Source organism: Schistocerca cancellata, chromosome 9, assembly GCF_023864275.1.
Source record: "Schistocerca cancellata isolate TAMUIC-IGC-003103 chromosome 9, iqSchCanc2.1, whole genome shotgun sequence".
NCBI classification, from domain to species: Eukaryota; Metazoa; Arthropoda; class Insecta; order Orthoptera; family Acrididae; genus Schistocerca; species Schistocerca cancellata.
Window position 1 is genome coordinate 99,805,392 of NC_064634.1, and position 144,179 is coordinate 99,949,570.

Below are 144,179 nucleotides of genomic sequence, written 5' to 3' on the forward strand. Positions count from 1 at the left end.
CGCTCACTTTCTACCACTAATACCATATCATCAGCAAATCTAACACATTCTATTCTCTTTCTACTAATACATATTCCTCTTTTCCCATCTAAGCTTTTCGCATTAATCTCAAGGTATGCGTTAAACAACAATGGGGAAAGGCAACAACCTTGTCTAACACCTTGTCCAATTCTCCTTCCTTCTGACATTTCATTCCAAACTTTATCCTTACTTTCTGGTGTAAATATATATCTTTCCCTTATAGTTCTTAACAGGCCAACAGCATCTCTTGTTCTTTTTCCTCTTCTAAGTCAGAACTGCTCCTCTGCAATCCATCTATCCAGCTTGCCATATAGCCTTCTATTCAACATTATCAGCAAGACTTAAGCTGCATGAGAAATTAGACTCATGGTCCTATGCTCTTCACACTTTTTAGTGTTTCCTCTTTTTCTCTATTTGTATCACAACTGTTGCAAGGAAGTCCTCAGGCCATTCCCCTTTGCCATATATCTCGTTACAGAGGTAGATTATTTCTTTTCTTGCCTTGTTTCCAGGACTCTTCAACAGTTCTGCTGGCAAATCATCAATTCCACATGCCTTCCTATTCTTCATCTCCTTCTGCACCTTTTCTACTTCTGCTTCCAAGATGGCAAATCGCTTTCCATCTTCCTCTTCAACCTTAATTTTGCTTTGTATTTCATCCCCCTTATACAGACATTCAATATATTCTTGCAATCTGTTAAAACACTCCTGTGGTTCTTCTGCTAGAGTACCATCCACTCTTTCTATTTTATATTATTCCTCTTTCTTTTACATTCAAAAACTATCTCACTAGCCAGTCTATACATCATTTCTTACTTTCCTCCTTTCTCCATTTTTCCTATTTGGTCGCATTTCTGTTGAAACAGATGTGTCAAAACTGACACCAAAAACCACTCTACAGTTTAAATGAGTTCTTTGACAGTGAAACAGTAAACTGGACCCCCTAAATAATGCACTACCATGTGAAGTGAAGTCATACTTGTTAAAAATTCCTCACTATGTGTCATTAAGTGTAATACTATACTAAATGCAAATTTGTTTTTGTATTATAATGGTTGTGTAATCTTGATGGTGTAACACTGACACAGTTTATCCAGTCTTGACTGGCAAACTACATAGCTATGCTAATAAATGTTAATAATTCTAAAGCTTTTAATTCTTCCACCAATTGTATTTTGTAAGGGTGTAGTTTAAGGACTTTTTACAGAATTTGGTGTAATGATGGTTATGTACATTTGATGACTTTACACATTTACAAATGGAGACGTTAGGATGGTCACAAACTTACCGATTTACTCTCTTTGGATTTGCCCAGTCGTGATTACCTTGATAGCCCAGATTTTGGTTTTGCCAGTGTTGGACCAGTCTCCTCTAAAGTTTTGATCCATTTCTGGATAAGGGGAACAATTTGAGCATCATTCACATTATGCAATCCTCTGTGCCAAGCAAGTGATGCGTGTGTGTCGCCCACACAGCCGAGGTGCTACTGATCTTGCTGCGCTCATGCCTGCACAAGACATTACTACCAGCATTGCAACAGGCGTCCAAACCACACGGGCCACTGCATCTGTGCAATTGCAGTTTGATGAGACACTGCATGTGACTTTCACCTCTTGTGACTACTCAATAGTGCCTGCAACAAGTTCATCCTATTCAAGAAGACTTATCACCTCAGTATGCTGCATGCCAGTGAACCTTCTCTTATTCCACCAATAAAGATTGCTACCAGTCTTCACACTTCTGACTGTGCACACAGATGTGATCACTTTGGACAGACAAGTATTCCAAGAGGCTTCTTCATTCACTATGTGAGCTAACATCCTAAAGATGTTTGGGCTCACTTGCGCTTCCCCTTCATCGAAATATCTTGGCTCATACTCATCTAGGGGTTGAACCGCACGTGTCGCATTACACGCCCTAAATTAGACACTTGTGACCCTTTGGTTAAATTTTCTGGCTGATGGCAAGTTTGCAAAACACACACACACACACACACACACACACACACACACACACACACACACACACAAAATTCTAATAAGAGTAACAACAACAACAACAACAACAACAATAATAATATTAGGAACCAAATTAATGACCCATAACTGATGCAGGCCACACAGTTGTGATTTGGTTAGAATAATGTTTATCCAGAAATCAAACTAATAGCAAAAGTGGTGGTATTTATAGTTACTGTTACACTCTAGCGCATATCCATTTGACACAGTTCGATCATTCACAATCTCAAGGCGAAATACAAGTTATCTACGCAAAAAGTTTCAGTTCACACCAGGAACATGGCTGCTCACTGCTCAGAGACTAAGTCCCGCAATACCACACAACACAAAGTTTTCTAAGTCGTTTTGCTTCCTAGCTGCCTAAAGACCGACTGTTCACTTTTGCGTCTCAATCCAAATTGCACCCTTTGGTGTCTCCAGCCAAAATGTCCACTTTCCTGTTTGCACCAGTACTCCCTCTGCCCACCCCGGCCACATTTCCTGCGCGCCGAGTATCCTCCTCAACTGACTAGGGCAGTTCCCTTTCCTGAAGCTGTCCATCTGATTGGCTACAGCTTATTCTACATTATTTTACATTTTATATCTAAAAACAAAGATGATGAGACTTACCAAACAAAAGCGCTGGCAGGTCGATAGACATTGAAATGTCTGCTTGTGTCTGTGTATGTGCGGATGGATATGTGTGTGTGTGCGCGCGAGTGTATACCTGTCCTTTTTTCCCCCTAAAGTAAGTCTTTCCGCTCCCGTGATTGGAATGACTTCTTACCATCTCCCTTAAAACCCACATCCTTTCGTCTTTCCCTCTCCTTCCCTCTTTCCTGACGAAGCAACCGTTTGTGGCGAAAGCTTGAATTTTGTGTGTATGTTTGTGTTTGTTTGTGTGTCTATCGACCTGCCAGCGCTTTTGTTTGGTAAGTCTCATCATCTTTGTTTTTAGATATATTTTTCCCACGTGGAATGTTTCCCTCTATTATATTCATATCATTATTTTACATTTTATCATATTCAAAATCATCAAAGCTTGACCACTTTCACATTCTAAACAAAGTAACAATAATATCCATTGTTAAATTCTTTAATGTAAAACCGATATAGTTTCCCTCTTAGCTTTGAATGCCAGGGCTAGTAGCATTGCACCAATGTGCTTTCTGATAAATAAAGAACAAAAGTAACTATTATGCACTAAACTTTACAACAAATGTTCTATTACCTAATGATTCAATAAGGTGTCATGCTGTCATCGTTCAGTGAGTTGTATGGAGGAAATGATGACATGATGCTTAACTGGAAATACTGATAATTTAAATTTGTTGTTGTTGTCTTCAGTCCTGAGACTGGTTTGATGCAGCTCTCCATGCTACTCTATCCTGTGCAGGCTTCTTCATCTCCCGGTACTTATTGTAACCTACATCCTTCTGAATCTGCTTAGTGTATTCATCTCTTGGTCTCCCTCTATGATTTTTACACTCCACGCTGCCCTCCAATGCTAAATTTGTGATCCCTTGATGCCTCAGAACATGTCCTACCAACCAGTCCCTTCTTCTTGTCAAGTTGTGCCACAAACTCCTCTTCTCCCCAATTCTATTCAATACCTCCTCATTAGTTATGTGATCTACCCATCTAATCTTCTGCATTATTCTGTAGCACCACATTTCAATAGCTTCTATTCTCTTCTTGTCCAAACTATTTATCGTCCATGTTTCACTTCCATACATGGCTACACTCCACACAAATACTTTCAGAAACGACTTCCTGACACTTAAATCTATATTCGATGTTAACAAATTTCTCTTCTTCAGAAACACTTTCCTTGCCATTGCCAGTCTACATTTTATATCCTCTCTACTTCGGCCATCATCATTATTTTGCTCCCCAAATAGCAAAACTCCTTTACTACTTTAAGTGTCTCATTTCCTAATCTAATTCCCTCAGCATCACCCAGCTTAATTCGACTACATTCCATTATCCTCGTTTTGCTTTTGTTGATGTTCATCTTATATCCTCCTTTCAAGACACTGTCCATTCTGTTCAACTGCTCTTCCAAGTCCTTTTCTGTCTCTGACAGAATTACAATCTCATCAGCGAACCTCACCATTTTTATTTCTTCTCCATGGACTTTAATACCTACTCCAAATTTTTCTTTTGTTTCCTTTACTGCTTGCTCAATATACAGATTGAATAACATCGGGGACAGGCTACAACCCTGTCTCACTCCCTTCCCAACCACTGCTTCCCTTTCATGCCCCTCGACTCTTATAACTGCCATCTGGTTTCTGTACAAATGTAAATAGCCTTTCACTCCCTGTATTTTACCCCTGCCACCTTTAGAATTTGAAAGAGTATTCCAGTCAACATAGTCAAAAGCTTTCTCTAAGTCTACAAATGCTAGAAATGTAGGTCTGCCTTCCCTTAATCTATTTTCTAAGGTAAGTCGTAGGGTCAGTATTGCCTCACGTGTTCCAACATTTCTGCGGAATCCAAACTGATCTTCGCCAAGGTTGGCTTCTACCAGTTTTTCCATTCATCTGTAAAGAATTCGCATTAGTATTTTGCAGCTGTGACTTATTAAACTGATAGTTCGGTAATTTTCACATCTGTCAACACCTACTTTCTTTGGAATTGGAATTATTATATTCTTCTTGAAGTCTGAGGGTATTTCGCCTGTTTTATACATCTTGCTCAGCAGATGGTAGAGTTTTGTCAGGACTGGCTCTCCCAAGGCAGTCAGTAGTTCCAATTGAATGTTGTCTACTCCCGGGGCCTTGTTTCGACTCAGGATATAAAATGAGATCGACAGAAAAATTTAAATTTCCTGTATCTTTTAAACAAATGAAGTTACAGAGTTGATATTTACTACAGTTGTCATTTTAATGATGCACTTCTATATGAAATGTTGATCATTAAGATCAACTAAAGCATTCAGATTTTAGCACTCGTGTCTTTGTTACAAAACTTGTGAACTTCACTTTAACAGTAAATCCTAAACTATTATAGATATGATCAATATTCAAGTTTTATTGGGATCACCATGAAAATGTATGAAGGATGGTAGATTAAAATTACTGTGGCTTCATTCCCTGCATTACTAAAGAATTAAATGGTTTCCATAAATGTTTTCCTTTATGACCGATCTTAGGTCCGCCATATTCAACACTGCTATGTCTTCCTGGCCACAAACGTCTCTTCCTGGGTTTCCCTACGACATAGGTTCTCGTCTGTCTCACTCTCTCACTACAGCGCTTAGGGCTCAATAGACAATAGACACCTGTGAGTTTCCCAATCTCGTGGTGAATCTGTGCCCTTTGTGGCAAACGGTCCTCGACGACAGTGTTCGTTTCGCAACTCCGGTAGGCTGCATTGACTCACAACTGGTCCCTTTTCTGGGAACCATGTTTTCAGCTGTACCATCTGCCTCCCTCCCTCTGATGAACCTCCTTTCAGTGGACTCTAGTTCTGACAACTCACTACTGTATGATAGCTCGACAGGACAAACCCATGTCATTGCAACTGCTTAGGGCTATCAGCTCATTGATCACAGAGCATGTATCCATTCCTCACACCGTACAATGGTCACTGTCTCAATGCCTCACATGGATATTTTTACAGACATACAACTGGACCTAGGGATGGACTTCTTATGACACCTCCACCTCACTCTGATCTTACAAAACACTGCGCTCCTGCACTTTTGACATGGGCCCCTGCGTCCCATGACCTTTTAACCTGATGCCCCCCACCCTCTACCTGGTACATCAACTGTTCAAAAGACAACAGGTAGACAATCTTACATCCATTGACAGAGTTAAGGAATGTGCCATCTCAGCTGATGAGTTTTTAGCGGTTCACCAACACCACATAGGATGCACTCCATACGGAGAACATGTTTCATGTGCAATGTAATAGTGCTACATCTGCTGCCATGGTCCTGGCCCTCGAGCAGCTCATAGCCTTGATACACAACTGCCATAACAAGAGCAGGACTGACCGGTCATGCCCACCCGACATCCAACTCTACCCAACACCCACACTGTCACCGACCCTGAGCACACGACAAAGCACACACTTTGGTACACTGTGCCCTGCCTCACCATCTGTCTACCACATTGCTGGCATCATTGCTTGCACTCTTCTGGCTGTGTAACATGTCACAATGTCTTCTGTATGACTCCACTGCACAGCTCAACCACCACCTGCTGACCACACAACACCGACCTCACCGTTCAACTACCACACACCTACCGTGGACTGACTACTAAAATGCACATTCAAGACACACGAAAGGAATCTAATGTAACATATCTTTCTGACCACTTACAATTGCACAATTTGCCTCCAACCGTCATAGGCAACTTTGGCACCTCTTTCCAACACAAGTTATTGAGCACAACAGCATCCAACTCTGCAATAGCACCTCTTCCTGCATCAACTACAACCACTACCTGAAATGTTTTTGTATCCAGCATTCCTGTCTCCCCATGGCTACTTCACCACCAAACCCGTCAAAGTTCACTCTGGCCAAAATTACTGACTTGTGTCAACCACACCGTCCTTTCGATAGATCAAAGTCTCTCTAGCAGATGTGATCTTATCTCTCCAGATGTAATACACTACTGGTGATCTGTGTGGACACTCCCTAAGGCAGCTACAATTGTACTACCAGATGTGCAGCACTCCTACCACATCCTCCTTGACTTTGAGAAATGGTGCAATTATTTCTTGCTTAAGTTCCAGCCACACAACAACTGGTTTACATTCCTGGATCCACCACTTAAGGAGTTTACGATCCTGCTTCTTCTTTTCTGTCCTCCACAGTCCATAGGGCAGGGTACGAAAAGAGGGGGGGGGGGGGGGGGGGGGTGGAAGAGGCAATTGCAGAATTCACTCAGATGCACACACGTAGAGCAAATACAAATATTGTGATAAGTTACACTGATTTATTTCAAGTGTTTTATACAATAGTTTAACATTTGGACAGCACTCTTTTAGGATGCGAGGTGTCAGCAATGAAAACCCTTCCAGTTTTAAAAGGGCTTTACAGGATGAATAAAATAAAGACATCTGATGAAACACTTTAATAATGTCAACATTTAACAGATATCCTTTATTGCAGCAAGCACACTTTAGACATAAAATCTTTAAGTGAATACAGTTGTCTGGGGAGGGGGGGGGGGGGGGAGACAAAAATTAAATTATAAGTAGTTATGTAATAATATTTGCTGTTCTAATGAGAATGATTTATCACATGCTTAAATATTGCACAAGAATTGGCATGCAGCTCTCGTATCAAGTACAGGATGGAGAAGAACTGCAAGTTCTTCCTAACATAACATAGCTCATCAGCTTTTATGTATGTCAGGAATGTGGCTAGTGAAGCTCCCAAGCAAAAACACAATTTCACTGACTAAACAAAGGTAACAAGGGGACCCATAAGAGAAATTAGCATTATCACAGGTCACTATTGCATGTACTACAATTTCTGATGCGAATACAAGCCATTATTCTTTCTTCCAGCTAGCCTTCAAAATATAATAATTTCACAGTTCACATATTGTTAAACCTGGTCTTTATTTACTTAGTGTGAAAATACCTATGAAGTTGAAAGATGCAGGAAATGGCGATTCAAAATGCTCAAAATTAAATGTTACAGCAATAGTAATCAAGGCAAGTGTCGGAGACAGAATTTCCAATCCAACACACTTTTAACATACAGAAAAAAAATTTGACACCTTTCAAGATTTTTATATAATCCAATGGCTGTAAAATTCAGTAAAAATAAAACTTCAAGACAGTAATCTGATAATACAAAAAGCTTCAAAAATTATACTTGTAAATCTGCAGTCTTTTAGAATTTGATCATCCTCCACTGTATCCTACCTGCTGTCATCTCTTAAAGATGTGCAAAAATATGTAAAATAAGGGAAAGGCAACCACTTACCCATAGAGGACTGGTGTGTGGTTGCCTTTCCTTTATTTTACTTTTTTCCATCCAGGAATTTCCATATTTGTTATTCATATACATGTGTGAATCACAGCAAAGAAAATAGTGCACTTCAGTACAAATGTAATCTGACCATCTAAAAACTTGGCCAATTTTCAGGAAATTTTTATGACCTGCTCTCAAAAATCAGTCAAGCAATTTTGTGATATATACATATAACTATGATGTACTTTTAACATTACACAAATTATCTGCAGAATTAGAAGAGTACATGCTAAAGATGTTGGCCTGAAGCACCCAAATCTCTAACATTATTACACATTTTCTCAGCTAACTTTGCATTACAAATTGACAGTAATAGACCACTCCAGTGCAATCTTCTGCATGACAACAGTACCAAAACATTAGCCAGCTTGTCCTTATCTTTCTTAGTTCTGACAAACTAAATGCTCACTACATGTACTACCAAATATCACAATAAGAAACTTGGCACTTAGTGGTTTCTGATGCAGAGTTATATCACATTTCCATGCTACTGCATATCCAGCACATCAGGTGGACGTTTTTTGAGGTGATGTTGCGGTGGTTGGGCTTTCAGATGACGTTTTCTTCTTAACTATCACTTTTGTATCAATAACATGTAGGCCATGTCGTGACTGTTCGGCAAACTTTGCAAGAGCGGCATCAGTGACATTCGGTGTCTGGCGGAGGTCCAGTCGAACTAGAGCATCACAATGTGCCAAGTGGTCGAGACTTGAATCTGTTAGCAACCTACAGGATGACAGATCCAGAGAGGCTAACGTGGAAATCGTGGTTGCAGGAGGTGTAGCCAACTGCGCTACTCCTGCATCTGTCACACGAATGCACTGCAACACAATTATGGTTGGTTGTTAATACCAGGTATCTTTTTCAGTATTAGTGTAGTAACTGTATGAGGAAAATATTTTTACTTTCAAAGTTGTTCCTTCAAAAGGAACTGAAATTTACAAAAAACTGCAGTTTTAACATTTATTGAACTAATTATCCATTAGTCTCATTTTATGTAATAAACTATTACAGCCTCCATTCTGGGTCTAAATCTAAACTGTTTATTCTGTTCCCAACTCAATATGTCAGCATTTTGTAACTCCATTTTGCACCAGAATATTTGTATGTGCAGAAATATCTTGCTGCAACATGGGTTTCATTTCCTTTTACTTTTAAGTTCCAGGAATGCAACATAAATGATAATACTGTAAAATCTTGTGAACATTCTATGATTTCTTAAGTAGAAGTATGTACTTTGTGTATAGTAATTTGGCACTGAAAGACCAAAAGCTATTCCAGTGTGATGCCTGCCCTGTGAGAAAGGGGCAGGGGCATGTTTCCCCAACGCACCTGGCAGATCCAAAAACTAAGTAGTTATCACTTGCTTACACACCCAACAACCTCTGCAAGAAGACCAAGGGATGTTATGCTTAAAGTATCTTATAATCTCTTGAAACAGTACCAAGCATGTGTGCACTTGCTAGAAACTGTGCTGGTCACAATAGGAATATCTTCATGATTTAATAATCATTAATTCTTGTAACAAAAAGAGAGAGAGAGAGAGAGAGCTAGCTTTAAATGGCCAACTGCCATAGTTTTTATGGAATACAGTAACTGCAAAATGCAATTTTAATAATTTTGGAACATGTGAAAACATAAGATGATTTCCTCTAATTCTATATACAGTTCCCTCATTCTTACTCAAAACAAAGAGAAGAGTTGGAGACAACTACATGTTAATCCCGATCAACAGAAGAGAAGACAGCTAGAAAAAGGGACATAGAGAAAGTGCTATAAAATACGCCACAGATAAACTGAAGTTATGAACAAAAAATTAAATGCCCTTTGCCATATTGCTACAATGGATAAAAAGTAAAACGCAGTCAACAGCCAGCATATTGTTCACAAAAAACGGCTGATAAATCAGACGACAAACACAAACAAAAACGTAAGTTGTTACAAAAAGGGCATTCTGTCAGGAAACTGCAGACCGTCAAAGGTTGAGCGCAATGAGTACAAAGTGGTGGGGGAGCGCTACTTAACAATTAACGATGACTAAAAAGACAGTGCCCAATGCGCAACTGAGCTAAAATCATCTCACAGTGAGGGCCGAGAGAAGGTCTGCCAAGCCGGTGAGAGAGGCTTAGTTACCCAGAGTTTGTTCCCATGAAGGAGGACCAGTGGTGATGCTAAAGTGACACCACCTACTGACAGACTGCAACACAGATCATCGGAGGGAATGTAAGCACTAGTGGACTGAGGTACGACTGCAACCTTGGCAGCAGCGTCAGTGGCCTTGTTTCCTGTCACACCGACATGACCAGGAACCCACAAACATCACAGTGGCTCCATCAAGAGTGAGCAAGTGACAGCTTTCCTGGACCTGTTGCACTAACGGATGGAATGTGTACACCACACAGAGGCTTTGAAGGGCACAGAGAGTCGGAGCAGATGACGCAATTAAAATTCCTGTGTCATCGGATGTACCGCTTGGCCTGATACAGGGCAAAGAGCTCTGCTGTAAATACTGAGCAGTGTTCTGCAAGCTGATACCAAAAACATTGTTGCCAATGACGAAGGCACACCTGTCACCATGGTCAGTCCAAAAGCCGTAAGTGTACACGAGGTACTATCGTGAAGTTCTGTGCAAAGGTTGTGAAACTGAAGGCAATAGAGTGAGGTTGGAGTAGTGTCCCTAGGAAGTGAATTAAGGCCAAGATGAACACAGGCCGCTGCATGAAGCCAAGGTGGTGAAGGGTTTACACCCACCAGCGAAGTTGCAGGTACCGTGAAGTAAACGTGCCGGAGCAGGAGCTGAAAGCTAACTCCAGGAGGTAACAGAGAAGAGGGACACACTCCATACTAATGATCAAAGGAGTCATCGAAGGAGGAGGCATAGCACGGGTGGCCACGTGTGGCAGACAAATGGCTTGCATACCTGTTGAGGAGAAAGTTACGACAGTAGACAGCAGTAGTTCAGCAGCTTCTGCATACAGACTCAACCAGGCTGTGTGAAAAGCACCATTGGCCAAACAGATGTCACAATAGTGGATAGTATTGAGACGGCGTAAGAGGGCCGGATGTGCAGATGCATGACCGAAAAACCCATAGTCTACTTTTGAACGGACAAGGGACTGGTACAAATGGAGGTGGGTGGCTCGATCTGTTCCCCAGGAAGTACCACTAAGGACACACAGGACATTGAGGGACCATGTACAGTGGGCTGCCATGTAAGGCATGTGGAAGACCAAGAAAGTTTCCTATTGAGCATGAGCTCCAGGAAGAGCAACAGGTCCAAAATGTGAAGACTGGAAGAAACCAAATGTGCTGCCAGAAATTCATACAAATGGTTTTGACAGTAGAAAAATTAAAGCCATTTCAGTGCTCAATGAGTAACGTGAAGATGATCGAGATATCGCTGAAGACACTGCTCAATGGGACAGGTCCATGGAGAACTGCAATAGATGGCAAAATCGTCAACAAAAAGGGAGCTGGAGGTGCCCAGTGGGAGACAGGCCATTATAGGGTTAATGCCGACAGTGAAGAGGACAACACTCTGGATGGAACCCTGAGGCACACCGTTTTCCTGAATAAAGGTGTGACCAGGCAGAACCCACACATATCTTGAAAACTCTTATCATTTAAAAAAGGTAACTGAGTGATTGCCTAGGATCCTACAAATTTTGTGCATTTCTCTCTATTTCCGGAGTCCTTGACAATTTCTCAGATGCATGTTTCTTCTTACCAGTTCATGCGTTCTCTTTTCAATGACCAGTCAAATTCTTACTGTATTTAAGTGTTCATTTTAAATACATAAGGCAATTTGTACAAAGTGGAATTCACCTAACAAGGAGACCTCCAGTACTCAAATGTCTTTGGTTAAACTTCAAAAGAATGTTGGTACAATGCCCTAATTCCCCACTGTTTGTAACAGAACAAGTTCTTGTCCCAATTGCAATTTTATCAAGTTATCCAAATTCAAAGCCACCTTCCTAGGTGTTTTACTCCACCTGGTTAGGTTCACAACCAAAATTCTGTTCTCATGAAACAAGCCAATGAGCAACACTACCTCCAGTTTGTCAGCTGTCAAACCTTTCACATTAAATTATTCTTGCTTTACAGTCTAGATATTTGTAGTAAACAAATCTACCCCAACATTAAGTTCCCCAAGACTTATACCAATGAATTCCATTAAGCTTTCCACTCCTCTAACCAACCCACTGACTTGTCCTAAAACAAGAAGTTTATTGGCTGTGTCTTCTTTGCCACTACTAGCAGGGGGGAAAAAAAAAAAAAAAAAGATTGTATGGCATTTATTGGCCAGGATATCCCCTTCAGGGTTCAGCCGCCATATTTCAAGTCTCTTTAGTTGATGCCACTTCAGTGACTTGCATGTCAATGATAATGAAAATGATGAAGGACACACAACACCCAGTCCCCTGCCGGGAATCTAACCCGGGCCCCTTGTGCGGTAGGCAGTAACTGCTGCGCTAGCAGAGAAGTTCTTACTTCAAAGCAGTCAGGAGCAGCCCCCATGTCCTCAGATAAGACTGTAATTCAAAGATTCTTTCACAACATTAAACTTGATTACACTGCTCTTCTAACCTTTGAAACATCATGCAATGCATATAATTTTCGTGTTCAGATCCAGCATGTGGCATAGCCACAAAGACTGCCTTTCCAGGACCAGAAACAAGGCAGAGGTGGGAGAAAATCAATTTGGCTAATCCGAATAGTACTTCATATTGGTGGTGAGATAATGCATCAGCTGGTACCTACCATGGACCTGTTAGTCAAGTGATTGAGAAGTTCATTAATTGAATTATGTGTTTTGAGAATGAAGGCTAACTTTGTATAATCATTAAAGCAAACTAAAGTCATGCCTTCAGAGTGTACTATCAGTTGAAGGGCACCGAGTAATTTTCCCATTCCCAAAAATATTTAAGATTGTGGGTTGCCTTGACATTGCTAGCCGTTAGATTGCAGTATGTCTAGCAGCAAAGCAGTCAAGCAGGAAGCCCGATACAATGTTTCTTGGGAGAAGTTTGTGCCCATACTGGCCCGGTAACCTAAAATGCAGATGGTCGATTCACACCTTCAGCCACACGAACATTAACCTTCCACTCCTGGTTAATTTGGTACAGGGCACCCTTTTTGTGTTCGCAGAAATGCAATGTGTGGAGGTGCTTGTGTTAAAACTCTTAGGAGGCCAGCTGTCCCCCCATTTGTTCTCAGTTCTTGGAGAGATGGAAGACATTGGACACTAATTAGCAGTAATGTGGAAGTGGATGCTATTTTAGTCCAAACCATTCCTCCAGAACAATGGAAGCAGTTTCATGTGTCTCTCAGTTACCGTGTGTGAAGAATATGGTTTAGCATATTGTAGCTACTGCAAGGGTGGATTACACCTCATGTCTATGTCATTGCCTCTCAGAATTTCAGTCATTTATATCTCTTGGCCTACAGCAGTATAGTTATTTTAACATTCAAGGTGATTAAGTCTGTAACAGGGCTGCTTCTTATGAATTCAGTATATTTGCAATTTAACCTCACAAAAGGTTTCTCACTTTCTGTAGCTTTTCCCTGTGCACTTTCAACTGAAATCTTTTCAGTAGCTAGATAACTACACCCTTCACAAGTAGGTTAAGAACACAACAGCCTAGATTGTCAATTAGCAGTGTATCAGCAGGTGATTGGTTGGTTGGGTTCTTAAGGGGACCAAACTATTAGGTCAACAATCCCTTTGTTCTCAAACAGACAGGTTTATATGACTAGATCAGAGAGCCTACCACACAAAACCCAGGGTCTGCCACTAGCAGTGATGCTGAGGTAAGGGACAAAAAGAACAAAGGGAGACAGGAAGAAAGGCAAGCAAGGTGCCCCGTCTAGGGAGCAGCTGGAAGCCCCTGAAAGCAAAGTGCAATGAGGGGACTTACGACATCAGTCCCTACCACTTATCAGAGGTACTCTACTCCGGGATTGACTTTGAAAGATTAGCAACACTGACAGGGCTAGAGAAACACAGAAAGACAAAAGATGAACAAATCTGACAGACCACATGGGATGGAGGGAGTGAGTGAGTGAGTGAGTGAGTGAGTGAGTGAGTGAGGACTGGGTTGGACCACCACCCCACCTCCCAATTGCATCACCAGGCACAGCACAGATATGAGTTTTAGTTTCTGTCAACAGTAACCCCCCCCCCCTCCCTCCAGCACTCTGTTAACATGGCTGACAGTCGTATTAACCCAGGGCTGGTCATGGTGCTGCAAAACATCCACAAACCCCACACGAGTGCGAGCTGTTGCTGCTCCTATTACATCCAGGTCACACCTAATACTATAGTCTGAACTGCTAGCCAGGCTGTTTCCTGCTCCTCCTACTATAAGAACATGGTTCCCACCATCCAAATCTTTGCACAAGGCCCCTACGTTTTCTGTAACCTGGCTAAGCTTAGCACTAGGTTTTGCAATGCTTGTGACCTGGTACTCAACTCTTAGCCTATCCTACAGCAACCTACCTACATATCTCCCATGACTGCTACCTAACAGCACGACTCTTTTCCTTCTGCTTGACTTTACTCCTGACCTAACATTACAATTGTTACTATGAGTCCGCTGCACACTACTTTGCTCAAAAACTGTTTGAGGCTCTTCTACTTCAGGTAACATATCAAATTGATTGCTCACTGGACTCTGAAGAGTCATTTCTGGGGTTTTCTCCTCCTGACTATGACTTGTTACATGTTCCCAGCTCCCATTGTCTCTTTCCTCCTTCAAACTGTCTAATTCGAAGTACACCATTTCTAGTTCAGCCTGAAGGGCGCAAACCTTTTTTCCCTGTTCCACAATTTTCTTGTCACGGCTACATAATCTGCAACTCCATTGGCGAGCCTCATCTGGCACTGTAACAGCTTCCCCGCTAGGATCACCCCAGTGAAACACCATCCCACAATCCTGACATTTCACTCCCGTGCTAACTAATCTACGACAACATCCACATTTGTCACACATGACAGCAGATTAAACAATACAAATTACACTACGAACAATCCCAATACACCAATGAATAATTAGTAGAAGGCAACTTAGCTTCTGGTGAGATAAGCAGAGAACTTCTGGATGTCAGGAGAATGTAGCAGCAGGCGAATGTAAACAAAGTGAAGTCAATTGCCCATGCCAACGGCTTGCCCTTTAGAACAGTTATCTTTTCACGAAAACTATGCAAGTAAAAGCAAAACCTTCAATATACAGATCACAATAGATACTAATTTACTTACTTAAGCTACAATATTGCCTTAATAAATTGTTTTTCCATGAGTAAACACCTAATATTTACGAGCGCACTGAGTAAACACACAGGCCTGCTACAAAGAGCTCCACCGGCCTTCCAGAAAAGGCTGTAAAGTAGCTAAGGGCTAAAGCACCAGTACCACACAGATTTTATGGCCTGCCTAAGGTGTTCAAGGAAAGGGTTCCTCTACGACCAATAGTCAGCAATATTGTTGCAGCCACCTTAAGAAGATGTTCTTGCCATATGTGGGGAAGTGTGCCTATCACGTTAACAACTCAGAGGATTTCCTGCAACACCTTAGGCAGTTACAGATCTCCGACTGTGACACATGGTCAGTTTCAATGTGGTCTCCCTGTACGCCCACGTACCCCTGAGTGATCCACTTGAGCTGATTGGAAGAAAGTTTGATGGTGTTCTCCTGGACTTATTCAGACACATACTGACTTCAATGTACTTCCTATATGGGGTCAATTCTATGAGCAAACGGAAGGAATGGCAGTGGGCAGCATGCTCTCACCGGTTGTGGCCAATCTCTTTATGGAAATATATGAAGAGGACGCACTTACATCAGCCCCAGATCAACCGAAATGCTTTTTCAGATACATGGATGACACCTTTATTATATGGACCCAAGGGAGGGAAAAGGTTGATGTTTTCTGGGACTACCTAAACTCATGCCACCCTAACATTAAATTCACCATGGAACTGGAGAAAGATGGACTACTCCCTTCCCTAGATGTACTAGTTAAGAGGAAGGGAGGTGGTACCTTCAGTCACTCACACTGACTTGTACCTGCAAACCAGCATTTGCCACCAACTGGCACAGAAACATTGTGTACTCCGAACACTGATTCACCGGGCACGAACTCTGTCAGATCCAGATAATTTGGCAATGGAGATAGAACATCTACAATCTGTGTTCTACAAAATTGTAAACTCTTCTCAAGATGTTCAAAAGGCGCTGTACCCTGTTTTGCCACCAGAGGTTCCTGAAGAGATACAAGAAGAAACACAAAAGGTTGCACATTTGCCATATGTTGGGCGATATGTGCCAAAATCAGCAGAATCCTTCTCAAACATAACATTAAAGGTGTGCTCCATCCACCCACCAAGATTAAGGCTCTGCTAGGGAGTGCAAAGGATGACCTGCATCTACTGAAACCAAGCGTTTACCATGTACCATGTGAATGCGGAATGGCATACACGGGACACCAGTTTTCAGCTGAGCTCAGCTTGGCACCCAGTACTCTAACTTCTGAAGACGCAACATAGGCAAAATCCAGACCTCAAGGGACCCCAAGTATAAAGATTAGGGATAACAGCCCAGTACATGTAACAAAGGACATACATGAAATGGTACCTAAGACAACAGACACAATATCCGAGGGCGTTCTTCCAAGTCTTGAGTGACAATTTGAACAGAACTGGCCTGAAAATGACACTGGGGGACAAGAACCTCGGATGGAACACCTACCAAGGCACACCATGGTAACATAACATCTCAGTTCACAAAAGGACTCAAATGATAACAATCGGCCGACAGAAGTCTAGCACAGCTTGGACGCCATTCAGAACTTAATTCAGCTATACTGACAACAGATAATAGCCATTAAGTATGTGCACAGCTTTCAAAACAGCCGCGTCTGGAAGAAAATGCTACAGCCACTGCTATTGGTTGGTGCACACCACGTACAGAGTGCCACACGCACTGTGGACCACAGAGGGAATGCCTAGCACAATGTAGGCATAAATACTGGACTCGTTCCTCACTGGAATCAATATCTGACAGAACCTGAAGACGACTGCAAGTCACACAGTTGAAATAATGTGCAGAAAAGACGCAAATAACAGGCAGAAACCTGATTAATCAACATGACCCCAACGCCTTGCCGGGAAAGCCTGAAACATTATCTTATAACCTGTTATTGTATGTATGTAATTTACTATCTCAAGTACTGATCTTCATACAGTGATGACCCCGAAATTTCAACCGCACCGCATTTAAAATGTGAAATGTCCTGTGCCAGTCCTTTGTCCTACAATGCCAGAGCTACTTTCAGCTCAATCATTTCCTACTCTGAGGGACATCAGTCTCGGCACTTTGTCAATGCCAGTGAATTCCACGAACTTTCTGTGCCTCAGTTTGGTACAATTTCACCAAAACCTGGGCAAAGTGTCCAATTCAGCAGTTTAGTGAACCAACAACAATGCTCCCATTGTTCCCATGTCTACCATGCCAGGCTTACACTACTTCACTCCAAACTGACCAATTCTCAGTGTGACCTTACTAGTGACAGCACTGTATTGGTGGGGTGACTATATGCCTTGTAATTCTGCAATGACAACAAATGTTATTCCAGGAGAACAATGACTTCCTACCACCCCTTTCGTCAGTACACCTAGTGCTCCGAGCTTCCACACATGAAATAATGACACTTATTCCCGTGGACAGTCCTTTAGTGCCAGTGAATCTAAGTGCATTAACATTCCCAGTGTTCTATAGAGCTGTACGGACACCCACCCAACTGCTACAATGAATGATCAACAGTGGCCCCCACTGAACAATCCTCAAACTGTTTGCAACTATTTACCAACTCCCGGAAAAAATACCATGGGTTTGAGTGGTCTTCCTGGACATAAAAGCGAACTAACCAACGCAGACTACGTCGTTTTTCAGCATTCACCTGCATCTGACCTCTGCCATGTCATCCGAGTGATGCCACATCTCCACCACCTGTCCCACACTCACTCACAGTTGACACTGCTATGCACAATGTGCACACACTGCAACTCTTCCATCTTTGTTAACTCCCAGATTCAGCACAACTGCCTTTCCAGATTCATTACCTTGTGAGCATACCATGTACTCTCAGCACACGGCAGCTCCTGTAGACCAGCACCACGCACCACATACCACCCACCTTCATGCGCAGCTCACGTCTAATGTGCCACGCATACATTTGTCTCATCGCAATGCACTCCACCCCAATGCTTCCATGCCATGTATCTCTTCATCACTTTACAGTGTGTGTCATTTTACGATGCCTCCACTCCTGCTATGTCTACTGCACTGGGCAATGCCCACCTCATTATAGTGCCAGCCTCACATAGCCATGGCCCTTACCATTCCACATGTCCTTGGCCAAAACTCCCTCCACTTAACATTGACTCTCCTAAGCTGTGGTTCGGGCTTAGTGAGTGCATAATGCAGTCTGCCAGCATCACTGAGGACAATGACAAATTTGCAGTACTTCTCAACAACCTTACTGATAACGCCGATCTCATTAGGGACTTTCTGCTTGATGTGCATGAACAGAAAGCATAAAGTTGTGCTGAATAACACAAATAATGTTGGGAGGGTGGTAAATTCTAGTGAATGGGGAGTTATCACAAAGGGAGTCCCACAGGGTTCAATTTTGGGTCCTCTGCTGTTCCTTATTCATATGAATGACTTCTCATTTAACATTCAGCAAGCAGAACTAGTACTTTTTGCAGATGACACAAGTGTTATAATAAATCCCATTCCAGAAAAAGCAGCTGAAGATATTGCTAAGGATGCCTTTCAAAGAATTATTAAGTGGTTCTCAGAAAATAGACTCTCCCTTAATTTTGAAAAAACTCACTACAGTATATCCAGTTCTGTACACTGAATAATCATACTGACAATTGATGTAGCATATGAACAGGGCTCAGTTAAGAGGGAAGATTTCTCCAAATTTTTGGGTGCTCACATTGTTCACAACTTGAACTGGAAGAAGAATATAACTGAGCTTCTCAAACAATTAAATTCAGCTTCTTTCGCTCTTTGTATAATCGCTATTCTTGGGAATAAACAAATCAGCCTCCTAATGTACTTTGCATATTTCCACTCAATAATGTCTTATGGAATAATTTTCTGGGGTAACTCACCACTTAGGCATAAAGCATTGATTGCACAAAAGAGAGCAGTGAGAATAATTACTGGTGTTCACCCAAGGACGTCATGTAGGCACCTACTCAAGGAGTTTGGTATTTCAACTGCACCATATAGTACATATATTTGCTAATGAATCTCATTATAAGTAATCCATCTCAATTCACGAAGAACAGTGATGTTCGTACATACAATGCTAGAGGCAAAAATGACCTTTCCTATCTGTTATTGAAGCTGTCAGTTGCTCAAAAAGGAGTACATTAATCAGCAACAAAAATCTTTGATCATTTGCCCAACAACATAAAGTGTCTGGCAGGTAGAAGATCAAGTTTTAAATCTAGCTTAAAATTATTTCTTTTGAACAACTCCTATTTCATGGAAGAGTCTCTCTCTCTCTCTCTCTCTCTCTCTCTCTCTCTCTCTCTCTCTAAGAAAGAAAGTACCTCTAAATGTAGTTGCATGTGTAGAACTAAAAATTTCAGTAATATTAATATTAGCATTATTCATGTGTGTATATACATCTTTTAATCTGACTTGTTCCACATCATATTGATAGAATAACCGTGAAAACGATCTACGGAACATGACATTACTAAACTAAACTACTAATAAACAAGTACAAGGCTGTCAAGTTGTTTCTACTCAATGCCTCTCCCGCTTGCCAGACCGGCAAAGTCATCCAGTGGTAAGTGAAACTTCACTGTTATAGCTTGCCTTCTGCTTTGTGGTACATGCTTTGCCTGCAAATTGATATCAGTCTACTCCTGGATCATGACATGTATACTTTGTAGCTATTAAAACTGCAGAGAGAATTCAAACGGTGATGCTCACGTGAAGACACTACACTGGATTTCAAACTACACCTGGTTGACAGAATGCTAGCACTTTCACAGCACCACTCTTTGATTAATTCTCATCCTGACCTCACTAGAGCTGGCAGCATCCCCACTTACATCGTCAACAACACGACATCGGCCGAGCCTAGCCAACACTCCACTTGCACTCCCGGCCACTACCACCGCACATACGCCGGCCTCTCAATGTCTACCAGGACTTGGAAAACCTTGCTCAGATGGCACCTGCTACTGCTCCATGTGGTCTTCCAGGTGACAAACGATATCAATGCAGACTACCACTGGTGTAAGCCTGCCCGGTTGGCCGTGCAGCCTAAGGCATGGCTTTCCGGGCAAGAAGGAGCACCTGGTCCCCGGCACGAATCCACCCGGCAGATTTGTGTCGAAGTCCGATGAATCGGCCAGTCTGTCGATGGTTTTTAGGCGGTTTTCCATCTGCCTCAGTGACTGTGGGCTGGTTCCCCTTATTCCACCTCAGTTACACTATGTCAACGGTTGCTACACAAACAAGTTCTCCAAGTATGCGTACACTACCGTTACTCTACCATGCAAACGTAGGGGCTCCACTCGTCTGGTGTGCGACGTTCCCTGAGGGGTCCACCAGGGGCTGGACCACACAATAGCCCTGGGTTCGGTGTGGGGCAGTGGAGGGGTGAAGTGGACTGCAGTAGTAGTCGTGGGATTGTGGACCACTGCGGCTGCGGTGGGGACGGAGCCTCTCCATCGTTTCTAGGTCCCCGGTTAACATACAATATAATACCACTGGCGTACCTCCACAGTCACCAACCCATGCCTGCCAGTCAAAATAATTCAAGTCGGCTGGTCACTATGGCCACCTATGCGCACTGCCTGTGCTGGTTCCACATTTGCTTCAGCTCCAACATGCTATGTTACAGACAGCCATGCTCCTACACAAACTGATCTTGCAGCCTGATACTTTCACACCAGGTCGTTCATTCTCTTGAAGTCACCACAAATCACGTCATCGTGGTAGTGTTTACAGGTCTCATCTGTGACCGATGGCTCTCTCCTCTTTGTTTATGGCACTCAACTGAATCCTTATTTTCTAGTCGACACTGGAGCTGACTTCAGCACAAACCACAGTTTTTCACTCCCACTACACTTTCACCTTCACCCATAAAACTGCATGCAACTAATGCCTCTGTGACACCAACTGTTGGCACTGCTGCCTCCATCACACTCAATCTTGGCAAGCATGCACCTATGCCATGGACATTCTTAGTGAGTGAAACAGTGGAATCCATCTTAGAAGCAGACTTCTGGCTCTACCATTTACTGCCAGACCTGATCTACACTCTGCTTCTGCACCACGATGGCCAACAGCTGATCAGCTTTTCCTTTCCTGCCAATGATATGCTGCCGTCTCCTACTTCAGATGTCTCTTGATTTTATCTAGATATGTCAAATGCTTCTGGATGGGCTCCGCACGATATCTGACATGCACTCTGAACTCTGGCATTCCAACTCACATAGGCAAGCAACTAATGACCACCTCCGCTCGTGCACCGCCAAGACATCTAGCAAGTTTCAAATGGCTCAACAGCAAATCACCATTTTGCAACATCTACACCTGCTGCTTGATGAAGACCTTATGTCAGCCTCAAAACACATCAGTCAAGTGGCATTATCTACTTGTGCTTGCGTGACCACACCCAGTGTTACAGACAGTGCCTCTGCAACCGGGTTGTCCATTGACAATGGTGTTACAATAACATTTACTTCACACAAGCCCATCTGGCCAAAGACTATTTGTACCATCTGATGGGAAAGTTCATCACAACGTCATCCCCAGCCCGTCAGTCCATCACACCGCTGCCTATCTCTCCATAAACTCAAAGTAGCAAGAGCTGCCATGGATGGATTCTTGTCTGCTAGCACTGAACTGCCATCTGACTGCCTGGGTTTCTATAAAGCTCATCCTCATAAGGGTAGCACTTGCCGATTGTTTGACAATTGTCAGTACCTCAACACCCGGACTATGATAGATAGCTACTCTGTACTGAACTCTCAAGACTGAACACACGAACCTGCTGGTGCCAGTATATTCAGTCCTATTTACAGATACCTATGACAGATGAGGATAATACCAGAAACTACAATAATCAAACCATTTGGTCTGTTTGCACTTTTATTTATGCCGAGTGGGTTAAAAACGCAGCCCAGATCTGGCAGATGTTTACTGACGGCATCCTATTTAACCTATCCTCAAGCTATGCTGACCTAGATGGCTTGATAATTTTTCCCAGTCCCCCACTGAACATGAGATTCATTTACTCATTGTGTTGGTCAAGTTAGCAGCACACTGCATTGTAATTAATAACGATGATTGCCAACCAAGGCAGTCATTTGTCACCTTCACTGGACATTTGGTTGATGCTTCGGGGACATGCCACATGCTGGAGAAAAGGGAACAAATCCGTCTTCTCCCTCCCCACTCGGACTATCGAGAACTATGACATGGTGTATACATGGACGAGGAAAAAAAAATTCCCGGTTAAATGTACACTTCCTCCCGGGTGAAAATACCCTTCTTTGGTGTTAAGTGAGAGTATACTTTTCCTTGGAACTGTAAAACTTATCAGTCTTTTGAATGGTTATGGTTTAATACACTGGTGTACAATTTCCCGGCACTTTAGAAAACGAAACTCAGGGAACAAAACACGTTTTGGGAAGATGTCTGAGGTGCACCAACATGTACACTGCATATTTTCTTATTACGAAAGTATAAATTCGAATTCTACCAAACATTGCATGTTACTTGCCACAACATTGAAATTGTGATTGCGATGCGCTTTTGTAAACCTGTCATAGCTCACGTCACATGATCTCGCCAGCCGACGGACAGCGGATATTCAGAACATAGGACACGTGATGCAGTCAGCCAATAGCTTTATTTGCCAATAGCAACATCACTGTTAAGCAACACGAACAAACAAAAAGGAAAAGTTAATGGTTTAAATTAATATACGTAGTGCTGCTACAAGAAAAGAAAAGCTTTCACATATAATGTTGCCCCTTTTTGCAAGTGTTGCACTTTACGCTACATCACACAAATGTGCCAGTAAAATTTTTAAGAACGACATAAATGTCAGGTCTTCTGGGCTCAAAATTATTCTAAATCACCGTACTCAAAGAGTTGATTTTTAAGTGAGATTCAGAAGCTCTGCGAGTTAAGCAATTCATCGCACATTCTCGCACATAGTTCGTCTTCCGTAAAAGGAAATTTACTTTGAAAGTAACGCTTTTCATACCACCATCCACAATATTTTCCCGCGACATGTTAGAAATAGGTTTGTTTCAGCAGTAGCCAGAGAGCGCCAGATAACAAGCGTCTTACATAATGTCACAAAAGAAACAAGATATTAGAGGATACTCAAAGAGCACAGGAATTTCGTGAATCATACTAAAATGTATAATTTGGCTTAAAGTGCACATTCGTATGTCCAGATTCGGATGTAAGTTTTCTTGGAGTACCAGTACTGTATTATCTCATGTTTGGTTCCTTATTATGGTAGGGTGACCAAATTATTTTCGGTGAAAACCAAGAACACATTCACCCGGGTGCCAATGGACACCTCATTCCACATGTACCAAGGTTTCTTAATTTTAAATATTAATGTTTTGTTGGTACATTTTGTTAACCCGATTATTATAACTAATAAGAGGATACAAAAGATTGATATAATCTAGAATATCTGTGTAATTAATGACACTTAATAAACGTATACAGTAATAAAGAAATGTATTACGATTTTACAAAATTTTACAGCCATTCAACTTTTAATCAATTAATATTAACATGAGCTTTAATTTTACAGAGCACTTGTGGATGGAATTGACTGTCCTTGGAGAAAAGGGTATTTTTCACTGCCTCCAGCCTTCTTGATCATGTCTTTGTTCTTTGAGACACAGTGATAAAACTCGGCACAATCCATTTTGTAGTTGTACAGGATCTGCAGGATTGCTTCAAGAGAGTCCACCTCCATTCTGTTTCTTTCATCAGTCCACTGGATATTCATGAACGAAAATATTCTTTCCACATTGGCATCATGGGCTGAGATTGCAAATAAATACCTTGCAATTATTACCAACTCAGAGTAATGCTGAAGACAGTCACAGCTTTTAAAAAACTCACCCACTTTTCATGACATTCCAGTGGTGTTTTTTTCCATCATTCCACTTGTGAAGACTTTTTTCAACAAAATTTGTCAGTATGCCGAACTGATCAAAGAGAATGGAATCATCGATTTCAATCTCTTTACTCTTCAAATAAGAAACTGTCTCTTCAACACTTTCCCATTTTGGTGCTATCTCCAGTAACATCCAATCAAACACCAGCGATGAGGGTAAATATGAGGTGCTCCACTTGCTGAGATATTCTACAGAAGTGTCATAAAACTTGTTAACTTCTTCTTTAAAACTCCTTTCTGCTGCTTCTGATACTTCTGCTCTTTTAAGGACAGATTTAACATTAAAAGAAATCAACTGCTGTTCTCTCCTCTTAGTAACAGTTTCCTGAGTATTTTTCAAAACATCATTTACCTCTATTACACTTTTCATGTTTCCCTCAATTTCCTTTATTCTATGCTGCAAAGTGCTAAGCTCACTGTGAATGAACCATAAGTAGGCATCACTTAAAGGGTTACTGAAAAACTGAACCAATATTTTGAGGGTTTTGTCTTCATTTAGGAAAAAATCTTTAACGGTTCAAACAAGCGGATCACTCTCAACTGCTGGAAACAGTGATAACCAGCGAATTTTCAAGTGACACATTACATTTATATATTCAGTTCCCACATAATCACAGAACTCCTTAAGCCTCTCTGTTCTAACAGTATATGCGTAAAATTGTGAGTATATCTTCATCACGATAATTTCAACATGGAAATACGGAAGCGTCCGATCCCGCCCGTCTGCTTTGACCCATGACGTCACAAATATGGCGGAAACAAAAACAAACACACACACTTTCCACAAGAAGCCTAATGACACTAACGGGACAAGCGCCGGAAATGGGGTGTTTTGGGTGGGGGGCAAACTAAATATAAACAAATTTAGACGCCTTATGTAGCTACAACGTGTAAGTGAAGACAGCCATGCATGAATACCCGCCCACCTCCCCAGGGGTCGTAACCCCTGCAACCCATAGAAGATAAAGATGCTTCAGTAGCTGATTAGTGTTTTTTGTGTTTTTAAAAAAATAATCTCACAGGATAGAACGAACTGATCAGAAAGATAAATATAATAAACTAAAACAGAAATAGGAGGAAACAGATAATTAAAATAAGTAATAAGTGTTTTTAAATTAAAAAAAAATCTCACGAGATAGAACGAAGAGATCAGAAAAGTAAATAAAATAAAACAGAACTGGAGACAGCCACACTCAAACCAAACTCCGCGCCGTCATGGCATCACACACGACAACACCCTTACGTCACGGGTGGTCAAAGCCGACGCGTGGGATCGGACGCTTCTGTAGACCCTTCAACATCTCAGCTTAAACTGTCAGCAGATGTCTGCACGCTATAGTGTAAAACATGTGCAGGGCACCCTATGCCTTCAATGTTTTCATGCAATGTTGCCTTTAATTTGGTAAATACGTTGCATTTGCCTCGTCTTTTTAAACCACCAAAGTTTGTGTTGGTGTTGTCTCCACAAAATGCCACCCATTTATTTTTCTCAAGATCAAACATTTCGATAGTATTGATACAAAATCTTCAAATTTCGTCAGATGTTTCATTAGGTAGGGAACTCACCTTCAAAAGTTTGGTCTGAATTCCCTGATTAATATCGAAAAACTGAACAACAAATGGAAATCTTTCAGTGGCCTTATGATTTCTGGCATCAGTGGATATCCCGTGGAAAGAAGACTTTTTGATGTATTCGAGGCTTTCCTTTACACTCTGGGGAGCAATAACTCGTTTCACTAAGGCTGACACTTTCGTTCTTGCTGAATTAAACTATTTTGCAATTGAAGAATCATCAAACATAATGCTGTTAAGCTTATTAGTACAATCACTAGATCTATAAGTTTGGTGATGTTTTGCTGTGTGGTAGGCTAGTGTAAGCTCAGCTGCTCGAACTTTCATCTCTTCACTTGACTGATGTTTCACAAAATAATTTTGAAGAGTTTTACTGCAGCTCGGTGCACTGTATCTGTTAATGTGTTTCTTTGACCTGATGTGATCAACTATGTCGGAACGTCCACCATGACTTATACTAATAAAACAGTTACATACGGAACACTCTGCTTCGTAATCAAAACAACCTTTCTTAATGAAATTCCATTCCTTGGAATAACAGTCACTGAACTTGCAGGGCACGTTTCGGCATTGCATTTCACAGTACTGCAGCAATAATACCACTAATATGAGAAAAAACTATTGCAGTTGGTCTGACAAAACATCAACTACTACACTGTTCTGACAATGAGTGTGTGAGTTAAGTGGCGTGACAATAGGATGGTTTCATAGCTCTGTTGCAATAATACAACTTACTACTTGTTGGCCAAAGTACCGCTCAAAGTAAATTATTGCCTGAGTGTATCAATACTGATACTGTGATTACTAGTATGGGACAATGGAGGTTTTAGACAAATACGCTAAAATATATTAATTTCTTGTGTTTTATTTCCTTTAATATAGCGAAATCCCAAAAATTTGAGAAAGTTTCACGAAATGTATTTAAAAACTGAATTCCGGGACTTTTGAGCGTCCCGAAACAAATTTTCGGAACACAGGGATGAAAACCGGGACAATCCCGGTTTTCCGGGACGTTTGGTCACCCTAAATTATGGCGTAATGCCATACGTGCTAGAAGATGAAAACGTGCACTTGAAATGCTGCAAACAGTTGAAACTAGCCAGTACTGCGGAATTGAACATTTCGTTTGAAATACATTGACTGCCTCTGCCGAAAAGGTGAATAAAAGTCAAATTTCTTTAGAAAACAGACAAAAAATAACTTCATTGTTCTGCAAGGCGATTACTGCTTGACTGTCAGAAACGTGGAAATAAAATAAAATCTGAAACTAATAACATATTTTAGCCTTCCGTAATTAGTGAATGTGTTGTAATTCATTTGATAGCGCCTGCCCACAGATATCCGTTTTGTTTTCGTTTGACGTGAGAGTAAACGAAGGAGAATCAGCAAAATCACTAAATGTAAACATGGGTCACGTGGAGACTACCCACTAATCCACTAAACTCAAGACTGCTCTGCCCATCATCCCCGGATCTACGATATTTGCTAACCGGGTCAATACTAAAAATAAAATAAAAAAACGAATTTTCAAAAATATGTTCATCTTGTAGCGCACATCTCCCTGAAAAGTCTGAAACATAAAACATATGTGTTCGAGGAAATTTAAGACATGTTGTTTGGTCTTAAGTGTGCCAAAGTGCAGTGCCATGCCTCTTTAGACAGCGTCTATCGAACGTCACTGTATTTCGTTCCGCGGAATTTAAACGTGTATATTTAGTAATGGATGCCATCAAACTATATTCAGGACAGTGGAAATTTAAATGTCCTGTGGTGTCTCTCCTGCTCCCATTCGGCCGGTTTGACAGCCTGTCCCTCTTTCTTTTTCTTTTTTTTAAAAAAAGAAACGTCGCGATTAATAGCGGATGGGATTATTTGTAGTCAGGAGAACAAGAACTCTTCAGAAAATCTGCACTCTTTATTGCCTATTAGTTAATAAATTGCTGTTTTGTGTGGCATAAAATTAAATACACGATACATACAACCAATAAAGACAAAAGACAAGCAAGAAAGTACACATTTCTTCAATTCTTAGCTCCTCGCCTTTTTCTCTCTCTAATCTTGCTACACCTTCAAATGGCGTGGTTCCCTTTCTGTGAAAGAATCTATTACCTCAAAGTTCGTCAAACGTTTTGCTACATGAAAAAACTGAAATGTCGTTATCTAATACTGAAAAAGTTGTTAACACAAATATTACCCAAGATTGGTGTGGTTTCTCAATCTGATTATGTCTATTTTGTCACTGTCTGCTAGATAAAACAAAATAGGCCTTACTAATAGTGCAGCAATTTTGTAACACACACCAAATAAACGAGTGTTTTGGCACAAATGGCCATTTTTATAACTAGACATAATATAATTCACGAAGTACCAATATCAAATGCCTATTAGGCCTACTACAAGCAAAAAGCTTTATGTTAGGAAATAGTTTCACATTTCATTCACATGCACCAGTTTCTCAATCATGAGATCAAAAAGTAGTATTATGAAATTGTTATATAAATTTGGAATCGCCTTATTCTTCCATAATTTGTATAATGTCCCCTTTTCTTCTCCTTCCCCATTCAAACAATCAATCTTGTAATCACCAATTGTGTAGCTATTCCTGTCACGGTCAAAATTTGTTCGCCGATTAACTGCACTAACCCTGCTAGAATCACAGGTTTAGTTATCCCACGATTATTTTCCGGTTAGCCTTTGTTACGTATTCGTACAAGCCGTTTTTCGCGTTACTTCCAGAATAAAACTTACGCGGCTGCTAGCCGGGGACTGTACAACTGCTCCTTACTAGTGTAGCAATTTGGCCAAAAATGTTCTGTCAAAATTTCATTTTCTTGGATACATCGAGAAGACATATTATGTAATCTTTCTCACCTGTTATTCCTGTTAGTCGTTTATTTCCATTCTGGTAGTCTGAATCTAAGGATTTCGCTAGTAATTATAACAACGCTGATCATTCGAAAACCCAATCAACCACATAATCAGACGGCAAGTAGCATTCATCCGTTTGGCTTTACTCCGCTCAGCTCTTATAGCCCCGTCCCCTTTTGCCTGGGGAAAGTTTATTTCTAGATGCGACGAGGATGTGTTCAAAAGTGTTCAAAAACAAACAGGGATGCGTTTCAGAATCATATGAATAATCGATAGACCAACGTTCGCTGGATACTAAGCACTTTGTGAAACAAATTTTTTTCCCCACACGAATATTAATTTGGAGGCCCCTTTTCCCGGTAGCATCTAGCTGCTTGCTGCGACTGCTTGCACAGCCAACAACCACATTCCTGTAGCCAGAAGCGGAACAATCTACTGCTCAAACGCGACTCAAATGCGCATGCGCAAGAGTCCGCTCGTAACTGCTAAAACGAATATCATGTAAACAAAAACAGTTGTGATTTCACGCTCATCGGAGGCAATTTGTTGTTACGGAGTATTGCATTGTTTTCCTGTAGCCTTTGACATTTTGCTATTGGCACACGCTTGCATGAGCACTGTGTGTCGTATTTGTATATGGCACATTTCCTTTGCAATTTAAGTTATTTTCGTATTTTTCTCTCATTTATATTTTATTGTTGAAGAGTTATTCTGCAGTAGCGTGATACAGTAATATCTTTTGTCAGAGTGCTGGTTATTACCAGTGAATGCTACAAAAAAAACTGAAAACTAAAACAAGGAAAAATTCCCGGTTTTTTTCCGATTTTCTCCCAGATGAAAAAATTCCCGTGTTTTCCCGGATCTCCCGGTTGTCCCGGGTCGTATACACCCTGTATGACGTTTCTTCAGAGTCATCATGTTTAGGCACCATCTCCCACATGCTGCTGAAACACACTTTTGCTTCAGACTGAGCCGCTGCATGGCAAGAACATCGCCAGCAAATGACACCTGAAATGCCAATGGCCTTTGACAAGATTAAATCCAATCTCGCATAAACTGTCACCCTTGTCCTTCCATCACTGGATGCATACCTCGTGTGCATCGCAGACACCAGTGACTGGATGGCACTGCAACAAGAGATTGCCGGCACAACACAGCTGCTGAGTTTCCTTTCTCAAAAGTTGACAGATACTCAGAAGACGTAGTCTATTTTTCTCCATCAGGTTACCTTCCATTCGGAAAGTGGGTGCACTGAGCAACTGTTACGTGACATAATTTATAGAGTGCAGCATTCAGTCATCCTTTTTTAGATTTTATTACGCAAATCCAGATTTCGGCTAGTAGCTAGTCATTCTCAATGCACATTGAGAATAGAAAATAGTGCACTGAGAATGGCTAGCTACTAGCCGAAATCTGGATTTGTGTAATAAATCTAAAAAAGGATGACTGATTGCTGCACTCTGTAATTTGTCTATTTTGATAGATAGCTTTTGGCCATCTATGAAGTGGTCCGCTATTTCTAGGGCAGCATTGAAGGATGTCCTCTAACCAGTTACACTGACCACATGCCTCATCCATGATGATTATGAGGTCCCATACTCCGAGGAGCATAGGGGACGATGCGGGAGACCTGCACCGCTAACTAGGCAAGGTCCTACCGGAGGTGGTTTGCCATTGCCTTCCTCTGACTGTATTGGGCATGAATGATGATGAAGACGACACAACACCCAGTTATCTTGAGGCAGGGAAAATCTCTAACCCCGCCGGGAATCGAACCCGGGACCCCGTGTGCGGGAAGCAAGAATGGTACCACAAGACCATAAGATCCATAAGTGATCAAAAGCCCTTTTGTTAACACCACACTAAGGCACTTTCGGAACTTGACCTGGTCTCGCAATTTACCACCATCAGACACATCTGAGGTGTGGATAATTTAGCCACGGAGTACCTGTCTCACTTGGTGGTCACATCTACTCAGCTGGACTTTGATCTATTCACTGATGCACAGGCCACAGATCCCGACCCACAAACGCAACTCACCAGACAAGGCTCTGATACAACTACAACAATGCACACTGCCAGGAGCCACCATAGCTGTTTGGTGTGACACCTTGTGTGAGAGGATACAACCAATCATCTGCCTTGTTCAATAAACTGTGCCGACTTTGTGGGTGCCTTTTTTTTTTTTTTTTTTTTTTTTTTTTTTTTTTTTTTTTTTTACAGGCAACTGCTTATCACCCCCAGTCAAAGGACCTAGTGGAATGATGGTACTGAACACTCAAGGCAGAATTAATCTAACATTCACAATCACGGACCAATGCCCTGCCCTGGGTGATTCTCTGAATTAGGACTGTTTATAAAGAAGATGTGCAACTCGCTTACTGAGGTCCTATGTGGTGAGGCACTCTGCCTTCCTGCAGAATTTGTCACTTAGTGTGTAGTTACACCTGACAGACCATGACCTGCCATGACTAGTGCAGTGAGTGTGTGATCATATGCGTAACATCCGAATGCCACTGCCTACTCATCACACAAAGCCTACGATATTCGTTCACAAAAATTAATGAATGTCCCCATGTTACGCTGTGCACAGATGCCATCAAGACACCTTTGCACCCCCCACCCCCCCCCCCCCCCTCCCGGCCCTCCTACAGTGGCCCATACCACATATCAAGTGGGACACCAACACATTTGACATTATCTCTGAAGACTTCCATCGTATCAAACAGACTGAAGCCTGGGTGAGTTTTTCACTCTGCAGCGGAGTGTATGCTGATATGAAACTTCCTGGCAGATTAAAACTGTAAGCCGGACTGAGACTCGAACTCGGGACCTTTGCCTTTCGTGGGCAAGTGCTCTACCAACTGAGCTACCCAAGCATGACTCACTCATTCTGGAAACATCCCCCAGGCTGTGGCTAAGCCATGTCTCCGCAATATCCTTTCTTTCAGGAGTGCTAGTATTGCATGGTTCGCAGGAGAGCTTCTGTAAAATTTGGAAGGTAGGAGTCGAGGTACTGGCAGAAGTAATGCTGTGAGGGGAGGGCGTGAGTCGTGCTTGGGTAGCTCAGTTGGTAGAGCACTTGCCCGCGAAAGGCAAAGGTCCCGAGTTCGAGTCTCGGTCCGACACACAGTTTTAATCTGCCAGGAAGTTTCAGACTGAAGCCCGCATGGACTTAAGCCGACTCCCTGGTGCGGAGCCCTGTGTCAGCACCTCTGCAGTCACTCACTTCAAAGTACAACTGAATACAAGTGACAAGATATCTATGTCACCCTATATTATTCTCAATCATCTCCATCACTTTCGCAAGTAGGCAGGCAGGCCCCAGTGAAGTCTAAGACAAACATGCCGCACCCCTGCCCTCCATCAATACAGCAGATTTAACATCTGTCTTGACGACTGATGGAGCCCTCATTGCCACCACCCCAGTAAATGCTGCTCCCACTGTTGATGCCTAGGACGACACTACCTCTACCGCCACCTCACCAGCCTCTTAATCATCAAGCCAGGTACGCTGCCCCTCCTCCATCACCAATGATGATGTCATGCCTCCCACCACTTTGCCAGTCGTGGACCATCATACTGCCTACACAGTGCCACCATTCCCCTCTCCTCAGCCTCTGGCTGCTCCTCCCACTTTGCACTCCACCCGCCAGCACACCTCACCACTTAAAGACATTTCAGCAATTAACGCATCCACAACCCACTGGTGCACACAGCTTTCTCCCACATGTTCTGCACAATGGGGGGAGGGGACATCTCTCCTGGGATGTAAATCTGTGGAGTCACCAGGAACAATATCACTGCCCTGAGATAGCTCAACTAATCTCTCTGGATCTGCAGTTTGCTCTGATCGATGTTTGTGAGAGCATGCTTTGTACTTTGTAGGACAATGATTCTCTGATCATTATCTGCTACAATATACTTGTTCTTAAAAGTAATAATGCTATTCATCTGCTCTTCTTTAATGGTTCCTAAGTTTTTAGTATGTTTTTAGTAAGTTTTTACATAGAGATTTTGGTCATGAGCTGATCAGATTTTCAAGTACCAGATGGGTGAGTAGACCATTACTACAAGTGGTAATGAAGTTATCAGGTCAGGGCAAAGGAGTACACGTGACAAATTTTACACTGTTCTAATAATTGGTGTATTCTGTTATTTATGGTGCGGTAAACAATTTGACTAATGTAGAGGTTTAACAATCTTGTACAAGTAACACTTAAGATAGAGGAATGTTTAGTGGTCAAAGGCTGATCATTTCATTCAGATCAACTCAAATCTACATTTGTAATGGTGTAAGGAAGACACTTTGGTTGGCAGGCTCTTTGATAACTAGTGTGAAGTATAGTTTCCTGTGTAGAGCCCCATCTGTTGAGACCAGCGTCTGCTAATTTATGTAGGAAGAATTTAGTAAGGTGTCTCAGGTGGTGGCAACAAGCTGAAACACATGTTTGAGTGTCACAGGGACTAGTTTTGAGTTACTATACTGAGATGCTTATAGACAAGTTCATTTATCAACAAAAATCATAAATTTATTTTCCTACTTTTATATGTGGTCTGAAGGAAATGTTAAAACAAAGTACAGCATTATTATTCACGCATCAGGCTATCGAGCCACACAAATTTATTACTACCATGCGGGATCTAGTTTCCTCATTTTAGTGTAGCCTACAACTGGGAGAAGTAATTTAGCTAGAAGCCAATGCTTAAAGTGGTGGGCAATTGTTGCATCTTCAATAATTGGCAGGCAACCATCGGGAGCAGTACTAACATTTTTTTTTAGAAACTATGCCAAGTTAGGAATGTGGATACACTGGAATTTAACTGCAGTGGGTTTATCAAATAAATAAAAAAAAATAAAAAAAATAAAAATAATAATAATAATAATAATAAATCAGTCTTATAGCACCAAAATAGATAGTTCTGATCTTTCTATTTAATAGTTTGACATGCTCACATGATAAACACATTGTGGTGAAAGAAAATACAAGTACTTTATAAAGAAAGAGTGTGAAAAGAAATAATTCTCACACTCAAAATCCAACAGATACAAACAAGGTTTTTAACTAAATGAAGATGTTTGAGTTAAAGAGTCCGAACTACACGGTCATCAATCTCTTGTCCTTTGTGTGTCAATCTAAGAACATCCCCAGAGAGGAAAAATAAGAAAGACAAATCCCAGTGGACTATCAATCAACCAAAAAATCCAAGAGAGAAGAAAGTCGGAGAGAGGGGTCAACGGGTGAAAGGGGGAGAGTTGTCACACCCAGAAAGCAGCTGCAGCTCTGCTCTGGATAACTGCATCAATAGCTTAATTTGGTGGGGTACTTAGGGCGACAGAGGTGATGACCAAATCCCAGTCATCTTTGAGGAGAGCACATCTAAGTGCAAACCCAGGCGAGTGATACTGTGGGAAAGTCAAAACAGTCTTAAAATAATCACTAAAACACTCAATTATTGACAAAATTATTTAACTGGATAGATAAAAAATCTACTCACCAAGTGGTGTCAGAACACACATAAAACACTGTTGTAATTGGCAAGCTTTTCGAGACAGTGGCCCCTTTTTCAGGCAGAAGGGTTGAAGGCGAAGGAAGAAGGGTGAAGGAAAGGGACTGGAGAAGGCTACAAAAAGGGGTAGAATTTGGGAAAGTCACTCAGAACCATGGGCCAGGTGAGACTTACCACACGGGATGAGAAGGAAAGTGATTGTTGGGGACTGCATCGGATAAGATTTGAAAACCTCGGAGATTAAAGCTGTAAGACAGGGTAATACGCAGACAGAGATTACTGCCTGAACATCATGCATCAATTAATTAGAGTGAAAAGCTAAGTGCATTGTATGTAACAGAGGTGGGAGGGGGTGGTGAAAAATAGATGGGAAAGACGATGAAAGATGTAGAAACTAAAACGGAGTGAAGCAAAGAGTTGTTACAGTGAAGAAATGCTGAGACTGAAGAAATTAATGTAAATTAAGCCCAGATGGGTGGCAAGAACCAAGGACATGTCACAGTGCTTGTTCTCACCTGCAGAGTTCTGAGAAACTCGTGTCTGGGGGAAGAATCCAGATGGCGCGTATGGTGAAACAGGTGCCGAGGTCACGAATGTCATATTGTAAAGCATGCTCCACAACAGGAGATTGCTAGTTAACAGTATACACCCTCTACCTATGTCCGTTCATCCTAATTAATAATTTTGTGGTAGGGTGTATACTGGCAACTCTCAATACCCTGTTATGGAGCAAGCTCTACAATATGACGTTTGTGACCTCGGCACCTGTTTCACTATACGCGCCATCTGGATTCTTCCCCGAGACACCAGTTTCTCAGAACTCTGCAGGTGAGAACAAGCACTATGACATGTCCTTGGTTCTCACCACCCACCTGGGCTTAATTTGCATTAATTTCTTCTGTCTCAGCATTTTTTTCACTGTAACTACTCTTTGCTTCACTCTGTTTTAGTTTTCTATATCTTTCATTGCCTTTCCTGTCTTTTTCATCATCCCCTCCCACCTCCATTACGTACAATGCACTTAGCTTTTCACTCTTATTAACTCATGCATGATATTTAGGCAATAATCTTTGTCTGCATATTACCCTATCTTCCACCTTTAAGCTCTCAGGTTTCCAAACCTTGTGCGATGCAGTCCCTAGTCAGGCAGTCTTTCCTTCTCATACAGTACAGTAAGTCTCCTCTGGCCCGCAGTTCTGGGTGACTTTCCCGAAATCTACCTCTTTTTGTGGCCCCCTCTATTCCCTTTTCCTTCAACCTTTTTCCCTCTCCATCAACCATTCTGCCTGAAGCAGCCAGTGGCTCCGACAGCTTTCCAATTACAACAGTCTCATGTGTGTGTTCTGACGCCACTTGGTGAGTAGGTTTTTAAAATAATCACTGTCACACAGGTCATCATGGACACTCCAGTGGATGGATGGGAGAAGACCTAGGCTGCAAATGGAGAGGCCAATGGCTGAATAGAAGCTGTATGCTACACAGACGTGCATTGGAACACCAATACTAAACAGGCAAAGATTTGGCTTTTCGAGTGAGTTTTTACACCTTTACTGTGGCCAATGACTAGTTTCACCCCACAAAATGTTGCAGGCATTGGTGTCAATATTAGGAAAGGGGAAGGGGACGAGTTCACCAGATAATTGCTTCCAATACAGAGAGAGGCAACATGGGACCACCAGAGACTCCCTGTTTGGACAACCTTCGTTCTTAAGTTTAGACTACTGCAAGGGCATGTCTGTCCCAGATTCTGGCTGGGGGGAGCCAACCACGAGAATAAAAAGGGTAAAGCCAGCCACTCTGCAACACATTAAAACTTCCACCCTAAAAGCAGTTGGGTGGAGGACACAGTGGCACAAAGGACATATGCTAAAACCTACATAGAAGTATAAAAACCACTCTCACAGATAAAACGTAAAACTAAAGCTGCTGTGGAGGCATTGTCGCCCAACACCGAAGGCAGGGTGCTGGGAAAGCTAAAAGTCTGCTGCAGAGCAGCTAAAAGTGGACAGTCCAGCAAGAGGTGGACGACTGTCATTTGGGAGGCACAGCAACACTGAGGAGGGTCCTTGTGACAGAGTAGGTAACCATTCGTTAGCCACGTATGGCCAATGCGGAACCGGCAGAGGGCAACTGATTCCCTGCGAGAGGCCTGCATGGAAGACTTCCACACATTCATAGTCTACTTAATGACACACAGTTTGTTGTGCATGCTGTTATAACATTCCGTCTACCAAAGGCAGAAAACCCTGTGATGTAAAACATAACGCAGGTCAGCTTCGGAGATGCCTCTCGCCAGAAGTGGTTTCCACGTTGGCTGTTTGGCCAGCCTGTCGGCAAGTTTGTTGCTGGGGATTCCAATGTGTCCTGGGGTCTAACAAACACCACGGAATGGCGGGACTGTTCCAGGGCATAGATGGATTCCTAAATGGACACTACCAGATGGTGGAGAGGGTAGCACTGGTCGATAGGTTGTAGGCTGTTCGATGAGTCATTACACAGGACAAATGATGCCACGGCATGAGCAGATGTACTCAAGAGCACAAGATATGGCCGCCAGCTCTGCAGTGAAAACACTGCAGCCAATTGGCAAGGAGTGCCACTCAAAATGTCCTCAATGAACATATGTTTTTTTTTTTTTTTTTTTTTTGTTGGGTTTAAGGGCGCTCAACTGCTGAGGTCATTAGCGCCCAGTCACTGTTGTTTGAGCACATGGAATCTGGTAAAACTCAAGGGGATGGAGGGGACACCAGAAGGACCCGACAAAGATGCAGACAAAATAAGTAAAAAGATTAAATGTCCTTGGACAAGCCAGTTAAAGTTATAAAACGCAGAATACGAGCAGCTGCTCGAGCGTCATCAGCTAAAACATCCGGTAAAGTAGATGGCAGGGACAGGACAACACGAAATTGACTAAAACGGGGACACGACAATAAAACATGGCGCACTGTTAATGCCTGACCACAAGGGCACTGCGGGGCTGGGTCACCGGAGAGCAGGTAGCGGTGGCTAAACCGGCAATGCCCAATCCGCAACCTGGTCAGAAGGACATCCTCGCGCCGAGATGGTCGGGAGGATGTTGTCCAAGCAGTTGGTAGCGGTTTTACTGCCCGGAGCTTGTTTCCTTGGAGGGATGACCAAGCATCCCACCACAACGACACAAGCCTCTTACAGACATCCCCACGAACGTCGGATGACGGGACACAATGGGAGGCTGGCCGAGGCAGGAGGACTGCAGCCTTGGCTGCAGCATCCGCAGCCTCATTCCCAGGCACTCCCACATGTCCGGGAACCCACAGAAAGCTGACAGAACCACCGTTATCAGCCAAAGAATGGAGGGACTGCTGTATCCGTTGTATCAAGGGATGGACCGGATAGGGAGCTCCAAGGCTCTGAAGAGCACTGAGTGAGTCAGAGCAGAGTACATATGATGAATGGTGGTGGCGGCGGGCATACTGAACGGCCTGATGGAGAGCAAAAAGCTCGGCCGTAAAGCTGGAACATTGGTCGAGGAGCCTGTATTTAAATGTGGCGGCCCCGACGACAAAGGCACAGCCGACACCATCGTCAGTTTTGGAGCCATCGGTGTAAATAAAGGTGTGACCGGCAAGTCGAGCACGAAGTTCGGCAAACCGTGAGCAATACATTGCAGCCGGAGTACCATCCTTCGGGAGTGAGCTGAGGTCGAGATAAATATGAACCGGAGCCTGGAGCCAAGGTGGTGTCGGGCTCTCACCCTCTCTGAAGGTGGTAGGGAGGGCAAAATCCAATTGTCGAAGCAGGCGACGGAAGCGGACTCCGGGGGGCAGCAGGGCAGACACATACAACCCGTACTGACGGTCGAGAGAATCGGCGAAGAAGGACTTGTAAGAGGGGTGGTCGGGCATAGACGACAGCCGGCAGGCATACCGACACAGCAGTACGTCGCGCCGGTAGGTCAACGGTAACTCGGCAGCTTCAGCATAAAGACTCTCGACAGGACTAGTGTAGAAGGCTCCGGTCGCAAGACGTAACCCCCGATGGTGGATGGAGTTGAGCCGGCGTAAGAGGGACGGCCGAGCGGACGAGTAGACGAAGCTCCCATAATCCAGCTTCGATCGGACTATGGACCGATACAAGCGAAGCAGGACAGTGCGATCCGCTCCCCAAGATGAACCGCTAAGAACTCTGAGGACATTAAGGGAACGTGTACAACGGGCCGCCAAATAAGAGACGTGTGGAGACCAACACAGTTTCCTGTCCAACGTGAGCCCTAGAAACTTAGTTGTGTCCACGAATGGGAGAACAACGGGACCGAGATGTAAGGATGGCGGAAGGAACGCTTTATATCGCCAAAAGTTGATACAAACCGTCTTTTCTTCAGAGAACCGGAAGCCATTTGCCACGCTCCATGAGTAGAGGCTGTCTAGACAACGCTGAAGGCAGCGCTCCAGGAGGCATGTTCTCTGGGCACTGCAGTAGATCGCGAAGTCATCGACAAAGAGAGAGCCTGAGACATTAGGTGGAATGCAATCCATAATGGGATTGATCGCGATGGCAAAAAGGGCTACGCTCAAGACGGAGCCCTGAGGCACTCCGTTCTCCTGGAGGAAGACGTCGGACAATACGGAGCCCACACGTACCCTAAACTTTCGATCTGTTAAAAAGGAATCAATAAAAAGGGGCAGGCGACCGCGTAGGCCCCACCTGTGCATAGTGCGGAGGATACCTCCTCTCCAACAGGTATCATAAGCCTTCTCCAAATGGAAGAACACGGCTACCGTTTGGCGCCTTCGCAAAAAGTTGTTCATGATGAATGTCGACAAGGTCACGAGGTGGTCAACAGCGGAGCGGCGGCGACGAAAGCCGCATTGGACATTAGTAAGTAGCCATCGAGATTCAAGAATCCAGACTAACCGAGCATTAACCATGCGCTCCATCACCTTACAGACACAGCTTGTAAGAGAAATGGGGCGGTAACTAGAAGGAAGGTGTCTATCCTTCCCGGGTTTGGGTATAGGAACAACAACGGCGTCACGCCAACGCATGGGGACTTGACCTTCGGTCCAGACGCGATTGTAGGTACGGAGAAGGAAGCTTTTGCCCGCCGGAGAAAGGTGTGCCAGCATCTGAACGTGAATGGCATCCGGCCCCAGAGCAGAGGACCGGGACAGTGCAAGCGCACGTTCGAGTTCCCGCATAGTAAAGGGGGCATTATAGGTTTCCAGATTCAGCGAGTGGAAGGAAGGTCGCCGAGCCTCTTCTGCCTCTTTCCTGGGAAGGAAGGCAGGATGGTAATGGGCGGAGCTTGAAACCTCCTCGAAAAAGCGGCCAAAGGCGTTGGCGACAGCCACCGGATCAACAAGGACCGCATTACCTGAGGTCAGGCCAGGTACCGAGGAGTGGGCCTTAATACCCGACAGCCGGCGCAGGCTACCCCAAACGACGGAAGATGGAGTAAAACTGTTAAAGGAGCCGGTGAAAGAGGCCCAACAAGCTTTTTTGCTGTCTTTGATGACTCTACAGCATTGCGCTCGGAGTCGTTTGTATTCAATACAATTCGCCAACGTAGGATGGCGGCGAAAGGTGCGTAAAGCACGTCGTCGAGCACGGATAGCGTCCCTACAAGCCTCGTTCCACCAGGGGACAGAAACGCGACGTGAAGAAGTAGTACGAGGAATGGAACGTTCGGCAGCATGGATGATAACAGCCGTGAGGTATTCGACCTGACTGTCACAACTGGGAAAATCGTGGTCCGGAAAGGTCGCCAGGGATGAGTAAAGTCCCCAGTCAGCTTTCAGTATGTTCCAGCTCGAAGGACGTGGGGATGGGGTGTGGTGCAGGAGACGAACGACACAGGGGAAGTGGTCGCTCGAATAGGTGTCAGAAAAGACATACCACTCGAACCGACGGGCAAGAGTGGTAGAACATATCGAGAGGTCCAAGTGGGAGAAGGTATGAGTGGAGTCCGAGAGGAAAGTCGGGGTGCCGGTATTGAGGCAGACAAGATTGAGATGGTTTAAGACATCCGCCAAGAGTGAGCCTCTTGGACAGGATGCAGGAGAGCCCCAAAGGGGATGATGGGCATTGAAGTCGCCAAACAATAAAAACGGCGGGGGAAGCTGAACGATCAGGTGCATCATGTCAGCCCGACTAACGGCAGACGACGGTGGAGTGTAGATGGTACAAACTGAAAAAGTAAAAGCAGAAAGAGTAATGCGGACAGCTATTGCTTGGAGTGGGGTGGTCAATGGGATGGGATGGTAATAGACATCGTCCCGAATGAGCAACATGACCCCACCATGAGCTGGGACACCGTCCACAGGGGTAAGGTCATACCGCTCCGAGGTATAGTGGGTAAAGGCAATACGGTCAGTCGGGCGCAACTTTGTTTCCTGGAGTCCAAGGACGAGCGGACAGTGCAGGCGGAGGAGCAGTTGTAATTCCTCCCGATGAGATCGAATACCTCTTATGTTCCAATGAAACAACGCCATCGCTAGTCAAAAAGTTGGGGGAACGAGACGGGGGAAGAGCTGGTCACCTCGACGGCCGCGGAGGGCCAGGTTGCGAGGGAACAACGCTACAACCGACGGGAGGCGGATCCAGTTCCATCGACTGGTCGCCAGCTGCGGCCGCTGTCCCTAGTTGTGTAGGAGGGGCAGCATCATTTGCCGACGATAGGCCAGCTGAGCGCCTGGCAGCAGAGCGTCCCGGCGAAACTGAGGACGGCCGGGAGCGGCGACTCACGGATGGAGCGTCAGTCGAAACGCGCCGGGGTGGAGAGGGGGATAGAGATTTCTTCTTGGAGGCCTTCTTGGAAGGCCGAGGAGGCACAGGGATGGTGGGCTGGACCCAAAGAAGGTCCTCACGCGCGGGGTCCGTTTTGGAACGCCGGACCTCGGAAGCCGGGGTCCGGAACGTGTCCCCGATGGACACCTGAGAAGAGGATCGCTTCTCAGGTGGCGTGTGGGGAGAAGGAGGAAGAAGGATGGCCCCTGGGGCAGAGGGGGTGGGGGCCACGGGGGAGGAGGATTTGGAAGGGAGGGATTTGGGAGGCGGAGGCAGAGCCCCCTGATGGGCGGAGGAGGCGGAGGGGGGACAGGAGAGGGGTGAGGATACCGCGGAAGGAGTGGACACAACTGAGGCAAATGAAGTGGTCAATGGCACGGGATGGAGGCGGTCGTACTTCTTCCTGGCCTCAGAATAAGACAGCCGATCCAAAGTTTTGATTTCTTGTATCTTCTTCTCCTTCTGATATGCGGGGCAGTCTGAGGATCTAGGCGAGTGGACGCCAGGACAATTAACGCACCGAGGTGGTGGGGTGCATGTATGTTCCTCACGAAGAGGACGGCCACAATCGCCACAGAGGGGCTCAGCCTCACACCGTGACGACATGTGCCCAAAGCGCAAACACCGAAAACAGCGCATAGGAGGCGGAACGTAGGGTCGCACGTCACACCGGTAGCACATTACCTTTACCTTCTCCGGGAGAACGTCCCCCTCGAAGGCGAGGATAAAGGCCCCAGTGTCGATGCGACGGTCTTTGGGGCCGCGCTGGACTCGCCGGACGAAATGCACGCCTCGGCGCTCCAGGTTGGCCCTGAGCTCCTCATCAGATTGTAGCAGGAGGTCACGATGAAAAATAACCCCCTGCGTCCTATTGAGTGCCAGATGTGGGACAATGGAGACTGGGATGTCCCCTAGGCGGTCGCACGCCTGGAGCGCCGCCGACTGTGTGGCGGACGTGGTCTTGATAAGTACGGACCCTGAACGCATCTTGCTGAGAGCCTCGATTTCCCCGAAGATGTCCTCAATGTGCTGAACAAAGAACATGGGCTTGGAGGTGGCGAATGTCCCCCCATCGGTTCGAGAACAGACCAAATAGCGGGGGAAGTACTTCGCTCCAAGCCGGCGGGCCTGTCCCTCCTCCCATGGAGTGGCCAAGGGGGAAGGGGCAGGAGAACCAGATCCAGAAACGGTACTTTTTCTTTTAAAAGACTCGGCCGCAGAGCGACCCGATACGTGGTGACGTTTCATCTGCGAAACGTCCGCCCCGATACCACCCACTCCGACCAGGGGCTCTTCCCACGGGCGCCACCCAGCCGCAGCAAGGGCCACCTGGCAGGATGACCATTGCCGGGAGTCCTGATGCCCCAAGGAGACGGGCATCTACTCCTTGGCTGACGTGGGGAGGGTGCAGCTCAGTTATCGGCAGTACGATCCCTGTGTTGTCAGGGGGCTGCAACCTAGAGGGTACATGACGACCCCACCACAACGGGCTGGCTACCGTGCTGGATTTCTGGTGCCATGGAAAGTCCATCATGATCGCTGGTGCAGATGGAGACGCACTATGGGCGTAACTGGGACAACCCAAAAGGCGTTTAGGCCCAATTTGAGTAATAGTGGGTATGGTTACAACGCCGGTGCAATGCTGAGTGCCAAGGTCTGAGTGCACTTAGGACCAGTGGTACACCATGTAAGGTGTCCTTCCCCAAAAGGCTCGTACTTCTGTAGAAATTTAGAAAAATGGAGGTCAAACCCCAAGGGGGACCATCACATGGAAGGCCGAAACAGTTGAAACTCCTTTTAGTCGCCTCGTACGACAGGCAGGAAGACCTCGGGCCTATTCTTACCCCGGACCCGCAGGGGGGAATGAACATATGTGAAGCCTACGTGACCATCAGCCATTGAGCCTTCGGTGTAAACCACTTCAGAGCCCTGGAACACGTCAAGAATCGAGAGGAAGTGACAGCGGAGAACGGCGGGGTTAACGGAGTCCTTAGGCCCATGGAAAAGGTCCAGACAAAGCAGCAGCCGAGGCGTACACCATGGAGGCGTATGTGAATGGACTGCAAGTAGAGATGGTAAAGGGAAGGATTCCAGTTCGGAGCGAAGGGACCGCAAGTGAACCGCAATCATCAGCCCTGATCTAGGCCGCTGATGTGGGCCGCGGGCAGAAAACTGAGACTACGATTCGGATGCTCAGGGAAACTATGAATGTGTGCTGCATAACTGGTGAGCAGTTGCGCACCTTTGATCTGCAGTGGAGGGACACCAGCCACCACCAGTACGCTGGTCACTGGACTAGTCCTAAAAACTCCTGTCCCCACTGTGGTGCACAGGGTCGAGTAAATACAATGCTGAAGGCGCTGCCAAACCATAAGCCACAATCCCATAGTCAATTCGGGATTGGGCAAGGGCTGCAGCAGCTTACAGTGATCTGCACCCCAATTGGTGTTGCTCAGGCAACGGAGGGCATTGAGGTGCTGCCAGCACTTCTGCTTAAGCTGACAAAGATGAGGGAGCCAAGTCAATCGAGCATCGAAAACCAGTCCTAGGAATTGATTTGTCTCCACTACAGTGAGTGGATCGTCATTAAGGTAAAGTACGGGTACCAGATGAATGGTACAATGCTGACAGAAGTGGTTGACACACGACTTTGCGGCTGAAAACTGGAAGCTGTGGCCTAGAGCCCATGACTGCGCCTTGTGGATGGCTCCCAGGAGGTGCTGCTCAGCAACAACAGCACTGGAGCAGCAGTACGAAATGCAGAAGTTGTCTGCATACAGAGAAGGTGAGACCGAGGGCCCAACAGCTGCTGTTTGACCATTAATGGCCACTAAAAATAGAGAGACACTGAATACAGAGCCCTGCGGGACTCCATTCTCCTGGATATTGATGGAACTATGGGAGTCACCAACTTGGACATGAAAGTATGGAGCGACAGGAAGTTTTGGATAAAAATCGGGAGTGGTCCCTGCAGACCCCACTTATACACTGTGGCAAGGATATGATGTCGCCAAGTCGTATCGTATGCTTTACCTAAAGACGGCAATCAATTGTTGCCATCTGGAAAAGGCTAATCAGATGGCAGACTCTATGGACACACAATTATCAGTGGTAGAGCAACCCTGATGGAAGCCGCCCTGACACGGAGCCAGCAAGCCACGTGACTCCATGACCCAACTGAACCACCGACATACCATACATTCCAGCAGCCTACAAAGAACGTTGGTGAGGCTGATGGGCTGATAGCTATCCACATCAAGCAGGTTTTTACCAGGTTTGAGCATCGGAATGATGGTGCTCTCCCGCCATAGCGATGGAAAGGCACCATCGCACTAGAGCTGGTTGAAGATGACGAGAAGATGCCGCCTGTAGTAAGATGAGAGATGTTTAATCATCTGGCTGTGGATGCGATCACGACCAGGAGCTGTGTCAGGGCAATGTGCAAGGGCACTGAGGAGTTCCCACTCTGTAAATGGGGCATTACAGGATTCACTGCAGTGTGTAGTGAATGTGAGGACGTTCCCTTCCTGCCGCCGTTTGTGTGTGTGAAAGGCTGGGGGGGTAATTCTCAGACACAGAGGCTCGAGCAAAGTGCTCAGCAATCATGTTAGCATCAGTACATAGCTCGCTATTTATGGTTAAGACTGGGGACAGCTATTGGCACCTGGTACCTGAAAAGACATTTGATCTTTGCCCGGACTTGGCAAGGTGACGTGTGGCACCCAATGGTGGAGACATCTCTCCCAACACTCTTTCTTCCGCTGTCTGATACGGTAGCAAACATGGGCACAAAGCCATTAAAAGGTTATGAGGTGCTCCAGGGAAGGGTGCTGCTTATGCTGCTGTAGAGCTCGCCGACGCTCCTTAATTGCATCAGCTACTTCCGGCAATCACCAAGGGACTACCTTACGCCTCGGGCATTGCGTTTTCTGCCACAGAAACAATTGTGCTAGTCACCTGCTCAACCATCACATTGACATTACTGTGTGAGGAGGATTCAGTGGTGACAGCAAAGGTGAAAGTTCCCCAGTCCGCCTGCCCATCTGGGCAGGCGCCCGTGTGCCTGACGCTGGGGCAGTGACAGGAAGATGAGGAAATGGTCACTACCACACAGGTTGTCATGTTCTCTCCAGTGGATAGATGGAAGAAGTCCTGGGCTGCAAGTTAATACGAGGGCCATCCACAACGTACATTACGTTTTTGTTTGTGTCCGTTAGGGGCGGGGCTAGCGCTGCCATCGTGGTGTCATGGCATTCTGCCGCTCAGTCGGCATCCTGCCATGCTAGTGAGGTTCGTGCTGTACTCTGTTGAGTTACTGTGACAGTTTGAAATGTCAGCGTTAATTGAAAATGCCGCGAAGTGTGAAGTGTGTGCTGTAATAAGGTTTCTGACTGCAAAAAACTGTACACCGATAGAAATCTACCGGCAGCTTTGTGAAGTGTATGGGGACAACATAATCACTGAAGGTGGAGTGCGTCAATGGGTCATAAAATTTAAAAATGACCAAACTAACGTTCACGACGAAGAGCGAAGTGGAAGACCCAGCATAGTGACTGCTGAACTTGTCGAAAAAGTCGATGCCGCGGTCCGTGAAGCCGTAATTTCACAATAACGGAACTCTCTATGAGTTTTCCACAAATTTCACGAAGTTTGTTGCACAAAATCATTACCTAAAAGCTTGGTTACCACAAGTTTTGTGCGAGATGGATACCAAAAATCTTGACAGAGATTCACAAAAATCAGCAAATGGCTCCAGCGTTAATGTTTTGGGATGCTTACGAGAAAGATGGCGACTCATTACTCGATCGCATTGTTACTGGTGACGAAACATGGGTGAACTGCAAGACAAAATTCCAGTCAATGCAGTGGGGGCACACAAATTCCCCCCAAAAACCCAAGAAATGCATGCAGACAATGTCGGCAAGGAAGGTGATGGCGACTGTCTTTTGGGACAGAAAAGGTGCGATTTTTGTGGATTTCCTGGAAAGAGGCACTACAATAAACTCTCAAAGGTATTGACAAACTCTGCACAACCTCAGAAGAGCAATACAAAACAGGCGCAGGGGAAAGTGGGGCTCAAAGATCTTGCTGATTCAAGACAGCGCCCGGGCCCACACGGCAAATGCCACTCGTGAAGTTCTCGAATCTTTTAAGTGGGAGTTGTTTCCTCATCTGCTGTACAGTCCCGACCTGGCACCGAGCGACTTCCACTTATTCCCAGCAATGAAGAAATGGTTGGCTATGCAGCGTTTTGATGACAACGCACAGCTTCAAGAAGAGGTAACCACATTGTTGAAGGCGCAGGCTGCCGAATTTTACGACGAAGGAATTTCCAAGCTCGTCCATCGCTATGATAAGTGCCTTAATTTAAATGGCAACTATGTAGAAAAGTAGTATTTAAGTGTGGCTTTCATCTGTATATAATAAAAAAAAATTTCCAATACTTTATTTATTTTTAATTCTAAAACGTAATGTACTTTGTGGATAGCCCTCTTATATCAATGGCCGAGTAACTACCATGAGTCACACTGAAATGTGTGGCGGCTCCAGTATTTAAGAGGCAGAGGTCAAATTGTGACAGTAAAGTTTCGACACCTCTCCCTCGGCCAGTAAGTGTGGTACCACCCCACAAGGGGTTCTGGGCCTTAAAATCTCCCAAAAGTAGGAAAGGTTCAGGGAGTTGATCAATCGGCAGCTAATACATTCAGAGGTACTGCACCATCTGGAGGAAGATATACACTGCAGACAGTTATTTCCTCCATCATCCTTATTCTGACAGCCACAGCTTCAAAAAGGGTTTGAAGTGGCACATGTTCACTACAAATTGAGTTTAGGACACAAACGCAAACTCCACCGGACACTCGATTATAGTCTTTATGGTTCCTGTAATATCCCTTATAGCCACAGAGGGCAGGGGTCTGCATTGCTGGGAGCCAGGTTTCCCAGAGGTCAATGCAGATAGCAGGCGTAAAGCTTAACAGTTGCTGTAGCTCAGCCAGGTGGTGGAAAAAACCACCGCAATTCCATTGGAGGATGACGTCATCGTGAGACTAGGAAGGCATGGAACATTCAATGAGGCAGTTTACGCCCCAGGGTCACCTGCTACCACCGATTTATTGCCTGAGCAGTCTGTATCCATTGTGTCTAAGGGTCTGGCGAGATCTAGGTCCTCAGCGGATGCCAAAATCTCCATCCCATCCTCAGCCGCAGAGCTTGTAGATAGTGGTGGCGTGGGAGCCACTGTAATTTACTTGGTCTTACGGGTTTTCTTTTTGGATTTCTCTCGCTGCTCTTTGGGTTTCCCTGGCTGGGAGGACTTCACTGGCTCAGTCTCCGGGACTGAGGATAAGTGTGAAGCCCTACAACCAGCTTCTTTTGAGCTCTTTAGCCACTGGTGGGTGTCTTCTTTCCCACTAGCAGAAACCTGGGAAGGGAGTGACACAAGGGACCCCTTCCTAGAGAGAGAAGCCAAAGAAGACTTACGCTTCTCCAGCTTAGAAGTGGGGACAGGCATCCCGATGGTTGGGGGGAGGAGCGGCTGTTGCTCCAGACCAGGGGCCCTCCCCACTGGCGCCACCCAGCCACAGAAAAGGCCACCTGGCAGGATGGTCATTGCCGGGACTCCCGATGCCCCAGGGGGATGGGGATCTACCCCTTGGCATACGTGGGGAGTTAACAGTGCAGGCATCAGCAGAGCGATCCCTGTGTGGTAAGGCAGCTACGACCAACAAGGTACATGGTGGCCCCACCACAACGGACTGGCTACTGTGCTAGGTATCAGGTGCAAAGAAGTCCATGGTCATCGCTGACGCAGAAATTGACACTGCATAGTGCACGGTGGAAAACGCACCCAAGAAGGTGTCTTCACCCAAGAGATGGAGAATGGGCAGGACTGCAATGCGACGATGAGAAAGAGGACTAGAGATCTCAATTTACAATAGACACAATGCACCTTTTAAGGCACCCTTCCCCAAATGGCTCGCTCTTCGGGAAAATTTTGAAGAATGGAGGTCAAACCCTACAGGGGACCATCACATAAAGGCTGAAACATGTGAAACTCCTTTCAGTCACCTCGTAAGACAGGCAGGAATACCTCGGGCCAATTCTAACCCTCGGACCAGCAGGGGGGAACACATTTAGATGAATGGCCCCAAGAGCCAGATGTAGAAGACAGAGGGCAATGGCACTGTCACTAAAGATGACAATGTCGTCGCCAAGCGTATACCGTATTTACTCGAATCCAAGCCGCACTCGAATCTAAGCCGCACCTGAAAAATGAGACTCGAAATCAAGAAAAAAAATTTTCCCGAATCTAAACCGCACCTGAAATTTGAGACTCTAAATTCAAGGGGAGAGAAAAGTTTTAGGCCACACCTCCAAATCGAAACAAAGTTGGTCCATTGTAATACGAGACGCAATTTAGGTCGAATGAATGACGATACAGCTACAGTAGGTTCGAGTCGTAAGCTTAGCAGTTAAGCTTTACCAGGTAGCCATTGCTATGCGTCAGGCGCTCCGTCTGTATTTATACGGGTACCCTTCCCCTTTTCACGTGCTTCGTCTGGTTTGAATTGATTGCTTATTTTGCTTTGATCTGGTAAGTGCCGTTCTCTTTGTTATAGGTGTTTACGTCACTCTAAGCTGAAAATGCATTACTGTACTGTGTCACGCATTGTTTGTCGCATTCTGATAGTGCGTGTTCACGGCCTGTCGCCGCTCGCGGCATGGCTTGCTTTTGTGTGCGCTAACACCGCTTACAATAAAAAAAGAGAGGAATTGTCTCATTAGCGAAACAATGGCAAGAGACTGCTATTTGTTGTTACTTACACTGCTGCTTTCTTTGATAATGATCAACAAGAACCAAATAATAGACTGCTTTTGATAGAAGGCGTTCTGAACGAGAGTATAGCGAAAATTTTTCTCCGTTTGAAAATCTTTGCAGACGCCTCTTTAGTACATTACATTCTGCACAGAAATTAGTCATCTTAGATTTAAAAATCGAGTCAATTGCCGTGCTTCATTTCTGACTGTATCACTATTAGGCATAAGAATAATACGAATATAAACATGACATGATATGTATATTCTTCCGCGTTTGCTGTTGTCTCACCCTAGTTTCGTAGTTTATTAGGCAGACAGGATTTAAATGAGATAGCAGCAAACACGAAAGAATACACGGCAAAATATTTATATTCATATTATTCTTATGGCAAAGAGAATACTGTATGTGATTCACAATTCATAAAAGTTCCAATTAGCAACCATCTCTTCTCACAGGTAGGAAAAAATTCAGAACGTAGGGTTGACCATATTGACAAATCATCACAGTCTTGCCAGTCGGATTTTCGTAGTACATTCAACATTGAAATGCTGCTACATTCGAAGACCAACAATACAGACTTTGTATTTACTTCGTGGATAATTTATAAAATGCAGTGATCGAAACTCGGGGCGGAGAAGAAGGCTCGTCTTCCACCCTTTTTTTTTTTTTAAATTTATTTACTGACGCGGAAGTTTTGGCGCTAGTATTTATCTTTGTGCCGGCAAAGCATGCCTATGCAGCGCTACATATATTCGACGACAGAAATCAGTTGTGGCGGCACCTACCAACATTTTTCAGAACTTCCGCTTACTTTGCACTCGATTCTAAGCCGCAGGCGGTTTTTTGGATTACAAAAACCGGAAAAAAAGTGCAGCAATCCTATTTCTTCTTGGCTGCTTCCTATGTGAGGCAATCAAGGGTCTTTTACTACTTTATTTTCTTTTTGCATTTCAAAGTAGTGCTGCAGTCCAGTGAACAGGGGGAATGGTGCTCCCTTAGCTGACTGGTGGGAGATAAGGTGTCAGCACAAAGAGTGAGTTTGCACATGTGAACTGATGGCCACACCATCTCTACAGATGGGGCTGGCACTAATGTGAAGACACTTGCCCAAACTGCAAGATTTGTAGCACTGCACGGGAGGAAGAATATACAGCTTATCACACTGATACATCACCACCTTGACCTCCTTAGGCAAGAAGTCTACTTCCAAGGCAAAGATGAATATACCTAACATGCACTCTTGTTTTTTGGTCCCCACAGGACACAGATTAAATGCATACATCATCCCTCCAAATTAGCACACAACTTATCTTCAGTTTGTAGAAAGACATCATGGTGCAAGATGGTTCTCTGTGCCATATTCAGATTTATGGAGTAGGTGGAGGGGGGGGGGGGGGAGGGAGGGGGTCTATAGAGAGAGGAATATCGGACTTCCCTCAAACCTGTCCAAGGGTTTTCAATGAAGCTTAATGCACCAGTTATTACATACCTGTGATACATCTAGCTCCACAAGTTTTGGTAAATGCTGTGCTATGTAGCGCAGAGCCATATCCGAGATGTCGCATCCTGCTAAGCGGAGCGTATGCAGGCCTTTCAGTCGTGAAGGAGACCCTACCAGACCCGGTCGCATGTCAGGTGGTGGGCTCAGCAGTTCTCGCAAGGATACATCATTGAATCCTGAAACGAAACTGTTAAGAAAGGGCCAGTATTACTGTAAGTAAGTTCTTCATGGAATACAAACAATGAAAGTAGTAAAGGAAGCAACTATGTTTACAGCTGATGCACTGAGTTGACAAAAGGCACATAGAAATGTAAATGTTGCTTAGCTTTCCAGCAACATCTTTCAGGCCTAATTACAGAGTACACCTACATGACTACATTGTTTCAGATGACTAGGCCTACACTGTGCTGGAAATGCAGCTCGTCTGGGATGATGGTGTTTGAAAGTAGTGGAGTAGATGAGCAGAGAAATGGGGGGGGGGGGGGGGGGATGTTAGACGTAATGGTGGCTGAGAGCTGGGAGGCAGCTATAGCAAGCACACATGCTGGCAACATGGCAGCAGTGAGCTCACTCTTATGCAAGGATGGGGAGCTGCATGTTCCTAAATACTCTTAGAGTTATCCCCTCCCCTCCCCATCTAATACAAGCACCCTCAATCCAGTCAAGGCTAGGCTAGCTGCAACACAAAATGTAACTGTAGCTGTATTCAATTGTATTCTTTTTCTTATGTACCTCTTTCAACTGTTCAATGCCTCATTCATAGAGAAGTGTTCCTTTACTACTACTTTCACCATTTTCAGGACATATTCAGGTAAATGGAAGAATATTACTAGAACCAAAAATTACTCCATATATCTGTACATAAACAATACCAATATTACAACAACAGTTATCTGCATGCAACACTAGTTGCTAGCAACATATTAGAATACTGAGTTCCTTGACACACACACACACACACAGACACACACACACACACAGACACACACACACACAGACACACACACACACAGACACACACACAGACACACACACACACACAGACACACACACACACAGACACACACACACACAGACACACACACACAGACACACACACACAGACACACACACACAGACACACACACACAGACACACACACACAGACACACACACACAGACACACACACACAGACACACACACACAGACACACACACACAGACACACACACACAGACACACACACACACACACAAGCAGTCATTTGTAAAGGCAAATGAGTTTGGGCAGAGATGTCAGTCGAGGCGGAAGTACAGAGGCAAAGATGTTGTTGAACGGCAGGTGAGGTATGAGCGGCGTCAACTTGAAATTAGCGGAGGTTGAGGCCTGGTGGGTAACGGGAAGAGAGGATATACTGAAGGGCAAGTTCCCATCTCCAGAGTTCTGACAGGTTGGTGTTAGTGGGAAGTATCCAGATAAACCGGCCGGTGTAACACTGTGCCAAGATGTGCTGGTCATGCACCAAGGCATGTTTAGCCACAGGGTGATCCTCATTACCAACAAACACTGCCTGTGTCCATTCATGCAAATGGACAGTTTGTTGCTGGTCATTCCCACATAGAAAGCTTCACAGTGTAGGCAGTAAATCACGTGGGATACGACTTCCTCAAATCCTGCCCTGAAATGAGATCCATCCTTCATGAAATCCTCCCCACTCCACCAAGAGTCTTTCCGCCAGCCACCTAACCTTCATAACCTCTTGGTTCATCCCTATGAAATCCCCAAACCACCTTCCCTAACCTCTGGCTCCTACCCTTGTAACCACCCCCGGTGTAAAACCTGTCCCATGCACGCTCCCACCATTACCTACTCCAGTCCTGTAACCCGGAAGGTGTACACGATCAAAGGCAGAGCCACATGTGAAAGCACCCACGTGATTTACCAACTGACCTGCCTACACTGTGAAGCTTTCTATGTGGAAATGACCAGCAACAAACTGTCCATTAGCATGACTGGACACAGGCAGACAGTGTTTGTTGGTAATGAGGATCACCCTGTGGCTAAACATGCCTTGGTGCACGGCCAGCACATCTTGGCACAGTGTTACACCGTCCGGGTTATCTGGATACTTCCCACTAACACCAATCTGTCAGAACTCTGGAGATGGGAACTTGCTCTTCAGTATATCCTCTCTTCCCATTACTCACCAGGCCTCAACCTCCGTTAATTTCAAGTTGCTGCCACTCATACTTCACCTGTCATTCAACAACATCTTTGCCTCTGTACTTCTGCCTTGACTGACATCTCTGCCCAAACTCTTTGCCTTTACAAATGAGATTACTTTTGCTGGTGACTGATAATGATATTTCAATCATTATATAGAAGTTAAAGATGATCAAAGAAGTAGACTAAGATCTATAATCTGACTACGCTCCAGTAGGAGAAACAATCAGCAGGCTGACATTAAGAGGAACAATTACATGTAAGGAATAATACCAGTATCTATCCTGTCAGCAGATGGAAACTATTTGTGCAGGAGTGATGACGATGATGTTTGGTTTGTGGGGCGCTCAACTGCGTGGTTATCAGCGCCCGTACAATTACCCAATCTTTTGCTCAGTCCAATTTCGCCACTTTCCTGGATGATGATGAAATGATGAGGACAACACAAACACCCAGTCATCTCGAGGCAGGTGAAAATCCCTGACCCCGCCGGGAATCGAACCCGGGACCCCATGCTCGGGAAGCGAGAACGCTACCGCGAGACCACGAGCGGCGGACATTTTGTGCAGGAGTATGACCTTGGCCCAGGGAGCAAAAAGAAACCTCCATTCTGTTATTGTCATCCTAAACAATTACTGAAGAAATTATCAATTACATTGTTGAAGCAACAAATATGGTGCAGAGTATAAATGAGAATGTTAGAAGCCATGAAATTGGGTCATGTGGAATGGGTTGCTAATATACCATGACTACTAAGGGAAAACAATGAAAATGACTCAGGTCATCAAAGTTGGGGAAAAAAAAAAGAAAGAAACAAATTGGTATGGTGATAAGAAAATCAATGACTATACCAATGAAGATTTTGAAAAACAGTCCAGAAAGAAGCAGAGTAGTAGGTTTAAGGGGGACTTGCACAAAAGGCGACAGGTGAAACAGAAGGGTAAAGTTCAAAATTTGAAAAGTTGAACAATTTGTAAGCTCCCACCTGACAGACAGAAGGGGGAGATTAATAGTCTCTCAAAACCAACTCTCAACTATGTTCATCTTTTGCTTTCCTAGTTTTCTGAAGTTTTGAATATTCTGAATCAAAAGCAAGTAAGGTGCACTTGGCATGTACAAAATGAAATGTGTTAGCAAAATATACAAGCAGAGAAGATGGTGCAGTAGTAAGATGCAGGATTGGTACAAGGGTAAGATGCTTTCTGAAAGACTTGCATTCCTTACTCTTAATGATATGAGAATGTTAACACAGTTCCTTAACTGTTGAATGTAATCAAGACCACACAGAAGAAAAGGAAAAGATATGGACTGTAACAGCAAAAGGTGCCAGAGTAAACATTATGAAGTCTGGCTAATAAATGGAGAGCGATTTACAAAGCATCATCATGGTGTTTATTCGTTTAGGCCTGCAAGCCTGTTCTGGTTCATCAGGGCCTTTGTTTTTCCAATGTATTTTGTGTATCAGTCAGTATTCAATTGTTTGTTTTGGTAGATGCCCTTCGCCCCTTCAAAGGGTATGGCTGGGCCAGCTTTGTCTATTCTGATTTTTTTCAAGTATTGAGAAGATCTTTAGCTCTCTTCTGAGGACTATTCTGGATGTGAGCCAGCCTATTATGACCTCTTGAGTCCTCAGAAATTTCTTGCTGGGAGTTTAATCTGACTCCAATCAATTAGTCATTGGGCTCCATGCTTTGCTGTTGTGTGGGAAGTTTAACTACTGCAAAATTACAGACCAATATCCCTAACTTCTGTTTGCTGCATAATCCTTTAACACAGTCTCAGTTCGAATATAATAAACTTTATTGAGGCTAAGCGGCTTATGTCTATGAATGAGCATGGTTTTAGAAAGCATTGTCCATGTGATATGGAGCTCGCCCTTTTCTCATGGGATATACTGAGAACTCTGGATGAAGGGCAACAGGCAGATTCCGTGTTTCTAGATTTCTTGAAAGCATTTCCTCATTGTAGGCTGTTAATGAAGGTATGAGCATATGGAATAAGTTCACAGATATGTGAGTGGCTCTAAGACTTCTTACGTAATAGAACCCGCTATGTTCTCCTCGACAGCGAGTGTTCATTGGAGACAGATAACAATAGAAGTGCCCCCAGGGAAGTGCAATAGGACCATTGCTATTTTCCATATACATAAACGATTTGGCAGACAGGATGTTTGTTTTGCTTTAGGGTGAAAAACCTAGGGTCATATGCACCTCTACTGTAGAACATGAAGACAAACAGAGGAGTTAAAAACGACTACACATGAGTCCCAATCAGTGGAAGAGAAGACAGCTAAAAAACAGACACGAAAAAAAGGTCTATAAAATATGCCATAGAGAAATGGAGGTCATGAACTAAAAATTAAATGGCCTTCACCATATTGCTACAACAGACGAAAAGTAAGACACAGTTGACAGCATGCACACTGTTTGATAAAACGACTGATAACCCAGACAGCAAACACAAACGAGAATGTAAGCTGTTAAAAAATGGGCATTCCATCAGGAAATGGTAGACCATCGAAGGTTGAGCACAATGAGTACAAAGTGGTGGGGGAGCACCACTTAACAAATGGCAATGGCTAAAAAGACAGTGCCCAATACGCAACCTAGCTAAAATGATCTCACAGTGAGAGGGCCGAGAGGTGGTCTGTCAAGCTGGTGAGAGAGGCTTAGTTACCCAGAGCTTGTTCTCTTGATGGGAGGACCAGTGGTGATGCTAAAGTGATGCCACCTACTGACAGACTGCAACACATACCATCGGAGGGAATGTAAGCACTAGCGGGCTGAAGTACAATGACTGCAGCCATGGCAGCAGTGTCAGTGGCCTTGCTTCCTGTCAGACTGGCATGACCAGGAACACCCAAACATCACAGTGGCTCCATCAAGAGGGAGCAAGTGACAGATTTCCTGGACCTTTTGCACTAATGGATAGACAGTGCACAGCGCACAGAGATTTTGAAGGGCAGAGTGTCTAAGCAGATGAAACAATTGAAAATCCTGCATCACCGGATGTACTGTATGGCCTGATACAGGGTGAAGAGCTCTGCTGTAAATACTGAGCAGTGTTCCGGGACCCAAAACCGAAAAACATCTGCACCAACGAAGGCATACCCGATACCATGGTCAGTCCAAGAGCCATCAGTGTACACAAAGGTACTTTCAAGAAGTTGTGTACGAAGGTTGTGAAACTGAAGGCAACAGAGTGAGGTTAGAGTAGTGTTCTTAGGAAGCGAATTAAGGCCAGGACGAACACAGGCCGCATGAAGCAAAGGTGATGAGTTTACACCCACCGCCAAAGGTTCAGGTAGCATGAAGTTAAGGTGCCGGAGCAAGAGCCGAAAGCAAACTACAGGAGTTAACAGAGAAGATGGATGCACCCCATACTGGCAATCAAAGGAATCATCTTAGGAGCCATAGGATGGTGGCCAAACATGGCAGACAAACAACATACGTATCTCCCAAGTAGAAAGTCAGGGTGGTAGGACAATGGTAGTTCGGCAGCTTGTGCATACAGACTCTCAACCAGGCTAGTGTAAAAGGTGCCAGTGGCCAAACTGATGCCACAATGGTTGATAGTATCGAGACGACATAAGACGGACAGATGTGTAGATGCACATCGGGTTTCAAACAGACAAGGGATTGGTACAAATGGAGGAGGGTGGTTCATCTGCTCCGCACAAAGTGCCACTGAGGAGATGTAAAACACTGAGGGACCACATACAGCAGCTGCCAGGTAAGACAAATGGGAAGACCAAGAAATTTTCCTATTGAGCACGAGCCCCAGCAATTTCATAGTTTCAACGAACAGAAGAGCAATCGGCCCATGATGTAAAGATGGTGTAAGAAATCAATTGTGCCGCCAGAAATTCATATAAACAGTTTTGTCAGTGGAAAAACAGAAGCCATTGTCAATGCTCCATGAGTGAAGATGATGGAGACATCACTGAAGACGCCGCTCAATGAGAAGTCTGTGGAGAACTGCAATAGAAGGCAAAATCATCAAAGAAAAGGGAGCCAGAGATGTCCGGCTTGAGATACACCATGATAGGGTTAATGGCGATAGCAAGGAGGAAGGTGCTCAGGACGGAACCCTGAGGCACACCATTTTCCTGGTGAAAGGTGTCAATGGCAGAACCCACATGAACCTCGAAAATTCTGCCTTTTAAAAGTTCTTTAAGAAAACACAGTAGGTGTCCACGGAAGCCCCATGTATAGAGTACGGAGGATACCAGTCCACCAGCAGGTATTGTAGGCTTTCTCCAAGTTGAAAAACACAGCCACAGTCTGGGACTTCCATAGAAAACCATTTGTGACATGGATGAAAAGTGACAAGATGGTCAACTGCAGAATGGCACACTCAAAATTGCAAGATTCGAGCCTCAGACCAGCCAGGCACGAATCATATGTTCCATCACCTTGCAAACACAGCTGGTGAGAGAAATGGGGTGGTAGCTAAAAGGAAGGTGTTTGTCCTTACCGGGTTTAGGTATGGATATGACAGTGGCTTCATGCCAGCATCTGGGAAACGTGCCCTTTGCCCAGATGTGGTTTTACATATGAAGGAGAAAGTGCTTGCCCACAAGAGAAAGGTGCTGCAACATCTGAATATGAATATCGTCTGGCCCTGGGGTGGAGGATCAGGATGAAGTGAGAGCGTGATCTAGCTCCCTTGTAGAAAAGGTTGTATTGTAGCAATCACAATTCTGAGAAGAGAAGGGTATCATTTCCAATAGAGGAAGGCAGGGTGATAGTGGGAGGAGCTTGAAATCTCCACAAAATGGCAGCCCAAGGTGTTGGAGATAGCAATAGGGTGCACGATGACAGCGTCTGCTACTGTCAGGCTGGAAATTGGGGAATGGATCTTGGTCCCAGAGAGCCATCAGAGGTTGGCCCACATGACAGACGAGGGGCTGGAACTGTTAAAGAACTATTGAATGAAATCCAGCTAGCTTTTTTGCTATCCCGAATAATGCGACGACACTGTGCATGCAACTGTTTATATTGAATGCAGTTTGACATCGCAGGATGACAGTTAAAAACACAGGGAGCACGTCTCTCCATGTAAATGGCATGGGACTGGGACATGGCGTGGTAAAGAAGTGCAACAAATGGAACGTTCTTCAGAGGTAAGGATAACACTTGTAAGATATTCTACCTGGTAATCACAACTGGGGAAATGTTGTTCATCAAAGGTCATCATGAAGGGGTAAAGCCTCCAGTCGGCCTTAGTAAGCCACCATTTGGGTGTGCTTGAAGGTGCGGTAGGAGTCAACAGATAGCACACGGTAAATGGTTGCTCGAGTATGTGTCAGAGAGAATGGACCACTTGAGATGAGAGGCAAACTGGGCAGTGCAGAAGGATAAGGCCAAATGGCAATAGGTGTGCATGAAGTCTGAAAGGAATGTGCGTGCTCCTGTGTTAAGGCAGAAGAGGTTAAGTTGACTGAGAAGGTCAGCCAAGAGGGCACCTATCTGACAGGTTCTGGGAGAATCCCAAAGGGAATGGTATGCATTAAAGTCACCAAGCACCAGAAACGGGTGAGGTAGCTGCCCAATAAGCTGGATGAAGTCTGCTCTGGTGACAATGAATGATGGAGGGATGTAACTGGTACAAAGGGAAAAAGGTCAAGTGAGGAACGAAAAGGTGAACTGGCAAGTAGTCAGGGATACGTGTTGACTATGAACATCAACCCGTATGAGCACCATGACTCCCTCATGAAGTAGAACGCCAACCTCTGGGGAGGAAGGTCAAAACGAACTGGGAAGAAATGCGAAAGTCATAGTGGTTGTGAGGATGCAATTTTATTTACTGAAGGCAGAGAACAAGTGACACTGTGGTTCTAAGAGCTGCTGTAAAACCTCTCTGTGGGATTGTTCCATTAGAGGAGAGTCATGATGAAAAAATGAAGGAATCTCACCTTGGCAGCTGTTGAGTACCAGCCTTCAAAGACTCGCTGCTACAGGGCACAGAGGCGGGAGGATCCTGCTCCATGAGGTCTACAGAAGTGGCATTGGCATTGGTCCTCTGTCAGCCTGTGGAGCCCAGGGCAGAGAAACAGTTGGTGGTGCAGACTGGTGACATGGGGATTGGCCGGGCGAGGATATCACGTGGCGACATCGTCAAAGAGGATCTTCGAGTCGGTGAAGGAGAAGGCCCTTTGCCTTTGTTTGACTTCTTGGAGCCTTTCCGGCTGGCAGAGGAAGATTCTGATGTTGGTTGGCTGGAGGGATGTAGGAAGGCTTCACAGGAGTATTCCTTCCATCTTTTCTGGCGTGCCAGTTATGTAGCTGGTCGCTTTGCCCTGTGAGGCGAAAGTTTGGTGGCGTGTTGCACAGCTGGAGGAGGAGACTGGGATGCTACCATGACACTGGGTGATTTCACAACCACACTGCTAAATTTGAGGATGCCTGGATACATGAAACAATCATGGGAGGAGGCAGCACGGTCGCCATTGCAGTCAATGCAGTGGGGAGAAAGAAGCAGACAATTGCCCTTGTGAGCATCCCTACCACAGGTTACACATTTGGCTGAGTGTCTACAGGACACTATTGTGGTTGTAATGATGGCACTGGCAGCACCGCATCAGGTTCGGATTATACAGTCTGACTGTAATAGCTTCATAATCTGCTTTGACCTTTGATGGAAGGAACCACTATGAAATGTGAGAAAGAGTGCATGTGGGCACTAAGGAGCCATCTAATTTCTTCATTACCTGATGAACTGCAATAACACCCTGATCAGAGAGGGATGTTTGGATTCCTGCCTCAGTCAGACCATCTAACAGGCTAGTGTAAATAACACGATGGGAAGAATTCAGCATTCGATGGGCCTCAACATGAGCAGGATAGCCACAGAGGAGTGAAGTTGCAAGTAGATGTGCTTGAGAATCAGAAATAGTCTCTGAAAGTAAAGTGCCAGTGCGTAAATAAGAGCTGGATTTCACAGGGTCAGCAATTGCATCAACACCTTTCTGAATAATAAGCGGATTGACAGTAGCAAAGGACTGACCATCTTCAGTATGTGAAACCACAAGGAACCGTGGTACAGCTGGGAGGGTTTTTGGATTGCTAGCCTCATTCTGTTTATGTCTCAGTCATTGACTGAAGATGAGTGGCTCATTGTGAGAAAATCCCCCATGATTGCCAGCATCTCCAATGGTGCACTCCTTCCAACTGGGGGGTCCCCTTCAGAAGGGGCACTCCTGCCTTAGGTGATTCTTTACACATCAGGTCACGCCTCCTGAACACCTGACAGGGACCAGTCAGCAATTTGGGAAGGTAGGAGCTCAGGTAATCACCACTCCCCGGGCCTGGCCTGTACCAGGAAGTACGTGCGAACCCTACCTGTCGACCTGGGGCTGGGAATTTCATATTACCCAGTCACCTGTTACATGTCAGATGCATGGACCGGCCTTCAGAAGCGCATGGGAGGAAGAAGAAAGAGGAACTTCAAACACCGATGTGGAGGAAGGGGGGAAAAAAAAACAACAACAACAGTGGAGAGTACTCTGATATTGACTGCCAAAAATGCATAATACATTTCCAAAAACAGTCCAGATATGTTTCCCAAGGGAGGGGAGAAAACAGCAAGAGGATAGACACGCATGGAAGGGAAAAGATTCTGCAAAGGCTGGGGTCCCGTGGTAGCCAAGCATGAACCTGCCAAAGAGTGGCAAGCCCCAGGGGGTGGGGGGGGGGGGGGGGGTGGGGGAGAGCGTGTAAGTTAATGCAGACAAGTAGGAAGAATAAACCTGTAATGTTCTGATACAGTATTAACTAGTGTCCAGCTTGACACAGTCAAGTCGTTTAAATATCTGGCTGTAACATTGTAAAGGGATATGAGGTGGAATGAGCATGGAAAAGTGTGCTATGGAAGGCAAATGGTTGACTTCGGTTTACTGAGAGAATTTTAGAAAAGAGTGGTTTACCTGTAAAGGAGATTGCATATAGGATACTGGAGTGACCTATTCTTGAGTACTACTCAGGTGTTTGGGATCCATGCCAGATCATATTGAAGGAAGACATCTAAGCAATTTAGAGGAGGGCTGCTAGATTTTTTACCAGTAGATTCGAACAAAACTTAAGTGTTACGGAGATGCTTTGGGAACTCAAATGGGAAGCACTGGAGGAAAAGTAGTGCTCTTTTCAGGAAATATTATTGAGAAAATTTAGAAAAACAGCATTTGAAGATGAGTGCCAAATGATTCTGCTCCCACCAACATACATTGCGCGTAAGGATGACGAAGATAAGATACGAGAAAGTACGGCTAATACCGAGGTACACAGACAGACTTTTTTCCCTGCTCTATTTGCAAGTGGAACAGGACAGGAAATGCAAAGTAGTGGTACAGGGTACCTACCCTCCACCATGCACTTTACAGTGGCTTGCAGAATATTGATGTAGATGTTCCTGTATTTAATTTGAGACTGCCTTGTACAGCAAGTTGCTGAAAGCATTGTTTTGTGAGAACCAAGCTATCTTTAATAATAAAAATTAAAAATTGACTACAATATCTACTGGTATCAAAGAATTGTTTTCTAGAATAGCCTAAAGTTTGAGAAGAAACTTTTAGACTTACCTGAGATCAAGCACAGAGAGGGGAGGACAAGTGCATGACCTGAGGGCTGAGATACCGGTCCAGGAGAACCCTTGCAGTGACAGTTCTCGTAACTGTGGGAGCCTCACGATGAGCCAGGCGAGCTGCTGCTTTGTCAGTGGTGGTCTCATCCAGTTGAGGAGCAAGGCCCCAGGTTGCCGGCGTACGATGCCTGCTAGAAGTGAGGCTGAGGGACGCCGCCTTGGTAAGTCAATACGCCTCCAGATCTGAGGGTCAATGGATGCTCTGGACCACGCTTTACATACTAAAGCACAGTGGCCGAGATCTGCCAATGACAGAAACCTTGAACACAAAGAAAAATCTATAGTGTGTGCTTGAGCACTTATCTTTCAACATTATTGAAAGATAACTGCATTGCAAAATCCACAGCCCACCTCAGCAATCCACATATGTAGATAAAGCAAAGTGATGTATTGTGTTTGATTGTGATGCAATTTATTTATTTATTTATTTATTTATTTATTTACAGTAATAACACATAAAAATAAAATGTTCATGAACCCAAAAAACGGTAGTCCATAAGTTTAAGTAAACACAATCAACAATACAAAAATAATCAGCTTAATTTTTCAAGGAACTCCTCGACAGAATAGAAGGAGTGACCCATGAGGAAACTCTTCAGTTTCGATTTGAAATCACGTGGATTACTTCCAAGATTTTTGAATTCGAGTGGTAGCTTACTGAAAATTGATGCATCAGTATACTACACACCTTTCTGCACAAAAGTTGAGGAAATCCAATCCAAACGCAGGTTTGATTTCTGCTGAGTATTAATTGAGTGAAAACTGTTTATTCTTGTGAATAAGCTAATATTGGTAACAATAAATGACAGTAAGGAATATATATATATCGAGAGGCCAATGTCACAATACCCAGACTAGCCAACAGGGGTCGACAAGAGGTTCGTGAACTTGCACCACTTATTGCCCGAACCACCCATTTCCGAGACAAAAATATCCTTTTAGAATGGGAAGAGTTACCCTAAAATGTAATACCATATGACATAAGCGAATAAAAATAAGCAAAGTAGACTAATTTTCATGCTGAACGATCACTCCCTTCAGATACTGTTCGAATAGTAAAAATGACAGCATTAAATCTGAACAAGATCCTGATCGTGGGCTTTCCATGACAGTTTACTATCTATCTGAACACCTAGAAATTTTAACTCTTCCATTTCACTAATCGTATGCCCATTTTGTGAAATTAAAATGTCAGGTTTTGTTGAATTGTTTGTTAGAAACTGTAAAAACTGAGTCATTACTGTGATTTAGTGTTACTTTATTTTCTACAAGCCATGAATTAGGTCATAAACTACACTATTTGAAACCGAGCCAATGTTGCACACAACACCCCTTACTACCAAGCTAGTGCCATTAGCAAACAGAAATACTTTAGAGTTACCCATAATACTAGAGGGCATATCATTTCTATAAATAAGGAACAGCACTGGCCCCAAGACTGATCCTTGGGGCACCCCCCACTTGACTGTACCCCACTCAGACTGCACATCACAGTCATTCTCAACATTAATAACAATGACCTTTTGCTATCTGTTGCTAAAGTATTCCGTAAGGGTCCAACTTCTGGAGCAATATTTTGTGATCAACACAATCAAATGCCTTAGTTAAATCAAAAATATGCCCAGCACTCAAAACCTTTTGTATAACTCATCCAGTACCTCACAGAAAAAAGAGAATATAATATTTTCAATTGTTAAATGACTTCTAAAGCTGAACTGTAAATTTGATAGCAAATCGTGTGATAAAATGACCAACTATCCTTACATACACAGTCTTTTCAATAACTTTAGCAAACACTGATGGCGTAGAAATAGGTCTAAAATTGTCTACATTATCCCTTTCTCCCTTTTTATAAAGTGGCTTTACTACTGACAAGGGAACCTCCCCATCACACCCCCCTCAAATTTAGTTATAAGTTGGCACAGTGGATAGGCCTTGAAAAACTGAACACAGATCAATCAAGAAAACAGGAAGAAGTTGTGTGGAACTATGAAAAAAATAAGCAAAATATACAGACTGAGTAGTCCATGCGCAAGATAGGCAACATCAAGGAGAGAGTGAGCTCGGGGGCGCCGTGTTCCCGCGGTTAGCGTGAGCAGCTGCGGAACGAGAGATCTTTGGTTCAAGTCTTCCCTCGAGTGAAAAGTTTTCTTTCTTTATTTTCGCAAAGTTATGATCTGTCCGTTCGTTCACTGACGTCTCTGTTCACTGCAATAACTTTAGTGTCTGTGTTTTGCGACCGCACCGCAAAACCGTGCGATTAGTAGACGAAAGGATGTGCCTCTCCAATGGGAACCGAAAACATTTGATCGCAAGGTCATAGGTCAACCGATTCCTCCACAGGAAAACACATCTGATATATTCTATATGACACTGGTGATGGCATGTGCGTCACATGACAGGAATATGTTGTCGACCCACACAACTTGTACACTTGGCGAATGGGTAAAAAGATTCTTCTACCTTGCCTGATTTAGGTTTCCTTGTGGATGTGATAACCAATCCCAAAAAAGTGATCGCATCGGACGGACGGACGGACGGACGGATAATAATTGTCTGAAAATAAAAAAATTAAACTTTTCACTCGAGGGAAGACTTGAACCAAGGACCTCTCGTTCCGCAGCTGCTCATGCTAACCACGGGACCACGGCGCTGCTGAGCTCACATTATCCTTGTTGTTGCCTACCTTTCACATGGACTACTCAGTTTGTATATTTTGCTTATATTTTTTCATTGATCCACACAACTTCTTCCTGTTTTCTCGATTGATCTGTGTTCAGTTTTTCAAGGCCTATCCACTGTGCCAACTTATAACTAAATCTGAAGGGGGTGCGATGGGGAGGTTCCCTTGTGAGTACTTCAACCATTCTGGAAACTGACCATTCCTATTGGAAAAATTACAAATATAGCTAAATACAGGGCTAACATGTGCAGCAAAGTACTTTAATATTCTACTAGGCACTGCATCATATCCATGAGAGTCCTTAGTCTTCAGTGATTTAATTATTCACTCAATCTCACCTTGCCTGTATCACAGAGGAGTATTTCAGACATCAATCTCGGAAAGGCACATTTGCCAAGAAAGTTATACGATACTCTGTAGAAACTAAATTTTTATTTAATTCACCAGCAATGCTCAGAAACTGTCCTCCCTTTGAAACTGTTTTGTTAGTGTGGTTGTAAATGCATTATTACTTATCACAGGAACTCCTGGAACTCTTTTCCTTACAAGGAGAGGACCAACTTTTTGAAACCACATATGCAGTCTAGTGGGTTAGGATCCCAAGTGTGACACACACCTCACAATCTTATCCTGGTGGACCCTCATTTGTGAGTAATCAATGAAGATTAATGTCCTATGATTTACTAAATGACAAAAGCCGCAATAACTATTTTTGAATTCCATCTGTAGCTTAGTGGTTACGTTATTTGGCTGGTATGCTGAAGGTAGTGGGTATGAGATGTTGCATGTTTTTTCCACACACATTTACAGAAATGATTATTTTTATTCAGTTATTGTGGCTGCACTATGAATATGGTTGTAAGTCTTCCTCCAAAGGCAATCATTGTTACGGACAAACCTCCATGTAACATACAAGTTGACAAACACAGTACAACCCCAAAGTGAGGACATTGCAACTGTTGCGAAAGAGGTGTCCTGCCTGCAATGAGAGCAGAAGAAAGAAGGGTATTTTCCTTGATTCAGGAACAGAGACCTGCTGAAGTTGCATGGTCAATGATATGTCTGAAGAGAAAAACCACTCGCTTAGCTACATGCCACCATATAGTAGCGATTGAAGTGCAGTAGAGTTGGCATGAGCGAAAGTAAGAACTTGTTTAAGGGGCACAACATTTCATGGGACATGTCTAGTGACAATATGTTTAAGATTGCCTGTGGATCTCTTCTGCCACAGTAACTGCTGACGACTTGGAAGGTACTGCAGGAAGGTTCAGCCAGTGGAAGAAGATTACTTGAGGCATGAATGGTTTGTTGAACTCCCAAGCAAATAAATTTATACTGCCAAGCCATTAGCGACAATAGTTATGCATTATGTAAGTGCAGGTATGGAATACGGGACTAATGTGTGCTTACACTTCAGTGTTAGTGTTCAAAATTTTAATAATTTTATTTGCGCAATGTAAGTTTTACTAATTGCTCTTCAGTTTTGAACTGTAGGAGAAATGGTATGGAATTAGTAGCAAAGAGCAGAATAATTCAACATGATTATCAGTGTCAATTTCACTATTCCTGTAAGCATTCTTACACCCCTGTTTTTACTTTTGTTGAAGTGCAGCTTGGAAATGACTCACACAATGGAGAAAGGAACACAGAAGATGAATGTGTTGCTTTGAGAGATGAAGTAGTGAAGGAGCAGATGATCATGTATGTTTTCAGAAAACCTTGGGCAACAACAGACACTGGACTTGACTGAAGAAAGGAGAAAATATAAAATTGCAGCAAATTAAGTAGGTGAGTGTGAATACAAGTGCCTAAAAACAGACAGAGCAAGTGCAAAACAGCAAAGAACAAATGGCTGTAGGAGAAATTGAATGTTATAGAAGCATATCCGACAAGGGGAAAACATAGATACCACCTAAAGGAAAATAAAGAGGTCTTTGGCAAAAAACAGCAGTATGAATACGAAGAGCTCAGGTGGAAAACCAGTATTAAGCAAAGAAGGGAAAGCTGTAAAGCATATGTAGAGGGGCTATACAAGGGAAATTTACATGGAGGCAATATTATAGAAAGGGAAGAGGACAAAAGAAGATGAGATGGGAGATATGGTACTGCAAGAACAATTTGACAGAGCACTGGAAGACCCAGGCTGAAACTAGACCTGAAGAGTACGCAACATTCCCTAAAAACTGTCGACCTCTCAGGAGGGCCAGCCATTATGTCACTATTCCAACTGGCATAGAAGATACGAGACTGGCAAAATATCTTCAGACTCCATGAAGAATGTAATTACTCCAATTCCAAACAAGGTAGGTGGTGACTGGTGTGGATACTGAACAGTTTAGTAAGTCACAGCTGCAAAATATTGACTTGAATTATTTAAAGAATAATGGAAAAACTGGTAGAAGCCAACCTTGGCCAATTGACTGAGGGGCGGGGGTTATGGGACTAAATGGTGCGGTCATCAGTCCTGCAATTCAGTAATTACTTGCGTAAAAGGTGTCTACTAAAAGTGGATGGATCCAGTCAGATGGGTCAAAATATAAAGCGAGGAAGCCAAAAACACACAGTAGAAGGGATAAAAGGGTTGGCCAAATCTAAATACTACAAAAACAGAGGGATTAAAGAGCAGTCTTTGCAAGGGCGAGTAGTCATGGCTCCCAGACCCAGAAAATGCAAAGAGAGGCCCCACCCATAACCACCCTGCCCCTGCTCCAGGAGTAAAGCAAAGCCTTATAACTGAAAATAAGAGCCACTTTCATGTAGAAAACTGAGGACCACTTCAACCTCCACAATCGTATGCAAATATTAAAGACAAGGAATCTGGAAGGCAGTACAAAAGGCCAAAAGGAGGGGACATTCCACCAATATGAGATACCATCAGTCCGGCTCCACAGCCACATTGTGAAGGTGGCTCGTTAAACAAGAGGAAACTATGGATGATTCTAGTATGACCAATGTGTAGACAGCATAAGACAATGGACTCATTCCAACTGGAGCAGAAGGAAAAAGACCAAAGGGCAGTCATTGGGTTGGTTGGTTGGTTTGTGGGATTAAAGGGACCAGACTGCTATGGTCATTGGTCTCTTTTTCCAAAACTTCAAACACCCACACCAAATAAAAACGAACAATGGACATGACAGCAGACGACATAGGACAAAAAAGACGCAGACTGAGACCAAACAAAAGGAATTAAAATCACACAGAGTGTGACAGTGGTTGACCGATCATAGAGACAAAAAAGGAAAAGCCAACAACCTAGAAACACACTAAAAATAACCCAGTCTAAAATCGTAGGCCAAAGGCCAGACTCGTAGAAAAAAAAATGACAAACACTGAGATTAAGTAATAAAAACCTCCTGCCCAAATAAAACGCAAAACTAAGCCTGCCATGGCAGTGTCATCTGTTAAAAGGGCAGGGACCATATCAGGCAGTGCAAATGTCTGCCTGAGCACAGCTAAAAGCGGACAGGCCAACAAAATGTGGACCACCATCAAAGCTGCCCTGCAGCGACAGAGAGGTGGATCCTCACGGCTCAGTAAATATCTGTGCGTCAGCCGGGTGTGGCCAATGCGGAGTCGACAAAGGACAACTGAGTCCCTGTGAATGGCTCGTATGGCTGACCGCCACGCAGTCGTCGTCTCCTTGACAGCACGGAGTTTATTAGGTGTGGGTAGATCGCGCCATTCAGCATCCCAAAGCGCGAAAACTTTGTGGCAGAAGACTGCTCGCAAATCAGTCTCCAGGAGGCCAATGTCCAGAGTTGGTTCACTGGTGGCCTGTTTGGCCAGGCGGTCAACATGTTCATTGCCCGGGGTACCGAAATGACCAGGGATCCACACAAAGACCACAGAGCGGCCGCAACGGGCAAGAGTATGGAGGGACCCCTGGAGAGCCATCACCAGACATGAGCGAGGGAAACACTGGTCAATAGCTTGTAAACTGCTCAGGGAGTCGCTACAGATAATGAATGACTCATCTGAGCAGGAGTAGATATACTCTAGAGCACGAAAGATGGTGACCAGCTCAGCAGTGAAAACGCTGGAGCCAGCCAGCAATGAGTGTTGTTCGTAATGGTCCCCTAGAGTACGAGCATAACCGGCACGACCAGCAACCATCGAAGTGTCAGTGTAAACAACGCCAGAACCCTGATACGTGGCAAGGATGGAAAGAAAGCGGCGGAGGAAGGACTCTGGAGGGACTGAGTCCTTCGGGCCCTGTGACGATTTGAGCTGAAGGCATGGACGGGGCACACACCACGTGGGTGTACGCAGGGGGGAGCCGGAAAGGCAGTGGAAGAGGGTAAACCCCAAGCCCGGAGAGAAGCTCTCTGATGTGGACCGCGATCGTTCAACCCGACCGGGGCCGACGTTCTGGGAGATGGACGACCGACTGAGGGAACAGGAGACGATAATTAGGATGCCCGGGCAAGCTACAAACATGTGTAGCATATGCAGCCAGTAAACGTTGGCACTGTAACCACAATGGAGGGACACCTGCCTCCACAAGTATGCTGTCCACAGCGCTGGTCCGGAAAACTCCAGTGGCAAGTCGGATCCCACTGTGAAGGATTGGGTCCAGCACCCGCAACGCAGAAGGGGATGATGAATCATAATCCAGGCTCCCATAATCCAAATGGGACTGGATTAACGCCTGGTAGAGCCGTAAGAGGGTAGATTGGTCGGCGCCCCAGCTGGTGTGGCTCAAGCATCGCAGAGCATTAAAATGCTGCCAACACATCTGTTTAAGCTGCCGAATGTGTGGGAGCCAGTCAACCAGGCATCAAAAACCACACCCAAAAACCGATGTGTCTCTACCACAGCAAGAAGTACGCCGGCAAGATAAAGCCACGGCTCAGTGTGAACCGTGCGTGGCCAGCAGAAATGCACAACGCAGGTCATGGAAGCCGAAAACTGAAAGCCATGTACTACAGCCCAAGACTGCGCCTTGCGGATAGCATTCTGCAGCTGACGTTTGGCAGCTGCAGTGCCAATAGAGATATAGTAGAGGCAGAAGTCGTCAGCATACAAGGAAGCTGAGATAGACGTTCCCATCGCCACAGCGAGCCCGTTAATTGCAGTTAAAAACAGGCAGACACTTAAGACAGATCCCTGTGGTACCCCATTCTCCTGAACTCAGGGGGAACTATGGGAGGCCACAACTTGCATGCGGAAGGTACAACGCGACAGAAAATTTCGTATGAAAATTGGCAGCGGACCCCGAAGACCCCAACCATGAAGTGTAGAGAGCATGTAATGGCGCCATGTCGTATTGTACGCCTTCCGCATGTCAAAACAGACAGCGACGAGGTGCTGACGGTGGGCAAAGGCTGTACGGATGGCTGACTCCAGGCTCACCAGAGTGTCGGTGGCAAGCTCACCATGTGTTCGAGCAACTTGCAAAGAATGTTGGTGAGGCTAATGGGGCGGTACCTGTCCACCTCCAATGGGTTCTTGCTAGGTTTCAAAACGGGGATAACAATGCTTTCCCGCCATTGTGACGGAAACTCACTCTCGACCCAGATACAGTTGTAAAGGTCGAGGAGGCGTCGCTGGCAGTCCACTGAGAGGTGTTTGAGCATCTGACAGTGGATGCAATCTGTCCCGGAAGCTGTATCAGGGCAAGCTGCTAGGGCACTGTGGAATTCCCACTCACTGAGTGGAACATTGTAGGCATCAGGATGGCAGGTGTGAAATGAAAGGCTCCGACATTCCAATTGCTCTTTAATAGAGCGGAAGGCCAGTGGGTAGTTCACAGAAGCAGAACTGAGAGCAAATTGGTCTGCTAAGCGGTTTGCAATTATGTCAGGGTCAGTACAAACTGCCCCTTTCAGTGACAGCGCAGGGACGCTGACAGGGGTCCGATAGCCATAGAGGCGACTAATCTTGGCCCAAACCTGCAATGGAGAGAGATGGAGGCCAATGGGGGAGACATACCGTTCCCAGCACCCCAGCTTGTGTTGGCGAATGATGCGGTGGGCCCACGCAGGGAGCCGTTTGAAGGCGATGAGGTTTTTTAATGAGGGATGCCTCTTGTAACGCTGGAGCACCCACCTGCGATCTTTAATCACCACGGCGATCACAGGCGACCACCAAAGCACAGACTTCCACTGAGGGGACCCAGAAGAACGGGGAATGGCAGATTCTGCAGCAGTAATGACGCCAGTGGTGACCGAGTGAACCACCGCATCAATGGCTTCATTAGAAAGAGACTCAATAGTGACAATGGAGGAGAACAAGTCCCAGTCAGCCTTATTCATAGCACATCTGCAAGGTACCCAGAAGAGTGAGGCTGTGGCAGTGACGGAAAGATCGGAAAGTGGTCACTATCACACAGGTCGTCAAGCACACTCCATTGGACAGATGGTAAGAGGCTAGGGCTGCACATCGAAAGGTCTATATGGCTGAGTACGTGCCATGCGTCACACTGAAATGCGTGAAGGCACCGTCATTTACAATGGAAAGGTCAAGCTGTGCCAATACACGCTCAATGGTGCTGCCTCTGCCCATTGCCACTGATACACCCCACAGAGGGTTATGGGTGTTGAAGTCGCCAAGTAACAGGAAAGGTGGCGGCAATTGGGCTATCAGCACAGCCAGGACATGCTGCGGAACATCACCATCTGGTGGGAGATATAGGCTGCAGACAGTAACAGCTTGAGGCGTCCACACCCAAACAGCGACAGCCTCTAAAGGTGTTTGTAGAGGGACAGACTTGCTGTGAAGAAAGTGAAGGACATAGATGCAGATGCCACCAGACACCCTTTCATAAGCTGTTCGGTTCTTATAATAACCCTGATAGCCATGGAGGGCGGGGGTTTGCATAGCTGGAAACCAAGTTTCTTGAAGGCAATGCAGAAGAAAGGGTGAAAGCTGAGAAGTTGTCGGAGCTCAGCAAGATGGTGGAAGAAACCGCTGCAGTTCCACTGGAGGATGACATTGTCCATGGCTGAGAAGGTCGTGAAGGGACTGAGGAGGCAAATTAAGTTGCTGGGCCACCTGCCACCACCGATCGAGTACCGACAGGAGTGACATCCATCACGGCCGAGGGACCGGCGAGATTGAGGTCCTCAGCGGACGCAAGAATCTCCACCTCATCCTCAGATGCAGAGCTTGTAGGTGGCGGTGGAGTAGGTGCCACGGCAGGTGCCTTGGTCTTAGGGGTTTTCAATTTCACTTTCTTGCGCTGTTCCTTTGGTTGCCCTTGCTGGGAGGGCTTTTTTGAGTCAGTCTCCGGGACCGAAGATGATCGCGAAGCTCGACGACCAGTGACCTGTGGCTTCTTCAGCCACTGGTGGGTGTCTGCTGTGCCGCTGGTAGGAACCTGAGAAGGGAGTGACCCAAGGGATCCCTTCCAAGCTAGAGTAGCTGAAGAAGACTTACGCTTCTCAGCTTAGAAGTGGGGACTGGTGTCACCGGTGGTTGATGGGGTGCTGCTCCCAAGGTAGGTGGAGCGGAAGCAACAGAGAGAGAGAAGTGGCCCTCACCATCAAGGGGGCAGGCGTGGTCCTTCAGCTCTGAGGGCTGATGGTATGTGGTGCAGCTATGGGAACTGTAACAGGGGTGACAGTGGCGGCATAAGATGACATTACGCGTACTGGACGAAGTGTTCCAAATTTCCGCTTAGCCTCAGTGTAGGTCAGTCGATCCAGGGTCTTTTATTCCATTATTTTCCGTTCCTTCTGTAGAATCTTACAGTCCGGTGAGCAAGGGGGATAGTGCTCTCCGCAGTTGACACAGATGGGAGGCGGGGCACATGGAGCATCAAGATGGGATGGTCGACCACAATCACGACATATGAGGCTGGAAGCACAGCGGGAAGATATATGGCCGAACTTCCAACACTTGAAGCACTGCATCGGGAGAGGGATATATGGCTTGACATCACAACAGCAGACAATCACCTTGACCTTCTCAGGTAACGTGTCACCCTCGAAGGCCAAGATGAAGGCACCGGTGGCAACTTGATGATCCCTTGGACCCCGGTGGACGCGCCAGACGAAATGGACACCTCGTTGCTCTAAGTTGGCGCACAGCTCGTCATCGGACTGTAAAAGAAGATATCTGTGGAAAACAATGCCCTGGACCATATTTAAGCTTTTATGTGGGGTGATAGTAACAGAAACATCCCCCAGCTTCATACAAGCGAGCAAGACTCGTGACTAGACAGAGGATGCTGTTTTTATCAAGACTGACCCTGACCGCATTTTGGACAAGCCCTCCACCTCCCCAAACTTGTCCTCTAAATGCTCTACAAAGAACCGAGGCTCCACAGACACAAAGGATTCCCCATCAGCTCTGGTACAGACAAGATATCGGGGCAAATACATTTCACTGTCATTCATAGCCTTTCGTTTCTCCGACAGTGTGGCCAGGGAGGCGAACGATTTGGGGTCATACACATTAGCTTTAAAGTGAGCCCTCGAACACTTAGAGACTGCTGGTGGCTGGCCACCAGCAAAAGAAGATGTGCCATGCTTCATTGCGTGTCATCTGCCCTGGTACCACCTACTCTGACCAAGGCCCTCTCCACGGGCACCACCCAGTCACAGCAAGGGCCACCTGGCAGGATGGCCATTGCCGGGAGTACTGATGCCCCATGGAAATGGGCATCTACTCCTTGGCATATGTGGGGAGTTGACGGCGCAGGCATTAGTAGAGCGATCCCTGTGTTGTCAGGGGGCTACAACCAACAGGGTACATGGCAGCCTCACCACAACGGACTGGCCACCATGCTGGATTTTAGGTGACATGTAGTCCATGGTCGCCGTCAGTGCAGAAAGTGGCACTGCACATCACATGGCAGAAAGTGCACACAGGAACGTATACATGCCCAAGAGATGGAGGACTGCAATGGAACGACAAATAAGCTGGCGAAATGTCTCAATGCAAGATGGACACCATGCACCAAGTAAGGCGCCCTTCCCCAATCAGCTCGCTCTACGGAAGAATTTTGAGATATGGAGGTCAAACCCGACAGGGGACCATCACAGAAGGGCCGAAACATTTGAGACTCCTTTTAGTCGCCTCTTACGACAGGCAGGAATACCGTGGGCTTATTCTGACCCCCGAACCCACAGGGGAGAAACTGCAGTAGTCTCCTTGATTGTGCACAGATAGTAATACTGAGAGCAGTAGTGCAACAGATGTCATTCCACTCTTGGGCAAAGAGATTTTTGATTTGTACCTGCACATAGGCACCTGGGTTCATGAATGGAAATGGAGTGGGGCTAGTATCTGCCCCTGAAGTCAAATGGTCAGCCAGTCCATTCCCTGGGATGCGCACATTACTTAGGACCCAAAGAAGGAAAACTGAGCAAGCAACATGGACAAGGGCAGAGGGTAGGTTGTAGATAGCAGAGACCAAACAGTGACAAGAGTAGCATTGATCTATAGCCTTCAGGCTGTTCATCGACTCGCTACGTATCAAAACACCATGGCGGGAGGCCTGAATAACAAAATGGAGGGCTATGTTAATGGCTAGCAGCTCTGCTGTGAACACACTAAGATCCCAGCAGTAGATGGTGTTCTATGCCAGCAGGAGACAAAAGTATTCTAGGACCATCAGTGTAGAAGATGGTAGCACCCTGGAACTCTTCAAGGATGGAACATGCAAGGCGACAGAATATCATAGTGGTGACAGACACCTTAGGACCCTGGAGTAGGTCAGTTCTAATCTATGGTCTAGGCACCACCCAAGTGGAAGGGAGGGGGTATGGAGGAAATACATGGGGCACATTCCAGCAAGTGGAGACGGACAGAGTGAACTGAGATGCATTCCAACTGGCAATCTCACCCAAGGGCAAGCATCAGGAGGGATACGTACCTCATTTGCATACAGGATGGGGTACATGGGATGGTCAAGGAATCATCGAATGGCAATTACGTAAGAAACCAGGAGTTGGCTCCATTGTATTTTTAGATGGGGCAGCCCCACTTCTGCAAGGAGATGGTCGACGGGCTAGTGCAAAAGGCACCTATAGCCAGATACATCTCATAATGATGAATGGGGTCAAGCAATTTCAGAGTGGAATGAGCCACTGAGCCATAAGCCTGATGAACATAATAGTATGGAATATGGGGCAGCCACATCAGCCTTTTTATCAAAAATAAGGCCCAAGAAACTCAACTGTGCAACAACATATATGCGCTGCTTATCTAAATAAAGTTCTCAATTGGAGTGTACTGTGTGTTTATGGCAAAAATGCATAACCCGCATTTTGGAGGGAGAAAACTGGAAGCCATGGGGAAGGGCCCCACACAGAGGTCTGTCAGATGGTGCCTTGGAGCTGGTGTTCTGCAGGCACTACTGAGTGGGAGCTGCTCCAGATGCAAAATTGTCTACCTACAATGCTGGGATAACCAGAGGCCCAACAAAGATTACAAAGCCCACAGATGGCTACAAGGAACAGAGTGATGTTTACACCAGAGCCCTGTGGGACACTGTTCTCCTGGATCTGAAGGGACCTGAATGAAGTGCCAACTAACCCAGAACAGCCGTTGGGACAAAAACTGATAAAAATCTGAAGGCAACTGCAAAAGTCCCAGTTATGGAGGGTAACTAAAATGTGACAGTGCAAAACCATGTGTGCCTTATGTAGGTCAAAGAAGACCGTGGCAAGGTGTCAGCATTTAGCAAAATGAGTGTCAGATTGCTGTTTCCAATCTGAGTAAATAGTCAGTTGTTGATCTTCCTTCCTGGAAGCCACACTGATATGGGATCAAAAGGCCCTGAAATTCGAGTACCCAACATAATCTGAAGCTAACCATCCTCTCGAGTAGTTTACAAAGTTTGTCAGGCTAATTGGCTGGTAGCTGTCTAGAGATGTTGGGTTCTTCCCAGGCTTAAGTACTGGGATAACTGTGCTGTCTCGCCATTGCGAGGGAAAGACACACCACGAGCCAAATGTGGTTGAAGACCCTGAGTACATGTTGCCTCTGGGTAACATCCAAGTGTTGGACCATCTGGTTGTGGATGGAATCTGGGCCTAAGGCCAAGTCATGTGAAGAGGTAAGAGCCTGCAAGAATTCCCATTCAATGAAGGGTTCATTATAGACGTCAGCAAAGTGGGGTTGAAACAGGAGGCTTCTTCAATTCCTCATTTCTGTTGGAGAAAGGTGGCAGGACAGTAAGAGGACACCAATGCTGTTGCAAAGTGTGCCACGAGGTATTCTGCAAGGACCAATGGATCAGTGCACAGAGCACCCCGTAGGATATGACCTTGGACAGCTGATTGCCACTGGTGGCCCAGGAGGCTGTGGAGCTTGGACCAAACCTGTGATGAGGCATACGAGGAAACATAGCTCTCCCAGCATTCCTTTTCAATCTGTTTAAAAAGGTAACAGGCCTTAGAGCAGAGACACTTGAAAGCAATAAGGTTACTCTATGGAGGGTGTCTCTTAAATTGTTGCAGTGCCCATTGGCAGTCCTGGATAGTGACTGCTACATCCTTGCCCCACCATGTTACCAGTTGATGTGAGCACCTGGGGATAGGGGGAGTAGCAGTGTGTGCAGCTTGAAGAACAGTGTCAGAGACATCTTGCACGACCACCTCAACGCAATTACAGAGGGGTATCCAAGTGCACAGCAGACATTATAAAGGCCATCTGGCTCTGCGGAATGGCCAACATGAGGGCCTTTCGGCTGGTGGTGGCAGGGGGTTGGGTTGGTTTAAAAGAGGTGGGGAGGGGGGAGTTGGGTTGGGTTGGTTTAAAAGAGGTGGGGATGGGGGAAGGGGGGGGGGGGGGGGGGAGGGACCAAACAGCGAGGTCATCGGTCCTTTGTTCCCAGTAAAATAGTTACACAAGGGAAAAAAGAAAAAGGAGACATACAGGACAATAACAGGGGAAAGGCAGAACCAGAAGAATGACAGGACAACCAACACTACTATAGAAAAAAAAAAACAGAGAGATGCAAGAAACAGGTAGAAGGGGTGAAAACAAGAGAGCAGTCGACCATGGCTGGCTGACCACAAGAACAAAAAGGAAAAGATAGTAACTGTACGACACATTAAAACCTCCACCCTAAAAGCACTAGGGTGGAGGACACGGAAGGACAAAGGACATGCACTAAAACCAACATAGAAGTATAAAACCCACACTCACAGACAAAACGTAAAACTAAAGCTGCTGTAGAGGCATTGTCGCCCAACACCGAAGGCAGGGTGCTGGGAAAATTTGAAGTCTGCTGCAGAGCGGCTAAAAGTGGGCAGTCCAGCAAGAGGTGGATGACTGTCATTTGGGAGCAACAGCAACACTGAGGTGGGTCCTCGTGATGGAGTAGGTAACATTGTGTTAGCCATGTATGGCCAATGTGGAGCCAGCAGAGGACAACTGATTCCCTGCAAGAGGCCAGCATGGAAGATTTCCACACATTCATAGTCTCCTTAATGATACGTAGTTTGCTGTGCATGCTGTTATGCCATTCCATCTCCCAAAGCTCGAAAACCCATCAGTGTAAGGCAGAACGTAGGTCAGCTTCGGAGATGCCTACCTGCAGAAGCGGTTTCCACATCGCGTGTTTGGCCAGCCCGTCAGCAAGTTCGTTGCCGGGGATTTCGACGTGTCCTGGAGTTCACACAAACACCACGGAACAGCGGGAGTGTTCTAGGACACAGATGGACTCCTGAATGGACACTACCAGATGGTGGAGAGAGTAGCACTGGTCGATAGGTTGTAGGCTGTTCGATGAGTCAGTACACAGGAGAAATGACTTGCCAGGGCATGAGCTGATGTACTCAAGAGCATGAGATATGGCTGCCAGCTCTGCAGTGAAAACACTGCAGCCAACTGGCAAGGAGCGCTGCTCAATATGTCCTCCATAAACATATGCAAAGCCTACGTGACCATCAGCCATTGGAGCCGTCAGTGTAAACCACTCCAGAGCAACGGAACACATCAAGAATTGAGAGGAAGTGATAGTGGAGATCGGTAGGGTTAACAGGGACCTTAAGGCCACGCAAAAGGTCCAGATGACGATGCGGGTGAGGCGTACACCATGGAGGCGTACGTGAACGGACCACAAGTAAAGGTGGAAAAGGGAAGGATGCCAGTTCGGAGAGAAGGGACTGCACACGAACCGCAATCGTTAGCCCCGAACTGGGCCGCCGATGCGGGAGATGGACTGCCGCAGGCGGAAAAAGGAGACGGTAATTTGGATGCTCAGGGGAACTATGAATGTGTGATGCGTAACTGGCAAGCAGTTGGACTTCTCTGATCTGCAGTGGAGGGACGCCAGCCTCCACCAGTACACCGGTCACCAGACTCGTCCTAAAAGCTCCTGTTGCTAATCGAACCCCACAGTGGTGCACAGAGTCAAGTAAATCCAATGCTGAAGGCACTGCCGAATCATAAGCCACACTCCTATAGTCAATTCGGGATTGGACAAGGGCTCTATAGAGCAGCAGCAGAGTACAGCGATCTGCACCCCAAATAGTGTTGCTCAGGCAATGGAGGGCATTGAGGTGCTGCCAGCACTTCTGCTTAAGCTGACAAAGATGAGGGAGTCAAGTCAATTGAGTGTCGAAAACCACTCCTAGGAATTGATATGTCTCCACTAATGTGGGTGGATCCTCATTAAGGTAAAGAGCGGGTTCCGGATGAATGGTACGACACCGACAGAAGTGCACGACACACGACTTTGTGGCTTAAAACTGGAAGCCGTGGGCAAGAGCCCGTGACTGCGCCTTGTGGATGGCTCCCTGGAGGCGCCACTCAGCAAAAACAGTAGTGGAGCGACAGTACGAGATGCAGAAGTCGTCTGCATACAGAGAGGGTGAGACAGAGGGCCCGACAGCTGCTGCTAGACCATTAATGGCCACTAAAAATAGAGAGACACGCAATACAGAGCCCTGCGGGACTCCATTCTCCTGGATATGGATGGAATTATGGGAGTCTCCAACTTGGACACGGAAAGTACAGAGCGACAGGAAGTTTTGGATAAAAATCTGGAGTAGTCCCCGGAGGCTGCCCCCCCCCCCCCCCCCCCCATACAATGTGGCAGGAATATGATGTCGCCAAGTCGTGTCGTATGCTTTACGTAAGTCAAAAAAGACAGCAATCAGGTGATGCCGTCAGGAAAATGCTGTTGAATGGGAGACTCGATGGACACAAGATTATCAGTGGTAGAGTGACCCTGGCAGAAGCCGGCCTAAAATGGAGCCAGCAAGCCACGTGACTCCAGAACCCAACCCAACCGCCAACATTCCAAGGCTGATGGGCCAGTAGCTATCCACATCAAGTGGGTTTTTACCGGGTTTGAGCACCGGAATGATGGTGCTCTCCTGCTACTGCGATGGAAAGACGCCATCGCACCAGAGCCGGATGAACACAATGAAAAGATGTCGCTTGTAGTCAAATGAGAGATATTTAATCATCTGGCTATGGATGCAATCACGCCCAGGAGCTGTGTCGGGGCAATGTCCAAGGGCACTAAGGAGCTCCCACTCTGTAAATGGGGCATTACAGAATTCACTGCAGCATGTAGTGAATGACAGGACGTTCCCTTCCAGCCCCTGTTTGAGTGTGCGAAAGGCTGGAGGGTAATTCTCCGATGCAGAGGTTCAAGCAAAGTGATCAGCAATTGTGTTTGCATTGGTGTATAACTCGCCATTTATGCCGCGGACAGCAGTTGGGGCCTGGTACCCGAAAAGACATTTGATCTTTGCCCAGACTTGGGAAGGTGACGTGTAGCACCCAATAGTGGAGACTTACCTCTCCCAACACTCCTCCTTTCATTGTCTGATAAGGTAGAGAACAAGGGCATGGAGCCGTTTGAAGGCTATGAGGTGCTCCAGGGAAGGGTGCCGTTTATGCTGCTGTAGAGCTCGCTGACGCTCCTTAACTGCTTCAGTGACTTCCGGCGACCACCAAGGGACTGTCTTATGCCTCAGGCACCCTAAAGAGTGAGGGATTGGGGGGTTTCTGCTGCAGAAACAATTGTGCTAGTCACCTGCTCAATCATCACATTGATGTTACTGTGGGGTGGGGTGGGGGGGGGGGGGGGGGAGATTCAGTGGTGACAGAAGAGGTGAAAGTTCTCCAATCCGCCTTGTTCAAAGCCCATCTGGGCAGGCGTCCATGTTCCTGACACTGGAGCAGTGACAGGAAGTTGGGGAGATTAGGTTAGATTACTTTTTTGTTCCATAGATCCGTACTGAGGAGATCCTCATGGATGTGGAACATGTCACTTTATTTTTTAAGCTAAAATAACAATACTAATAGTATGAGTATATACAATACAGCATTTGTTTCTATTAAAACATTTGTCAATGGAGTAGGAGGAATTGGCCACTAGTAAGTCTTTCAGGCTTCTTTTAAACTGATCTTTATTTGTAACTAAATTTTTTAAGTTTGCTGGCAAATTATTGAAGATGAGTGTTCCTGAGTAATGGACCCCTTTTTGAACTAAAGTAAGTGCTTTTAAGTCCTTGTTCAGATCATTTTTGTTCCTGGTATTGTATGTATGAACTGAGCTGTTTGTTGGAAAAAAGAGATATATTATTAAGGACAAATTTCATTAAGGAGTAAATATACTGAGAGGCAGTAGTTAGAATACTCAGTTCTTTGAAGAGGTTTCTACAGGACGTCCGTGAATTTACTCCACAAATAATACGTATTACATGCTTCTGGACTCTCAAAACTTTTGTTTGACTTTAAGAGTTACCCCAAAATATTATACCATATGCAATGAAAGTAGGCAAAGTATGCAAGCTTTGCCATTTTTATGTCGCCTATGTCTGTTAACACTCGAATTGCAAATACAGATTTGTTAAGGCGTTTCTGCAGTTCTGTGGTGTGCTCCTCCCAACTGAATTTATTATCAAGTCGTAATCCCAGGAATTTAAGGCTGTCAACCTCTTCTATCTGCTCTTCTTCATACTTTATGCATATGCTGGGTGGAAACCTCTTACAGGTTCTGAATTGCATATAGTGAGTCTTTTCGAAGTTTAATGTCAGTGAGTTGGCTTTAAACCATTTATTAATATCCATGAAAATATCATTAGCAGATGTTTCTAGAACTACACTTGACATACTATTTATTGCAATACTTGTGTCATCTGCAAACAAAACGAACTCTGCTTCTGGCAGTGTAACTGATGAGAGATCATTTGTACACAAGAAAAAGCAATGGCCCTAAAATGGATCCTTGTGGGACACCACATGTAATTTCCTCCCATTCTGATGATGGGCGACTTAATTCACTAGTCCCTTGCACTGACACCCTTTGTTTCCTGTTAGCGAGGTATGACTTGAACCATTTTGCAGTGCTGCCCATGACACCACAGAATTCTAATTTATTTAAAAGGATGTTGTGGTTCACACAGTTAAATGCCTTTGACAAATCACAGAAAATACCTGCTGCATGTAATTTGTTATTTAATGAATTAAATACAGTTTCACTGTAGGTGTAAATAGCCGTCTTGATATCAGAACCCTTCAGAAATCCAAACTGTGTTCTTGATAATATGTTATTTGTGGTCAGATGGTTGAGAAGCTGCCTGTACATCACTTTTTCTAAAATTTTTGAGAATGCTGGCAAAAGCAAAATTGATCTGTAGTTTGATGGCATCTCTTTATCCCCTTTCTTGAATAGAGGCTGAACATCTGCATATTTTAGCCAGTCTGGAAATGTCCCAGTTATAATTGATTGGTTACACAAGTAACTTAGAATTTTACTAAACTCACAAGAACATGCCTTCTTTGTTGATATTTCATTGTAACCACTAGAATGCTTTGTTTTTAAAGATTTTTTTTATGGAAGTTATTTCTTTTGGTGAAGTGAGTGACATATTCATGTACCTGAAGCTATTTGTAAAGGCTAGTGTCAGATATTCAAGGGCATTATTTACTGATCCTGACAATCCCATTCTATCAGTAACGGATATAAAGTACTTGATAAATAGATTTGCCACACTATGCCCATCGGTTACTAAAGTGTCATCTACCCTTAGTGCTATTTGCTCCTGTTCCTTTCTGGTTCTATCAGTCTCCTCTTTCACTATATCCCATATTGTTTTTATTTTGTTCCCTGACATTGCTATCTTCTTCTCGTAGTGCATTTGTTTAGATGTCTGAATTACTTTTTTTAATATTTTACAGTAATCCTTGTATTTAGCTAAATCGTCAGCATTGGAGCTATTTTTGGTCAACAGATACACTTTCCTTTGTCTTACAGGAAATCTTTATTCCTTGTGCAATCCATGGTTTTATTATAGACTTCTGTTTAATTTGAGTAACTTTTAGAAGAAAACAGTTTTCAAACATGGTACTGACAGGATCACACATTTGATTGCACTGCAGTCATTCCTCCAAGCCAGACAAATTGTACAGGTAGAAAAAACACCCATGTTATACGATGGAAACTAATTCCATCAAGTGCTCCACAATGGTCTGCAGAGTATGGATGTGGATGAAATGCAGCAATTCTTTCTGCTACATCATGTGCAATGACAGTTTTCTTTTCCTAGTGTAAATTCAAATGCTTAGTATTAAAAATACTGAGCTGCAGGTGTCAGTCGAGAGTTCGCAGAGTCATGATACATCGCTGTTGGCAAAGGAAAGGAAGTGCCACAAACTACTAGAATCTGTTGCTCATAAAACTTGCTGAAATGCACACCACACTGCACCTTCCACAGTCATCCTGCCTTATCCATTACAGTGAGAACTGCAAACTTTGGGAAAGTTATGGGAGAGCTACAGGCAGATTTAAACACTGAGTTTGAACCATGTAGTATGTACCCACTAAAAACAAAATTGTTTTCTTTTATCTCAGTGCAGCAAACAATTTTAATATTTTTAGGTAATATCGAGGCTAAGATAACATGCATCACAGCATTCCACTGCTAATTGCTCTGTCCTTATCTTTCTATTTACCCCAGGTGCTGACTTACGTTTATTTTCTACAAGCTTTTGTAGATGAAGAGAATGCTGGTTGCTTAAGCTTGTTCACCAGATTCATTCTAAAAAATGTTATGTCATCTCAAATTCTAGAACACTGTCATTAATGACTAGCTTTCACCACATACCTGAAAACTTTTACAAGCGCAGTTGGATGTAATACAGGGTCCGTAACAGGTGCAGCAACTGGTGGTGAAGGTGCGGGTCGAACTACATGGGTAGGTCTGCGTAACTGCTTTGTTGAGCCCGCCACAAGCTCACGTGCCAACTTTGAGCTGATAGAAAGCGAAAGTGAGGCCTGAGGTGTGATGGACTGTGAAGGGGATGGCTGATCCACCCCACCTGATGTCGATCCCTGTCCTCTTCTATCACTTCTGCTACCGCTCCCGCTCCCGCCGCCGCCACTACCTGCATCTTGCGATTCACCTTTTGAGGTTGACAGCTGAGGTTTCCCTCCTGTGTCAGGTCCTCCTTCCCTCTTTTCTCCATCTCGGTGTCCTTCACCCTTTGATGCCTCTTCCTGCAAGAAGATATTACACTAAATGCCACATTTATAAGCACCACCAAACTGAGGTAGGTTAAATGCAAAATTTTACATCATTATTCCCAATCTTTGCAAATTAAAGAGGGGGAGAAGTTGTGAGAAAAATTGTCTATATTACTGACAGTGTTACCTTGTTCCATCCAACCCATCCGCCTTACCCTGTATTAACTTTTCCGAATAGAATACAATCACACATCTCAATAATCAAACTTGGATGCACACAAGCAGCAGTATGTTATGCAGTTGTGTGCATGTGTGCACATACTGCTTTATTCCATTCTTTCCTTGGTAGGTAAGACGGCGTAGAAAAGAGGCTGGCAAACACTAACCAATGAATCCAAAAATACGCTGCTTTGACCATCACCTACGGCAACCACAGTATTTGTGCAAAATCATTACAGGGTGTATTTCTGAGATTCTTTCACCTCCCTCATTAGTCCTCGTACCTGACAAAGGAAGATGCTAAGGGACTGTACTGTGGCTGGGTTGGGATCTAGGAGATTAACTTTCTGCAGGTGACAAAGTGGTGTGCACGTTACGAGATGTACATGAAAATATCTATCACCATCACCATTTTACTCCGTGTTTCACAACATAAAAACCAGCCGTTCTTTCTTCTGGTAACTGACAATTCTGGTGCTTGCTACACATGGAAACACTTTCTCCTTCTGACAAAATGCCTGAGGTATTGACTACTGTAAAAATGACCCACGAATCAGGAGGAACTACTTCACCTGATGGAACTGGGGCTGGGTTGATCTGACCTGACCTGATATTCCTGCAAGACGACTTGGAGTTGTGTACGGATGACGAGACTGGTTGACACAGAGCCTCAATGTTTTATGGACGATGGAAGCTCTCACGGAAATAGTCATGTCAGGAAAGACTCGGTACATTTGAGGCGGGGGGATTCCATGAGGGATATAGATGAGATGCTAATGGTAGCTGCTGAATGCACTGGAAGGAGCAGGCTGCAAGTGTTGGTTCACATTACAGCAAAGATGCTTGTCACCAGGATTCAAGGCCACCCTTCACTGACTTTTGAGCCCAGCTTAAGTGGTGAAGACAGCTGCTCACAAACCCAAAGTTGAAACAGAGCTTGCAAGTTACAAGGTCACACCCACGACTGACAGCATTCTCTCATTTTGAAATAATCTGTCAATTCTATGAATATCTTTGATGCAGATTTCTAGTCCACATTATCAGGTGCAGTTTTTCCAGCCCCCTTGACTAGGGTAGGTGTCCATTACACTATGTAAGCAGCTCCTCTGGTAGCAAAATTTGAGATAATCTGGACGAAGATAAGGATGAAACATGGGTCACATGCAGTAACTTGTTTCTGTTCCCCAGCAGCATCAAATATTGGAGCACTAGGACACTATTGATTAAGTATTAATATACCATGTGTACATTTTTTGAATGTCGAATTAAGTCGGTGATGCTGAGGGAATTAGATTAGGAAATGAGAAACTTAAAAGTAGTAAAGGAGGTTTGCTATTTTGGGAGCAAAATAACTGATGATGGTCGAAGTAGAGAGGATATAAAATGTAGACTGGCAATGGCAAGGAAAGCGTTTCTGAAGAAGAGAAATTTGTTAACATCGAGTATAGATTTAAGCGTCAGGAAGTCATTTCTGAAAGTATTTGTACGGAGTGTAGCCATGTATGGAAGTGAAATGTGGACGATAAATAGTTTGGACAAGAAGAGAATAGAAGCTTTCGAAATGTGGTGCTACAGAAGAATGCTGAAGATTAGATGGGTAGATCACGTAACTAATGAGGAGGTATTGAATAGAATTGGGGAGAAGAGGAGTTTGTGGCACAACTTGACATGGTAGGACATGTTCTGAGGCATCAAGGGATCACAAATTTAGCATTGGAGGGCAGCGTGGAGGGTAAAAATCGTAGAGGGAGACCAAGAGACGAATACACTAAGCAGATTCAGCAGGATGTAGGTTGCAGTATGTACTGGGAGATGAGGAAGCTTGCACAGGATAGAGTAGCATGGAGAGCTGCATCAAACCAGTCTCACGACTGAAGACAACAACAACATTTTTTGATTATGCTTTGTTGATAGTGGCAGACACTAACATTTAGAAACAGAGTGAAGAATGAAGTTTCTTGGGGCACTATAAATATATTTTGAAAATTATCTTTATCAGTCGATTAGCTAACCTATTTGCAATGGATATAGTGTATCGATTTAGAACATACTTCCTCAAACTTTTTGACCCAGCCAGTGTAGGGATAGAAATCCATGATTACAAAAATTATTCTACATTACAAGTCATTGGAGTTTATAGAGAAAGGTAGTTAAATATGTTTAACAAGGGTGATAAATTAACTTTGAACAGCTTGAGAAGTTAATTGCGAACATTCATCTTTAGTGGTGATAATGACAATCTACAGCTTAATGTAGACTCTTGGCAAACAGGCAACTCCACATTTTTCAATATTCAGAAAGCATTATAGATGAAACTCGTGCAGAACAAACAATATGGAGATTTAGTATCCAATTATTACCCGGCTTAAAATTAAATCCAGTTAAGACGTTCTAATTTTTGAAGGACTTGTCATCCTGAGCTATGTCTGGAACTTAAACCACAGGTGTCAAAATCCATGTCAGAATGCACACCTAGATCCAATGAAAGGTTGGGAACCAGCCTACAGAAGAATTGTCATATGAGGGTGTCTGCCCCTTCTATGATACCCAAGTTTTGGCAGTCGGCACCAGCATCAACTGCCTACCCCCTGCTGCTACACCCCTTTCAACTAAGCAATACTGCTGATTTTGTGAAACCAGTATTATCCACAGTTACTATAGTACCTCTAACTGAGTATTAGTGTTGACAACAGTCCTCTTTTTGAATCTGACTGGTTGCTGCCACAGGTGCCTGCCGACTAACTTGCCGATGAGGTAGTCCAGAGACAACTTTAGGAATCACTAACATACAGTCTAGACAGGGGTTTAGATAACTCCTAACACCTCTGATACAAAGAGGATGCCAACACTTCGAATCACTATCCGTATCTTTTACCTGCAGGCCCCTTGCACCTACAATAGCTCTCCCAGCTCTTCACGAAAGAGGCCCTTGTTTTAGCTCTTACCACATGTTTTATATCTCTCTAGCAATAATGTATGGATTCAACTTTAAATCGAATGACAGATCATACTGTGGCACTTCATTTATAAAGGTCTATCTGGATTACATAAGTTGTGTGTCTGACAATTCCTGGTTTCAGCCACTATTATCATCAGACCTGTTATAGTGGGGGGGAACAGTAGTATAACCACTTAAAGAGCGTTTGGCTGAAACAAAAATCTGCAGCAGACCCACTGATTCATGAAACAAATAAAAGACTATTAACATGATTAGCAGCCATGCATACCATAGGTATATTCTGACAGAAGTAGCAATGATATATACACGTCTGCAAGTGCAAAGTAAGTGCCAGTGATGGCCTGGATGCGTTCCGTGTTTATACAAATAACTGCCAGTAGAGGGCACTAATGCAATGGTACATGAGCAACCAGTATCGTAAATTCAATAAATGCAGTGTGTTTAGTCGTTAATAAAAATTACTTCTCATGGCAAAATGAGCGTCTGACAATAAAACGTCAACTGACATAAAATATGTGGAAATAAAATTCATACTTAAAATCCGCATGAAACGTGTAAGGAGGAATAACAGAAAGCGCCTAGCCTGGCAAAGTAAATAACACTTAATTGTATTAAAGTTAGAATAAAAAGTTTTAAAAGTGACATCAGATCCATTAATCGCAACTTTTCAGCATGACAAAACAACTGAACGAAACCGTAACTGTAAGATAATTAACAAGACTGACTATTAATTATAATCTCGATAGTCGATGACACTTTCGGTGTGGAATGTAAGTGGCGCCGACTCGTGTCTTCACTGTAAAGATGGTTTTGTTTTCCTGTGGTGGAGCTTGCGGACGAAGCCGTAATGTCCTCGCGGCTGGCACACACGACAGTACGTCAAGCTGTTGCTGCGCTCGCCGTTGCTCAACCTATTAGGTCCCTAAATACGTCAACATAAGTATCAAAGTTAAAATCCTGTTCATTCACTAATAATCCCGGTTGCTGCTTTCTATGTACGTAAATTTCCATTTGTACCAGTAGGTTCAGTAAATGTCCTTTGGTGCCTATGCAACACTTCCGTGTTATCCTGTATATTTATGATTGCCTTTTCTGAAAAATCCTCCAAATACGTATGTACCGTAAAACGACTCTTTTTCCTTCCAGTTTGCCTAAAATCTTCGCGATTTATCTTGGAGACGCCAGATTCTAAATATTTGTTGCTGCTGTTACCAGCTTTGTGGTGAAGCCTAGAACCAGTTGTACCGTACCTTTCCTTTGAAATACAATTTTTCGTTTGTTTTTCTGAAGGCCTGCGCAAGTATATCGCAAAATGCCATGCTGTATGACATAGCAATAAATTCTTGCTCTCTGGATCTTGTCTCCTTGTCACGTAGTTTTTACTTTCTCTTGTTAAAAAGGTTCGTTACATCACATTCCTTGTATCTGTTTTTCCTGGCTACTTGTTTAATCACATTTTAAGTTATTCCACTTCATCATTATGGGTGAGTGGTACCGTAATTTGAACATCCCATTGTTTATGTCCTACAGTACGCTTATTTCTGATTTCTGCGGTGACAGAATTTCGCATTTATAATTTTATGCTTTAATCTGCCTTAGTTAACCTCAGATACAAAAACTTGTACAGATACTTCCTTCTTCCAATTCGACTGTGAACTTCGCCTTTCGTCCATGCCACTCTTTCTTTCTGCTACCTCACGTATTTAGTTTTTCGTCCCTTTGTACAGCATTATATATATATATAACGTCTGTAATAATTCGTTTTTAAGAAAGAATTTAAAACTTGCATTATCATTTATTTTAAATTTAACTTCGAAACTTTTTGTCTGAAGGGTCGATTCGGAATGGGGGCAAATAGTTCGTCAGGTACTTTAGCTGTGATCAAAAATGAGTTAAAAAGTAAATTTGCAACAATATCCTGACGTAAGCTAAAAAACGTATTATAGACCTTACGTAGACATACTAATGTACAAAGGTGACTAAAATGAAATATGACGTAGCGGAAAGTATCAGTGGGATGTATGAAAAAATAAAGTTCATAGTCAAGCTGGAAGTTGGAAGTACTGGTAGAAATTGCTCGAATTTATGTTACCTGAAAGACGGAAGGCAAAAGGTTAGCACATTGAAGAAGACGACATTTTTTGACACAATAATAAAAAGCAGAAATAAGCATACTTCAGAGTCATCATCGACGGGATGTTAAAACTAGTATTCACCTACAACGACGAGATGGATGAATTTAAAATGTGATTAAACAAGTAACCAGAAAAATGATATAAGGATTGTGATGCAACGAATCTTTATATCAAGCTAAAGTCAAAAACACGCGACAAGGAGACAAAGACTCGGAGGGGAAGAAGTTTGTGCTGTGTCATACAGCGTTGCGTTCTGCGATAGAATTGAGCAAGCCTTCAGAAAAACGAAAATAAACATTGTCTTTCATACGAAAGGTACAGTTGTTTCTAGGGTTCGCCAAAAAGTTGGTAACTACAGCAACAAAAATTTAGAATCTGGCGTCTAAAAGTGTGAAAAGTTCTATTTTAGGCAGCCGGTAAGGAACTTAGACTCGTTTCTGAGAACACGTAACCAAAATAAAAGCGGGTTCGGTACACATTTGGATGAAGAAAAACATGTGGCATGAAATAGAGGATAATATGTGCTTGGACAATTACTGAACGTAATGGAAGAAATGGAAATTTTCATACATGGAAAACAATCAAGATTACTGCTGAACAGACTTTAACACTTAGGCATAGCAAGCAGAGTTGCCACCTCCTGCATGGAACACGCGCAATCTTAAAATTCATTCATCACGCTTCTATGTACAATTTTGTATTCTACACACACTGGCATCAATGTCTCCTGGAAGAACTGCATTATGTTTTCATTTTAGTTGAATCTGCAACAGCAAAATCTTTAGACGAAACGCAGAAATTCTACGAAATTGCGTTTCCTGACGACGTTACCAAATTTTCGACCCGTGGGAAACTTGTTATTGAGTACCTGCATAGGTGAACACACGAGTGAACTATATCTCAAGAGTACATATTTTCGTCTGCTTCAAACCGGGATTCTGTCGGAGGTCTCAAACATGAGACAGAGTAAAACGCAACAAGTGACACTAGTAAGATTAACGGCTGTCGTTCTTCAGAAGTTATTTTCCTAAGAGATTCGTTGCTGAGTCCTTAAGAGTGCAGAGAGCGTGTTTTATAACGTATTGCTGACAACATACTACAGAATATGCTAGAGAAATGAGCTTTGAAGCTACTGCAGTGGAAATAAAAATTGCAGGGATGTCATGATATGTATCAGGTCTGTACTGATCAGCAAACTGTGAAATAAAAATGCTCTTTGAACAGCTAGAAGGCACAATCCATGAACTTCCAAAAATTATGGTTATTTAATAATTCTTGAGGATCTGCACAAGGGTACCAGGAAAAATAAAGAAAACTCTGACACTAATGGACTTACTGCATACTTTCAACGAAAAAATAAGCCCAAGAGTAACTAACAGAATCAGAACTTTTACTGTCCCATAGCATAAAAAGTTAAATCATAGATTTTAATGTACAGGAGACTTGTCAACACTGCAATACAATTAAAATGCATTACTGGAACAATATACAGTAACATTAATGTAAAAAACTTAACTATTGCAGTTGTTTATCTGACATAAAACTAAGCTTAATTAACAACCATTTGCTTTCTTGCTCAGATTTTCACATTATCATTCAGGAAGTCCTCTAGGAATAATTGCATTTCTGTAGTAACAACTTTTGTAGCTTTTGTTTCAGTGGTCCTAGCTCCATGCTGTGGATTTGTTTCCTTTTTAGAATACTCTTACCATGCACAGGTATTCTGGGATTTGTGCATATAGCTTTGAGTGGGAAGCAAGAAATTACCGTTGTTCCTAGTGCTGTATTAATTAAAACTGTCTATGAATAACTCGGGGCTCAGTTCATAAATGTACAAGCAGGGGCACCCAAAATTTTTATATTTCTTCATCTATTTCTATACTCTGAAAACAATGACATGCTTGGCAGAGGGAAGCAGTTAAAGGGTTTCTTCCTGTTTCATTCGCGTATCGAGTGTGTGAAGGATTGTTTGAATGCCTCTGTTTATGCAGTAATTATTCTAACCTTATCCTCACAATCCCTATGTGAGTGATACATAGGGGACATAATACATTCCAAGAATCGTCATTTAAAGCCAATTCTTGAAACTTTGTTAATAGACTGTCTCAGACTAGTTTACATGTATCTTCAAGTCTTTCAGTTCAGTTCCTTCTCTCTGTCCCACAATCAAACCAACCTGTGACCTTTTGTGTTGCCCTTCTCTGTATACGCTCAATATCCTTTGACAGTCCTATTTGATATGGGTCACACATACTATAGCAGTATTCTAGAACTGTTAACGTAAGTGGTTTGTAAGCTATCTTCTTAGTAGACTGATTTCACCTCCCCAGTACACTAGGCCTACCCATAAACTGAAGTCCACCACCTGCTTTACCCACGACTGAGCCTATGTAATCATTCCATTCCACCACAATAAGTAGAACCAAATTTTTAACTGTATTTCACCAAAATATACGGTCCATAAAGAATAAAGTTCAAGACAAACATTTTGAACTATCAGCAGTTGAAATAATAGAAAACAGCTTATAAAAAATTAATTGTATTTTTTTATATATGGACATTTTTTCTCAAAACTCAGAGCTTAGAAAAGGTAACTTGTCCAAAAATGAACATTATCATATGGGGATTTAAACATCAACACAATGAAATCAGATGATCTTAGTTGTACCTGCTTGAACATTCTCTGCAGCTATGGCGTAACATCACTCATTAACTGTGCAACTAGTGACCAAACAATATTCCTCAATAATAGACCATGTAGCAACAGACATAGAAAGAAAGCAGAAACAAATGTAAACAAAATGTTTAACAAGTTCATGACAGTATTTAAACTAAAATTTGAGGAAGCATTCCCCAAAACACTGCATTCAGTTGGAGCAAAAAAGAAAATAAATAAATGGGTCACCAGAGGCATCAAAAAATCCTTGAAGCCCTAAGGTATCTCGCATCCATCAAAAATAGACAGACTGACCTAGCTTTTTTAGAGTTTTGCTAGCTGAAAAAAAAACCCCTTACAAATGGCAAAACATTACTGAAGGCAGATAACAAAAGTAAAGCAATCCGGAACATAATTAAACAGGAGACAGCAAATGATGGACAAAAAATCTGGAAAAACAGATTAAAAGCAAAAATGTTGAAACCAGCAACCCAAAGGGACTAGCAAACTTTGTAAATGAATACTTTGGTGGGATTGCTAAGAAATTGCAAGAGAAATTTCCAGACGTACATGTTCTACACCAACAGGACGAGCCACCACACTCAATGGTGCTCTTTCCAAAAACAGAGCAAGAGGTGGCACAGGTGATACACCATCTAAAGAATAAAAGAATCCACAGGGTTAGATGAGATCCCAGTCAGTGTGCTAAAGAAATGTATACACAACATAAAAACCCCATTAACAATAATAATTAATCAATCTTTCAGATCTGGCTGCTTTCCTGAATACCTGAAACCAGCAAAAGTAATACCAGTACTAAAAGAAATGTCGATGCAAAAAATGTAGAAAACCACAGACTAAATTCCTTGTTATCTTTTATTTCCAAAATAATAGAAACCATAATGAAAAATAGACTAATGAACTACCTAGAAAAATTTAAGCTTCTCTGCAATGAACAATTTGGTTTCAGGACCACAAAAAGTACACAGAGAGCTATAGCGCAGTTTACCAAAGTTGTACTAGAAGCATTAGACAAGGGAAGAATGCAACAGGCATTTTGTTGGATTTTTCAGAGGCTTCAGGCATGGGGAAAAAATACTATTTGCTGATGACAGCACTGTAGTGATTACAGATGAAAGCTCAACACTGTTAATAGAAAAATCCAAAGCAGCTCTCAGAGACAACCACAACTGTTCACTAAAGAATAAAGTAACTCTAAATGTAAAAAAAAAAAAACTGTATAAACTTCCGACTAAATAAAAAAAATCATTGACATTACACTGAAAGTAAACAATGAGGTACTTGATTGTGTAATAGACAGCAAATTCTTGGGGATGAATGTAGACTGTCAGCTAAAATGGACAGGGCATCTGAGAATTTTAGCAAAGAGGTTATCTTCAGCATGTTACACCCTGCAAATCCTTGCACCAATGTGCAATATTTCATACCTCAAAGTAGCCTACTTTGGGTATATGCATTCAGTCCTCAGTTATGGGATAATGCTGTGGGGGGGGGGGGGGGGGGGGGGGGAAGTGCTGGAAACATACAAACTATTTTCAAGATACAGAAAAGAGTTGTTCGAATAGTAACAAATAGCAGTAAGAGGGCACACTGTAGAGAGTTGTTCAAAAAGTTAGAAATTCTGACAGTTCTGTATGAATATGTTTATCAAAACATAATGTATATAAGGAAAAACATTAATCTGTATACCACAAACAGCATAATTCATGACCATGGAACCAAATCCAGACACTGTTTACATCTAAACAGAAGAAACACATCAAAAACTCAAAATAGTGTATTATATCATGATATTAAATTGTACAACAGATTACCACTAGAAATAAAAGACGTAAATGATCCCCACACCTTTAGTCAAAGGCTAAAAAAATATTTACTAGATAGTAGCTATTACACTGGAGATGAATATTTAAAATGACTATAGACTAATGTTCATGAACATTGTACTGCGTAACAAATTTAACTTGACATGATTAGAAAAGTAGAACTATGTACAGGAGCTGTATATCCTGTAAAGAGACATGTTTATTTTATAAGAAATATTGTACAAACATTTGATGACATCCATGCAATGTATATTGTTCTACAGATGAATAAATAAATAAATAATTAAATCACTCCCTAGAAAGTGTTACACCCAGGTATTTGTATGAGTTGGCTGATTCCAACAGTGACTCATTGATATAATAGTCATATGACACTGTTTTTGTTTTTTTTTCTCTGGAGAAGCTTGCGTATCCGCGTGAAGCTGAGGGCTATGCCGAAGGTAGAGGACCTACTGACAGAAAGGCCTCAGCCGATGGATCAGACTATGGGTGTCCCACATCGTCCCATCTTCCCTATCCACTCCTAGTCCTACACAATTCTCTTTCCCAACCCAAGGTGTGATGAAATCCGTGATGAGAGCTGTGTGGCACGTGGGAAGATGTGTCACAAACGGAGCCTCAGGGATACTGGGTGACCTCCCTGAGTAAGTAGCCTTTCACCGTGCAGGGTATTCATGGTGTGGACCGTGTAGATCCCCCAATCTCATGGAACAATATGGGCACAATTAAAGAAAAACAAACTGAGGGGCAAATTGAGACTTCAGACACCCAAACATCAGGGTCATGACCGATGGAAGGCATTCCCACTACTGAGTCAGGGTCTAGACCTGAGCCAGAAGTGGGAACTGTAACCAAGCAGTTAGACCAGATTAAGATCAAAGCCTTGTCTGGTGCCCAGAGAAGGAAACTACTCATGAAAAAGGAAGGGAAAGAATGGCTTCCTAAAGAGAAGTGGAGGAAATTAAAGGGACTTGAACCTAAGACCCCCAGAAAAAAACTGTCTCAGGTTGAAGGGGATATGCAAACCCCCACGACATCGAAAACAGGTAGCAAGGGGACGAGGGAGGAGTCTAAGACTCTCTCCTCCCTGGATAAGTGAGTCCAGAAAATACCGAGTCAAGAAATAGGGAAAAAGGCCTATAGTACTACAATCTCGGTTTTTAGGATGGCAGTTATCCAAGGCTATCCACTGGTGGCGGCTATCACCTTGCAGCAGGAGGAATTGGTGCAGATGGCACTCTTTGAAAAGATTGGCGGGGGGGGGGGGGGGGGGGGCATTGGCCCAGAACCTAACTTCAGGAGGGTCCATCTAGATTGTGGTGCCCTCATTTTTGTCTGTGAGGGGTGCACATGGTGTAATGGCTTAAGGACAAATTGCCCATGATATCCCTGTGGAAAGAAGCAAAGCTGCTGGTCAAGATGGCAGCAGAGCTTCTTAAGACTGCAAAGATGTCAATATGGGTACCAAAGATCCGTAAGGAAGTCTCGCCAAAGACTCTGTTTGAGAAAATATGGACCCAGAACCCAAAAGTCTCGACAGAAGACTGGAGAGTGATCAACCAGAAGGTTGTACTGGAAGGACGAAACCTGGTGTTGGAGGTTGGAGATAAGTCCCTGAAGGCAATGTGGGAGCAGGACCTGAAATTGTTTTTAGGGTTTTCGCAGGTCACCATCAGGGTTCCCAAAGATGGCAGCAAGACGAAGACTGGAGGTGCTGCAGATTAATCTGCAGCACAATAAAGGAGCCTCTGCTGCCCTGAGCCGCTGCCTGGGGAAGCAGGAAGTGGACATGGCCCTGATACAAGAACCCTACTTATATAAAGGAGGTGTATTGGCCTCCGTAGCACTGGAGGTAAGTTCATTTATGCTAGAAATCTATGAAACCCCAGAATATGCATCTATGTTAGAAATGTAATTTCTTTCATGATAGTGATGGATTTCTGCTCCAGGGATGTAGTGACCATTAAAATGCACAATTGTGAGGAAGGTATCACAAGGGAAATTATTTTGGCCTCAGCATACCTTCCTTATGAAGACAGCTCTCCTCCTCCTCCTCCTCCTCCTCCTCTGGAGGCGAGGAGACCGGTAGAGGCTTTGCATCGGCAAGGTGACCAACAATTGGTGGGGTGCAAAGCCAATGCCCACAACCTAGTCCTGCGCAGCAAGGACACCAACAGTAGAGGTGAGTACCTTCTTGAATTTCTTTTAGCTAACAACTTGGAGGTCCTGAATAGGGGCAATGAACCTACATTCAGGAATAGCAGAAAGGAAGAAGAAATTGACATAACCTTTGGTTCCATGATGATGGGCAGCTATGACAAACAATGGCATGTGGCATTAGAGCCATCCTCATCGGACCACATGTACATTAAATTCAAGGTTGAAATGGGAATCAGACCGACCATGAACTATAGGAATCCCAGGAAAACAGACTGGGAGACATATAGGAGAGACCTTGACTTAGGCTTATTGGAAATCAAAACCTCGATAAAGAATCCAGTAGAGTTTGAGGAAGTAGCAGAGGCTGTTACCTCTGCCATAGTGATCTCATATCAGGGCAACTGCACAATCACCAAGAAGTGCACAAATAGGAGTGTGCCTAGGTGGAATAATAACTTGGAAATGCAAAGAAAACAGGTGTGGAGACTGTTTAACATTGAGAGACATAAAGGACAATGGGCTAAATATCATGAGGCACTTGTCAATTTCAACCTTGCAATCAGACAAGCAAAAAAGGCATCCTGGAAGGCATTCTGTGAGGAAGTGGAGAGCACGGCTGCTCAAGCCAGACTTCACAGAATTCTCACTAGAGTACCAACCAATCCAGGAGGTATGTTGAGGAAGGAGGATGGGGAATATACAAAGACAGCACATGAGACACTGGAACTGCTCCTCAAAACTCACTTTCCTCGATATGCTCTTCTGGACAACACAGACCAGAATGCAACCTGGAGAGACAGTGGTTCTCAGGCACTCGAAGAGAGGACTGGGAATTGCCCAAGGAGTGTGTGGACTTTAATAAAATCCAATGGGTGGTGGGAACATTCCAACTGTTCAAGTCACCTGGCCCAGATGGAATTTTTCCAGCTTTCCTGCAACAGGCAGGAGAGAAGCCCATAAGAATCCTACGCAGGTTATTCAGGGTTAACCTAGCAGTAGAAATCATTCCCAATGCTTGGAGGGCAGAGAAGGTTGTTTTTATTCCAAAGCCAGGGAAATTTGATCATACCACGGCCAAGGATATGAGACCAATCAGTCTGTTCTCCTCCATTCTCAATACATTGGAAAAACTGGTTAATGTATATGTTGGGGAGAGGAGGCTAATTAGGGCCCTTCTACATTCAAACCAACATGCATATCAACCAGGTAAATCATATGAGACAACTCTCCACCAAATCATTGGGAGGGTGGAGAAAGCACTTCACTTCCAAGAAATAGCACTCTGCATCTTCCTGGATATCAAGGGGGCCTTCAGTAACATGACCTTCGATTCCATGGTCAGGGCAGCAGAGGTGCATGACCTAGGGACCACTATATGTAGGTGGACTAGGCCCATGTTTAGTGGAAGGAAGGTAGAGGCTACTACCATGAGGAATGAAAAGATGGTAATTAACACCATTAGAGGCTGCTCACAAGTAGCAGTTCTGTCCCCTTTATTGTGGACTCTAGTTGTGAATGCACTCATTGAGGAACTAAATTCCAGACAATACTTCTGCCAAGGATGTGCAGATGACCTTGTCATAGTAATACTTGGAAAATTTACAGACATAGTTAGAAATATGGAACAAGGAAGATTGAACATTGTGCAAAATTGGTGCATCAAACAGGATCTGAGGATTAATGCTAAGAAGACTGTTGTTTTGCAAATACGAAGAGGCATATGCAACACTCAAGTTGGAATCTAAAGCTCTCCGGTGAAACTCTATCTATGAAGGGGATAGTGAAATATCGAGGGTTAACCTTAGTTGAGAAACTAATGTGGACCCCTCACATTAAGAGCATCTGCTCCAAGGCAAAAAGTATTCTAGTGAGTACCAGAAGGGCTTGTGGCAAAAACTGGGGCCTAAGCTCCAGGGATATGCACTGTATATACACCACAGTGATTAGACCTAGGATTTCCTACGGGGCCGTAGTGTGGTGGAAGAAGATAGAACAGCAGGCTGCAGCTAAGGAGCTTGGTAAGGTGCAGAGACTAGCCTGCTTAGCCATAACAGGCGGAATTAGCAGCACACCAACTGCTGGAATGGAAGCCATGCTGGACGTGCCTCCACTACATCTTTGGGTCAAGATGGAGGCAACAGCTGGGGCATACAGACTTAAAACTGACAAAAACTGGGTCTCATTCGGATATCCAGAATCACACACTAACATAGTGAGTGAGGTAAATATAGAAATGGCTGGGGAAATGCCTGCCAACTATATAACGACTCCCAACTGCTTCAACAAGCCTTACAATATAATTGTTGGAAGCAGGGAGCAGTGGGGAAAAAACAGTTTGACACCGTGTTGGGGAACATCGTTTGGTTCACCGATGGGTCGAAATCAGGCCAAGGAGTTGGGGCTGGGGTGTACAGGGTTCAGCCAAGACTGGAGGGCATCATCTCTCTAGGAAAACTGGCCTCTGTATTCCAAGCTGAAATTACTGCAATCAGGGCAAGTGTGGAGCAGAATATGTGTATGTGCTACATCTATTCAGACAGCCAGGCAGCCCTTAAATCATTGACAGTTCCTGCAACAAGATCTAAGATTACTGCAGAAGGCACACGGCTCTGGTGGAGCTAGGGGGAAGCAGTAGGGTAAACCTAGCATGTGTCCCTGTCCACTCGGGGATCTGTGGCAATGAACAAGCTGACAGATTGGCCAGGATGGGTCCAATGACTCCATTTATTGGACTGGAACCTGTCCTGACAGTCACCAAGGCTATGCGTAAACTAGAACTATGGAACTTGCTTAGGAAACAGCACGTAGAATATTGGACTAAGGTCCATAAACAAAAGCATGGTAAGGTAATGATGCCCAAAGCTTTTAAAAGAAGCTCTGTAGTCCTGAGATTGAACAGGAGAGAGATCAAACTCATGACCGGACTGATGACAGGCCACGGGAATGTCAAAAAACAACTACACACAGTGGGTATAATGGAAGAACACCTTAAATGTAGGATCTGTGATGAGGGTGAAGAAACTGCATCACACCTAATCTTCGAATGCATGGCATTGGAGAGCAAAAGATACAGAATCTTCGGGACAAGTAGACATGAAGAAATTGGGTCTAACAAAAAACTGGTAAAGGGACTCCTTGCACTATTTAAGGGCATTGGTTGGCTTTTCTAGATATACAGGGAGTGATACCGCACAATAAACTCAGTTTTGTACATTGTCAAATGCTTTTTGGAAATCAAGAAATAGTGGATGTATCTGACTGCCTCAATTCATGGCTTCCAGGATGCCATGCGAGAAAAATGTGAGTTGGATTTCACATGATATGTGTTTTTGAAATCCATGCTGGTTGGCATGGAGGAGGTAGTTCTGTTTGATATATCTCATTATGTTTGAGCTAAGAATATGTTCTAAGATTCTACAACAAATGGACATCAAGGATATTGGACAGTAGTTTTGTGGATCACTTCTGCTATCCTTCTTGTATGCAGATGTGAACTGTGCTTTCTTCCAGCTACAGGGCACAGTCTTTTGTTACAAGGATCTACAGTAGATTATAGTTAACAGAGAGGATAACTCTGCTATAGAATCTGACAGGGATTCCATAAAGTCCTGGGAATTTGTTCAGTTTTAATTATGTCAGCTGTGTCTCAACACCACTAACACTATTTCACATCTTTTCAGTGATTTGAGAATTAAATTGGGGTAATCCTCTGCATTTTTCTTCATAAAGGAACATTTGAAAACAGTTGAGCATTCCTGCTTTTGCTGTGCTGCTCTCAGTTTCAGTCTTATGTATTAGTGACCAGACAGTAACTTTGGTGCTACTAACTACTTTTATGTATGATCAGAATTTCTTTGGGTTTTGTGGCAGACCATTTGAAAATATTCTGCTATAGTGGCCACTGAAGGTTTCTTACATTGCTCTCTTGACTGCCAAATGCCTTTAATTCAGCATCTCTTTATCTACAGTCATATGCTTTTTTTATACCCATTATGCAATAATGTCTGCTTCTTTAGAAGTTTCTTTACAGTGAGTGTACACTGTGGAGGCTCTCCCCCATTCTGATCTCCCTTTCTGGGTACATACCTTTTCAGTGCATGGTCACCTATCTTTTTAAACTTCACCCATATTTATTCATGCTCCTACCCTGAACTAAAAGTTTAAAGTTCCTCATTGAAGTATGACAGTACTGGTTCTCTGTATAGTTTGCTGAACATATAAAACTTTCTGCTCGGTTTAGTTGCCCTTTATGTTTTGGTGTTTAGTGCTGCTATACCTGCCTTATGGTCACTGATAAGTTTCTATGTGGACTTCCTCAAAGAGGTGAGGTCTATTTGTTGCCATTAAATCTATATTTCCACTGTGAATGGGTTACTGAACTATCTATTCTAGGTAGTTTTTAGAGGGGACTTTTAGTAACTTTCCAGACCATGTCTTTTCATGCTCACCACTAACAAAACTGTAACTATCCCATTGGACTTTGGGTGATTAGTCTCCTCCATTCATTGTAGTATGATTAGGGAACTTATTTTCAGGTGAACTGAAGTTTTCTCTAGAGTTTTCAGTTACACCAGGAGGAGAAGCTGGTGGTCAATAGGACCCTATTATAATTTTATGCCCACCTTTGATGTTATCTTGCCCAAACACCCAAATGTAACTTCAATTTTTGTCTCAGAGGATTTGTGTTTCTTCTCTAGTACGATAAATAAACCCCCTCCATTTTCCCTATCCTTTTGGTATACACTTAAATTTTCCCAAAAAACTCACTACTGTCAACTATTATTATGTGAACTTTGGTACGCCCGGGTTCCCGGGTTCGATTCCCGGCGGGGTCAGGGATTTTCTCTGCCTCGTGATGACTGGGTGTTGTGTGATGTCCTTAGGTTAGCTAGGTTTAAGTAGTTCTAAGTTCTAGGGGACTGATAACTATAGATGTTAATTCCCATAGTGCTCAGAGCCATTTGAACTTTGGTGCTTTTTTAGGAGTGCTTCAAATGCTGGATTTTGTTGTGAATGCTTTGGCAGTTGAACACTAGGACTTAGAGATTCTCTCATCTGTAGGAGGCATTTCTTTGGATCTTACACTGATACTTCTGGGTTTCCCACAGCTATTGTCATCTTGTTTGGTTGGAGAGTTCCCCTCACACAGTCAGCTACTTGAATAGCTGCCTCTGGTATAGTGGATACCAGACCTTTTTAGGAGACCTTACAACTCTCAACCCTACAGTGCAAGTCTAGGAAGCCATAGTCTAACTTGTTGCGGAACCCTTAATCTCTGGTTCAAGCCTTCCACTTGACTCACAACCAACCAACCAATCTGTTCTGAGGACAATGCTGCAGATTGCGAGCTTAGTCAAAACTCCGAGACTGGTATTCTCAACCTTCTCTGGTAGTTGCTGGAATGATCAGTGTATGACCTCAGTGTCCAAATGGCAGATATCGTTTATTACAATGTGTACCACAATTTGTAGTTGGTTGCACCCTGCTCCCTCAATGGCTGCCAGAAACATACTGAATGACACCTCCAGGCATACACACTGAGTGTACTTGATGTTCCCTCCTATCACTTGCTAGCATTTCCCTAAGGTGTACTATTATTTGTTATACATTTGAACTGCAGATGGCGAATAGACCCTACCTCTTGACACAGGACAAAGTAGGTTTCTCCAAAACAGAAGTGAGTTCCACTGGTTAAGTTTCAGTTTCAATGAGACAGCACCTCAAACTTGTTTGTTAAAGGGATCAGTATAACAACCTGACTCCTCCCTGGTCCCTGTCTACCCCATACAGGACACCTACACACCACTCAAGTCAAATGGATGGGTAATGAAGGAGCTTATATTTCCTGCAGGAAAGATAGTGTCCAAAGGAGAAGATAGTACATGAGGTATCTTTGGTACTACAGGTACACAACTCTTGGTAGCAATCTCAGCACACCCTTCCAGCACAGCTCCCAATTGCATGACCATTACCATCAGGGCAGTTTCCAGTTGCAACCAACTCTTACTCTGTCTGAGAACAGCAAACACAGTGGGGTTGCATTATGTCTGGTGCAGTATTTTACAGAACAGTAAACAATTTCTACCTGGTGCAGTATTTTACAGGATAATAAATAAATTAATAAATAGTGATATGAATATAATAGAGGGAAACATTCCACGTGGGAAAAATATATTTAGAAAGAAAGATGATGAGACTTACCAAACAAAAGTGCTGGCAGGTCGATAGACACACAAACAAACACAAACATACACACAAAATTCTAGCTTTCGCAACCAACGGTTGCCTCGTCAGGAAAGAGGGAAGGAGAAGGAAAGACAAAAGGATATGGGTTTTAAGGGAGAGGGTAAGGAGTCATTCCAATCCCGGGAGCGGAAAGACTTACCTTAGGGGGAAAAAAGGACAGGTATACACTCGCACACACACACATATCCATCCACACATACACAGACACAAGCAGACATTTGTAAAGGCCATTACAAATGTCTGCTTGTGTCTGTGTATGTGTGGATGGATATGTGTGTGTGTGCGAGTGTATACCTGTCCTTTTTTCCCCCTAAGGTAAGTCTTTCCGCTCCCGGGATTGGAATGACTCCTTACCCTCTCCCTTAAAACCCATATCCTTGTAAAGGCCATTACAAATGTCTGCTTGTGTCTGTGTATGTGTGGATGGATATGTGTGTGTGTGCGAGTGTATACCTGTCCTTTTTTCCCCCTAAGGTAAGTCTTTCCGCTCCCGGGATTGGAATGACTCCTTACCCTCTCCCTTAAAACCCATATCCTTTTGTCTTTCCTTCTCCTTCCCTCTTTCCTGACGAGGCAACCGTTGGTTGCGAAAGCTAGAATTTTGTGTGTATGTTTGTGTTTGTTTGTGTGTCTATCGACCTGCCAGCGCTTTTGTTTGGTAAGTCTCATCATCTTTCTTTTTAAATAAATTAATAAATAGTGCTATACTAAACTTGCTGATTCTCTTTCAGGACTCATGGGGTTCTCTGAAGGTGTGCTGCACCTTCATCATAGATGTCAAACATAAGGTAATTTTGAACAGGTTATAGTTTGAGTAGCATCAAGCACTGCAGGAGCTTGGCTTGCAGTCATGTGCGCAGGCCACCAGTGGTGAGAAGTCTGGAACTTCTTCCGCAAGCTCAGCCACAGGAAAACAAAAACATCTTATGGAGAAGCCATAGCACCATATAGATTCCACTCCAAGAGTGTCATCGACTATACAGATTTTAATTAATTGTCACTGTCTTGTTAATTATCTTACACTTACAGTATGTTTGTTTCTGTGATGCTGAAATGTTTAGATTTATACATGTTATTTTTAAAACTTTTTATTCTGACTTTTACACAATTAAGTGTTATTTACTTTCCCAGGCTAAGCACTTTCTGTTATTACTCTATGCATTTTATGTTGAGTAGCAGCAGCAGCAGCAGCAGCAGCAGCAGCACCTTTATTCTTCTTCATCCGTAGATCTCTCTTTTTTTTTTTTACAAGGATGTAGGACACGTCAAAGTATTTACAAGTTTACACCAATTTAAAATAAGCTAATTTGTATACACCTATATTTACAGACTCCTAGTTAGAGACAATCATTAGATTTTACTCCTGGTATACAATACTTTTTTTACATGCCACACTGTTCACTCATATTTGACTATCAGTCACTGCACACAATGCATACTGCATTTTAACTGTTGAATTGACAATAATTGTTATGTTACTCATGTACCCTAGCATTAATGCTCTCTACTAGACTCAGTTATTTGTATAAATATGGGACACATCCAGGACATCACCAGCACTTACTATGTACCTAAGTATATAGATATTGATATATTTAAGATGATGAGACTTACCAAACAAAAGCACTGGCAGGTCGATAGACACACAAACAAACACAAACATACACACAAAATTCTAGCTTTCGCAACCAACGGTTGCCTCGTCAGGAAAGAGGGAAGGAGAAGGAAAGACAAAAGGATATGGGTTTTAAGGGAGAGGGTAAGGAGTCATTCCAATCCCGAGAGCGGAAAGACTTACCTTTTCCCACGTGGAATGTTTCCCTCTATTATATATATATATAGATATTGACTTTGATACTTTCATCAGAATATTTTTATGGCATATATGGCTGTCATGCATGGCCGTTAATCATGTTAATATTATTTATTTTTTGTATTACTAGGCTTGATGTAAATTTCAATTCAGGTAATTGAACTTAGGTTGTTATAACACTGTTTTTCTATGTGTAACAGATATGAAGATGGCAATGACCAAAACTGGTGATTATGAATCCTTCAATTTATGTGAGAAAGATGGACATTTACAAATAAAGTTATACATATGGATTGGATTAGGTTGTCATCAAACAACTTTACCATCAAAAGCCATGCGTTCTTTTCTGGAGGTTAGTTGAAACTCCGAAAGACTTGAGGTGGAGGCTCGGGTGAGATACACCAAAACCTTATAATCAAGAGTTCATTTATTTACCTCTTCACACAAGTAAGGCTTACAGAGAACTGAATGGCGGAACTACACAAAGATAATGAGATAATGTTTTGCTCAGTTCAAAGATGATGCTCAGATTGATACTGGTGTCAATCTCATCGGCACCACATAGCCCCCCCCCCCCCCCCCCTGCAGTACGGAGTACTCCTGAGAGTCCGGGGGGGGGGGGGGTGACTGTGGTGTTGGCAGGGGTGGAGGGGTGGTCCGCGGGAGCCGGACCAAGGTGAGCTCGACAGCATTGTCGGGGAGCTGTGTGGGTAGATGATGTGAAGGAAGGTCCGGCCACCGAACCTGGAAGTCGTTGAAGTGCGCTGGGCGTCATACTGGGTGGGCTGGTCATGCGGTGACAGGTAGGCTGGCGGTTTGCGAGAGGAACAGAGCGACAACAATGATGTCTTTGGTGAATGTGGCGAACACACGAAGCATGTCCAGGTCGACGTCGGGCAAGAGGGGAACACATTTCACCAGGTGGCAGGGAATGGCGGAGGTTGCGTCATGAGCACCGGATGAAGAGAAACACACGATGAACAGTGTGTCATCGGGTAGTATTATAGAGATGCCGTGGATTATGTCCGGGGGGGGACAGGCGCAAAAACCTCGAGCAAGGGCACGTCCAAGATTGGGGGGGGGCATGAGAAACCTCAACAGGGCAAGGCAGGTGATGGGGGAGGGGTCGAAGGGACCAGAGAAGGGCCCAGCAGTGAGGGCGTGGTCATAGGTAAGCTTGACATGAGGAACTGGAAGTCACTTGACTGAGTGAGTAAGTCCGACGTGGAGGGAGTGGTTGGAGCATCGTAAGCCACAACAGTGAGTGGCGTGGCCGTGGCCTGAAGGGGGGTAGAAGCGGGCTCGACAAGAGCAGACTTAAGTCTGTTGAGAGAGACTGTAACAGCTGAATCTTTTATCTGTATGTCATAGGTGTTGGCTGAGCGCCGGAGAGCTCGGAACGGGCCGGTATATGGGGGTTGGAGGGGAGCACGGACAGTGTCATCTCGGAGCATGAAGTACTCACAATTGTTCAGAGATTTCAGGACGTGAATGTTAGGGCGAGAATGGCTGGCAGGCGGAGGGATGTGGAGGTTGATGAAGTGGCGTCTGACACGGTCCATGAAGGAAGGTAAGTCAGACTGAGGGAGAGAAGCAGAAGGGCTCACAAGTTTGCCAGGGAGAACAATGTTCTGGCCGTATGCAAACTCAGCTATTGTGCCTTTGAGGTCTTCCTTATAGATCGCACGAATGCTGAGTAGCACAAGGGGAAGGGCCTCCATCCAAAGAGAGTCATGGCATCGAAGAGCCGCCTTGAAAGTGTGATGCCAGCACTCAACTAGCCCGTTACTTTGCGGGTGATATGCTGTGGTATGGATGCGCCAGATGCCGCAAATGTTACAAATCTCGTTGAACAGGGCTGACTCAAATTGTCTGATCCGGTCAGTTGTGATGATAGCTGGACATTCGAAATGCGATACCCATGACTCGACAAAAGCTTGAGCAACAGTTTCTGCCGTGATATTGGAGATGGGGACAGCCTCGACCCAGCGAGTTGTTCGATCGATAGATGAGAGAACATAACGAAAGCCATTAGAGGGGGGGAGAGGGCCGACAATGTCAATGTGAAAATGCTGGAAACGTCCAGGTGGGATCGAAAAGGCGCTGAGGGGGGTAAAGTGTGCTTGTGTACTTTGCTGCGTTGGCACGCGACGCAGGAGGTTGCCCATTGCTGGCAGTCCCTGTTGATGTTTCTCCACACAAAGCCCTCCGCTACGAGGCAGGCGGACGCACAAACACCGTGCTGGGCCAAATTATGCAGTGCGTTAAAGACAGCTTGACAGAGCGTGGTTGGGATGAGGGGGCATAACGTGCCCATACTGTTGTCGCACCAGATCTCACCAGAAATGGCAGGGAAGGTGGTGCGGATGAAGTGTAGTGAAGAGAGAGAGTCTGAAATCAGGTTTTGTGTGTCCTTGTGAGAGGGTTGGAGGTTAGGCAGTTCAGACAGGTCTAACAGCGAATGAGCGGCGTCAACTCGTGAAAGGAAATCAGCAACTATATTGTCAGCACCCTTTATGTGTCTGACATCGGTGGTGAACTGAGATATGAAGTCCATGTATCTGAAATGGCAAGGAGGCGGGTCAGCTGGCGGGTTTGAAATGGCCGCAGCCAGGGGTTTGTGGTCTGTTAAAACATAGAAAGGGCGTCCCTCAACTCGATCTTAAAATGCTTGATCGCTTCGTAGACCGCAAGCAACTCCCTGTCAAACATGGAATATTTCCGATGTGCATTGGTGAGCTTGCACGAGAAGAACTGCAGAGGCAAAGTTTGGCCGTCGACTGTCTGGCTAAGGACGGTGCCGATGGCAGTATCGCTCGTGTCTGTGGTGATGAAAAGCTGCTTGCATCTGTGATGATGAAAAGCTGCACATTGGGATGAGGATGTGCAATGGTGCAGGCCTCGGCAAGAAGATTTCTGAGGGCAATGAAAGAGTCAGTCATAGCAGGGGTCCACGGAACAGGCCGAGATCCAGAAGTCTTGGTGCCTGCCAAGGCGTCTGTCAGTGGAGCCTGAATCTCTGCAGCCCGAGGTAGATGACGGCGATAATAATTAACCTTCCTCAGAAAGTGCCGGATCTGTTTGAATGATGAAGTTCTGGGTAGGTTTAGTATTGTTTGTACTTTGTCAGGGGGCAGTGAAATGCCATCGGCAGAGACCTGGAAACCAAGAAAAGTGACAGTGGGTTGATGTAGCTGCAATTTGTCCTGGTTGGTCTCGATGCCAGCTGCCGCGAGAGTGTCCATAACAGTTTGCACATGTCGAATGTTGTCCTCGACAGAGGAGCTGAACACAAGAATGTCATCAAGATATGCAAAGCAGAATTTTAGTCTGAATAGCACTTCGCTGATGAAGCTTTGCCAGGTCTGGATTGCGTTTTTTAGCCCGAAGGGCATGAATCGAAACTGAAATAACCCGATTGGGGTGGTGATTGCTGTCTTCTCGATGTCTTCAGGAGCCATGGGGATCTGGTGGTAGGCCCATTTGCAATAAATGACCGAGAATGTGGTCGCACCTGCGAGGGAACTGGTAAAGTCAGCAATGTTGGGAATGGGGTAGGTGTCCATAATTGTTCGTGAGTTTAGTCCAATGTAGTCTCCGCACGTGCACCAGGGTGTCATATGAATGGGTGTAGACCAGCTGCTGGCAGAGGGTTCAATGACACCGGAGCTTAGAAGTTCAGAAAACTGCTTTTTAAGGTCGGAGAGGCGCTCGGGACAAAGTCAACATGGTTTACTGGAGATCGGGGGGCCTGGCATGAAGCGAAGCTTGTGAACTGTGCAGTTGGTGACGATGGAAATGTTACCGGCAGCACGGGAGGCGGTTTGTTTACAATGTGAAGCAGGCGGGGCAGGCGAGGCGAGGTCACAGTGTTTGGAGCCACTCGGCGGACCCGACGGAAGCTGAGGCGGCTAACTGTCCCAGGAGTCAACGTGACAAGGTGGCCGCCGGCCAAAAGCAGTGGCACCGTGGTCGGGTGAGCTCGGTAGAGCTTGTGAAGCGTTAGTGAGTCCATTGTCCGAGGGCGCGGCCTGTGGCAGCACGGTCGTGGGCGAAGCGCTAGGTATGAGTGCACTGTTTGTGTTGTCAGTGGCAGTTGCACAACGGCGTGCAGGAGCCAAAGTTGCATAGTTTGAGGTGCTGTCCGCGAGGGGAGGGATAGGAGCTGTCAGTATGGGAACACATGACGCTCGTCGTGCATGCGCACTCGTGTCTGGCAGAGTGTCAAATGCTGCCGTGTTAGGGGGGTGTGGTCCTGTGGAATTGTCAGTACACGTTATTGGTAGACTTGATAGCACAGTTGTGAGGGGTAGCGGGAGGTAAGCACACGGAGGCTCGATTGCTGGGACTACAAGCAGATTCGACACACTTACTGACCTTGCTTTGTCCTTGCTGCAGTGTCTGTAATTCCTTTGCTGCACCGGATAGCTGGAGCTGAGTTTCGTGGAGCCAGAGGGAGAGCTCGAAGTTTTCCTTGCCTAGGCGAGCGACGTTTTCAAGCTTGACAAGGCACTTGTGCGTTGTTTCTTGTAACGTCATTGACAGAGATGAGCATGTACGGATGAGATCAGCTCAGACCGATGTGTCACGGGGCGTTTGCTCGATGGAGCACAGGGGAAGTGAGTTTTGGATGGGTGATGAAACACGGTGTTTCGCACTAGGTCTGGTGAAAGTTTGTGGTGTCGCAAGAAGCCAATACCTAGTATAGGTTCCTCAATATTGCACACTAAAAAAGTTCACTCGAGTTTGCAGTTTGTGGAGAGTGAGACACCGTGGGAGGTTGAACCTGAGCATTGTAGTTTAGTAGAATTCACAGCTTGCAGTGAAGTATGATGAGGACGGATGTTTGATGACACTAAGGACGTAGGCAGCAGTGAAACATTGGCGCCTGTGTCCACTATGAAAAAGTATCCCGACGAAATATCTTTAATATAAAGTCGTCCATAATTATCCGATTGTTCCCGGACAGAATGGAGCACTGGGAGGTGCCTGTCATGTTGTGTGCAGGAGGCGGCACCTGGACCTACCTGCGATTTGCGTTTGGGAAGCAGCAGGGTGGTCTGCAGTTCTGTGCTGCCTCACCAAACCGTGTGGAAGTAACAGTATGGGTAGTGCGGCTGCATTTCCTGTGGAAAGTTCGTTGCCAGAGGCGGTGGCTGAGGTTCGGAGGCCGCAGCCGGTTCAGTTGCAGGAGGGGGCATGACCGAGGGCAGAGCCGGTGACGTCCCAGCTGTTTGTATACTGCGTCCCGGAGCGAGCGGAACGGTCGGTACAGTGCAGCCCCGGCCGCATCCGGCTGCGGGATGAGGAGCCTGAACCTGAGACTTGCCAGGTAGGCAGTGGCTGGCGAAATAGAGCAGTGATGCCTCATGTAGTTTGTCAGCAATTGTCATTCGTTGTTCGACAGGTTCGGGAGACCTCTGAGTTAGATCAAAGCGGATGTGGGGAGGTAGTTTATCTGTCCAGATGGCTGTGTCAAAGAGTAGATCGTCGCTGACCAGGGCACGCCAGCCATCTCCAAAGTTGTGAAGGGTTGTCATTGCCTAGTTGCTCGACGTGGAGCACTTGCCGTATTGCTGTTTCAGTTGAGCGCGCAAGCCGACGTAGAACTGTCTTTTTGGCTAGAGCGTACCAGGTAGCCGAGTCCGGGGCATCAACCATGTCAGCAATCAAGTCCTCTTGGTCGTGCAGGTGGGTGATAAGGCACAGAAATCTGGTTGATTCATCGAGTTTGAAATGGTCGAACACTTCGTCCACAATTTTGAACCAGGTTGTTGCCCTGTCGGGATTGAACAGTGGCAGCGTTGGTAAGCATTGTAGAATGTTCCGAAGAACAGGATGAGTTGAATTCGTCGGGGCACTGCCTGAAATGAGCTTATGTTGCTGCAGTATTCCAGGAGAGTTTGTCTCCAGGGTATGTGGCGACGATGGCTGGTCGGGTGGCAGCATGAAGGTGACGTGTTGTGGTTGAGCGAGACACCGTAATGTGTCAATTGCAGTTGCGGAAGTTCGACTGGAGCCGGTGCGGGGGCGACAGGTGAGAAAAAGTTCCAAGTTTGAAAATGCATGCCAGTCCGTGGAAAACTTGACGTGCAATCAGAGTCAGAGCCATTTGTGTTGCAGGGAGGCTGTGGAGGTATGGGCTGTCCAAAAGCACAGTCAGGAAAATTATGTCGAACATTGGGCGAAATGTGTGAATGTTCACTGTTCATAGTCATTTCACTCAAAATGGTGTGCGGAAAAGGTGAATGTCGTGGCCTAAAACCCCCTGACGCATAGCAGTAGGAAGGAGATGGAGAACAGGCACAGATAACAAGCCATTGTTCCTGTTGCAGGCCAAGGTATTGAAACAGTAAGGCATGTGCTGATGCTGAACCGAGGCAGGCGCGGGTGTGGTCCGATGCTGAGGAGGTTGACTTGTGAACAAAGCAGTTCCAGCCACGTGGCAGGAATCCACATGGTACTGCACGGATTGCAGTGTGGCAAACCGCTGTCCTGGCGGTGGTAGGTTATCCAACAGAGCATTTGCAGAAATCGGCATTGATCCCGCACTGCACAGAGATCCGTAAGAGGTAACTGCACCGTCGATGAGGGAGGGCACATGTGGCAGGAACAAAGGCATCTGATAGCCAGAGTCGTGCGTGCTCCTAACCTCACTTATTGTTGCAGGCAAGAAAACGTCCAGCGAAATTGGCGTAATCGACGAGTGAGAGGCATCATGTTGCAGTCCTGGTGGGTGTATATCGCCCGCAACATGATGCATGTCGATCACAAAATACGGCGTTAGGCGCTGGGCCGAAGCCATTGTTCGAATGTTGTGTTGATGTAATACACATGAAAATAACTGATGCGGAGGCTGCAGACACAGTAAAACAGCAAAAACGGAATACATTACAACTCGGGGTCACCAGTGAGGTGGATGCTCGGGTGAGATACACCAAACAACACCTTATAATCAGGAGTTCATATATTTACCTCTTCACAGAAGTAAGGCTTACAGAGAACTGGATGGCGGATCTACACAAAGATAATGTTTTGCTCAGTTCAAAGATGATGCTCAAATCGATACTGATGTCAATCTCATCAGCGCCACATCACCAGCACTTACTATGTACCTAAGTATATAGATATTGACTTTGATACTTTCATCAGAATATTTTTATGGCATATATGGCTGTCATGCATGGCTGTTAATCATGTTAATATTATTTATTTTTTGTATCACTAGGCTTGATGTAAATTTCAATTCAGGTAATTGAACTTAGGTTGTTATAACACTGTTTTTCTATGTGTAACAGATATGAAGATGGCAATGACCAAAACTGGTGATTATGAATCCTAAAATTTATGTGAGAAAGATGGACATTTACAAATAAAGTTATACATATGGATTGGATTAGGTTGTCATCAAACAACTTTACCATTAAAAGCCATGCGTTCTTTCCTGGAGGTTAGTTGAAACCCCGAAAGACTCTTGGGTGGAACAACATCTCACAGGTTGTGTGGTCCAATGCTTCAGTTGGCTGCACTGGGGAGTGTTAATTTGAGTATATGGTTGTTATTACACTACACTGGTCCCTAGAATCAGTTCTGTCTGAGCAATGGAAAAAGTCTTTCATTATTTATGTAATCACTATTCTCCCCACTCTGTTTCTGCCAATAACTGTTTTAATCATTAACATAACAATAGTGAATATTTGAAGTACTCAATACCAGTCATCTAGACTTATTTCAGTAATTCTCATCAATGTAATACAAAATATTCCACTGGTGATAAAACAATATTAAGTTTCTCATATAATATAAAATTTTGTCATTATACAAAAATCTCTTTTTCAATATGTATTTACCATATGATACAGCACAAGTTCCATCATGCAGCCATCCCATTTATCCACATGTTTTGTGATACTGTTCACCATAATTAAAAGCATCGTTTAAAGTTTCGTTGAAACAAGTCAAAATACTGTCTCTAAGGTGTCTCATCCAAAAATTAAAACATAAAAATTGACAAGTTCAGTTATTATTAGAAGAGTCTCTATCATTATAGTGTCATACCATTACCTCAAGTTCCAAACAGAAAAATGTTGTTTTTTCCAGAGAAATTTTCTTGTGTGGTGCTTACTTTCTCTCTATCTGGTATTGCCCCAGACATGTTCTTTTCTAACTTTAAATATGAAGCTCAAAATTAGTCCAAAGCTTTGACATTCATTCAAAAATGGTGTAAAGTCATTGTCGTGAAATTAGTATTTTTAAAACTATTATATTTAAATTAATGTCATATTGAAATTTGAAGTATTTTATTTTAAATATAGCCTAATTGAAATGTTCATGGATTCAGTTCAATTAAGTCATTCTCAGATGCTTTATTTGTCATAGGTACCATTCATTACAATAGTATTTCAACAGTCTACTGACATCACAGGCAATAAAAATATATGAGAATGACTTCAAATACAGCATTTTATGAATTCCTTATCAAAAACTGTAGCTTTGTTGCAGCTAATTTTTTTTCATGTGGAAAGGATTGGCAGGGAGGGGGGGGGGGGGGTTAAAAAAAAGTACCTTAAACAGAGAACTCTGTAATTTACCAATAGGACATGAAATGTTGAGATCTGTGACTAAACCTACTTCTCCTGATAGAAACTATGCAATTGAAACTTCCTGGCAGATTAAAACTGTGTGCCGGTCCGGCACAAAGTTTTAATCTGCCAGGAAGTTTCATATCAGTGCACACTCTGCTGCAGAGTGAAAATCTCATTCTGGAACTATGCAATTCTTTCGTAAAAGACAGTTGTCACATTTCAAATTTAAGATTTATATGAAGTAATGAAAAGGTACACCCCATAGCAGACATGTGTAGTGACAGACAAACATAAGAGAAACCACTGTTCATTAGCTTTTGAGCTCTGGCACTTCTCTAAGCAGAAACTATATATATTCTCACACACAGATTACCACATGTACACTATCATGACACTGATTTTGAGAACAGTTGGCAACTGATGAATGTGAGGAGAGGGTAGGGAAGGGTGCATGAGGCAGAGAGGGATAGCAGGATAGTCCGTGGCAGGAGTGAGAGTGATGACTGAGCAACTGTAAAACATGATGAAATGAGTTCTGAGGAGGTAGAGCATATGAGAGAGATAAAGGGAAAGAGGGTAAGGGAGGGGGCAAAGGAGGAGGAAAGTGGAGATGGGGAGGGGAGTATTTCAGAGTGTACCCACAATAATAATAATAATAATAATATTTATTCAACATCAAATAATCAAATACAATCCCTAGAAATAATACAGTTTCAGGACATCATACAGATAATTCTTCTGAATACGTCAGTTTATAAATTACAAACTAAAGATTTGTTTGTATTAATAAATTTTACATTTTGATGGATTTTACATTTGGTAATATACAATCACGATATTACAAATATTGTTTCTATCAACATTATATTAGTTGTAGGTTACTTAAAACTATGAGCTTGACATACTTATGAAGCACTTTTCATACGGATATAATACTCTTCTAGGGAATAAAAAGGGTTTTCAATTAGAATTATTTTTAGCTGATCTTTTAATTTGTTAGTAGGAAGGGCTGCGAGACTTTTTGGTAGGGCATTGGCTAGCTTCAGCCCAGCATGAAGTGCATTTTTTTCATATAAAGCTGTTCTGTGCCTATTTACATGGTATCTGAACTTTTGCCTTGTACCATACTGGTGCAGGTCACAGTTGAAATTTGGATTTATTGTTTTCACAAGCAATATAACTTTCAATATGTTGTTGTTGTTGTTGTGGTCTTCAATCCAGAGACTGGTTTGATGCAGCTCTCCATGCTACTCTATCCTGTGCAAGCTTCTTCATCTCCCAGTACCTACTGCAACCTACATCCTTCTGAATCTGCTTAGTGTATTCATCTCTTGGTCTCCCCCTACGATTTTTACCCTCCACGCTGCCCTCCAATACTAAATTGGTGATCCCTTGATGCCTCAGAACATGTCCTACCAACCGATCCCTTCTTCTGGTCAAGTTGTGCCACAAACTTCTCTTCTCCCCAATCCTATTCAATACCTCCTCATTAGTTACGTGATCTACCCATCTAATCTTCAGCATTCTTCTGTAGCACCACATTTCAAAAGCTTCTATTCTCTTCTTGTCCAAACTATTTACCGTCCATGTTTCACTTCCATACATGGCTACACTCCATACAAATACTTTCAGAAATGACTTCCTGACACTTAAATCTATACTCGATGTTAACAAATTTCTCTTCCTCAGAAACGCTTTCCTTCCCATTGCCAGTCTACATTTTATATCCTCTCTACTTCGGCCATCATCAGTTATTTTGCTCCCCAAATAGCAAAACTCCTTTACTACTTTAAGTGTCTCATTTCCTAATCTTATACCCTCAACATCACCCGACTTAATTTGACTACATTCCATTATCCTCGTTTTGCTTCTGTTGATGTTCATCTTATATCCTTCCTTCAAGACACCATCCATTCCGTTCAACTGCTCTTCCAGGTCCTTTGCTGTCTCTGACAGAATTACAATGTCATCGGCGAACCTCAAAGTTTTTATTTCTTCTCCATGGATTTTAATTCCTACTCCAAATTTTTCTTTTGTTTCCTTCACTGCTTGCTCAATATACAGATTGAATAACATCGGGGATAGGCTACAACCCTGTCTCACTCCCTTCCCAACCACTGCTTCCTTTTCATGCCCCTCGACTCTTATAACTGCCATCTGGTTTCTGTACAAATTGTAAATAGCCTTTCGCTCCCTGTATTTTACCCCTGCCACCTTTAGAATTTGAAAGAGAGTATTCCAGTCAACATTGTCAAAAGCTTTCTCTAAGTCTACAAATGCTAGAAACATAGGTTTGCCTTTCCTTAATCTTTCTTCTAAGATAAGTCGTAAGGTCAGTATTGCCTCACGTGTTCCAGTATTTCTACGGAATCCAAACTGATCTTCCCCGAGGTCGGCTTCTACTAGTTTTTCCATTCGCCTGTAAAGAATTTGTGTCAGTACTTTGCAGCTGTGGCTTATTAAACTGATTGTTCGGTAATTTTCACATCTGTCAACACCTGCTTTCTTTGGGATTGGAATTATTATATTCTTCTTGAAGTCTGAGGGTATTTCACCTGTTTCATACATCTTGCTCACCAGATGGTAGAGTTTTGTCAGGACTGGCTCTCCCAAGGCCGTCAGTAGTTCCAATGGAATGTTGTCTACTCTGGGGGCCTTGTTTCGACTCAGGTCTTTCAGTGCTCTGTCAAACTCTTCACGCAGTATCATATCTCCCATTTCATCTTCATCTACATCCTCTTCCATTTCCATAATATTGTCCTCAAGTGCATCGCCCTTGTATAGACCCTCTATATACTCCTTCCACCTTTCTGCTTTCCCTTCTTTGCTTAGAACTGGGTTTCCATCTGAGTTCTTGATGTTCATACAAGTGGTTCTCTTATCTCCAAAGGTCTCTTTAATTTTGCTGTAGGCAGTATCTATCTTACCCCTAGTGAGATAAGCCTCTACATCTTTACATTTGTCCTCTAGCCATCCCTGCTTAGCCATTTTGCACTTCCTGTCGATCTCATTTTTGAGACGTTTGTATTCCTTTTTGCCTGCTTCATTTACTGCATTTTTATATTTTCTCCTTTCATCAATTAAATTTAATATTTCTTCTGTTACCCAAGGATTTCTACTAGCCCTCGTCTTTTTACCTACTTGATCCTCTGCTGCCTTCACTACTTCATCCCTCAAAGCTACCCATTCTTCTTCTACTGTATTTCTTTCCCCCATTCCTGTCAATTGTTCCCTTATGCTTTCCCTGAAACTCTGTACAACCTCTGGTTCTTTCAGTTTATCCAGGTCCCATCTCCTTAAATTCCCACCTTTTTGCAGTTTCTTCAGTTTTAATCTACAGGTCATAACCAATAGATTGTGGTCAGAGTCCACATCTGCCCCTGGAAATGTCTTACAATTTAAAACCTGGTTCCTAAATCTCTGTCTTACCATTATATAATCTATCTGATACCTTTTAGTATCTCCAGGGTTCTTCCATGTATACAACCTTCTATCGTGATTCTTAAACCAAGTGTTAGCTATGATTAAGTTGTGCTCTGTGCAAAATTCTACCAGGCGGCTTCCTCTTTCATTTCTTAGCCCCAATCCATATTCACCTACTATGTTTCCTTCTCTCCCTTTTCCTACACTCGAATTCCAGTCACCCATGACTATTAAATTTTCATCTCCCTTCACTATCTGAATAATTTCTTTTATTTCATCATACATTTCTTCAATTTCTTCGTCATCTGCAGAGCTAGTTGGCATACAAACTTGTACTACTGTAGTAGGTGTGGGCTTCGTATCTATCTTGGCCACAATAATGCGTTCACTATGCTGTTTGTAGTAGCTTACCCGCATTCCTATTTTCCTATTCATTATTAAACCTACTCCTGCATTACCCCTATTTGACTTTGTATTTATAACCCTGTATTCGCCTGACCAAAAGTCTTGTTCCTCCTGCCACCGAACTTCACTAATTCCCACTATATCTAACTTTAACCTATCCATTTCCCTTTTTAAATTTTCTAACCTACCTGCCCGATTAAGGGATCTGACATTCCACGCTCCGATCCGTAGAACGCCAGTTTTCTTTCTCCTGACAACGACATCCTCTTCAGTAGTCCCCGCCCAGAGATCCGAATGGGGGACTATTTTACCTCCGGAATATTTTACCCAAGAGGGTGCCATCATCATTTAATCATACAGTAAAGCTGCATGCCCTCGGGAAAAATTACGGCCGTAGTTTCCCCTTGCTTTCAGCCGTTCGCAGTACCAGCACAGCAAGGCCGTTTTGGTTATTGTTACAAGGCCAGATCAGTCAATCATCCAGACTGTTGCCCTTGTAACTACTGAGAAGGCTGCTGCCCCTCTTCAGGAACCACACGTTTGTCTGGCCTCTCAACAGATACCCCTCCGTTGTGGTTGTACCTACAGTACGGCTATCTGTATCGCTGAGGCATGCAAGCCTCCCCACCAACGGCAAGGTCCATGGTTCATGGGGGGGGGGGGGGGGGTTTCAATATGTATACACCTATAATGGTAAGCACACCTAATTTTGGGAACAGATTCCGACATGATTCTCGAGATTTGGCACCACAAATAGGAGGTCAATTGGTGGGGAGAAGGGAGTACAGTCTGGACAGTGAAGGAGTTGTGTGGACAATGACAGGAGATAAAAGGGAAAAGGTCAGGTGAGGCAGTGGGAAACAGCATAGTTGTGCTTTAAGTTGTGGGATTATGAGAATGCAGGATATGCTGGAGAGAGAATTCCCACCTGCATAATTCAGAGAAGTTTGTGCTGAAAGGGAGTAACCAGATGGTGCATGTAGGGAGGCAGCTGTTAAGTTGTGTCTTGGGATGCACAGCTTGTTCAGGAATTGTATGATGAACTTTGTGGTTGGCCATAATTTGGCAGTAGCCATTCATCCAAGCAGATAGTTACCTGTCATGTCGACATAAAATGTTTCACATTAATTCAAGAATAGTTCGTATATAACAAGACTGCTTCCACATGTGGCCCTGCCTTTTATAGGATAGGAAATGCCTGTGACTGGACTGTTACATATCAGCTATGTAGCAATTAGTGTGCAGCATTCTATGTAGGCATGATGGGTAACTAACTGTCTACTCATAAGAATGGCCACAACCAAATTGTGGTCAGTTGCAAACCTGCCAACCAGTTGCCAAAAATGCTGTCCATCACTACACAATTAACAGCTGCTTCACTACACTAGCCATATTGATAGGGACCGATGACCTCGCTTTTTGGTCCCCCCCCCCCCCCCCCCCTCCCTCAAACCAACCAACCAACCATTTGGATACTCATTTGCAGCACAGGTTTTTCCGAACTAAGCAGATAGGAATTTTCTCTCCAATGCATCCTGCACCCTTGCTCTCCCCCTGGCCTCTACTAACCTGTTTCCTCTTCCTCACCCTACATTTCTTTTCTCTTTTGTTGTCCATACTGCTTCTTCCCCATCCAGATTGCTGTTCCTCTCTTTTCCACCCCCCCCTGCCCCACTCTACATTTCTTATATGCTCTGTCCCCTCGAAACTCCTTTGTCTTGTTGTCCTACCAGTGAGTCCTCCCCCCCCCCCCCCCCCCCTGCGGGTCCGGGGGTTAGAATAAGTCCAAGGTATCCCTGCCTGCCATAAGGGGTGACTAAAAGGAGTCTCAAGTCTCACACTTTTCGACCCTATAAGTTCAGGTCCCATTTTATGGTTTGACCGGCTCCTTTCCAAATTCTACAGAAGTGCAGGCCATATGGGGGAGGACGCCCTAAACCTTTCCTACTTTTGGGAGATTTTAACATCCATAACCCCTTGTAGAGTGGCACCGTGCTTACTGGCCGAGGTAGAGATGTCAAAACTTTCCTGTCTCAACTCGACCTCTGCCTCTTAAATACTGGGACCTCCACACATTTCAGTGTGGCTCAAGGCACTTCCTCAGCCATTGATTTATCCCTCTGCAGCCCAGGACTTCTCCCATGATGACTTGTGTGGTAGTGACCACTTTCCCATCTTCCTGTCAGTGTCATTCTCCCATATGTCTACCAAGGTGGCTTTAAACAAGGCAGACTGGGAAGCTTTCACCTCTGCTGTCACCATTGAATCCCCCCCCCCCCTCCCCCACATGGTACCATTGATGTGGTAGTTGAGCAGGTCACTAGAACGGTCATTTCTGTGTCGGAAAACACGATCACTTGTTCTTCACGGTGCCCCCAGTGAAAGTCAGTACCTTGGTGGTCACCGGAAATTGCCGAGGCCATTAAAGAGCATTGGCGAGCTCTACAGCAACATAAGCGGCACCCTTCCCTAGAGCACCTAATAGCTTTTAAACGGCTCCGTGCCTGTGTTCGCCAGCTTTTGAAAAGAGTGCCCATGTTCATCTGCTTTTAAAAAGACAGAAACAGGAATGTTGGGAGAGGTATGTCTCGACCGTTGGGTGCCATCCATCACCTTCCCAAGTCCGGACGAAGATCAGACGTGTTTGTGAGTACCATACCCTGACAGGTGTCACTGGCATTAACATCAATGGCATGTTATCTGCTGATGTAAACACAATTGCCGAGCACTCTGCTGAGCACTATGCTCGAGCCTCCACATTGGAGAATTATCCCCCAGTGGATGGAAAAGAAAGCCTTCTTTTTCACTGAACATCACAGTAGCCCTATAATGCTGCATTTGTAGAGTGGGAGCTCCTCAGTGTCCTTGCACATTGCCCCGACACAGCTCCTGGGCCAGATTGGATCCACAGTCAGGTGATCAAACATCTCTTGTCCGACTACAAGCTACATCTTCTCGTCATCTTCAACCAGATCTGGTGCGATGGGTCTTTCCATCACCAGGGTGAGAGAGCATCATCATTCCAGTGCTCAAACCTGGCAAATACATGCTTGATGTGGATAGCTATTAGCCCATCAGCCTCATCAACATTCTTTGTAAGTTTTTGGAATGTATGGTAAGTCGTCGGTTGTGTTGGGTCCTGGAGTCACGTGGCCTATTGGCTCCATGTCAGGGTGGTTTCTGCCAGGGTTGCTACTACTTTTAATCTAGTTTCCCTCAGGTCTGCCATCCAAACAGCATTTTCCGGATGCCAACATTTAGTTGCCATCTTTTTTGATTTATGAAAAGCTTACGACATGACATGGCAACATCATATCCTTGCCACATTACATGAGTGGGGTCTTCAGGGCCTGCTCCTGATTTTGATCCAAAATTTCCTATCGCTCCATACTTTCCGTGTCCAAGTTGGTGCCTCCAATAGTTCTCCCCGTATCCAGGAAAATGGGATTGCAGGGCTTGGTATTGAGTGTATCTCTATTTTTAGTGGCTAAGAATGGTCTAGCAGCAGCTGTTGGGCCATCTGTCTCACTTTCTCTGTATGCAGACGACTTCTGCATTTAATACTGCTCCTCCAGTACTGATGTTGCTGAGTGGCACCTACAGGGAGCCATCCAAAAGGTGCAGTCATGGGCTCTAGCCCACGGCTTCCAGTTTTCAGCTGCAAAGTCGTGTGTCGTGCACTTCTGTCGGTGTCGTAGCATTCACCCAGAACCAGAACTTTACCTTAATGATTATCCACTCACTGTAGTGAAGACACATCGATTTTTAGGACTGATTTTCGACACCCGATTGATGTGACTTCCTCATCTTCATCAGCTGAAGTGGAAGTGCTGGCACCACCTCAATGCCATCCGCTGCCTGAGCAACACCAACTGGGGTGCATATCGCTCTACACTGCTGCAGCTCTACAGAGCCCTTTTTCAATCCTGCCTTGACTATGGGAGTCTGGTTTATGGTTCGGTGGTGCCCTCGGTGTTGCGTTTACTCGACTCAGTGCACCACTGTGGCGTTTGACTGGCAACAGGAGCTTTTAGGACGAGTCCGGTGACCATCATCCTGGTGGAGGCCGGAGTGCCTCCATTGAAGGTTAGGCATGCACAACTGCTCGCCAGTTACGTTGCACACATTCATAGTTCTCCTGAGCATCTGAGTTACTGTCTCCTTTTCCTACTCACGGTGGTTCATCTCTCGCATTGGCAGTCCATGTCAGGGCTTACGACTGTGGTTCTTGTCCAGTCTCTTCTATCTGAAGTGGAGTCCTCTCCTTTACCACCTATACATGAGGTCCATTCACATACACCTTCATGGTGTACACCTAGGCTGAAGCTTCGCCTGGACCTTTCACATGGTTCTAAGCACCCAGTTAACCCTGCGGCTCTCTGCTGTCATTTCCTCTCGATTCTTGACATGTACCTGGACCATGAAGTGGTTTACACCAACAGCTTGATGGCTGATGGTCACGTTGGCTTCACGTATGTTCTTGGAGGACATGTTGAACAGCACTCCTTGTCAGATGGCTGCAGTGTTTGCACTGCAGAGCTGGCGGACATTTCTCGTGCTCTTGAGCGCATCCGCTCATGCCCTGGTGAGTCGTTTCTTCTCTGTACTGACTCCTTGAGGAGCCTGCAAGCTGTCAACCAGTGCTATCCCTGCCATCCTTCTGTAGCGACCATCCAGGAGTCCATCTATGCCCTGGAATGGTCCAGTCGTTCTGTGGTGTTTGTGTGGACCCCAGGCCACGTCGGAATCCCAGGAAATGAACGTGCCGACGGGCTGGCCAAACAGGCTACACGGAAGCCACTTCTGGAGATCAGCAGCTCTGTAACTGACCTGCGATCATTATTACACTGCAAGGGTTTTCTGCTTTGGGAGACGGAATAGCTTAATCTCAGTACGCACAAGAAACTGCATGCCATTAAGGAGACTACAAATGTATTAAGGAGACTACTAATGTGTGGAAGTCCTCCATGCGCGCCTCTTGCAGGGACTCTGTGGTTCTCTGCTGGCTCCACATTGGCCATACATGGCTAACACATGGCCACCTCCTCCATCACGAGGGCCCACCTCCATGTCACTGTGGCTCACATATGACTGTTGTCCACATTTTGCTGGACTGCCCTCTTTTAGCTCCTCTGTGGTGCTGTGGTGGACTTTTAACCTTCCCAGCACCATACCTTCGGTGTTGGGTGACTATGCCTCAACAGCAGATTTAGTTTTACGTTTTATTTGTGAGGTTTTTTTTATTGTACCATCTAAGGGTGGGCATTTAGCCTCCTCTCTGAGGCCACCACCCTCCCTCCATTTTAACTCTTTCACATTTTCTTTGCATTTGTTTGTCTTTGTGGTCATCTTTTCCCTACATGCGTTCATCTCACCTTGTCTTTTTAGGGATGGACATTTTAAGGTTTTGCAGAGTGGCTGGCTCATCCTCTTTTCAGTCAGCCCAGACCATCTGCTCTATGGTTTTAATACCACCTTCTATTTTTCCTTGTGGTGTATGTTTTCCCCGTTTTTTGTTCGTTTTCCGTTTTTTCCTTTTTAGGTGTGGCTTCCCATTCCTTTTCCCCCTTTTACTTTCTCAAACATACTTTGGGTGTTTTTGTACCTTGAGCCTTGCTTGCATCAGGATAAAGGGACTGATGACCCTGTAGTTTGGTCCTTTTACACCCCAAACCAACCAACCAACCAACCAACCAACCAACCAAAACCAACCACGACTGAGTTATCTGACACCTGCCACCCTCACCTCATGCATCCTCTTTTACCCCCTGTTCCCACCCTCCAGCCGAGGCTATTGTTCCCAATGTTGCCAAGGCAATGGTAGTGTGTGATTGGGTGTCTGTGTGTACTTTTACTAGAAGACCCAGAGCTCAAAAGCTGGTGAATACTGCTTTGTGTTATGTGTGTCTGTGCACCACACATCAGACCCCTATATGATAGTGACTGTCTTTACCTTATTTTATTTCTTGGTATATCATGAATTTCCATTATTGCTATAACTTCAACATTTACATCATAATAAATAAACTCAAGGGAGAAAATAACATATTTTATGTAAGGTCATTTGCAGCTAGTCTACAATGTCAACAAATAAACTCCACTGTTAGACATGATGTATTGATGAGTACTTCACATACTCTTCAAATAAGTTAACTGACTGTTCCACAACACCATAAAAGACAGCACACATTTGTCGAAATGGAAGATTATTGTTCCGTACTGCCTATAGCAGTGACTGCACCTGGCTAATGAGGTGTGTTTTTAATTTTCTTTGGAATTGGTAGAGATTCACAATTTCTTATTTTACAGTAGAAGGAAATTTGTTGAATACATCCCAGTAGAGTAAGTACTCTTCTCTGCACCCCAAACAAGGAGGTATTATCTACACACAAATATTATTGTTTTGAACTCTTATAGTGATGGTGCAAATGACTGTTCTGCTGAAATTGATTTTTACTATCAATAATAATTACCACGAGGAATACAACAAGAAATTGCTGTACTGGTAAATGAGCGTCAGAACCTCATGGTCTTTGAAAAGGCTTTTGAAGGATGTGTGGTCTGTACTTTGCATAATACTCATACTCCTCAGTTCTGAACAGATAATTTGTTCTTATAAGTGCATTGCTCCAGAAGATAATTCCATATGACAAAAAGAAATGACAATATGTGAAATAAGCCAACAGCCTTATCATCTGGTCAATGCAATGACAGAGGTTTCTAAGTGCATTACATGCCGAACTGAGCATGACATAATTTTAGTAGAAGGGTTTTCATCTAGTGCAATCCTATTAATGATTGTCTTTTATTAACAGGTCATTTATGCTTGTTTCAAAGTTCATGATGTGAGTTTCTGTGACAAAGGAAAACTGTTTGCAGATTAATCTTACCCATTATAGATATTGGAGAAACTGTGACTGTATATTAATTGAATACAAATAAAGATAACTGTGACCAGACACTTATGATATGTTTATTTCCATTAACTAGTTTCCAAACATTTTCAGGCTCATCTTCACATAGGGGGTGCAGAAGTTAGTAATGATAGCAGTATTTTGGGCACTGCTTTGCAGAATATGTCCTGAGTCATTGACTATCGTAAATGAAGTCAATACATTGTAATAATCTGCTAAAAATACCTTCATAGCCAGTAGAATTCCCACTTTATAGTGACAAAACTAATTTTGTAATTTCCTTAGCAGTAGCCTTTTGAAACAGTTGTGGTGAATGTGATGGTATTTATTGACTGATTAACAGTTGCAGTGTTTGCTGCTACTATGAGGACAGGCCGTGGGGTCCAATGGACAACCAGTAAAGCCCAGGAGTTGGCCAATTGGTGGCCAGCCCAAATACTACTCTCATTGAGGTTTACTCCATGATAAAGTTGGAGGTCGCCTTGTGGTATGGCAGGCTGCGAAAGACTTCCCAGGCCTCCCTGCTTATGCTGACAAACAGGTTCCAGGTGCTATCTGTGGCTGACAATGTCCCTCAGCCAGATGCAGTCACTTGTTCTGTTCCAGATGAAACCTCCGTGTCCAAGATCTGGACATTCACAGAGGGTGGGCTTATTGGTAGTTGAGAGCTCCAATGTTAGGCAGATTATGGGGCCCCTTAGGGAGGTAGTTGCCAAGGAGAGGAAGAAAGTCAGTGTGCGCTCCGTGTGCATATTTGATGGAGTCATTCCAGATGTGGAACAGGTCCTTATGGATGGTAAGAAGAGCTTGGGATACAGCCAACTGCAGGTGGTGATTAACATTGTTTGTTGCTTTGGAACGGAAGAGATTCTCTCTGCTTTCGAGCAGCTATCTGAAGTGGTAAAGGCTGCCAGTAATGCTTGGGAGATGAAAGCAGAGCTCATCATTTGTAGTACAGTCAACAGGACCAACTGTGGACCTATGGTACAGAGCCAAAGGGAGGGTGTGAATCAGAGGCTCAGATGGTTCTGTGATTGTGTAGGCTTCAGATTCCTTACCTTGCGCCATAGGGTGGTGGGGTTTCAGGTTCCTCTAAATAGGTCAGGAGTCCATTACATGCAGGTGGCAGCTACATAGGTAGTAGGGCTGGATGGTTTTTTAGGTTAGAGGGTCTCGGGAAAACATAAAAATGACTTCAGTCTTGAAGGGTGCGGGTTGAACACAGAAAGTAGATCTAGGAACCATCGTTATAACAGTTGTAAATTGTCATAGATGTGTTAAAAGTACCATAGCACTAATAGAAAGCACTAATGCTCAAATTGTTATAGGCACTGAAAGCTGGCTAAAGATGGAGATAAGTTCATCTGAAATTCTTGTGAGGGGAACCTAATGGTGTTCAGAAAGGATAGGCTAAATACAGTTGGAGGGGCATGTTTGTCACTGTTGGAAGTATTTACCTTGCAGCGAAATTGAAGTAGATGGTTCCTGCGAGTTAGCACAGGTAGAGGTCATTCTTGGCAACTGGAATAAAGTAATAACTGGATTCTTTTACCGACCTCCCAGCTTGGATAATACAACTACTGAATGGTTAAAAGAAAAATCAAGTCTAATTTCAAACACATACCTGATCATGTGATCATAGTTGGTGGTGACTTAAATTTACGCTCGATGCATTGGTAAAAATACATGTTTACTCTGGAGATACACATAAATCATTGAAAATTGTACTAAATGCATTCTCTGAAAATTATTTTGACCAATTAGTTCATGAGCCCACTTGAATAGTAAATATTTGTGTAAACACACTTGACCTCTTAGCAACAAATATTCCTGACCTAATAATGAGCATCAAAACAGGTATATGGATTAATGAATACAGGGGTATTGTGGAAAAACTGAATACATGTAACTCCCAAATCCACCAAAAGTAAATGAGAAATATATCTATTCAAAAAGCAGATGAACATTCTCTTGATGCCTTCCTGAGAGACAGCCTCCAGTCCTTCAAAATGTAAGTGTAAACCAGATGTGGCCTGAATTGAAAGCAATAGACCACAGCAATTGAGATATTTATACCAAATAAATTAATGAAAGGGGAAGCTGATTCCCCGTGTTACATACAACAGGTCAGAACACAGTTGCAGAAATAACAAAAAAAAGCATGCCAAATTTAAACGAGTGCAAAAACCTCAAGATTGGCGATCTTTCACAGAAGCTCGAAATTTAGTGCAGACTCCAATGCGAGATGCTTATAATAGTTTCTACAATGAAACTTTGTTTCAAAACCTGGCATAAAATCCAGAGAGATTCTGGTCATATGTAAAGTATGCTAGTGGAAGACACAATCAATCCCTTCTCTGCACGATAGCAATGGAAATACTATCAATGACAGGGCTGCTAAAGCACAGTTACTAAACACAGTTATACGAAATTTCTTCAGCAAAGAAGAAGAAGTAGTAAATAATCCAGAATTTGAATAAAGAACATCTGTTACCTTGAGTAACTTGGTAGATATCCTCAGAATAGTGAAGCAGTTTAAGCCGCTTAATACAAGCAGTTCTTCTAGTCCAGACCGAATATGAATTAGGCTCCTTTCAGAGTATGCTGATGCAAAAGCTCCATACCTAAGAATCATATGCAATTGCTCGCTTAGTGGAAGATCTGTACTCAAAGACTGGAAGGTTGCAGAGGTCACACCAATATCCAAGAAACGCACTAGGAGTAATCCACTAAATTACAGGCCCATATCATTAATATCAATATGCAGCAGGATTTTGAAACATGTATTGCAATTGAACATTATGAATTACCTCGAAGAGAATGGTCTATTGACACACAGTCAACACAGATTTAGAAAACATCCTTCTTGTGAAACACAACTAGCTCTTTACTCAAATGAAGTGTTGAGTGCTGTCAGCAAGGGCTTACTTACTGATTCCATATTTCTAGATTTCCAGGAATACTGTACCTCACAAGTGGCTTGTAATCAAACTGTGTACTTACGGAATATCATCTCATTTACATGACTGGGTTTGTGATTGCCCCTCAGAGAGGTCATAGTTTGTAGTAACTTACGGAAAGTCATCAGGTAAAACAGAAGGATTTCTGGTGTTCCCCAAGGGGGCTCGCCTATCTTTGGTGAGTATGTGCTTGGTACCATGGAGCCCCACCCTTTGCAATATTGCTTCCTCTTTGTGTACTGCAGACCTACACTTCAACTTTTTCTTTCCTCCTCTGACTTTCCTTCAGATGGTCCTTTCGGTGCAGACCCTGCTTGAACTAGGTTCAAGATTTTGGCCTTGATTTCTAGCTTCCCTCCCATTAATGACTGGATGGCTCCCATTATTGGGTTTGACCTGCTATCTTTTCCAAATTTTACAGATGTGCATGTCGTGCAGGAAGGTCACCCACTGTGGTGTATGCTCCACCTTTGTGCCTTTCCACCCTGGCACCCTTCCTTCCTGTTTCAGGTCGCACTGTTGGTGCCTGCGCTCCTCAGTTCGCATGTAATGCCTTGGAATATGTGCTTGTCGTGACTGGGTATGGGGACTCCCAGCAGCAGATTACTGGCCATGTAGCCATTGCTGTGGCTGGGTGGCACCGATTTGGAGTGGTGGTACCATGACGTATAGTTCACACAGGAAGCAACTTAAACTTTCTCCCACTGGTGGTCACATGGCCCCTACAGTCTCTTCAAATAACAAGGCCTCATACAATGCAACAAAGTATGAGGGAAAATGAGAAAGTTGCAGCCACCTCTAAGATTAAGAGTGGTTCTCTCCTCATTAAAACATGATCCCCTGCCCAGTCACAGGTGGTGCTCTCCTGTAAAATGTTGGGTGACATTCCCTTGGTTGTCACTCCCCATAAGAGTCTTGATATGGTCCATTGCATCATCTTTCACCGTGATCTGCAATCTGACAATAAGCTGCGGGCCAACTTAGAGCAGTGGGGTGTGTGCTGCATCTATCATGTCCACAGGTGACCAAGGTTCAACAGAGTTGCTACCAGGGCCTTCATCTTGGCTTTTGAGGGTGATATGTTGCCTCAGAAGATCAAGTTGACCAGTGTGATGTTAAACCCTATGTTCCTCCTCTTCCTCTGAGATGCTCCAGATGTGTGAAGTTTGGACATATGTCTTCCCGTTGCACTGCTACCCCTGTCTGCAGGGCATGCGGACATGTCCTACACATGAATGTTCCTTGTGCTCTCCTCCATCTGTGTAAACTGTAGTGACATCCACTTTCCCTGCTCACCAGGTTACCACATTTTTAAGTGTGAGAAGAAAATTCAAGAGTATAAGACCCAAGACAAGCTCACATATCAAGAGACCAGAAAAAAGTATGAGCATTTAAATCCCAGACAACTGACACAATCTTATGCTACAGCTGCAACATTGTCACCTTCTCCATCGACCTTCCTCTGTTGCATTTCTTACAGTGGGACCCCAGAGCTGTCCACTGATACCTGCCCACCAGGTTGTTGCTAGGCCCTTCTGGTGCTTTCACCGCACCTGCTTTGGGAGCATTGGCTCTCCGCCTGCAGGAGACACTGATCCCCATCCCCCAGCTGGAGGCACCTCATCCTCTTCCAGCTTCTCTGCCTAGAAACAGATCCCTTGGGACTCTTCCTTCTGCAGTTCCTGCTGGTCCACAGCCAGATGCCATCTGGTGGCTGAAGGAAGCACAGGTTGCTAGGCATCGAACTTCTCATTCTTCCTCTGCCTCCACAGTATTCAGGCAGTCTTATCCTCCAGTGGAGTTGTAATGTATTTTTCCACCACCTGGGTGAGCTACAGCAGCTTTTAAGCACATACACTGCATTCTGTATTGCCATACAGGAAACATGCGTTCCAGAAACTCAGACCCCTGCCCTTCATGGCCACCAAGGTTATTTAAGAATCATATTGACCATGAGAGGGTATCGGGTGGAGTTTGTGCATATGTGCTGGACTCTATATACAGTGATCTTGTGCCTCTTGATACACCATTGGAGGCTGTGGCTGTTCGGATATGGGCACATCAGGATTTTACCATCTGTAATGTTTATCTGCTTCCCGATGATCCTGTGTCCCAGGATGTACTGTCTGCATTGCTCTCTCAGCTCCCCTCCCACCTTTCCTAGTCTTAGGTGACTTCAACACCCATAACACTTTGCGGGGTGGAACAATGATAACTGGCCTTGGTAAAGACATCAAAACTTTACTGGCACAGCTTGATCTTTGCCTCTTGAACTCTGGAGCCCCCACACACTTCAGTATGGCACACGGAACTTATTCAGCTATTTATCTCTCCTTTTGCAGTCCTAGTCTTCTACCACCTATCCACTGGAGGGTCCACAATGACCTGTGTGCTAATGACCACTTTCCCATCTTCCTGTCCCTCCCTCAGTGGTGCTCTGCTGGATGGCCACTCAGATGGGTTCTCTGTAATGCTAACTGGAATGGGTTCACCTCTGCTGTCATCGCTCCCCATTCCAAGGGGGTATTGATGTGGCTGTTCAGCATAAAAGGTAGCCATTCTTTTGGCAGCCAACCAAGCCATTTCCTCTTCTTCGGGACCCCCGGTCAGAAGACGGTGCCCTGGTTGACAACATAGATCTCTGTGGCCATTAGAGAGTGTAGGTGGGCTCTCCAGTGCCATATGCAGTACCCTTCACTGCAGAATCTCAATGCCTTTAAATGGCACCGTGCCCGTGTTTGCTACCGCATGAAACAACGAAAGCAAGAATCCTGGGAAGGTGTGTTTCCACCATTGGGTCACGTACTGATCAGATGCCTCTATGGCTTCCAGTCATTGTCGCCAAGCATTTTCCAGAATATTATGCTTGCGCATCTCCATCTGAGAACTACCATCCCGCCTTTCAGCTCATAAAGCAGTGGGGGAGTGAATGCTCTTATCTTGTACGACCTGCCACCTGGAGCCATTCCTTTCAGTGAATGGGAACTCTCCACTGCCCTAGACCGTTGCCCTGATACAACCCCAGGGCCAGACTGCATGGACAACCAAATGCTGAAAATCTCTCAGTGGATTTTTATCATCACATCCTTGCCCTCTTTAATTGGATCTGGAACTAGGGTAAGTTCCCATCTCAACGGCGAGAAAGTGAAATTGTTCCAGTACTGAAACCAGGTAAGGAATTCCTTGAGATGGACAGTTATCGCCCAATCAGCCTTACCAACATTCTCTTTAAGTTGCTCAAATGCATGATGAGCAAGTGGTTGTGTTGGCCCTTGAGTCTCAGGGCTTTTTGGCTGCATCTCAGGGCGGTTTTTGCAAAGGCTGCTGCACCGGTGATAATTTGGTTCACCTGGAGTCTACCATCTGGATGTCTTTGCACATCTTCAGCACCTCAGTACTGTCTTTTTCAACCTATGAAAGGCTTATGTATCATGACATGGTTTCATCACATCTTTACTATGTTACAGGAGTCGGGTCTCTCAGGTCCACTCCCAGTTTTTTTGGAATTTGCATGAGGAGAGATCGGGCCTCTATGGAGAATTTTTAAGGGCCTCCCGGTGAAATTTCTGCAAAAAAATGGTTCAAATGGCTCTGAGCACTATGGGACTAACTTCTGAGGTGGTCATCCCCTAGAACTTAGAACTACTTAAACCTAACTAACTTAAGGACATCACACACATCCATGCCCGAGGCAGTAGCGGTCACGCGGTTTCAGACTGTAGGACCTAGAACCGCTCGGCCACTCCGGCCGGCAAATTTCTGCAGCGTAGTCGAATCAACCTTGGCAACACGGGTGCGTGCATTGTCCTGCAACACAATGAAATCCTGTCACACCATATGTTGCAGGTTCACGTGGGCACTTCACTCGGTACCCCCATATCCAAGAGAATGGGGTCCTGCAGGGCTCTGTACTGAGTGTCCCCCTCTTTCTGGTAGCCAGCAATGGTCTATTGGCAGTTGTGGGGTCTTCGGTATTGCCCTCCTTATATGCTGATGATTTTTGCTGTTTTTATTGCTCTTCTAGTATGGTTGTTGCTGAGCTTTGCCAACAGGGGGCCATACAAAAGGTGCAGTCATGGACTCTCACTGTTGACTTTCGGTTTTCAGCCACCAAGACTTGTCATGCACTTCTTTCACCATTGTACCACCCATCCACATCCAGAGTTTTATCTAGACAATCAACTACTTTTTGTAATTGAGATACACCACTTTTTGGGACTTGTCTTAGATTTCTGGGTGACATGGCTTCCCCACCTTTGCCAACTCAAGCAAAAGTGCTGGCACCACCTCATACACTTTGCTGCCTCAGTAACACAAACTAGAGTGGAGATCACTCTATCCTTTTGTGGCTCCACAAACTCCTCATTCAGTCCCATTTTGACTATGGGAGTCTTTTTTATGGTTTTGCATCACCCTCAGCATTGCGGATACTGGACCCCCTTCTTCATTGTGGGGTACAGCTTGTGACAGGAGCCTTCCAAACTAGCCCTGTGAACAGCTTACTAATTGAGGCTGGAGTCCCTTCATTACCTATCAGGCACCAACAGCTGCTGAATTGTGCTATACACATTTGTAGTTTCCCTGAACATTGCAACTATGATATCCTTTTACCTGGAAGGGAGCCCCACCTCCCACAGCAGTGACCCAGAACTAGGTTTGCAATTGCTGCATACCTCCAGTATCTCTGTTCAAAGCTGCAACTTCCTTCACAGTTGACTCTGGTCAAGGAGACATTGCTTCTGTCCTCATGGCTTGTGCCCCGACCTTGGATTAGCCTCAATGTCTCTTTTGGTCCAAAAGATTCTATTGACACCACGTTTTTTTTTTTTCCACTTGTTCTTCACTGTCCTTGAGAAATATCCAGGTTCAGGAGAAGAATTCACTGATGGCTCAACACTCGATGGACAAACGGGCTTAGCGTACACATATTTACAGTGCAGTGAACTCCATTCTCTGCCAAACAGGTACAGTGTCTTCACTGCTGAATTGACAGTCATTAAATTAGCCTTTAGCCATGTTCATTCTTGGACTGGCAAGAGTATCCTAATCTGTAGTGACTCCCTTAGCAGCTAGGCCACAAATAAGTGTGACTCTCTTCACCTACTGTTTACGGCTATCCAGAATCTTGTCTCAGACCTCCATCAAGCTGGGCAGCCAGTCGTTTTCATTTGGAGCCCCAGTCATGTTGGAATTTCAGGAAATGAATGAGCTGACCCAATGGTCAAGCTGGCCACCACGATGCCAATTCTGGGAATGGGGGTCCCAGAACCAGACCTTCAGTTGTTTATACACCATTGGTTGCTGGAAGTCTGGAACTCTGAATGGTCTGTCCTGATCTCCCCAAACAAACTGAGGACAGTTACAGAGACCACAACCATGTGGCAGTCTTCCCTGCATGCTTCTCACAGGGAATCCATTGTCCTCTGCAGACTTCACATTGGCCACACTTGGCTGACTCATGGCCACATTTTCAGACATGAGGATCCTCCTCACTGCCAATGCAGAGCCTGCCTGACAGTGGCCCACTGACTCACAGACTGCCCTAATTTGGTTTCTTTGAGGTGGCATCTTTATCTTCCTGACACTACCTCTGGTGCTAGCAGATGACACCAAATTGGCTGACCTGGTGTTATGTTTTGCTTGTGAAGGTGGCTTCTATTCATCCCTGTAAGGTAGGGCTTTTTGGCATCATTGACAGCCTAAGGGGTTGGTGGGCCACCCCATTCCAGTCCCTCCCCCCCCCCCCCCCCTCCTGCGGTCCCTTGCTGGGTGGCCCAGCCTGGCCTCTACCCTTTCCATCTTTTTATTCTATTTCATTGCTTTTCGATACCTTGTCCTGAATGATCTTTTAATGACTTATCTGTGCTTTCTTTTTTCTTGGCTTTATCTCTGTTTTTTTTTTTTTTTAATTGTGTTAGTTACACTTAGGCTTACCAGGATTTACCTTTTGCCTTCTTCCTTTGACGACTATTCCTAATTTGCCACTGAATGGATGAAAGGACTGATGACCGTGCAGTTTAGTCCCTTTCATTCCAAACCAATCAACCCAAGGTAGTAACAATATTAGATAAGAAAAGTTGGTACTCACCATATAGTGGAGATGCTGAGTCGCAGATAGGCACAACAAAAAGAGTCTCACAATTATAGTGTGTGTGTGTGTGTGTGTGTGTGTGTGTGTGTGTGTGTGTGTGTATTGTTGACAAAGGCCTTAATGGCAGAAAGCTATAATTGTGAGAATCTTTTTGTTGTGCCTATCTGCGACTCAGCTTCCCCGCTATACGGTGAGTAGCAACTTCCTTCTTTAATATTGTTACATTTCATCCTGGATTTTCCATTGTTTGATTTCAATCCAAGGTAGTGTTTGTTATTGGCCCTCTGCTACTACTTATCTGTGCAAACAGTTTTAGGAGACAATCTGAGCAGCTGTCTCAGGTTGTTTGAAGATGATCCAGTCATTTATCGTCTTATTAAGTCATCAGAAGATCAAAACCAATTGCAAAATGATTTAGATAAGATATCTGTATGGTGCAAAAGTTGGCAATTGACCCTAAATAATGAAAAGTGTGAGGTCACCCACATGAGTACTAAAAGGAATCTGTAAAACTTCGGTTACACAATAAATGAATCAAATCTAAAAGCCATAAATTCAACTAAATACATAGGAATTATAATTACAAACAACTTAAATTGGTAAGAACACACAGAAAATGTTGTGGGGAAGGTGAAGCAAAGACTGAGTTTTATTGGTAGAACATTTAGAAGATGCAGCAGATCTGTTAAAGAGACTGCCCACACTACACTTGTCCATCCTATTTTGGAGTACTGCTGCATGGTGTGGCATCCTTATCGGATAGGATTAACAGAGTACATTGAGAAAGTTCAAAGGAGGGCAGCATATTTTGTATTGTCAAGAAATTGGGCTGAGAGTGTCACAGACAGGATATAGGATTTATGATGGAAATCATTAAAACAAAGGTGTTATTTGTTGTGGCGGCATGTTCTAACAAAATTTCAGTCACCTACTTTCTCCTCCGAATGCAAAAATATTTTGTTGATGCCAACCTACATGGGGAGAATGGTAAGCATAATAAAATAAGGGAAATCAGAGCTCACATGGAAAGATACAAGTGTTTGTTTTTTCCATGCTCTGTTAGAGAGTGGAATAGCAGAGAATCAGTGTGGTAGTTTGATGAAACCTCTGCCAGGCACTGATTTGCAAAGTAGCGATATAGATTTACCGAATGCAGGTCAGGAGGACATGAATGCCCCACCAATACCTTTCATATCAGTTGGTGCTTATACACCCAAATCAGAGTGGTTCTGCATTGCTTACGTGCTGCAGCAGTGCCCTTGAATGCAAACTTTTTGATTGCCGCTTATATTATGTGAAATGTGTCCAACCATTTCTGTCAAGTTTTTTGATTGGTTAACCTTTCATGGATAAGTATGACCTCCTGACATTTCCAATGTCTTGTGGTGTCCATATCACAACACTTCACAAAGAGGGTGAAGGGGAAAAGCTCCACACCAGTAGATAGCTATGTCAGTTTCAGCTAACCACAAGCCCATAAAATGTGATTGTCACTATCCCTCTCTGAAAGGGGAAGACTATGGAAGAACGACCTCTATTAACGAAAATTGCTCTATTCACAGAAAAGTTAAAATGGAAGACATCAAATGCTTGTGTACTCTGTCTATGAAAGAGTATATTTTGTGCAAGCAAAACTAATACATGAGTAAGTTAACAAGCCAGCGACTTTGCTAACACTTTCACTGTTAACTAAGGTTAGGTGCTCTCTATAACCACCTTATATTATAACATGGCTTGTATATGAACTGTTAATTAAATGTTCACTGCCACTGTCAGTGCAATAGCGTATGCCTTCCATGCGCATCCACAATGGATGCTCAAATCTTGGTGTTTGTGATAACTGCCGTGAAGTGCAATCAAAGAAAATTTATTGAAAAATAAGTTGGAGAAAAAGTTTACAGATGAGATCTTCTCTCAGCTAGTGGAGGGTTACTTTGAATTTTCTTCCAATTCTGAAGTAAAAATGTCATGTTGTATTGTGCGTTCTTTCAGATGCTATCGCGCAAAGAAATAATAACTCCCATTCCTTGACAGACAGGCACACAAAAAAAGACAGCTACACATAGATAATTCAACCAAAAGCCCTCCTCCTAAGATACAAAATACATAAAGTCATGCAAGCACAACTCGCACACACATGACCATTGTCTCTGGTCGCCACAGAGGCCAGAATGTGAAGAACTGAGCCTTCTGAGAGAAGCAATCTTGGTGATGGGGTAATGGGTGGGATGTGGTGGGTTGGGGAGGGGGAGGGGGGGGGAAGGTGCAGTGCTGATTGAAGGAGCATGCAGGCACATTATGTGGTCAGAGTATGGCTGCTAAATGCAGTCATGAGGTTTGAGTGTGTCACTTACCAGTTCCAACATTCCCACCATCTGGCCACAAAGAAGCCTCCTCTTGTGTGGGGGAGCAGTGTTGGAGCAACTGTATCAAATTCTCTGCTGGTGTTTCAACTACCTCTTACTGTGCCTTCAAATGAGGAATATCCTACCCACTATCATTCCCCTCCCTCCCATAGTGGTATTCCACCACCCATTAAACCTACACAGTATTCTTGTCCATCCCAACTCCACCCCTGCCCCAAACCCCTCACCTCATAGCTGATATCCCTGTAACAGATTTAGATGTAAGACTTGTCCCATGCGTCCTCCCATAGTCAGCTACTCCAGTCCGGTTGCAAGCATCACCTACCCTTCAAATGCAGAGCTACCTGTGAAACCAATCACGTGATCTATGAACAGAGTTGCAAGCACTGTGCTGTGTTCTATGTGGGCATGACAACAAACAGATTGTGTGTCTGCATGAATAGCTACTAACAAACTGTGGCCAAGAGACAGCTACACCACCCATCAGTGAACATTCTGTCCAATTCAACATTCTTCACTTCAGTAACTGCTTCACAGCATGTGACATCTGTATCTTTCCTACCAACTTTTCTGAATTGCGCAGGTGGGAATTCTCCTTGGCCTCAACCTTCACTAGTCCCTGTCCTTCATCCGTCTATCTCTTTCCCTGCTCCCACTTGTGGCGCGTGCCCCCGGACTCCAACAGCCCAACAGCGTACTGCTGCAGTCGACACCGTAGAACTGCTGCTACCACAGCTCTCACGGCAGAGTAGATACACGATGTGATATAACGTCAGTCCCCGTAGAGAGAGAGAGAGAGAGAGAGAGAGAGAGAGAGAGAGAGAGAGAGAGAGAAAGAAAAAAACCTGAAAAATTTTCGAAAAGGCGTTACTCGTGTAGTCGTTGTATCTCAATTACAAGCCCGCAGCGTTTCCACTTATGCAAACTCGTATAATTGATGCTTTTTATTATTAATATTGTATTGTTAATTGCCCGGATTTGCAGTAGTTATTAATTCTTCTCTCGTTCGCATAGCACATACCACTGATTGCGAGGAAATATTTTAGTTAACAGTTTTTTCTTACACTGTTGTCTTGTTGTTATGGAATTGTTGTGCTGGTATGCAGCGAGATCCAGAGATACTCTTTGATTCAGTCTTTGTAAGATTGCGTCGTAATATAAAAATATTTTAAAGTTCACTTCTCAACTAATGACGTGAATATTTGCACTTCAATGAAATAGTCTTTCATGAGTAGTCGTTGATTTAGTCATTTATCAAAACTATTTAATGATGTAGTCCACACCGGGTATTTAACTGGGAACGAACAGTTTATTGTTATTTTGTTACTAAATACTTATAACTCCCACACCACAGGCACATGGAATAGTTTAGTTAAGTCAGTCCGATTGAGTTATAATTTCTTGGCAATTACCACAACTCAACACTTTAGCGTAATTGTTTTATCTTCATGATGTTGTGTACTTGGGTCCTACTCAAGACTAATTGCATGAATTCTTTCACAGAATGTTCACTTCTCCTTAAGGTCCAACTAATTTAAAGTCAAGTCCAATGTTCACTAATTCCATTATTAGATTTCAGTTAACCCGTAGAGTACGGTTAAATGAGTCTATCTGTTCCTGTCTCAGTTCATAAAATCAGTTTCTTAAGCTGTGAATCCCTTCACGCAACAAACACTTCAAAACTCGAAAACAATCTCGTAACGATTCGCAATCTCAATAATTCAGATCAGAACTGCTCTCGTACGTCTGCACTGGATGAGTTCTAGCAAGTAACTTCTTCTGTGGAAGAGGATTGTAGGCGCATTGAATTTCTTCGTTGCGCTTACAACTCTCTTCCACATAAAAGTTATCTCTGATGACATTACTTTGGACTTAACTTTTGAGATATTAATTTCACATTTGTCACATGGATATCTGTCCATTGCTGAAATACGATGTTTCTTCTTTCTCTTTAGCTAACAAATATGCTCAGTGGTGTACAATGTAGTTGTTGACAAAACTCTTTCGTGTTAGCTCATCGGCAAAGAGGTTAACTGCCCTGCATTAATTGACTTTAAGGTGGTCGTTGGGGCGTTACACACTCCAGAAATGCACAGCCTTCTATTCCACCAACACACCCTCTAGTCTCTCTTTTTTTTCCTCCTCTACTTCTCCTTTTCCACTCGCCTTCTGTCTCCTCACTCCTCCCTCCCTTCCCCCCACTCCTCAAACCTCCTGATTGCTTCCACAGCCAGCATCCTTCCACAGCCAGCACTACACCCTCCCCGATGTCTAACCTGCTATCCTTCCCACTTCCCAACCAGCCTCCTCCTTACCCCACCACCCAGACTTCTTCTCCCAGTAGGTGCAGTTGTTCGTAGTCCAGCCTCTGTGGCCAGAGACAGTAGTCATATGAGTGTTTTTGTGCTTGTGTGAATGTGTGCATTTTCTTCGTTAGAAAAAGGCCTTGGGGACAAAAGATTTATGTTTAGCTGTCTTTTCTGTGTGCCTGTCTGTGACTCACTTTCTCCTCTATGCAGTGAATAGTAATCCGTCCTTTTTGTAATATTGTTATTCTATTGTGGAATTTTCATTGTTTAATTGAATAAAAATTTTATTTAAATGTTCAATTTTGACACATTCTAACGATAACGTGGTTTTAAAGTCTCTTTCAGTAAATTACTTTATTAGAAAATGTATTCAATTTGTGATTAAGAGTAAAATTGGTAAATTTATGGTTAATTTTCAGGAACAATGCAAGTATTAAATACAGAATGGTCATAAAATAGTTATGTTATGATGTCGGATAAGCGTGTAGTGTATATGCATAAAATAATTGGGCCTCTGGGGGGCACAATTGTTTTCTATACTGAGCATCATCCAGCCAGGGTTGGATTAGTAAGTGGGCAGAGGAAGGAGATTCAGCAATACAGAAAATGACATATTTTATCAATATTGTCTACAGTTGCAGGGGAGACACCGTAACAGATGGAAGTGATCTATCAATCAATGAAATGTGGTTGGATAACTGAATTAATAAATGCACCACCCACAAATAGCAGATGTTAAAGTTTGAGTTCACACATAGGCAAACGTGTGTGGTTTTATCATATTCTGGATTTCATCACACAGATAGTTTTCAAAGGTTCTGTTTTCCACAGTACACACAACTGCTGGTTAAGAAGAAAAAAAAATCATCAATTAAAATGAATTATATTATCAAAAATAAACTTATAAGGCAAGGGCATCTTTGCCGGACTAGCTACCTGCAGTGACAACACATCTAAATTCTCTCTCCTTCTCATCCATGTCTTCTTCTGAGCCATCTATAATCCTGTTTCTCCCACATTAAGAAACATCCATTTTTTGTTACTGATACTTGGAATTAATGCTCCTGAAAGTATGTACGGACCACTCCCTCTGTTTCCTTGTAATTTAACATGAACACATTAATGCCTCATCCTGCATTTCACTCTACATTTTATACATTTTTATCACCACAGGAATGATTTGACTTCTATATTCTGGAAATTTTCTTGACTTCTCATTTAATTTCTTTTCAACATTACTCGATATTATTTCTTTGTTCCTAGTCTTTCTGTTATTTACATTAAAATGTGGGACCTCCACTTTGTTGCATTTCGTATTACAATGAGATTTCACTCATACAATTTTTCCAATCATTTATATTCCAGAAACTAATACAGGTTGACAATTATTGAACTATATGAAGTAAAATCATCGTAACTTTTTAACGATTTGCATTAGGACGTTCAAACTGCACGGTTGACCGCGGGGCATAATGGGAATTACTATGCACATGTGCATGCGCCATTCATTTGGATGGGTTCGTCAATAAGCAGAATTGGCACATTTGGGGGACTGAGGAACCACATTTCGTGAGAAGTCTCTTCACCCTCAACAAGAGGCTGTGTGGTGTGCAGTGTCCAGTCACAGAATAATCGGTGCAATACTCCTTCTTGGCATGGTGACTACTGAACAGTACGTGAAGGTTTTGGGAGATGATTTATATATCCAAAGTGACCCTGATTTTGAGAAGATGGGGTTCATGCAAGATGGAGCTTGACCTCATCGAAGCAGGAGAGTGTTTGATATCCTGGAGGAGCACTTTGGGGACTGCATTCTGGCTCTGGGGTACACAGAGGCCACTGGCATGGGCCTCAATTGGCTGCCATATTCTCCAGATCTGAATATGCAATTCCTTTTTGTGGAGCTGTATTAAAGACAAGTTGTACAGCAATAACCCAGACCCATTGCTGAACTCAAAACAGCCATTCAGGACATCATCGATAGCATCGATGTTCCAACACTTCAGCAAGTCATGCAGAATTTCACTATTTTGCTGCACCACATCATTGCCAATAATGGCAGGCGTATCGAACATGTCATAACCTAAATCCGAATATCTGTGTGACATTCACATGTTGAATTAAGTGTGTGCATGCCATAGTTTTATAACTAATTTAGTTTTTTCTCCCCATATAGATGTAGCTCATTGAATTGTCACCTTGTATGTTGTTCTTTGATTCACAAAAGTTTTATCAAATACAGAAGTCAACATGCTCTTACAGACCATAAGTATATTGTGCTAGTGTCATTTGATTGTCTGACGAATGACTATGGGCTTCTTGTTTTAAGAAATTTTGGTTTGTAATACATAAACATGTCAGAGCACATGATATGACTGTGACATTGTACTGTGCCATCACAAACAAACATTTATTAGAGCTGTGCACAAATGTCATGACCAAAAGATATTACCAAGCAGAATCTAATGAGCAGGTTAAAAGAAGAGTTTTCTATGTATGCCAAAGACTTGTCACATAGACATTTTTTCCACTGTAATCTGCTATAATATTTTCCTACTTCTCTACCTCCACATACTCTCCCTCCATGCTATACGATTAACACATTTTGATAAAATGTATGTAGTAGAGAACAACATACTACAGCCCAAGTTGGTTTCAGATGTGCAGTTTAATGTCACATTAATTCCTATACACACTCCATCACAACTATTATTTACCTCCTCCCTCCTCTGCTCGCCCAAATTTTGGAGTTATCTGTTATCCTGTGCCTGGTTTATTCTCTTATATCTTCTCTGAGGTCATTGGCATGCAAAGCTGCTGGACACATTCCTGAAAAAGTTTGCACACGTAATGCATAGATATTATTAAAAAGTAACTTAGTGCAGAGACATAGGCATGTACAAAAAGCTTAAATGGTGGAGAACCATTTGTGAGGAGCACACATCACTAACAAGTCACAGTCCAGTTGTAACATGCCAAATTTAGGCACCTACCCAATCACACCCATCCAACAAAGCATACGTATCTCTTATACGCAGGTGCCAGGGACGATTCAACAAATAGCAAATTTGATTCCAATTGGTTAGACTTTTGTACAAAAGTTTAGCTGAAAATGTACATGAAGAGTTTTTCTGTTACCACTCTTAACTCATATTGGTATCTTAAACCCACAATGTATGTGATTATATGTGGTGACTTTAATATCGACTTTCTCACCCACAACAGAAACGGGGAGACATTGATTAACATTGCAAAAACTTATAATCTGCATGGCCTTGTAAATGAGCCCACTAGAATAACACCCACATCCAAGACAGCTCTAGATCAAATTTTTGCAAATAAAAATAAACTTAACCCAACTCTAGAAGTATACAATGCAGAATTCAGTGACCACCAAGCTGTCATTCTAAAGGTCGATGTTAGCAAAGATACCTCAAACCCAGTCCCACCTAAAACTTTATGAAGGTTTTTCACTCAAGATAACTTGAACAAGCTAAATACCCTCCTTAGTAGAGAAAAGTGGACAGATATGCACACAGCCAATGAAGTCAACATGAAATTCAACGTATTTCTTGACAAAATGATCCACCAGTAATAATAAATAATAATAATAAAAAAAGAAACAAGACTTGGATTACACCAGCTATAAAAATCTCTTGCAGACATAAAAGAATACTCCACATGTTATGTAAACAAAGTAATGACTCCCCCAACTAACAGATTACTATAAAAACTACACATGTATCCTAAGAAGAGTGATAAGACAAGCAAAAAGGATGCAAAATGATGAGTACATTGACAAATCCAGCAATAAAGTAAAAGCAATATGGGATATCATAAAAAGGGAAAGAGGGGAAATGAAAGCTACACACACGAACATAGAAATCAAACTCAACAATGGTATTGGGACCCCTACTTTTCCTCCTGTATATTAATGACTTGAGCCTGAATGTAGATGCACACAAAACAATAATATTTGCTGATGACACAACTGTACTCCTCAAAGGGGAGAATACGGAGGCTGTTGAAAAAGCTGTAAACTTGGTCACTGAACAACTCAGCAATTGGGCTAAAATCAACAGATTAACTATCAACACCAAAAAGACAGCTTCCATGAACTTTCACACAACATAAAATGCAAATTCCTCCCAACCATTTGTCACTGTAAATAACCAGCCAATAGATAATTACACTGTTTTCAAATTCCTGGGTCTGTGGGTTCAAGATAACCTGAAATGCAATACAAATACAGGAAAGGTAAATGCCAGAATTAGTACTGGCTGTTATGCACTGAGTGTACTGAAATCATGCGCTAGCCTGAAAACGTTAACCAGCACATACTACGCTTACATACAAGCCCATCTAAAATAAGGTGTGATATTCTGGGGAAACTCTCCAACTGCCCTGAGCACATTCAAAATCCAGAAGAGAGCAATGAGGATTATTACTGGGAGCAAACCCAGAGACTCCTGCAAACCCATGATCAGAAAGTTGGAAATCCTTACACTGCCTTGCCTATACATTCTCGAGACTCTAAAATTTTTCAGAAACCACATAATGCCAATTGACTCCAGAGTCATAAAGAATAATGAAATACATAAACACAACACAAGGAAAAACTCAAATCTGCATTTTTACATACAAACACTCAACTGTGTAAAAAGGGAGCTTTCCACATGGCCCTCCAACTGTTCAACAATCTTCCCACCAGTATTAAGTCCATCAAAGCCCACATAAAATTTAGCAAAGCCATGAAGTCATATTTGTTGTGTCACTGTTTTTACTCTATAAATGAATACTTAGAACAGTAATCTTGCTATTTGTGTTAAATTGAAAACAATGAGCAATATAATACATTAGGATACTATACGTTAATAATGTTAACTGATATTTTCCGACATCTGCAACACACTGTGTACCATCAGATCACATGAAATAAATAAATAAATAAAGATGGGAATACAGTGATATGCCACTTAGGAATGAAATAAATAGGAAGTGCAGGGAAGCCAGGGTGAAATAGCTGCAGTACGAAAAATGTAAAAAATTGAGAAAGACATGGTTGTCTAAATAACAATCAGCATACAGAAAAACCAAAACAATCTTCTATGTAATAAAAGCAAAGATTGCAAAATCAATTTTACTATTACACATGGAGGAGAAAGCAAATAGGTGGAAAGAGTACACCGAAGGTCTCTAAGAGGAGAGGGAACCACCAGATGGCCTAATAGAAGAGGAAATGAGTCGATTTTGAAAATATAGGAAATAAAGTAGAAGAGTCAGAGTTCAACAGAACTTTAATACACGTATTCAAATCATCAGAAGCGATCTATAATATCTTTTAGGCATTTCTGAAATTGCTGGAGAAGTAGCAAGCAAAAGACTGGTCAGTTGTAGGACCTATGAGATGGGGACATACCAACTGACTTTTGGAAAAAGTTCGTCCACACAATCCTGAAGACAGAAAGGGCAGATAAATGTGAGAACTATAGTTGCATGATCAGCTTAAACAGTTCAGTCATCCTTGTTGCTAACAATAATAAAATGCAGAAGAATAGAAAAGAAAATTGTGGATGTATTAGATGATGTGGTGTTTGGCTTTAAGAAAGGTAAAGGCACCAGAGAGGAAAATCTGACATTGCATTTGATGATGCAAGCAAGACTTACAAAAATCCAGAATATCTGTATTATTTTTCGAACTAGAAAAGGCATTTGACAATGTAAAATAGTGCAAGATGTTTGAAATGATCAGATAAATTTCTACAAGCTATCAGAAAAGATGGGGTAATACAAAATACAAGCAAGAACCAAGAGTGAAAAATACGACTGGAAGACCAATACGGTAGTGCTTAGATTGAAAATATTGAGAGGCAGGGATGCAGTCCTTTTTATGTACTGTTCAATTTGTAAATCAAAGAAGCAATGATGTAAATAAATTAAACACTTAGGACTAGCATCAAAATTCAGGTTGAACAGGCATCCATGACAAGATTTGCTGCTGATGACAGTGCTATCCTCAATGAAAGTGATGAAGAATACAGGACCGATTGAATACTATGAACAGTCTACAGACCCAGGATATGGATTTAATGATGAGCAGCAGAAATGTGATTAGCAATTATGCTAACACCAAAATTTGGGACCATACTGTACAAAGTGGAAGGATTTTGTGACATTGGAGGCAAAATAACACACAAAGAAGGGAAATGTAAAAGCAGAGCTGAAAAAGTGAAGAGAGTGTTCTTTGCTAAAAGAAGTCTACTACTCTCAAATGCAAGCACTAATTTGAGGGGAAAAAATGGAAGATGTATACATGGAACACGGCATGGTCTGGAAGTGAATCATGGACTGAGGGAAAAAGCAGAAAAAGTGAGAATCGAAGTGTTTGAGAAGTGGAGCCATAGGAAATGAGGACAATCGTTGCAGAATCAATGAAGGAATCCATGGCAAAACACTGACAAGAAGAAAGAATAGGATGATAAGAGGCTTGTGTTATATCAGGGAATAATTTCCAGGGAACTACAGGGAGGCACAAAGGGCAAGAGCTGTATGGGAAGATGGAGATTGGAATACACCAATGAGTTGCTGACAGCCAAAACGAAAAGATTGTTACACATGGAGCTTTCAGCCAAAGCCCTCTTCAGAAAAGAAAACGCACACACAGACACACAGGCAGGGGCTGACTTTAAGCACACATGACTGCTATCAAAAGCAGTAACCCCAGGGAAGGAAGACGAATAGCAGGCTAAGGGCAGTGGGGTGGGGTGGCGAGGGGGTGGAGAGATGGGAGAAGAGTGCGGTCTACCAGTATGTGCAGGGGCTAGATGGCAGCAGGGCTACTTTTTACTAACTGAAACTGTATAAATGTAAATAGAAAACTCCCTCCCCCCCCCCCCCCCCTCCTCTCCATATTTGTGTCATGAGGCTAAAGAAGCTCTTATTTATTAGTGAGGCCAAGAAAGAGATAGTAATTAGTGAAATAAGAACAGTGCAACATGTGTACAAGAGTACAAGTAGTGACTGAACCCCAGAGGGGCGGCTACAGACAGCGTCTGACTCATGGTGAGCGGCTGACTTTAGGCTGGGCATCCTACTGCCTATGTGGAAAGTAACGGGAAACTACCACATTACATTCCCAAGCAGTACATGGTAGGTCTCTCCATGTGAAAGATTCCGGAGTTGAAACTTCCCCTCATTCTCCGGGAGGGGAACACATTGAGATTAGACATATTTGAAAGGAAGAAAGGGACAGTGAAGGGAGGAAAGATACGGATTGGAACATGGAATGTGAGGATACTTCTGCAAGCAGGAAAGCTAGAGAATGCAAAACAGGAGATGAAAAGGAACAGATTAGATGCCCTCGGTTTGTGTGAAATGAGATGGGGAGAGAATGGGGAGATAGAAAGTGGAGATTATAAACTCTTTTACTCAGGGGAAATCAAGAGTGGTGAAAATGGAGTACGAATAATGATAGGGCAAAAGTTGAAAAATAAGGTAATGAAGGTACAATATAGTGATGGAAGACTGATGATAATACGACTGAAGGGTAGTTCAAAAGATTTGGTATTAATGCAGGTATATATGTCAACCAGCCAGCACAGATATGAGGAAGTGGAAGAATATTATGAGAAAATACAAGAACTCATCGAGAAAGAAAATAGAAATGCCTGCATTATCATCATGGGGGACTGGAATGCAGTGGTGGGTGAAGGAAGAGATGAAGATGCAGTAGGAAAATTTGGATTAGGAATAAGAAATGAGAGAGGTGAATGACTAGTTTCTGTAAAGAAAATTCATTAGCAGTGGGTAACACACTATTTGAACACCACAAAAAGAGACGTTACACATGGATATCAAATCTGAATAGGGAAAGATATCAGCTGGACTACATCCTGATACAAAAAAGGTTTAGGAAGTGTTTGAAGAATGCTAAAGCTTATCCAGGAGCGGATATAAATTTAGACCACAACCTAGTGATGGGATAAATACAAGTGAAGTTGAAAAAAGACTGGAGTGGTAAAGCAAAGGAAAGACTAAACATAGAAAGACTCAAAGAGGTAGGAAAGGCATCAGATTTGGAGAACAGATTTTTGGAAAAATGGCAAAGTGTTAATGACAAGTGGATAAAAATGAGGGAAGGACTCATGGACTCTTCCAGAGAAGTACTAGCAATTAGAGTACCCAAAGCACCAGGAAAAAATGGATAACAGAAAACATGTTGAAAAAGATGGAAGAGCGCAGAAAGTGGAAAAGTGCAGAAACTGAAGAAGGCAAAAAGAGGTACAGGAAACTGAATAATGAATTAAGAAGAGAAACTGAAGAAGCAAGAGAAAAATGGATGAAACAGAAATGCGACGAAATAGAGAAAATGGAGAGAGAGGGAAAGTATGAAATGATGTATAGACTGGCTAGTGAGATAGTTTTTGAACGTAAAAGAAAGAAGAACAACATGGAAATAGAAAGAGCGGCTGGTACTCTATCAGAAGAACCACAGGAGGTTTTGAACAGATGGCAAGAATATATTGAATGTCTGTACAAGGGGGATGAAATGCAAAGTGAAATTAAGGTTGAAGAGGAGCAATATGTGCTGGAAGATGGAAAGGGATTTACCATCTTGGAAGCAGAAGTAGAAAAGGCACTGAAGGAGATGAAGAATAGGAAGGCATGTGGAATAGATAATTTGCCAGCAGAACTGTTGAAGAGTCTGGGAAAGAAGGCAAGAAAAGAAATAGTCTACCTCTGTAACGACATATATAACAAAGGGGAATGGCCTGAGGACTTCGCTGCGACAGTTATGATACAAATAGAGAAAAAGAGAAATACTAAAAAATGTGAAGAGCACCGGACCATCAGTCTAATATCTCATGCAGCTAAAG

At 43.8% G+C, this 144,179-nt stretch overlaps 1 protein-coding gene across 1 annotated transcript; it reads right to left on the reverse strand.

Moving 5' to 3' along the window:
* Positions 1-7,340: 7,340 nt before the first annotated feature.
* Positions 7,341-85,686, reverse strand: LOC126100872 (jmjC domain-containing histone demethylation protein 1-like). Its single transcript, XM_049911538.1, has 5 exons — positions 85,662-85,686; positions 81,857-82,248; positions 61,092-61,412; positions 50,300-50,498; positions 7,341-8,843 (listed from the first exon to the last, which is right to left on the reverse strand). Exons 1-5 carry the CDS (start codon positions 85,662-85,664, stop codon positions 8,529-8,531), a joined length of 1,230 nt encoding a protein of 409 aa, XP_049767495.1. The 5' UTR covers positions 85,665-85,686; the 3' UTR covers positions 7,341-8,528.
* Between the last annotated feature and the right edge of the window lie 58,493 nt (positions 85,687-144,179).

Bases quoted from the DNA above. Each gene is read 5' to 3' on its own strand.
- LOC126100872 (XM_049911538.1), bottom strand. The intron at 61,413-81,856 runs GTATGTGGTGAA...TTTGTGTTCAAG, and splicing joins GCGCTTGTAAAAGTTTTCAG to GTTTCTGTCATTGGCAGATC. The intron at 8,844-50,299 runs GTATGTAATAAC...ATTGTGTTGCAG, and splicing joins TGGAGCTAGATGTATCACAG to TGCATTCGTGTGACAGATGC.